This window comes from Dipteris shenzhenensis, chromosome 4 (assembly GCF_047967505.1).
Source record: "Dipteris shenzhenensis isolate YYH24624 ecotype China chromosome 4, Dip_SZ_1.0, whole genome shotgun sequence".
NCBI classification, from domain to species: Eukaryota; Viridiplantae; Streptophyta; class Polypodiopsida; order Gleicheniales; family Dipteridaceae; genus Dipteris; species Dipteris shenzhenensis.
The window spans coordinates 50,973,460-51,117,638 of NC_141599.1; the positions used below are offsets into that span (position 1 = coordinate 50,973,460).

The following is a 144,179-nucleotide window of genomic DNA, read 5'->3' on the forward strand; positions in this document are numbered from 1 at the left end:
CTAGTGGATGTTCAGTAGGTTGGTGGTTTTCGAATATGCCCAACAATCTCTCATGGTTGAGGAAGTATAACACCAATCTTCGTCCTTCATCTACAGTGGCTTTGAACCACAGAGTCTCTGCTGATTTATACCAATCCTCAAGCACAGGGTCAACGAAATGGCAAGAGCACGTCGATGCCCAAATGGCTGGATATTTTTTATTTATATTTTTCCAGCTTTCCTTACAGTTCTTAGCATTGTCAGTGATTATATAAACAACATTAGGCTCCCCAACATCTAGAATTACACCCTCTAATTGTTCAGCAATGTATTCACTTGTCTTGGCATTACCACTTGTGTCAATGGATTGATGAAAAGCCTCTCACGACCATGATATTGATCAGAGGCCTCTTGGTGACATTTTTCCATCCCTCACTAACAATGGTACATCTTGTTCTCTCACTACCATCGTATACTACTTGCTCCATCTCTAGTTTCATCCTCTCATAGTATGCATCCAAGTAGTACTTGCGGATAGCATTGTAACTAGGTAATGTAAAGCTTGGACCCACCTTTGCTACAGATGCCATGGCTCTTTTCCAATGCGGATTTTGAACCATGCTTAGTGGGTAGCCGGTGCGACAAATGGCCTCAAAAACATCTTGTTGTGCTTTCTCTATATGTTGTTATCTAAATGACTCTTCCAAAGATCTTTGTTGTAGGCGTGCAAGCGATTGTGAACGAGACATGTCACTGCATTATTGTCCACTCTCCATATACTTCATAGAGCAACTTGCTATCTATGTGAATGAGGCCACACCACTACTTTGAGGTGGCACATCTACAGATTGACTAGCTGGAGGTGTGAGTATATTATCAAGCATATGTTCTTGAGGTTGGGATTGGTGATGTGTGACTATATCATCTACTTGGTTGTCTATACTTTTAGGCATTTGTCCACCTAGAATGGCTATAACTCTCTCAACTCCTGGCTCCTTGTATTTTCCAATCTATTTGTTGCTATCACCCAAGAAGTGCTTTTGCAATCTTGTGCTAGAGCCTTAGTACTCTTCATGACAAAAGTTGCATTTCCACTTCCTGTTAGGCAACATCGTAACGTAATCGTGAGCCTTTGTTGGGTTTCTTCCTCATTTTTCTAGAGCCATGCTTCCAATAAAGACTGTAAGAGAAACATACAAAAATTTATATAAGTACTATGTATATTCACATTAGTTTTCATGTTCTTGACACTACGATATCATTTAGGTTGTAGGACACATAACAATATATTGAATCGTTTACAGTTCTACATCCAAAATCAATGTGCCTATTTGGGACACTAACTTAGAATACTTCATGCAAGCTTGCTAGACCTTGACAGAGAGAAATCATCCAACTGTCTTGCCCCCTCCTGATGTAATTGGATGATTGTGAATGCGGTAATCTACCTATTGAAATAGGCATGGGACGGCAAATTGCCTTTTCCCACATTCTTCTCTCTCTCGAGTAAGCATCTATTTACACCATAATCATCTACAACATCATGCTCTATTGACGGATGTCGGTATTTTACACACACTGGTGCAATAGCTAGCATTACTTACGCAAGAAGTTATAAATAATTTTACTACTAATTTCTAAGCTAGGAGAATTTGTTAACCTAATACCCTCAATCCTCAATATTATTTTTTTCTATGTATATACGTAGTATGGAGTTTGAGTTCTAATAAAGGTACAAATTAAAATGCATGCAATATAATCATATCTACACAACAACACAATGCATCCATAGATGCGCACACAAACATTACTTACGGGTGTGTCTATTTGCGCATCTATTAGCACGTCTATAACGTCTATATAACAGACAAACGCATCTATAGATGCGCTATTAGACGCTCTGTAGAAATTAAAAAAAAATAGAAAAATGCACTTATAAATGCTCTGCAGATTAAAAAAAAAAAAGAAAAAGTAGATATTTGTGTGGTTGAATAGAATGCTGTGTATGCTGTGTGATTGTAGGAATCCCATTTCCATAGTGTGCAATTCAATTCTTACAGCCAACCGCATTTTAACTAGCATGTTTGGCATTTTAATTAGCACCATTCCATGCACATCTATAGCCGATGATTACAATTCTGAATAAAACATTACAACTCCAAAACGTTTAGTTCACAAGGCATTCATTTGATAGAACATTGCACAAGGAAATTGAATGCCAAAAAAATAAAAGGAGCATATGTTAATTCATAGCCCAAAAAGTGCTTGTATGTACATATAGCACAAAGCCAAGCCACTTGTGGCTTCAAGTACAAAAAATAAGAGGAGTGTATATACAAGAGAGGCACGAAGCCAAGCCAGTGGCTTCAAGTACAAAAAAGAGTAGCTAGCACTAATTCTAGCACTACTTCTACGACTAATCTAAGTCTTGTGCATCATCACTCCCTTCTTCGTCGCCTTCTTCTTCCTCAGTATCCTCGCCTTCTTCCTCTTGAATATCCCCAGGGGCCTGTAAACGAGGGACAACATGTATCAATGATGAAAAATCAAATCTTTATTTACAATATTGACATTATTTAAGTACTTTTAAATACCTAGGGGGGCACTCCAATAGCACGGATATACTGCTCCTCAGTAATCAACCCCTCATCATAGAAGTGCCTCCATGTATGTCCTCTGCAATGTCCACGATGGTAGGCTATCTTGACAAGAGTAGGGTAGCAGCCCACGATATCAAGCTGCAAGATGACACAATTTGCGAAGGGGTTAGTACAAAGAAATAACCTCCTAATAAACCACATAAACACAATATAGTTTGAGATTGATACTTACAAATTGGGCCTCCCATGATTTAACACCCCCTGATTCAAAATACACGTTTTGATATTGCTCCATTTGGATCCTTTGTGCCTCCACGTGCTACAGACTGGGGTCTGCGAGGTCCGCCTTCACTGACTTCATTGTTTTCTTCCACTCACGCTTATGAGTGACGTGGGGCTGGCCCCTTGGTGGTTGACCTCCTTCTTTCTTGGCAATCTCGGCTAGTGCCTGCCTCTTAAGCAAAGATCTTTTATTGGCAAGTAACAACAATCTTTGACTTTGCCCATTTCTCTGCGAACTCAACATTGGGGCGATTGGGATACCTAGAGCGTACAACATTGATGGCCTCATTAGCCAACCTTTTTGGATGCTCTTTGTATGGAATAAAGCAATCTCTATAGTTGTTAGCAACTATAGAGTGCATGAAGGCTATGATGTCCGTCCCCCATCAAGATGCCTCCTCTTTGAGTGATGTCATAAAAGATCATACCATCACCCCTTGGCACATCTGCATCATTTGAATCCTCCCCGCCCCCACCATTACCCCCCCAAAGCACTGTGCCATGCATCCCCTAGAGCTTTCCTTGCTACTATGCCTGCTGCCCTATCGTGACAAGCTAGTACGCTGGCCACTCATGTTTGGAGAAGGGACTTTCGACTACACGGGAGTACGCTGGTGGCTCTGCAAGGCTGAAGGCCCTCCTAACTACAGGGGGGGAGAAAGGACTCTAGATCGTCGCAGGGGAGAAGGGAGTGCTGATGATCGGAGAGAAGGGACTCTAGACCATAGGGGAGAAGGGACTCTTGATGATCGGGGAGAAGGTTGGCAACTCTATCGCGTGCTAGGTTGTCTTGACTCCACAGGAATAATCTCAGCTAGTGTGGGGTTGGGGTGGTTTGGAGTCTATACTGCCAACTTTTGGGGGGCATTTTGAGTACTTGTCATGTATGTGTATAACTCCTAAGGAGTGGGAGGGTGCCCCAAAATTTTATATAACTGCTATAATATGGCATCTTGAAGATCAGGCGAGGCTCCTGAAGAGCACATGATGAACTGCAAAAAAGAAGAGAAGAAGATTTCCATCATGCATGCCCTCTTTCCATCATGCATGCAATCCCATGATTTCCATCATGCATGCTCTCTTTCCATCATGCATGCAATCCTGTGATTTCCATCATGCATACCCTCTTTCCATCATGCATGCAATCCCATGATTTCCATCATGCATGCCCTCTTTCTTTATGCCGCCCTCATGCTACAGTCCAATTTCCCTCATGCAATCTCGTATTTCCATAATTCATGCAATCCCTTATTTGAAGACACGAATGCTTAAGGCATTGAAATTTTGACTTAAACATGCATGCAAGGGAAAAGAGAAAGGAAAGAGAAGGGAGGATGGTAGAATGGAAGGAGGAGGGAGAACAGAAGGAGAAGGGGGATTGGATTAAGGAGAAGGGAGATGGGAAGGGGAAAGGGAAGGGGAAGGGGATTTCCATCATGCATGCCCTCTTTCTTTATCCCGCCCTCATGCTACAGTCCAATTTCCATCATGGGACGGGGGAAGGGAAGGGGAAGGAAAAGGGGAAAGGGGAAGGGGAAGGGAAACTACCATGTTAGAAACTATCTGTCAAAGTACATCTATAGACACAGCAAATAGCACGTCTACCTTGTTTTCCATAAATTTTGATGCGTTGTTAGATGCGCTCTAACAGATGCGAAAAGGACATGCGCCCGGGCCCAAACAGAACAATAGTACAACACACATATTTTCCCTGCATATGACAAAGGACAAATCTAAAGAGAACAACTTCCAAAGAATACCAACCACCAAGAGACTTACCTTGGATAGAGGTATGGAAGCTTCTTGTCTTTCTTCAAAGCTTCCTCTCCTTCTTCTTTGGTGGCTTCCTTGTTCACCCTCTTCTGTTGTATGCTTGGGAATGAGTTTGTATGCTTGGAGATGAGTGTGGGTGCCTGGAGCTATGTGTGTATGCTTGGAGATGTGTATTAAAAGGAAACAAGCATGATACTAAAAGTATTGAAAGGAAAGCAAGCGCGATGCTAAAAGTAGGTTTAAAAACCAACCCACACTTTGCGCATCTGCATTGTGTTTTAGACGCACCTATAGATGCATTCCACAGTACAGACCCGCTTATAGACGTGATACAGAGTTTTTCTCATTAAATACTCAAGGAAGAACAAAATTTTTGGATTGTTTATCTATAGGATGTCTTCATTTTAAGCAAGTAGCTCTAGTGAGGATGAATCCCTCCGTATCCACAATTGAGAAATGTGGTTGGAGCAAAAAATCAAATGTATGTGTGATCGATGTGGAGGAAACATTTATCGTGCACCTAGAATTACACTCAATTACATCTCAAATTATGAAGAATGGGATACGACTGTATCCCGAGTAAGTGTTAAAGCATTGAGGTTGATTGAGATACCTATGGGTGTTCATGTGTTTGATATATAATCCTTTTTTAATTTGATACAGGATACAGTGCCACACCCACATATGTTGCCCTATGCTCATCGTGAGGAGGCAAAGTGTCGGCGATATGAGGTGGGATCTTCAAGAGGGACCATTATCGATGCATGGAGTGATGGTGATAGTATCCCTCCACCATTACCTCATGAGGCCATGGAGGAGGAGGGTTTGATGATATGGTGTGGGATTTATTTGTCCATCAGTCCTCAAGTAGGGATGATAGCATGGAGTAGGACGATCTTTTTACTGCAACATCGACACCACTATTTGAGGGGTGCACATTCTCTCTTCTACGTGCCTCCCTTGAGTTACTAAACTTGCAGACCATCTATGGATGGAGCAATGCAAGTTTGAATGCATTACTTAAGTAAGCTTTAGTGTCTATTTTCCAAACATGGTGAATTATGCTAATGGGTCAATTACTGGAATACTTTTTCTCATTTATGGTCTTCACGTGCAAGCTATTGTGTAAAATGCTTACAAGGGAGAATAAATTACTGACCTCAAGAGATATGGCAAGGCAACATGTGACCTCTCTTGGAGGATTGAATTACAAGTGCATCCATGCATGCGTTAATGATTGCATTCTGTTTTGTGGACCACATAAGGAGGCAAGAGAGTGTCCTACTTGTGGAGAGGCAAGATTTGGAGCATATCTCAAAACTTTGGATGTGCCTCGCAAGGTTATGCAACATTTTCCCCAATCCCTCACATCCAACATATGTTCAAGTGCAAATCCATTGCAAAGCTCATGTCATGGCATTCCTCCCATCGATCAACCGATGGCAAGTGGAGAACTCCCGTAGACACTCCTGCGTGGAAGCATATTGAAGACACATGGCCAAGCTTCAAGGAAGAACCTAGGAACTTGAGACTTGGGTTGGGTATGGATGGTGTGAACCCATTTGGTCTCAAAAGCACCTCTTACAGTGTATGGCCAGTGATATTGGTGAATTATAATCTTCCACCCTCTATGGCGATTAAGAAAGGACATGTTATGTTATCCCTTCTAATTCCAAGGAAACATAAAGTCAAAAATCCTGAGGTTTATCTGGAGCCTTTGATTGATGAGTTGGATGTACTTTGAAGAGGTATCGAGGTGCATGACATGAGCAAGCCTCCCTTGTCACGAGACTTTAACTGCAAAGTAGTCTTGATGTGGACAATGCATGACTTTCCAGGCTATGGTAAGTGTTCAGGTAAGCATTGAGCTTTTAATTATGAGTAGGCAATCGATGTGGCACCCTAAACCCACCTTGCTTATGCAATTGCATCTACTATTTAGGTCTCACTACATCGGGTTACCATGCATGTCCTGTTTGTGGTCCTTTCCTAGTTGCGCTTCACGGGAAGACACATTGAATAAGGTCATCTATGAGAATCACCATCGATTTCTCCCACTTGATCATCCTAGATATGTCGCCCCTTGGAATGAAGTCCCTCCATAGTCACTCACTAAAGGAGATTGGATGAGAATTTGGGACCGTTCCACAACTCCACCACTTAGCATGAGCCGGTAAGGGTTTGTAACTATTGTGTGCTATATTGAATGGAAATAAATATTGCACGCTAACACCTTTTTTTTGTGGATACTCCATCTTTTATCGGCTACCATTTTGTTCCCACCTCAAGATCAATCACCTGCTTGATCCCATGCATATTTTCAAGAATGTGGCGTCTACCATTTGGGAACATTTGAATGGGACACGAGATTTTTTGGGCACAAGTTTGACTATGCCATGCTTCCAAGAGTGCAGCAACTGATTTTCTTGCCAGGCAACATTGATCATTTGCAAGAGGACTTCTTTCAAATCATCCCAAAAAGAAATATAAATTTCCACCGTAAGGCCATCCCAGTTAGGGGACTTGTATTTGCTAAGGTGGAACAATGCATTATCAAGTTCTGTGTCAGTAAAAGATCTCTCCAAGATAAGAGCATCATCCATTTCCACTATTCCAGAAACATATTGGAGAAATTCAGTCCTAGCATCAGTCATTTGATTTGATGGGGAACTAGGAGCGAAGAACAATTTCTAGAAATAATTTTGGCATTCATCTTGGAGATCAGAGAAAGAGTGCGTCCAAGAGCCATCGAGCTTCCTTACCCTTAGACATGAGTTTTTCTTTTGAGTAGCATGCAAGCCCTGGAAAAAGGCTATAAGGAGTCATACCCTGTATCGGTTCGGTAGGAAGCTGATTAAGCAAATAGTTTGCTGTGGCTATTGCTTCTACCCAATACTTATTTGGAAGATGCTTTTCACTAAGCACTTGTGCCAATCATGAGATTTCAATTGCTCTACACCTCTTTTCTTTCTCTTTGTGAAGGCCCCCTTCAAACACCTCATGCATCCAGTAGGAGTATGAATTGTAGTGATAGCTCACTTCACTGCCACCATCTCTAGCTTTGATAACTTCCATGTGCACGGGGTAAAAGGACATGCCCATTTTGCCTCTCTTGCGGCCATGCTTCACGCACCCTCCCTGTGGTGCATAGATCCTCCCTTATGCTTTCATCAGTCCAAAGTTTGGTGGAGTCTATTGCAAAGAAACTGCTACTGTCTTTTCTCACTGTTGCATTAAACCATTTTACATCAAGAATGAAAATACTAAATCGTCTGAAATCAATTTCATAGATTTTGCGTATGGTTCCACAATAATCCAACTATGAGGAGAGAAGATTGGTATTCGAAGCACTTGCTCAGCTATCTTGTGTGAAGTTAGCCATGACTCCACAATCATATGTGACTCTCTTTGAATCGATGTGTTCCACGTGAAAATGTCATCCATATGACCATAATGCACTGTACTTTTTGTACTGTAAAAGAGCATCATTAAAACAATGAAGATGCATCTATTTCATAGCGTATATTGCCACAAATATATACTTAATTTTTTTTTTCGCAAAAAGTAGTGCTAATTATATTGCTTGAAAACGAGAGTACAAGAAGGCCTAGAGGCCAGCGGGCTGCAATCACAAAATGGTTACAGCTCGTGGTAACAAAATAATTACAAGCCTCTCAGGGCATAATCATCTGAGTGTGGACAAACAGCCATGGTGGGGGCGAGTACTGCCACTGAAGACTCTGAGCAGAGTGCTGGAAGAAAAGCTCTTGATGGTCCCAATCGTGAAGGAAGCGCCGTCTCTTCTCCTTCCCTGTCCGAGAGTCCCCCTGACTCTGATCCCACTGACCCTTGAGCATGTGAATGATCATGCTCCAGATGTCTGCTAGGGTCTGGGTAGTAGAAGCAGCCTGATCTCCTAGGGTTTGTGCGGATCTGGAAGTCCATATATGCCAGCCTACAATACTCCATATGATCTGCCAAACTGGGTGCCAAGTCACCGCTCCTGCATCTGTCTCTGTGAGATGCCAGGATAAGCTTTCCATGTATGCCCAAGTGGCCTGCGTGATGAAGAAAACTGGATCCTGCCGAGAGAACTTGTATTATGATGAGACTTATGCTCCAATAGAAAAGATGGATTCCATACGGTTCTTGATATCACTAGCAACATCAGCAGATGGAATGTGTATCAGCTCAATGTCAAGAATGCATTTCTCAATGGTTATCTAGACGAGGAAGTCTACATGCAACAACTAGCAGTTATGTTGAACCAGGAAAGGAGAATAAGGTTTGCCATCTCAAGAAAAGTCTCTATGACTTAAACAAGCACCCTGAAGTTGGTATAGCAAAATTGACAAGTATTTTGCTGATTTGGGATACATGAAGTCCAATGTAGATCATACTCTCTACTACAAAGTTCAAGGGGAAGACATTACTATTGCACTTTTGTATGTAGATGATTTGATTGTGACAGGAAGCAAGGATAGCTTCATCAGAAAATTGAAACAAGACTTTTCTAGCAGAGTTCGACATGAAAGATCTTGGACTTATGCATTATTGTCTTGGAATTGAGTTCTAGAGAGATTCACATAGCACATTCATGAGTCAGCTCAAGTATGTTGACAGTCTCCTGAAGAAGTTTCATATGGCAGATTGCAAGATTGCAGCCACTCCCATGGAACAGAGTTTGAAACTTACTAAAGATTTAGAAAAGCCTACAGTCAATGATAGATACTAGAGGCAGCTCATTGGATCTCTTATATATTTGACTATCACACGGCCAGATATTTGTTATGCAATAAGCTCACTAGCATAGTTTATGGCAAATCCAAAACAGCCTCACTGGAATGCAGCCAAAAGCATCTTGAGATACATCAGAGGTACAAGATAGTTTGGGATAGAATATAGAGGAAGTCATTCACGGTTGCATGGGATATTTTGATAGTGACTATGCCAGAGATCATGAGACTAGGAGATTGACACAGGGATATGCATTTTTCCTTGGTCAAGTTGCTATATCATGGTTGTCAAGCAAATAGCCAACTATTTCTTTGTCTTCAACTGAAGCAGAATATAGAGCACTCACTACAGGTGCATGTGAGGCTATATGGCTCATAAGACTACTGCCAGAAATAGATTACTTTGATGAGTCAAAGCCAACAACAATATACTGTGATAATCAATCGGAGGAATCCAGTATATTACTCGAGGATAAAGCACATTGATGTCACAGAGCACTTCATCAGAGAAAGAGTGTTACTTGGTGACATCACACTACAGCATTGTGATAGCAAAGAAAATGTTGCAGACATCTTTACCAAAACCACTCGATAAAGAGCTATTCGAGAAACATCGACTAGCTCTTGGTTTGACGCAGAGGAAGGACATTCCCATTAAAGGGGCATGATGGAATGTAATGTTTAGTCCTTCTTCGATTCCCGAGAATCATCATCTTGAGGGAAGGCCTAATTCATGATGTTGATCTTGAGGGAAGGTGTTGAGAGTTCACGCTCAACATCATGTGATCATGTGTGCATAGCACCATCACGTGATCATATGTGCATAGAACTAACCCAACAGAGTGCTATAAAGGAAAGGGTTAGATCCCCTAACTTTAACCCTAAATGGGTTTGTATATATTCTATTTTTTCAACTAAATCTAGTGTACAATTAGTCATTTGTGGTGTGCTCTCTAGCTGTACCCTCTCTCCTCATCTCCACTCTTCTCCTCTCCCCTCTTCATATTTTGTCAAATAGGCACCCACATGCCCAGCCACTCGCATGCCACATCATCTCTTACCTTGCCATGTTTCAAGTCTATCCTTAGTGACACATCACCTGATTTGCCACATCAGCTCTATCAACTTGCCACATCATCAAGTTGACTAGTCAAAGTGCCACATCATCAAGATGACTAGTCAATGTACCATGTTATCAGTGATTGAGCAGGCCACGTATCTTTGACAAAGTCATAGGCCATGTCATTAGTGACACCTCACTGCCACCTTAGTAGCCACATCAGTATAGCCATGTGGCAGTCATCCCCTGCTTGGCACTCTTACCTATTCACATGCATTGTATGTACACCTAGCTGCCACATTATCACAACTCTCCACTGGCACACCCCTTGGCAGGTGCACACTTTGCATGTGAAGTGGCGACATCACTACCACATCATCATTTGCACCCTTTTTGGCCCTCCACCTAGATCAAGGCGTATCTCTTTATCCGGGAAGAATTTGAGGGCGCTCCAAAAAGGAAAAACACTCAATTTTTTGTGCTCTACATGCTCATCACATCATGCAACATTTTGGTGCAGCTATCACACACTTTTGAGCCTTGGCGACAAATCCACTTCTTACACACACATCAGGCTCTACATCGATGCATCTGATCCAGCATCTACAATGAACAAATAAAAGGAATTATTTTCTACTTTCTCATCACTCGATAGTTGGTCTAGATCTAGTTTAGAGTATATTAGATCCTCCATAGCAAAGATAACTCCAAAGCAACCAATTGAAGCCATGCCCAAAAATTCCTAAAAGTTAGTCCCTACGCTCACATGCGGTTTCACGACTCAGTGAGCAAACTTCAGAGTGTTTAGAGGCATTGACCAATTTATCAGAGGGTAGATTGCCCAAGATTTGATTTTACATACACATGCCACCATTTGAGCAAGTATCTCACACTTTTGAGCCTTAGCGACAAATCCACTTCTTGCACACACATCATCCTCTACATCGACGCATCTGATCTAGCACTTCAAATGAATAAAGAAATGGAATTATTTTCTACTTTCTCATCGTTCGACGGCTGGTCTAGATCTAGTTTAGAGTATATTAGATCATCCATACGAGAGAGACCAATCAAATCCATGCCCAAAAATTCCTAAAAGTCAGTCCCAACACTTACACGTGGTTTCACATCATTACATTTCCTAAAATTGACCGTTCCACAGTTCAATGAGCAGACTTCAGAATGTTCAGAGGCATTGAGCGATTGATCAGAGGGCAGATTGCACATGATTTTATTTTACATACACATGCCACCACTGTAAAACCTATTTGGCTATTTTCAGGCATTGTGCACATCATTTCAGCCTTGTAAATCCTCTTGGCTATTCTCAAAATCATTGCCACAAGCCTTGTAACAGATTAGATTATATATTGCAGTTCTATCTTCATCGAGAATTCAGATTGCATTTGATACAGACGCTGTTTTGCATTTGATTTAGACAATGATTTCATAGATACTTTGAGTACATTTCTTGCACCATGTCTACCACTAGCAACCTCAATTTGGAGGCATGCTAAGCTAGACAACTCAAAGTACGGCACATGGAAATATTGAATGGAGAACATTCTTGTACTTAAAGGCAAATGGGAGTATGTCGATGGGTCTACACCTAGACCATTGGACGATCCAGCCAGTAGTAGCTCCACTCCCGCTGTTGCCCGCAACACCAACAGTGGGATCTATAGCTGCACCACCAATGTTCGCACCTGTGGTAGATCCTGCCATTGCTCGAGCACAAGAAAAATAAGACAAGAAAGGCAAATATGCATATCATTCGATCAAGTAGAATGTGCAAGATGTCATGCTAGGATAGCTCAACACAATCAAGACATCAAAAGAAGCATGGGATACGTTCCTAGCTCTTTACGAGTCCAAGAACACATCTAAGATTCTCACACTGAGAAACTAAATAAAGCAGAGTTTCTGCAATAGCAATGAAACTGGTCATGCTTAGGTACCTAGGATCAAGGATTACAACAATCAACTCATAGCAGTAGCAGCAGGAGAGACCATGTATCCCGTAGAAATGGTTCAAGTTATTGTAAATGGACTAGGAGAGGGATACGAGAATCTAGTCCATAGTATTGCCATCCAACGCAACACTTGAAGAGCTACAATCAGTTTTACTTAGTGAAGAACTCAGGATGCAATCCATTCACACATGCAAAGGTCATTCCAATGATTAAGCATTCTCAGCTTCAGATAGAGGCAGAGGCAGAGGTAGAATTTTTCAGCGAAGTGGTCATCATCCACCATGTGAAACATTCAATGTAACTACTATCATAAGTTTGGACACTATGAAAGAGATTGTCACAAGTAGTATGACCAAGGTGGTCAATCCTGCAGCAATCAAGGAAAATTGAGAAAGAGGAAATCATTGCGGTGGAAATCAAGAGGAAATTTTGAGGAAATCATCACGATGGACATTCAAGTCACAGTCATTATGCTAATGAATATGAGAATATGTTTCTTGCAAGAGAGGATATGCAGAAGAATGAAACAATGTATCTTGACATAGATTGCAATTCAAAAGGGGAATGCAGTTATAAAGTCAATCAAGCAGATCAGGATCCTTGGTACATCGACAGTGGCACATCATCTCATATGACAAAGCATCAATAATAGTTAACAGAGATGAAACCATTAGATGGATAGAAGAATATCATCTACATGGGAGATAACACACCGAATCTAGTTCAAGGGAAAGGCAATGTCCCTATGAACAATTTCACTAGTACAAAGGATTGGTGATGGATGTATGAAGCTTAGCATCAAGTCATCTTGAACGGAGATGAATGCATGATCAGAGACAAATCCAAAGGATATCAGCTAGTAGGAAAAGCGGTCAAGGAAGGATGCTTGTTCAAAATGCTAGCTTCAGTAGTAGATTTGTATGCCATGTCAGCGCAACCACAACAGATGCCATTTTTTGCAATATGGCACAAGAGATATGGACATGTCAATCTCAAAAGCTTGATAGAAGTTAGAAATCAAAATATGGCAATTGGAATTCCGAAACTATAGTTTCTTGGAAAGTTTGTGAAGCATGGTTTTTTGGTAAACAAAAGCAAATAGACTTTCGCAGAAGCACAAGGTATTCTTAATTTCATACATACAAATGTATGGGGTTATGCTCAGACCCGCAGCATCAATGGTTCACTTTACTACTTGACTTTCATTGACGACTACAACATATATTGTTGGGTCTACTTTCTAAAAGAGAAATCTGAAGTATTTTCTAGTTTTCAAGAATTCAAAGCCATGGTTAAAAACCAAACAGGCAGAAAGATCAAAACATGAGATCATACAGGGGAGGTGAATACATGTCTTCAACACTCATGAACTTTTGTAGAAGTAATGGCCTTTGAAGACAATTCACTTGTATAGATGCTCCTCAGTAGAATGCAAGAGCTGAAAGGAAGAAGGGTACTTTAGCAAACAATGCTAGAGCAATGCTCAATGAGAAGCATCTTTTGAATCAGTATTGGGCAGAAGAAATTGTCATTGCAAACTACTTGCTTAATTGACTTTCGATCGAACCGATTCAGGGTATGACACCTTATGAAGTATTCACTAGACACAAGCCACACATTGGGCATCTTTGCATATTTGGTTGCATAGCATATGCCCACATACATGACTATTATTGCAAAAAATTGGATGTGAATTCATGCAAATGCATCATGGTTGGCTATAGTGAAGAGAGCAAAGCATATAAGTTGTATGATCCCATGAATCGCAAGGTCATTATCTCCAGAGATGTGATCTTTGATAAGGAATCAGAATGGAAAACATCAAATTCTCAAGAGATAGACACACCGATTACTTAGTCACCTATAGGAAAGGTTGATGAAGAAGAGCAAGAATTGTCAGAGACACCCCTAGAAGAGCAACAGCAACTCAAATGGTCTACTAGGGAAAGCTGACTACCAGCCAGATTGACATATGCTCAGAAAGGCAAAGCAAATCAAGTTGAAACTATCAATTATGTTCTTATGACTACAATCATGGCTACAAAAGAGCCAGTGTACTTTGAAGACGAAGTTGACAAGCCAAAATGGCAAACTGCTATGAATGAAAAATGGAAGCTGTGTATAAAAACAAAAATTGGCAACTATGCGATCTTCCACCAGGAAAGAATGCCATAGCAAACAAATGGGTTTACAAAGTGAAGTACAATCCATATGGAAGCATTGAAAGGTACAAAACCAGACTAGTTGCAAAAGGATTTGCACAGCAATAAATATATTGACAATCTCCTAAAGAAGTTTTATATGGTAGATTGCAAGATTCCAGCCACTCCCATGGAACAGAGTTTGAAACTTACTAAAGATCTAGACAAGCCTGCAGTCAATGACATACTATCAGCGACTTATCCGATCTCTTTTATATCTGACTATCACACGGCTAGATATTTGTTATGTAAAAAGTTCACTTGCACAATTTATGGCTAATCCAAAATAGTATCACTGGAATGTAGTCGAAAAACTCTTGAGATACATCAGAGGTACAAGACAGTTTGGAATAGAATACAGAGGATGTCATCCAAGGTTGCATGGATACTGTGACAATGACTATGCCAAAGATCATGAGACTAGGAGATCCACACAAGGATATACATTTTTCCTTGGTCAAGGTGCTATATCATGGTTTTCAAACAAATAGCTAACGGTTTCTTTGTCTTTTACTGAAGCAGAATATAGGCCACTCACAATAGGTGCATGTGAGGCTATATGGCTTAGAAGACTATTGTCTAAAATAGATTACTTTGATGAATCAAAGCCAACAACAATATACTGTGATATACTTTGTGAGGCTATATGGCTCAGAAGACTATTTTTTGAAATAGATTACTTTGATGAATCATAATCAATTGACTCAAGCGTTGGCCAAGAATCCAGTATGTCAAAGAGCACTTCATTAGAGAAAGAGTGTTACTTGGTGACATCACCCTGTAGCATTGTGACAGCAAAGAGAATGTTGCAGACATCTTTACTAAACCACTTGGCAAAGAGCTTTTCGAGAAGCACCAGCAAGCTCTTGGTTTGACGTAGAGGAAGGACATTCCCATTAAAGGGGTGTGATGGAATGTTTCGATTCCCTGGAATCATCATCTTGAGGGAAGGCCTACTTCATGATGTTGATCTTCAGGGAAGGTGTTGAGAAACCATCTCAACATCATGTGTTCAATATTTTGCATAGCACTAACACATAGAGTGGTATAAAGAAAAGGTTTAGATGCCTTGACCCTAACCCTAAAGGGGTTTGTATATATTCCACATTTTCAACTAAATCTAGTGTACAATTAGTCATTTGTGGTGTGCTCTTTAGCTGTGCCCTCTCTCCTCATCTCCACTCTTCTCCTCTCCTCTCTCCATATTTGCTCATGGACAATATCTAGATCAAGATTAAGAGGTTAGAATAGCAGACTGGATTAGGAGATTTGGATGCCCAAGGTGACTTGCTAACTACTATAAAAAGAGCTTAGAAAACATGAACAAATAAGACTAAATGACACCAAGATCTACTGCAAAGATTGGTGGGCACGCAAGATTGACAAGCCAACCAAGTGAACCTTCACGCTTATCAGAAAGGAAGAGGATCAATGAGGACATTTCACTGTTGAAAAATGCTTATAACACTTTGGTCTGCTCCACATAGGAAAATATTAATTTGATACACAGTCATTTTCGAAAACTCCTCTCTTCAACAATGATTCTAGATAAAGAAGTTCAGAGGGCCAGAGAGTTATGCCAAGTAGTAAGAGATAAAGTTGTTGAGAGATTGACATGGTATATCTAGAGAAGCCTGTATCTCTTGAAGAGCTAAAGGGATCTATTACAATTATGGCAAATGGAAAACTCTAGGAGAGGATGGTCTACCTATTGAATTTTACAAAGTCTTTTGGGACATTGTTGGGCCTTACTTGTTTATCTTAACCAATGAAACCCTCCCCTCTCATGTTAATGGAGGAATTATTAAGCTCATCCCCACGGAGGGCTCTATAAGGCCCCTTTTCCTTTGAAGAGGTCAATGAGACAAGGTGGTCCTCTTGCCCCCCTTCACTTTGCAATTGCTATTGATTCTCTTGGGTTGCTTCTTACAATTCGGATGTAGGAAGGTAATCTGAGAGGAATTGAGCTAATGTCTGGTAAGTAGCTAGTGTCTTATCAATTTCCAGATGACATAAACCCTTACCCCTAGAAACATAGAGTAGGATGTTAGATGCGTAATGCATTGTTTAGACACCTTCTGCAAAGCATCTAGATCTAGAATTAACCATACCAAAACATGATATGATACTCTCAATGGAAAGGAACATAATTTTTTGAAAATTTTGGGGTGTCACAGGATCAACAAGGGCGTTGTTGGGAATATCCATGAAATATCCATTAAGAAAAGTTGGGACTAGTTCATGGACAAATTTTAGAAGAAGATTGACAAGTGGAGAGGATTTCAGGCTAATCTTGCAGGAAGGAGGTTGGTGCTCAACCATTGCATTTATCATATTTCCATTTTTTTAAAATCTTGTTGGGCACCCTCCAAATCTGGTCTAGATATATTCATTAGAGTCTATAGATCTTTTATGTGGGGAGGTAGCTCCAAAATTTTAAGGTAAGGTGGTATTATTGCACTAAGCCTAAGAAAGGAGAAGGTTTAGGGGTCGCTGATATAGCTACTGTAGCTAGAAAACTCTCTATAACTTGGGTTATCAAGATGGGGCTCAACTTTTGATGAGAAACATGAAGCAAATCAAGCCAATTAGGGCCCCCAAATGGAAGAATTATCCTTTACTATCTACTGACTACAATCCTGAACCTTGTAAAGTTAAAGGTAGTTCCCTTTGGCAATCTATATGGAAGGCCTTTGAGGAGATAAAGTCTTTTTTACAATTCTTTGGCAAAGTGTCCTTTATGGCTTATGATTCTATATGGGTCTCAGCCATCTACAAATCTTCAAAAATGCTCAACTCATTGAGGAACAATTTTCTCTAGCGAGTACTCTTTCCAAGAAAGGGTTGCAAACTTCGGGTCAACTATGGAGCAAGGAATATTTAAGGTGGAAGTTCTGTTAGGAGATTAGAAGAGAGTTGCTTTAAGTAATCAAAGTCAGACACTGATATTAAGTAGGTTGGAGCTTTGGCAGGGACATCAAGTGGAAAGGTGGTAATATGTTAATTTTTAACAGGGAGTTTACTTGGATAGGAAGCTTTACTATTCTCCTTATACCCACACCTATTGACATGGATGAGCTCTTCAAAACTCTAAATACCATATGGTATTTTCAGGACAGTAGGGGAAAATGGTATGAAAGGTTTGGCAAACTTTGGATAAAGCATGTCCTTGAAAGGATATCTTGCCTAGCTTGGCTCATTTTGCACAAAGCTTATGGACCAATGTAAGAAGACTCAGAATAGGGAAGGGGGATGGTAAATCCAAGAGATGCCCTGGTGTTTTTGAAGATATTTTCCACTTGTTTGTTGCTTGCCCACATGCTAGAAAGATATGGAAGTTCATTCAGTTTGAATGTAGAGAGCCAGTCAATTGGAAGGCCATTTTATTAGGAGATGCATACAAAACCAAGCAGGAGCTTTGGTTTCCAATAAGGTCACATGCTTTACGGTTTTTCTGGATCTCTAGAAACAATTTTCAATTTAATGATGTGGAAGTGGGACAAGAAAAAAGGAGGTTGGAATTTCATATAAGTGCTTATAATCTTGAACACACTAGGCTGAGTGCAGGTTTGGTTGAACATAAAAGTAGGTGTACCTTGGTGGAAAAGCATGACAAAAATGCCATAGTACCTTCACAAGAAGCCTCCATCTCATAATGAAGCTGAGCATTCAGCTGCTTAAAGAAAATCTACTACAGATTCTACTACTGAGTTCCCTTCTCCAGAGGTTGTGCCACAAACCCATGGTGCCTTGTCTCAGCAACAGGAGGTTTCTCTTGACCCTCTATAGGGAGTACCTTCTTAGAATGTTGCTGGTATCACCTCTTAGGGTACAGATGTCAGTGAAGAGGCTGCAAAAAGCTTTTCTTTTTTAGGTCCCCTCTTGCATTTATAGGAGGACTTATAGGAGGACCTGAAGGATCTTCTTGGACTTCTATATGCATATATTTTTGTGTTCCCTTTATGAAAGTTTGGCTATGTTGTAAGCCATCTGTTGGACGGAGATGAACAATAAGAAGATAGACTTCGATGATGTACAAATCTTACTAAGATTAATATATTCACTTTTTTGCCCGAAAAAAAATAGAAGGAAATAATTTTCTAAAAGGGACAGGGCACGAATGCCAAGAGAATCATATTATCAGAGCATGGTGGAGAATGTTTTGCACAGGTCACAGCCTATAGATGACACAATAGGATATGGGTGTGTACTTTATTTGGGATTTACCGATGTGGGAGAAGCAAAGTTTTGAATGGAAAAGCAGGAGATGCCAAATGTTGAGAAAAATGATGGTCATATTTTGCCGCCTCCAGGTTGTACATGTCGCCAAATTGTGCCCCACACGTGAGTGCAAAGAAGCCCAAAATGGCTGAATAAATCAAATGGGCTAGCTAGTTTGATGATGTGGATTAAAACATGGAACCAAATTTGACATGCTCATGGGCCTCATTGCAAGGTAGTGACTAGAAAAGGAACCAATGCAAAATTATAAATAATGTAAGATCTATTCAAATAGCATTACACATATATGAATTGAGTATTTTCTAGTGCATCCATCAATGGGTGAATCAACCTACAAATATCACCAAATATAAAAGCTTTAAGACCACCATGTAGTAGCTCCATAATTGTGCAATGCAAGTTTCCAAAAAGTTTGGCTTTCCAACCAAATAAGAAAAAATCATTGAGCATGACCTCACATGTATGCATACCATTGCAGTGTAGTATTGGGCACTTCCTAAACCATAGTAAAGATTCTCAATTGATTGCTTGTTTTCATTTGTGGGAATCTCAGCAATAGCACTGTCAAATGAACATTTGCTTCAATATATATTTATAACAATTATTTAATGTCTTTAAAATATTTGGATATTAAGATACATGCTTCATAGGCATGATAGCATTTGCAATAGCTGAATTATCTAATTGAAAATGCAATTGTGTAATATTTTGATCTCAAACTAAAGTTCAAAATGTGTAGATTAGTTTAGAGACTAAGTTTGTCTAATTTGATGGAGCAATGTAGAAGTTACAAATCGTGAAAGTTATCCATATGCAATATAGTCCTTGGACATCACAAAAAACAAAGACATCCAACAACTATTGGCCCATGTGTGTGTGTGTGTGTGTGTGCTTCATCTAGCAGTATATGTCTTTGTACATCTTTAGATCGATGGTCAGATCTGTTGGTTCTATGCATCATGGAGCAACCCTATTATGTTTAGATTCTTGATTAGTGAAATCGATGAGTTGCAACCATCTCACAGATCTTCCTCACTCGATTGGTCCTTAACTTGATAGTTCGTTTCCATGCCCGCTTCGTATGTCATTTTGAGAGTTCTCTCACTAATATGCAATGTTATTGGCAAGTGTTGGTTGGGATTTTTTAATGCATGAGAAAGATTATATCTTTATTGCTTTCTTGCATGATCCTTTCCTATACCTACTTTGTAATTTGTAGATTCCATGTTGAACCTTTTTGTGGATACGGTTATATGTGACTTTATTTCCAAGTAATTGTTTTGGTATAGATCTTATTCATTTTGAACATTCTCAAGAAACTTCATCATTATGGCCTTCCTATTTCTCTGTTTGTGAGCTTAGGCCACAACTTTAGGCATTTAGATAATTACTCACATCCATGTTTACCTCAAGCATAATAAGATAATGTATTTACAATTTTTAGTTTATTTCAAAACATCCTATAATTTGGTTTACTTATTTCATAAACTGCAGGCCTATTTGATAATGTTTTCTAATTTCACAATACTGCGTGTCTAATTCATGTCTTATTACTTTCATAGTTTTCTAAACATATGCCTAACATGCTCAAACGTTTTCTTTTGTCCTAGGGTTCTAAAAATCATGTGAGTAGACATTGCAATCCCAACATGCAGCAACAAACAAGGTAAGTTCATCTTCCCTTATAAAGATCCTAGATAATACATAAAAAACAAATTACTCAATCTATTTCATCATGTAGCTGATTATGTGCTTTGGGATTAGGTGCTTTCTTGCATGATCCTCTCATCAATCTTCTATGTCTAACCCATGTCAGTAGATACATACTTGATAATCTATAGATTCCATGTTGAGCCTTTTGTGGATATAGTTGTACGTGACTTTTTTTCCAAGTAACGTTTTGGTATAGATTTTATCTATTTTGAAAGTTCTCAAGCAACTTTATCATTATGAGCTTTTATTTCTCTTTTTATAAACTTAGGCCACGACTTGAGGTGTTTAGATAATTACTCTTATACATGTTTACTTGAGCTTTCTAGGTTTACAATACTATTTGTCTTATTACTTTCATAGTTTTCTAAACTTATGCCTAACATTCTCAAACGTTTTCTTTTGTCCTAGGGTTCTAAAAATCACGTAAGTAGATATTTGCCAGCCCTACATGGCAACAACAAACAAGATAAGCTCAACATCTCTTATAGAGATCCTACATAACACATTGAAAACAAATTACTCTAAATCAACTTCATCATGTAGCTAATTATGTAGTTCAAGAAAAATGTCTACAAGATCATATAAGACCACTAGTTGTGCTAGAATGGATAGTGACATATAACTAGGCATATCAATCCAAAAAGGATGAAATTTTCATATAGTTAACGCACCCACCCACATATCAATACCATGAAAAAGTATAAACTGCATTTCACAAGGGTATCGACCTCCCCTCCCTCTATGGTAAGTAAAGTTCATCATCTAGAAAATTTCAAAATAGACAAAAGAGGTTACCAAAGACTTAACTCAAACGATTGAGTTAAAGGCTACATATGGCCATGACAAAGATAATGGATGACTCACTATTTGGGAAGGTTAGTCACTAAATAGACCAACATCTATAGAGGAGTGGTTCAAGAAGAATGCGGACATATTCCCATTACCAATAAATACTCGAGCTTCAATCAAGGTATGAATTTCAAAACCCATTCCTAAGAACGACACTAATAACCAAGAATCGAACACCCGATATGCAATCAATAATTCTATTATTTATTCCGTGAACATGTATAAGAGCTTACAAATACCACAGCGCAAAAACATACAAGACGGACAACCAATGTGCTGCATATACTCAAGCTTCAATCAAGGTATGAATTTCAAAACCCATTCCCAAGAAAGACACTAATAAACAAGAATCAAACAAACCAATATGCAATCAATAATACTATTATTTATTCTGTGAACATATATAAGAGCTTACAAATACCACAAAGCAAAAGCGTGAACAGGGACCACCAATGTGCTACATATACCATCTATTTTGATAGTCGTAACATGAAGAGACAATGCACTACCACAAGACAAACCCTCCTTGCCCCCCCCCCCCCACCACCCTACTACATGCTCAAAGTTAAAAACGCATAAGACTTGTAGCCAAGGTTAGTGTCCAAAGGTACAACAATATCAATGAAAGACGACATCCAATAGAAAATATTGCAACCTCAAAGAAAGAAAATATTGCTACTTGATCTAAATTTCACAAAGTGAAACATAGAAAGTGTTAGCATACAATAGACACCACTATCCATTCTTGTATTAAGTAGCCTACTTGTGTCCATTGACAACGATGTCATCAAAGAAGAAAAGAATGTTAAGGCTTGTCTTTTGTACAACCACTAAATGGTACTCAAGCACAACCATTTCTCTACACATATGCCGTCTTGAAAAGGCCATCATTACAAGAAGCACATATAGCTCGCAATTGAAAAAATGAGCTAGTAAAATCATCGAAGCTCCATTTCAATCAATCTAAGCAACCTAAATGAAGCTCAAAGTGATTCTAGAAAAGCAAAAAATATAAAAGTACATGGAGTAATAGTAATGGATGTTCAATTGATAATTTCTTGAACCAATCATTAGATAAGAAATTGAAATTGTCCAAAAGTCCAAGTACAAACAAGTATGCATTGTTGTTGACAAAGGGAAAGTACAAGATATATGGCATACAGATGAAAAGTCAAGGGTACAAAGATGCCCTAGATTTCAAAACATATAGCACAAATCTAAGAAGTTTTCTTCAAGGATTCACCTGAACATTTAGCTCATGAGCATGATGATGCAAGCCATTGTACAGATATTTTGCTCCTAAAGCCCGTTAATCTACTCATGTAAATAGGATTAAGATCAAAATAACATCAAGTATACGTTAGGATAGAGAATATACCCAAAACAGCATTTGTAACTCGGTATGTAACATTGAGTTTTGCGTAATTATGTATCCATCCTTAAGCTTGTCCTTGAGAAAAGCTTTGCCTCTCCTGGGAGGTACTAGGTTCAAGTCTCAATGAACACCTAGCGTATGTTGCAAGTTATGTGGACACTTGTAGGCCGCCATGACCATATGATGGGTCTTCTTCAACCATTGCGCCAAACTTTGATCTCATCTGCCTCAACTTACGCCAAGCTCCATATGCCTTCAGCTACAGCCAATAAGTTCCCAAAGGACATTGGACTTCAACATCAACACTCTATGGACACGACATTTCAATTCGTGTATGACTAACAAGTTGTGCAAGATTGCCGTGCCAAGTGTTGTTAGCGGTCTTGATATTGTGCTTGGCTATACGGCAATTATTTGGATGGGCATACTACCCTCCGGTATCATGAGTGATGGGTATGAGAGTACATATGAGTGACTTTGAGGAGAGCTCACCGCAAAGGTTCTAGGAAAACAAAAAGTAATTGTGTATCCCATAATGGAAATATTACTACCAGATGCTTTATTTCCATAAAAGTTGCTACGCAAAAGTTGCTGCTCCTTGAATAATTGTGTACACAAACGTTGTAAAAGAATCGAAATCTTTGGATGAGAAACATTTAGCCCCTAATAGTTGGGATCATCAAGATGGACATGTGCTCACAGGGGACTGGAATCACCTGTACGAGTTATACGTAATAAATAGCATGCACTTATGCATAAGTGATTGTATGTGAGAGAATCCAAAGGATTGATTAGATAAGAAAAACCTCCATAATCAAAGTAAGATTTGCTTGACAAGGGAGATTGCATGTGAGTGAATACAAACGATCGATAAGATGAAAAAAACTACATCATTCAAAGTAAGATTCGCCTGACAGTCAAGACACACAGCCACGGAAACTGTCCAACAGTCCCCTTCTGCAAAGCCTACACAGCCAGAGTGAATTGAGATAGATACCGATGAGAACAGCCCAAGAGCAGATGACTAGGAAAACTCCTGATGCATGCTATAAATACACCGTATCAATGTGCAAGTCTTAGGTGGCATGCATACTGTGAATCATTTTATACAGAACTAGGGACGTCCTAGAGGCTCTCGTCGATATACCTCTTTCTTGCAATGAGCAAATGCACTGAGTTATGCCCAATAACATGAGTGTTTTCATTATCCTGTCCCATCCACACATCATTAAGGTTACATATGAAGCAGAAAGGGTACAACTTATCCCTAGCTACTGTTGTCTCTGCTGTCATGCCTCCGACCTCTCTTGCTTCTATGGCCTTTGTCCAAGTTAGGAAAGTCTCCATCATATTTCCTTTTTTCCAACTTTGATGCCTTCTTTGCAGCTCTCTTCTCCTCCTTCCTCTTCTCCTTGGCTTCCCTCTTCTGTAATTTTTTGCTTGTTTTTGAGTCCAGCACATCACTGGACACATTAGATTCATTGTTCAAAGGCTGCCCAGTGCTATTGTTTGCACTTGGATCTGCTGAATACTCATGTGCCCTCTCAAAAAGGCCTGACTGCATCGAGGTACCTTTGCTTGAGCCATGCCGGGGAGCCCTGCAAAAAATCGTATTCCTTTTGTAAGCAACGAGAACAGACCGCCTTTTCCTAAAGTGCATCATCGATGATAAAAGAAAAAACAGTACTTCAGCAGCCCAACTGAGCATGGTAAAGTATTAATCTCCAAATGCACAAAATTGTATGCCTAGCATGACAGTAAGAATATTAATATCTAAAGACTGTATAGTGGCTCTTCTATAGAAATTACAATCAAGTTTGAATGCAAAGCTGCACAAATCACTTTACAATTCATTCACAAATGCACAGGAAAAAAAATACAAACCATTAGCAGGCCTTTCAACAGTAAAAATACCTTACAAATGAAAGTCTACTGGACCATATTGCCATCCAAACACAACATCAACAGACTAGTCTAGAATTCTTCACCAACCATCCCTCTGCCCAAACATAGAATAGCCATGACACATTTGTCATTAAATTCATTAAATACCCATGTCTTGCCCACGATTTAAAAAATGCAGTTATCAGACAAACTCAGACCGTGAGTACATGCCTTATATGTGAAACATAAAAGGCCCAAACCTAACCCTAAAACTAGGGATGGAATACCACACTCACCCAAAAATTTTGCTATCTTTTTAGCATAGCAGTCAACTTTTTCATTAGCTCCTACTCGCTCCCTGTAACTAAGCTAGCCTACAGCCTGCTAGTTTAGGTCTAATTCACAGCCTAATGATGTAGAAATGCCAGCAAATGAATCCAAAGGTAAAGTACAGCATGTAGGTTGCAGAAATTCAAGAGCTGAACCATCAAAATACCTGGCTTGTGTGTAGATCCATAGCTAGTGAGGGGCTTCACCAGCAACAGGGCTAGGAAAGGAGATTCCTAGGCTAGGAGAAAACATCCTAGTTCAGCTTAGAGCTATTCAGGCTTCAGCTGTAATGAGTGACAACAAGTTTGTATTAAGAAATGAATTGAGTACATAGTTACAGAAGAGCCCCCTTTTATAGGTGTGGGCCTGGCATCAATTACAAGTTTACTTATGGGATGGCTAGCCTATGATGCCACGTGGCAACTTATGGATCCCCTTATTAAAAGAACTAAAAGGCCCACCATTCTAAAATCTAGCTACGTAAATTTACCCTTTGTTACACTCCCTACCTAGAAGCGTAAGAATTTTTATAGTAACATTTCGTCAACACCTAACAAAGCTCCTTTAATGCCTACCATACCTCCTTTTAACCAGACATTTAAAAAATATGGTATCACCCATAACCCTAATGGAAATGAGAGAGAGCAAGAGAAAGAAAGAAAGAAAGAAATATTAATGTCCTCGGGAGACCTCACAGGCCTATGGGACAAACACACACCAAAAGGTGAACACCAAAACATCAGTTATAGACTGAGAGTCTCTTGTGAGTGTATGTTGGCGGCTGCTGCTGGTGGCTGAGCGGGTGAGGAAGGCTGAGGTGGGGAGGCTGAGCGGGTGAGGGAGGCTGAGGCAGAGAGGCTGAGTGGAGGGGCTAGTGGGAGAGGCTGAGCGAAGGGAGGGGCTCAGCCTCTCCCGCTAGCTCCGGCGAGAGTGAGCTGAACGTAAGTGTACTGAATAGTGGACTGAAATGAAGTGAGTACAAAAGAGAAGTGAGGGGTTTTGTCTAAGTGACAAAACCCTATATTATCCACTAACCGTAGTTAGGGATTAGACTGTGGTTAGGGGAAAAACCTCCAGGGAAAAGTGCCCCTAACCTACTTATTACATTACATTGGCCACTACCTAGAAAATGATAATAATTCTAACACCCCCCTGCAGTGCCAATGTGGTGTACAAGGTAGTGATCAATCACCAAAAGGAGATAAGTTTAGAGCACTTCAAAATGCCTCAAACTTCTCAAATGGAAGTGCTTTGGTGAAAGGGCTCAGCCTCTCCCGCTAGCTCCGGCGAGAGTGAGCTGAACGTAAGTGTACTGAATAGTGGACTGAAATGAAGTGAGTACAAAAGAGAAGTGAGGGGTTTTGTCTAAGTGACAAAACCCTATATTATCCACTAACCGTAGTTAGGGATTAGACTGTGGTTAGGGGAAAAACCTCCAGGGAAAAGTGCCCCTAGCCTACTTATTACATTACATTGGCCACTACCTAGACAATGATAATAATTCTAACACCCCCCTGCAGTGCCAATGTGGTGTACAAGGTAGTGATCAATCACCAAAAGGAGATAAGTTTAGAGCACTTCAAAATGCCTCAAACTTCTCAAATGGAAGTGCTTTGGTGAAAATGTCTGCAACATTGATCTCCCCTGCATGCAACTTCTCTCTGACATAATGATAATAAACCCTCAACGTACTTCGTGCGAGCATGAAACACAGGATTCTTTGTCACTGCTTTAGCACTCTGATTCTCAGTGAGAATTGGAGATGGACCCTCCAATTAGAGACAAAGATCAGCGAACAAACGTCGCAGCCAAACACAATCAACAGTCACTGTGAAAGCTGCCCTGTACTCAGCTTCACATGAGGAAGTAGCCACTATAGATTGCTTCTTGCTCAGCGAAGAAATGCAAGCTTTGCCCAAAAAGAAACAATTACCACTAGTGGACTGCCCGGTATCATAGTCTCCAGCCCAATCTGAATCACTGTAAGCATGCATCTGCAAGTCACCCCCCCGGGAAACATCAAGCCATAAGACTTTGTGCCTTGCAAATAACGGAAGATGCGTTTTACAGCCTGCGCCGTGCATATACCTGCTCACCTCATACTGAATATCAGGCCTAGTATTGCACAAATAAATGATGCATCCAACAGCCTGGCTGTAAAGTGTGACATCCACTGATTCACCTGCATCATACATAGTAAGCTTCAGCCCCAACTCCATGGGAGTTGGCTATAGGCTTACAATCATGCATGTGAGCTTATCCAAGAGCTTTTGCACATACTTGGATTGAGACATAACGATGCCACGCTTGTCTTGTATAAACTGGATTCCCAAATAAAAATTTAACATGCCCAAATCTGTCATGTCAAATTCAGCTTTCAACTCAGCTTGAAATCTGCAATTATTTCCTCATTTAACCCTGTGAGCAACATGTCATCTACATAAAGAATGAATATCCCCCCATCCTTCTTTATGTAGAGGGTGCTTTCTGTGGGACTATTATGTAACCCCTTACTTCCAGGAATGCATCAATCTTGGCAACGTGGGGCTTGTTTCAGCGCATATAAAGCTTTGTTTAGCTTGCAAACCTGAAGTGCATTACCAGAAAGTTAAAATTCAAGAGGTGATTTGACATAAACCTCTTCTTGCAAGTCCCCATTAAGGAAAGCTGTTTTTATGTCCAATTGATGGACATTCCAAACAAAATTGGCAGCCATGGCAATAACTGACCTTATGGTGGTCATCCGGGAATGTAGGAGCAAAAGTCTCCTCATAATCTATGCCCTTCTTCTGTGCATAGCCTTTGGCAACCAGCCTTGCCTTGTACCTGTCAATGGACCTATCTGGCTTCCTTTTCACTTTGAAAACCCATTTGGTACCAATGGCATGCTTACCTGGTGGCAAATCCACAACATCCTAAGTCTGATTTTTCTCAATGGACTGCAATTCATTGTGCATGGCATGCATCCAATGCACATTATCCTTTGCTTCTTTAAAAGAGTCAGGTTCTTCTTCATCAAGAAGAGTACCTACATACGCTGTCTCAACTGAAAGAGCCCCCCCTACATGCCTTACTGCACTACGAGTCCTGCCAGGCAATGGTGCCTCAAGCCTACTCTCCCTAAGAGTCTGTAGCAACCAATTCGGAACTGTTTTGGCTCTGTGTATCTCTTGAATCTCTTGCCTGACAACTTCATCCACACCCTGTGGAGGTACAAAATCAGCCTGTGGCTGAATCGGGGCATGTGGATGAGGAGGAGGTTGCTGTAAATTCTGATTTTCAGCATGAGCCTCAGGTGGGGAACCAAACGCTATAGGAAGCATCCCCTCAAAAACATCATCCGAAGAAGCTAGAATTGTAAATTCAGCATGTGTATGTGCTGAATTTTCTGAAAATATAACATCTCTACTCACAAAAATATTACGCGAAGCAGGATTGTAGACACGATAGCCTTTGCTTTGTGCACTGTACCCAACAAAAATGCAGTTAAGTGCATTATCTGACAACTTGTGTCAAAACTCCACAGGCACGTGGGAATATGCAACATAACCAAAAACTTTAAAGTGATCCACTGAAGGCTTTCTTCCATGCCATGCCTCATAGGGAGTGATTGTCTTCAAAGTCTTTGTGGGAGCCCGATTCAAAACATAGTTTGCACACATGAGACCTTTGAGCCAAAACCTCTGAGGCAACTTTTAACTGGTAAGCATGCATCTATCCATCTCCATAAGAGTGCGATTCTTGCGCTCAGCTTTACCATTTTGCTGAGATGTAAGCCTCACTATAAATGTGTGATGCCCTTCTCCTTCAAAATGCCTCAAACTCATGAGACATATACTCCCCCCCTCTATCTGTGCGAAGTGTCCGCACCTTGATTCATGTCTCATTCTCAACCATAGCCACAAAGTGTTTGAAATGCATAAACACTTTTGATTTTGCCTTAAGACCATAGAACCAAGTGTAATTGGTGAAGTCATCTATGAATGTAACATAATAGAGATAACCACCAAAAGCAAGTGTCCTCATGGGACCGTAGACATCACTGTGAATGAGCTGTAATTTACGTGTAGCTCTCACTGCACCATCCTTCTTAAAAGGAAATCTATGCATCTTGCCAAGGATGCAACCCTCACATGCATGAGGAGAAGGTGACTCCAAAGGAGACAATACATCAACCATAGCATCCTTCTGAAGTGTCATTAAGCTGCCATAGCTCATGTGCCCATACCTGGCATGCCATAACTCCGCATTCTGCATCGCAACAGTGGGAGTGCTCACAGAAAGTGCAGATCGGATCTTTTCTCATATATGTCAAGCTGAAAAAGACCCCGATACAAAGTGCCAGACCACATCAGAGCATAGTCATTCTCTTTGTCTCTGACTACACACTTAGCATCATCGAATATAACCTGAAATCCTCCTCTATTGAGAGAGGACACAGAAAGCAAATTCTTCTTTATACGTGGCACATAGAGTGCATCTGAAATTCTGAAATATGTGCCATCAGTGGATGCAAGGATGATGTCCCCCACTCCACACACTGAATAAGAAGAATTATTTGCACAAGTCACCTTCTTTTTAGTAGGTGGAGGATGCAGAGATGCAAAAAGACTCTTCTTAGAAGTGATGTGCTTGGAAGCACCAATATCAAAATACCAAGTATTCAGTGTCTGAGAGAGCATGCATCCTTTGAAGGATCATAATTGCAAGTCAAGAAAGCATAAGGATCATCCTCAATAGTGGCTGTAGTATCTGAACTACCCATTGAAAAGTCTAAAATGCAAGACAAAAAGGCATAGTGCTCTTCCATAAAGTTGGTTGCAACATCTCCCCCATCATGTGCATGAGGAGCTGATGCAACTGACAGCCATACCTGAATAGCTTTTCTTTTCTTTAGCTATGCACTTCTTGCATTCACCAATATAATAACCTGGCTTTTTGCAGTAGTGACAAATGCCCTTCTTTTTAGGCTTATTTGCATCACCCTTAGCCTTATAAGAGGGCTGTCCTGAATCAGCTTTATGCTGATGTGTGGGCTGATTGGCATGTTGCTTTTGCTGCCCTTTTCCTTTGGGCTTAAACTTAGAAAACATGGCATGCTCACTAGCCCCTGTTGCCATATTTCTTCGTTTCTGCCCTCCCTGCAACAGAAGTCCTACCAACTCGTGAAAAGAGAGAGAATTGCTGCCCCCCCCAATGACAAATTCAGCGAGGTGTGGAAAGTAAGATAGGACTCAAGAAGAGAATTCAGTGTGGTAGTGATCATCTTTGAATCCGGAATAACTTCTTTAATATTCAGCAACTGCTCCCTCAAATCCTGAAGCTTTGTGAGGTGAGTATTCATGGAATCTCCCTCATCCATATGCGTATGAGAAAACTCTCTTCAGAAAGGAAACTCTGGCATCATTTCTTGCTGCAAGCATACTCTCTAATATCTCCCAAGCTGCCTTTGAGGTCTTGCATGACCGAATGTGAGGAATAATGAGCCTCTTTGCAAAACCAAATAAACCTCATTGGGCCCTTCATTGTGGCTAGATTGATTGCGTTGCCTGCTTGTTGTAACCGTGACATATTCTGGTCTATGACTATCCTCATCCAGTAGTTCATCAGGATTTGCAGTCACTGGCCTTTTTTTCCGGACACTATGCCGATAGTCACTCGTTTGCTGCATACTATGTTCAGGCACACCCATCTCGTGCATAGAAGCATTTGCCATATCAACCAATCGCTTTCCAAATGCACCTCTATAAAAGCGCTCAGCCATATCAGCCATATCAGGACCACAACCAGACCTAACCCCCTTTAGATATGCACTATATTTTACACTATGAAGAACAGCCATGGATTAATCTGCACCACTGGCCTCAAATGGAGAGATACGTTCTTTGCGCCCACACTCGCCCTCATGCTTGCATGCTTGGACTTAGAGAGGTTTGTGGTAGGAACAAAGATACTTGAATCATCTTGTGAAACAAACCAAGAGCCCCAGTGAAATGCCAAGCCAACCATGTCTCCAATGCAAGAATCTCACCCTGAACAGCATGACTTGCATGCCAAATTTTCCTTAACTCATTCTTGCACACGTCAGCAGCATTGGCAGAATGTGCATTCCTCCATTTCCTGCAAAGCGACTTGTGCTCCTCTTGGGAGGATGGCCTTATGACAGAAAGAGAAATCACAGATAGAGCTTGTGCATCCCTAGAATCCCATCTTTTCTGCTCTGTTGTGGGAGCCACTGGAACAGCGACTGCTCCAATTACTTGTGTTGCATTTTTACCTCTACTGTAGGAGTGCTGCATTTTTACCTCTACCCTTGCCTCCAGCTGTAGGAGTGATAGGTGTAGCCATAGAATCTGGCCTTGCTTCATCTCCATTAACATAATCCCAAAGATGTTTGCCAACCAAGATGTTGCAAACCATAAGACTCCACAAGGAGTTGTTGGTGCCATCCAACTTATCCTCCTGTGTGAGGACTCCAAACACCTCATTGGGATTGTTCTGAGCCATTTTTGCTAGATAAACTCAAAAAAACACAGCAAACTGAACAAGTAAAATCCCTTCTTGGGATGTAAAATGCACAACCAGAGTCTGCCAAAGAAAATCTACCCATAGTGACAAATATTGTCACAACCTATCAAAGGCTTGAAATGCACCACAATGCTCTGCAAATGCCCAAAAATCTGTAAAGAAAATTTGCCGAAAGTGACAAAAGTCGGCAAATTGACTCACACTAAGTCCAAAACTGCTTGCAAATCTCCCAAATGGTGTTTCAACTGCCAAATTGCATCCGAATGCCAAAAGCCCCAATTTCGTCAAGGAAATTGCATCCAAAAGAGGGCAAATTAACTAAAAGTCCCAAAAATGCCTGAAATTGCAGTTCAAAACCAAAAGCCCCAAATTTTAGGGTGAAATTGCAACTGAAAGAGGGCAAATTGACTGAAAGCCCCAAATTTTGCAATTTGTCGACCAAAGCCCCAAATGTGCTCAACACCTGCAAATGTACACAAATCTATCCCCAAATTTGATTGAATCTAATCCAAACAATGGCTTGATACAACAAATCTGTCCCAAAAAATTCAGCCCAACAATGGCTCACAAAAATTGACCAATTTCTTGCTCAATAGCACCCAGGTCCCAAAATGTTCCTGCAATGTTCACCTGAAGACCAAAGGTGAGCTCCAGGTTGTACAAACGGGAGCTGCCGATACTCGTACGGTCGGAACAGTAAGTCCGTACGGACTGACAGATGGTACGACACCTGCACAGTAGTACGAAATTCGTACTGGTGTACGGACACTGGTACGGACAAAATGCAACGATGCTATACGAAAATCTATACACAGTATGGACGACGGCACTTGGCTTTGCGTGCAGGTATGACGCTTGGCTTTAAAGTTTGCATGCAAGTACGGAATGGAGCAACGCTAGTAAGGCTCTATACGAACAGACCGTACGTCGTACGGATAGAAGCGACGGACTGGCATGTAGGGTACGGGCTGCTCACGGGAGTAGCATATGGCACCGCTGTAAAGCCGTACGTGTGTACAACAAATGGAGCTGGTACGGACGTCGAGGCTTGCGAGCTGCGAGCTGTGGGCAAGAGGAGCTGGTCCAAGAGCTTGTCTTGCTCTGATACCAAATGATGGAAAAGAGAGAGAGAAAGAGAGTGTGAGCTGAACATAAGTGTACTGAATAGTGGACTGAAATGAAGTGAGTACAAAAGAGAAGTGAGGGGTTTTGTCTAAGTGACAAAACCCTATCTTATCCACTAACCGTAGTTAGGGCTTAGACCGCGCTTAGGGGGGAAAACCTCAGAGGGAAAAGTGCCCGTAACCTACTTATTACATTCAATTGGCCACTGCCTAGAATATGATAATAATTCTAACAAACCCAACTCCTCCTAGTCGTCATAATAGCTCGGCCTATAATAGCCACAACAAAACTAATAAGAGAAAAGCAACACTAAAGTCTACTCGTTGCATGACAATATCCAAAGCAGCCTAGTCGAAAGAGAAAAAAACACAAGGTCTTTCTCAAATATTTGCATCGGATGATAACCCATTCTCAAATCAATCTTAGAGGAATATTTAGCTCCGTAGAGCTGATCCCAAGACCAGAATCAGCAGGATTCAGCCCTGCATGCAATCATCCTGCCTCCTAGCACCTGGAACAGCCAGAATCCAGCCCCATATGAAATTTCCTATGCAAATCCTGCTCCAGAACTGCCTGCAAACCTCTAGAATCAACTCGCCCTAGCCAGGTTTGCCCCGAACCAGCCTGGAAAGTGCAGGAAGGGTGGCGAGGCAAAAGCCCTTGGATCTGGCCTGGCAGGAAGCGCAGAAGGGCAGCGAGTCTCTTGGCAGTAGGCATCTAGGTGGTGAGACAGAAGGCAAGGGTTGTGAGCAAGAGAGCCGCCTGCAGCAAGCCCTAGAAGTGCGCATACAGAGTTTTGGTCTACAGAAGGTTGAGTTTGTTTGACTTTGCTGTGTGGTTTAGCAGCAGAGAGGTTGATTGCAAAAGCCTCTTCACCCCTTTCTCTCCCTTCCTCCTCCCCTAGATTTCTTTCTTTCACCATCCCTAACTTTGGAGAGTTTGGGAAACTGAATGGGACAAATTACCCTATCTGGAAGGTGAAGATCCGGAGTCATTTAGTGGCTCGAAAGCTGTGGAAACTGACAACGGGAGCCGAGGCAAAGCCAAAGGATATGGTGGACAACAAGGGAAAGATACTCATACCAGTACATGGAGAGGAGCTCGAAGCTTGGGAAGATAGAGATGCCCACGCCCTGGCATTGATCATAGGGACTACGGCAGACTCTGTGCTTTCTCACATCCAAATGGCCGACACGTCAATAGAGGAGTGGCCCATTCTGAAGGATATGTACAAAACAGATAACACAACCCGGATCTTGCTTCTTTAGCATCAGCTCTACAACTTGGATATGGATGAGGGAGATTCGGTACATGACCACTTGACAAAGGTCAAGGTGGTGAGGGATCAACTAGCATCTATTGGTCATAAGGTGGACTCGAGCCAGTTGACCTTGATGGTACTAAGGAGGCTACCTCGGAGTTTTAAAAGCTTCGTTACGACTGTGGCAACAGGACAGAGGACCAAACCTCTGACTTTTGAGGAGTTGGGTCCATAACTACTTCAGGAAGAAGCTAGGGAGAAGCTCTACAACAACGACAAAGATGACAAGGCATTGTTGGCAAAGGATTACGCTAGTAAAGGAAAGGGCAAGCCTAACAATGGCCAGTCCAAGAAGGATGACCCTGATGACGAGGACACTTCCCAAAAGAGGAAGAAGAAGAAAATTTGCTTCTATTGTAACACGCCACGCCATTTTGCGAAGGATTTCAGAAAGAAGAAGGCGGATCAGAAAAACAAGGAGTCCAACTCAGATTCAGAGGGTAACACAAAAGCCAAAGCTAACGTGATAATCAAAGAATTGTTCTTGGTGACATCTCCGTGCATTACTGAGGTCAAATATGCCGACCTAGAAGCCACAGTGAAGATGTCTAACATTGAGATGTGGGTCGACGAGGAGTCATAAACCTTCGTGAAGGTGAAGGACAGCATGGAGTGCTTGGTATCTTCCAGGTGTGTGGCTGTTGATACTGACATGAGGGTGGACCATATCTTCAGATGCTATCTCGTTCCCAACCTGAAGTATCTTCTATTGAAATTCATGAAGCTTATTGATATGTTCCTGCATAGAGGAAGACTTAGCAAGATCCAATATCCTCATCTGAACCTCAAGAGAGACCCTCTTCATAGGGTAAGTCCTATTATAGAGGGAGGCCAGATGCTCCCACATACTCTTGGCTGCCATCATGTGCTTTACATGATTAATAATCGAAGGAGTACAGTTCAAGAAGATGAACGATCATACCCTTGCATTGACACGGTCCCAGATCTGAGCCGAATTCTCAGCTTGCTTCTGACCCAGAATACCTAAACTTTCATCAAGGGGATCTGGCCTTGTGACACCTACCAGAATGAAGTCCGCCAAGTCGTAGGACTGTAATACTGACTCCATCATGACACGCCACACCCCATTATTGTTCCCGTCCAATTGACGAACGACAGGAAACAAGGGTAACACGGGAATCTTCACCTTGTTTTCTGCCAATTCCTTTACAGAAGCCATTGGGATAGAAATGGAAAGAACAGGAAAGGTTGAAGAGGAGGGTAGAAGAAGGGGAATGAGGGAAGAAAGAATAGAAGACAAGGCTGAGAGGATTCTTACTGCCTAAGGAGATCCGTGATTATTGCACGAAGACACGAGTCACAAATGTCACAGTTGATTGAAAATGCCACAACAGCTGATGCCTAGCTATCTGGCTCCCGGAACAACAGAAATCTCCTCTTGGTGAAATCGCCTCGGCACCGGCACCTGGAACAGCCAAAATCCAGCCCCAAATGAAATCACCTATGCAAATCCTGCTCCAGAACTGCTTGCAAACCTCTAGAATCAACTCGCCCTGGCCAAATCTGCCCCGGACCAGCCTGGATATGGTAGAAAACCTAGCGCAATTCCACCTAGCAGCTCCCTGCTTGCACAAAATTGGACGCAATCTTCCCTGGATGCTTTTCTACTTGTAACTGATCTAGCCTGGCCCCAGTTTGCACCTCAATTGAGCTGGTTTTGGCCCCTAGACACAACTGGCTGATTTTAAGCTAGAAATAGCAACTGGATTTTTACCACTCTTCTGGATCACCAAAAAACTACCCAAGGCGGAATTAATGCACCAACACGTGCACAATTTGCCTCGGATCACTAGGAATTAATTCCCCGAGCCTGATACACGTACCAGGACTCCCATAATTCCCTTGCCACCAAGGTCCAAGGTATTAACACGTAAATTCAATTACGTTAGAATCCACGTCCTCGTGACAGAAGGTATTTTGCTTTTGGTTGCAGCCTCTTTGTACATAAGGTGAGCTCTTGTAGGCGAGGCCTTAAACCCTTCAGACTTAGTCACAGGCTCAAATTTATCATTGGGATTAGGGATTGTTTCAAGGATAGTCTCCATTTCATTGGTTGATTCCTTGATTTCTTGTAGCATAGGGCCCAAACAGCTTAGAATTACTTGCTCTTGAGTTAACTGCACTTGACTTCGATGAATAACCTCCATAGGAACTTGCTTATTTCCCATTGAATCCTGATTTCAAAGTGTGTTCTCAGCCTACATGCACGTATGTATGTATGCATTTATGTATGTATTCTAGTACTGAGTCCAATCCCATAACTGCAATGTCTTCACGTGCTTCTCCCTCCATCCTAGGATCTGAATGTAACATTGCTTGCTTTCTAGCCGGATTTCCAGGCTTCTCTGAAGGCATGTCAGAAGCAGAAAACTCATATTTCAATAATCCCAACATTCTGAATCCTGATCCAAAATTCTAGGTTTTCTTTAATCCTTAGTACATACACTGGATCCAATTGAGCATCAGCAGAGGTAGAGAAATCCCAGGATTGCAGAAAATCAGTTGGAATTAGGCACATCTGTCCATTGCACCTGGCAGAAAGGCATTTTGCCCGCAAAATTTGGGTAAAACACGCAAGATTGTAGAAATGCATTGCACACCCCTTCCAGCAAAAAATGTGACTTAGCTGATAGTGACAAATCTTAATTTAAAGCAGGATTTCCAAAGAACTGAAGCGAATTTAGAAACTGCCAGCCTGGCTTAAACTGCAAAATTTCAGCTCCAAAGATCTATAAAGGCTTTGATTCAGCAGGTCACCACCACAATCATAGTGATGTACAAATTGTTCACATCTGACAACTTTGAAAATTAGGCCTGTTTACAAGCTGACACGTGGCATACAGAGATTGGAGCAACTTCTAGCGACCAAATTTTGCAAAGGTGTGCCCTAGCATCAAGAACTACTGCTCTAAGTTTCAAGTGAAATGGACATTTCCCAAGATTTTCATGGTCTGATACACTGAAACAGAGCTGGTTCTAAATTTGGCTAACTCTAACTAGTTTACCCTAGTTAGACAGTCCTCAGAAATGAGTAATTCAACTTCCCTAGACTAGAGCATTGCCATGTATGAGTAGGGACTACATTGCTGAAATAAAAAGGAAGTACAATGCTGAAATAGACAGGAAGGTACCTTTTATTTGGAGAGAGCAAGAGAGAAAGAGAGAGAGAAAGAGACAGAAGGGGGGTCTCTCTCTCTCTCTCTCTCTCTCTCTCTCTCTCTCTCTATATATATATATATATATAGAATCTAAAATAATGGATCTCCTTATACCAATCCATGTTCTTTTGGTGCCATATTACTGATCTTATTAAATCAATGGCCAACAGTTTGTGGATGTTAACTTCAAACTTCTTAACAACCGCTTTCAACTTACGGAGCAAATCCCAAGCCTTGTACACGCTCTCCTTCTGTATAAGCAGGTGCCAACTCTTCCGCAGTTTTCCCTCTCCTAAATAACTCTGCTGTTTCATGCTTATCCAGTCTGTTACCCTGAGGTCGATGCCCCCTCTTTGGAGCTAAGCCTAAGATTTCTCGCATTGCCTGTTCTTCTTCCTCCTTAATTTTTTGAATTTCAGCTCTGGCTGCATTTTGAAGAAGTAAGTCTGCCTTTTTATCCTTTGCATACCAAGAGAGATCCTTTCCTGCGCAAAGTTTTGAAGCACAAAATTTTTAAAAATACTAGCGGTGACCTCTCCACTTCGACCATATTACCTTAAGCACATCAGTCGTTTATAAAGCATGACAACAAGAAGTAATCTGGTGTGAGCTTGCAAATAGAATAGAAGATTGAATCTTGATAGCATCTCAAATTGGATTTCCAAGAAGTCAGGATTGCAAACTACACCTTTCTGCCACCTTCCCACTGGAGCCCTCACACTGTGACCAATATAATTCTCCCTATGTTTATCAGTTTTTACATCATCCCAATTGAACTCTGCAATCAACCATACGCACTAAAAATCAGCATGTACACAGTTTTCATGGCATGAGTTTCAAAGTTCACAGCTGACTCAAAAACTTATTCCAAAAAGAAATAGACACTTATATTAAGGACAACATATTGCCATTTACGCACAGAAAAGGGGAAATGGAAAAAGGGGACCTATAGAAAAGAACATCGTTCAAGAGTTCACTAGCAGAAATGAGCTTCAGGAGGAAATACGTTAAATATTAAAACCTTATAGGCCTATTTAACTCCCTTGGAAAACTTTGAAAATCGACAGGCAGAGTCAATGAATCTGAGGAGAGCTCCTCTTACTCTTGCACATAGTATATCTCCAACTGTAAACTTTTGTTACAATGAAAGGATACAATTGTTGATTGAAAAGGCTAGATCCTGAGCTCATCAGCACACTGAAAACCTTGCACTGGTAAAAGGGTGACACAAGTGAAAGGATCAGGCAAGAAGACTGGGTCCTCAGAAATTTTGATTAAGTAACTATATTGAACAAACACACTAATTCCCATCTGAGACATTCCATGAATGCTCTAACAACTTGCCAGGACTCCCATCCTGTCATCTACTGCAGTCACCTTTGTCATGAACAGGAACCATTTTGTTAGAAGGTTCTGTCACCAAGCCATTAGGACAGAGGAAAAAACCTTCTGCATCTACCGATCTCATGTTAATAAATAGACTGTGGCCTCAGTATTCAGGAGCAGGTATTCTATCGCAGCCCTTCCCTGCGAAGTTCGAACTGCATGGCTACAGTTAGTCCTCTAAGTGGGGACAAGGTAAGGGGGAAGAAGGGGTTGGTGGTGAGGGCCACGCAGGCTACACCCATATTTCTAAATAATCATCTGTGCTCTGCAGGCATAAGAAAAAATTCTCAAATGACATGAGACATATACAGAAAGGAAGAGAACAAGCTTGCTGGAGAAAAAATAAATCCCCCATTATAAAGTTAATCATCAGATCAGTACCCATCACCATGTTGAGATCTCCATGACGACCGAAATTGAAGGGCAACAAACTCTGCCTCTGGTTTACGTGAACAACTAAGCTGTCCAGAAAGACTGTATCCAGACATTGAATGGTAGGCATAGAGCATTTCATTACCCGAGGACATCCAAAAGCATTTCTAGCAAGGCTTTGAAACTGATCCCACAGGGATGCTCAAACTTTGGAAAAAGGTATGGTGTATGTGCAACGGGCTCACATAATTGCATTTCTATTATATGCATGAATTCAGGAAGGTGCAGCGAGTAGTTCCACTGCATTTAGGGGTAATGTACATATCTAAGGAAAAAAATGCTTAGAAAATATGGCTCATAGGGCAATGCACAACTTAATTACTTATCACAATGTCATCAGGCCGCAACATGGACGATCACTTAACAAGGGGAAATTTACAACTAGACTCCTGCCTAATTGTTGCAGGGATTACATCGGTGGACCTAAGCTACACATAGCTACTCTAGAGCCTTGCTCTCTGCCCGTTTGAATTCCGTATCATAGGCTTTCGATGAACGGAGATGTAAAAGAATTTAACATACCTGGCAAATGTGGGTCTTAAATGTGAAGCCCAAGCTTCTCATTAGCAACCTTAACCATCTATATCTGCCAGAGAGTTTCGCCGCGAAGACCCGGCATTGGATTCTAGTCATCATCCTCATAATTTTTTCAATTCAACCACTACACTATAAATAGGGTAGCGCAGCCCCTACCTTGATTTAGTCTTAAAACGCAGCCGCTCAGTGCTTGCAACCTTAACCCTCAATACAAACCAGAAATATCAGCGATGACTACCCATGTACTTTTCGATGTGGATTAGACAAGATCGTTTCCAAGGACAGGGGTAAGGAGAGAATGGATGGATGGACTTACGATCACGACCGCCTCTGACACCGCCACGGGAAGGGTGATACATGGGCGATGGCCTGATCTTCTCTCCCGGCTGCCAAAGTTCCACAACGTAATACTGTCGACTTTGATCCTACATTGGGTACATAATGATAATGATACTCTTTAATTAACCATGCGGGAGTCACGTGAACTTCCATTAGCACACGTGTTTTGTTAAGATGTTTAAACTTTAAGGGTAGGTTTAGACCAAGTGGTTCAGGTTTAGACCAATTGGCGGCAAAGAAGGTTGGAAGGAATATGACCGCCGCGAGGTGGTGTTCACACGACGCAAACCTGCAATAATTTGATGCTGCAACCACAAAAGTCCTCCATTGCCTACTACAATCTTGAACGAGGCTTCGGCTTGGGAGGATGTTGGACAACCTTACTTTGTGCCATTTCAGGCAAATTATCCCTTCGGCAAGTCAGGCATCTGCCTGGTTTAAACCAATCACATCGCCGACCTGCACTCCCTAAGTTGCCAAATTGTGTGGAGACTCTTCACTTGGTAAGCAAAACTGAATAATACAACACCTCATATTTGCCCTTCGCAGCACCTCTTCACATTCATCAATGCCCTTTACCCCAGTGATACCCCCTTCCTCTGTCATATTATTCCAATCAGACTTAATTCATTGCATGAGAGAGAGAGAGAGAGAGATGTGGTAATAGAGAGAGGTGGTAACTAGAGGAGTGACCTCTTCTAGGTATTTTGAAGAAGAGGAGTGACCTCTTGGTAACTAGAGGAGTGACCTCTTCTTGGTATTTTCAATTTCAAAGTGCGCAAGTGGAGCGTTCTCTAGCTATGTCTCCAATCAATTGGGCAACATCAGAGGTGGCAAACTAATGGGGTTGGGGAAGGAGGCAAAATGCCAACTGCATGTTGGAAGCACACCTTGCTTGGAAGGCACAAGCATTGATTAAGAGAAATATCAATGCCAAAAGGGCTAAAGTCTCTATTAGGGAAACATGTGAGCACACGTGTGTGCGTGTGCATGTGCATGTGTGTGTGTGTGCACGTGCACACATGCATACAAAGTCTCTACTTTGGGAGCAAGTGAGCGTGTGTGTGGGAGGCAAGTGTGTGTGTGTGCACGCATGCGCCTGTGTGTTGCCTATACCTATACCCAGACAAGAGCTGATAGCATTAATTCAAGAGCTCTTCATAAAACTTAATAATCAATTACTAGGCAAGGCTTAAGCTAGTTAGACCGAATAAGTCAAAACCTCATCTATCAAGGTTGGAAATGATCTAGAAACAAAGGCATCAAGGACAGTAATCATCATTATATCATCCATGCATTTAAAATCTAGATTTTGCCAACGTCTCCAAATAGTGACTTCTTTGTAGCTTCTTAATAAATACTCAAACCAAAAGAAATATAAGTTACACCACATTGGGGAACAAGCTAGTCTCTATAACCTGTTTGAATGTCAAGTTAGCTATGTGTACATGCATATTTCTCAATAACCATTCATTGAAAAATTGGTTGAGACTTTCTCCAGGTTGCCTTTAATGTAGTTGTAATAGCTATGTACTTTTCATGTGCATTATTAAATAAATTTATGACTTTAATGTAGTTGTAATAGTAATGTACTTCTCGTGTGCATTATTAAATAAATTTATGACTTTCCTAAATACCATTGCAAGTTTATTTTCTAATGTGTGGAGTAAAAACAGAATGGACTTCGTATTGGAATAGTAAGTCTACAGAAAGTAACTCCAAGTTAAATTAGTAGCAATCCATGTAGTTATGATACAATGGATACATCAGTTGGTTATTAGCCTTCTGTAGTTGACATAAGCTAGTTTAGGCTTTTGCAATACAATCATTGTTTTCAACCCTCTTCTTGATTTTCTCTCTTGCTTATGCATCTTCTTGATCAAGCACTTTCATTCTCTACTCTTCATTTCCTCTCATGGTATCAATTGTTCCACGATCTTCCTAAGTAATCTTTGCTTGTCAGACGTCTATTTCTTGATTGTTGATCCACCTTTCTCCAAACTCCTCTTAGTTTTCCCCATCACCTAGTTTTCCTTCATGGCTTCAGTTTCCTCCACCCACACATACAAACTTGAGAAGCTACCCAAAACTAACTATCGCATATGGGCAATTAAAATGGAGATGTTACTTACATGGGCTAAACTCTGGACATGTTGTTCCAAAACCCCTACTCCTCCTACCCACCTACACTTGCAACAACTCGAGCAACTACCAATAACCACTGCTTGCACTTCTGTGCCTACTCCTGCATCTGATGTTAATGTTGTTAATGCTTGGATCTAGGTTGATGCTAAAGCATGCTCCAATATAATTCCCAATTGTGACAACCTCCACATCCAACTTGTCCACATGCTAGACACCTCCAAAGCACTTTGATATATGTTGAAGGCTATGTATGACCACATTGACATAGCTACTCAGATTAATGCACAATGTTAGCTCATCTTCCTTGAACTCAAAGAAGGTGACTCCATGCATGATTTCATTGACCAATGGAAAGGTCTCCTTGACCAAACTGTCAATGTTGATCTCAAAGTCCTTGACTTATAATGTTGATGGTCTTTTTCCCCATCACTAGAGTTGACTAGTCAACTACACGTGGCCAACAAGCTCAGTGCAAGTGCACTAGTGAGAGAAGATTCCCTCTCTTGCAATGCATGGGTTGATGTGCAAGGTTTTCTACTCAACACGGGGACAACTACAATTAATTAGATGTCAATGTAACTAACATATGAGCACACTGTATGAAGACAAGTGCAAAAGTACTTGAGCAAAGAGATCTCAAAGAGATAAAGACAACATAAAGGAGCAAACTTTGATTGTATTTCAGAAGTAATCTTTCTATTACAACAACTCATGGCAACACAATTCCATGACAACTCCACTCAACCTTCCCTCGCCTCAACTCAACTAGAAGCTCTATGAGCCAGTAGTCTTCATAGACTTCCTAGTTCTATGCTACCTCACTATCTAAAACTCGTTTTCTCACAAGGAGTCTCTTTCGGATCCCAATCTCTACCTCTAAGTAGGAGCTTCACTATCTCAATCAAAGGCTAGCTCACCACCTTCTAATTATACTCCTAACTAACGAGGGGGACCACGTTCTACCATTAGTCACTGCCTGCTGGTTGTCTTCTACGTCATTCCCTTGATCTCTGGAGATGCACTTCTCCGCAAGTTGGCACCAATCATATTTCTCCACTGCTTTTAGCTTGGTTTCCACGCAAGCTTTACTATGCTAAGTTCTTAGCTACCAAGTCAGCTAGTCCCAAGCCTCTTGTTAACCAGAGGTTAACACCTTCTTTAGCTTAACTTGAGCTGTGTTTTCATAGTTAGTCTCGAGTTACACAGACACACATACATGCATACATATGTAAGTACGTACACACACACACACACACACACACCCAGAGCAACTTGTTGGGCTTTAGCATCTTCACTGTAATTGGTCAGCTCTTATTAAAAACCTTAACCAAATATGTCAAACGATGAAAAATAGCTAAGTAAGCACAGAAATCATCCAAATAAATAGCAATAAACTCAGTCAAGTAGTGCTTGAAGTTTCAACCATAAATCTCTAAAAGGTAGATGGTGCATTCTTGAGTCCAAGCGCTTTCTTTGGAAAAAGAGTAGTGTTGTGCTGCAATTTTATCTTCCTTAATTATTTGTTTCAAGTCAACAGCTATCTGGAATATGTCAAGCTCTCCCACTAGTAATCTTTGAAGCTTCATAAGCCAAGTTTCAACATCTTGTAAAAACTAGTCCTTCACTTTAAGATCTTGAGGCCTAGAACGTTTAAGCACCTTACTAGGATTGGTCAGAACCTATATTTTCTTATCTCTAGTTTTTATTGTCATCAATTTGATTCCCCAGTCATGTAACACCTTGGCACTTTTCAACTAGGGTCTACCCAATTTTAGGGATAGGAATTCTCTTCCATTGAAAATGACCAATAAACTTATTATGTAATGATTACCACCAATAGTAAGAACAACAACAGAAAGCGTACCCATGGGTTTCACAGGTCTTTGATCTACCATCCAAACTTAGAATGGAGAGGGCTTCATATTCTTCAACTGCAATTTATTAACCACATCCACAAATATGATGTTACCACCATATTCTTCAACTGCAATTTATTCATCACAGCTGCAAATATGATGTTAACTCCAGAACCACCATCCACAATGACTCCTGAGAACTTTTGCTTTTCGTTGTTGACAATAATCAATAGTAAGTACTTCATCATTCACCATTGGAGTATCAATGACTAGAATAGTAATCATTGAATCCATAGTCTTGACAGGTGATTCTTCAGTCTAAAGTTATAGCAGCAAAGACTCTCTACAATAAGGTACAAATTTGAGCAATTTTGCTATTCTAAGGCTGACCTTCATTTTTTGGAAAATCTCCCATGCTTTTTCCATTTTTTGACTCCAGTCCCCTTCAAAACTCAGTACTAGTTGAGACTAACTTGTGGAAGCTTTTGGCGAGTTATCTGCCGGTGGCACCATTCTCAAATGAGGAGGTAAGTCCACAATTGGAGCTTTCACCCTTCAATTCCTGAGTTATTCATGAGGCAATCTATTTTTGTGTCTTCCAATTGAGATCACCTGAAGGATTAATCCATCTTCTTTGGTGACCTCTGCTATTGCAAATAGGTTACTACATGGGCATCAATCGAACTTGAGAGTTTTGCTAATATTACCTGGCACCCAGGGTCAACTTCTCGTCTTTCCCTATTGCTTTGAAGCATTTTTAAATGTTCTTGTTACAACGGGCAATCAAACTTGGTGTGGATACCATTACCAAAGTAACAAAAAATACGTGGACCTTGTTTCTTATCTTTCCCATTTTTGTCTTTACCCTCCTTCCTCCTACTTATGTTTTCTTTTTAGCACACCAACATGTGGACTCATCATGCCCATATTTAGAACAAATCCCTCAGTCCTTTGTCTTGTAGTCATCTTTTGTGTGTCTCTCCTTAGAGCACGTGTTGCACCATTTCTCTTCCTGACTCAGCTTTTCTCTGAACCCGATTTATTTCAAGGCCTTTTTCATGATTTTGACTTTAGCTTATCAAGTTTGGTCAAGGCATCATCATCATCACTTGCTTCAGTCTTCTCTTTTTGGAGGATACATTCTTTTCTAGTGCAATAGCATGGTTCAACAATTCTTTTTATGTTCTTTGGAGATTGGAGATCAATTTGAGTGCATCTTATAATCAACAAAGTTTGCAATGACTTGTCATCTGGAGTTGTGCTAAGCTGACTGATCAAAGCTCGCATTCTAAGCACAAAATCAGTGCAGAATCTTGAATAGACTCATGTTTCTTCGTTGATCTCTTGTCAGAATCTCTTAAGGAAAGCCTCAGACATCATTTGTTGCCAATCCTTAAAATAACGAATATGAAATTGGTTGAACCAGTGCTAAGCTATCTTAGTAAGTGTGCACAAAAAGTAGTTCATGTAATCCTCCTTTTTTATAATGCCATTGATATGACAAACTCAGAGGAAACTCTGCAAGTGACTATAAGGGACTTCATCTTTAGTCCCTTTAAAATCTTGGAATTTGACTTTGATTAGAGTAGCTGATTTGACCTTAATAGTAACCAACTTGTATTTTTTTGGTGCCTCCTTGGCTTTGTCATGATCCTCATGGTGGCATTCCCTTGTGTGGCCGTGCTTGTGGTGGTGTCCCATAATAGGCGAAGGCTTTGGTACCCGCCTACCAACGCTTAATTATTAGCAAAACTCTTACCACATTTGCACATTTACCCTGAGGCTAGGACAATTTTTTGCACAATAATGAGGGGTAGGAAGGAGGTGTTTGAGAGCTTGACCACTCCTCCGATCTTCAATTACAATTTAACCCCAAATGGTTAGCTTAATTCTTTAATGCATTGTGTGCCTCACATATCAATTGCATACTCTTTTCCAATCCGGATAATGCAAGGTGGGTGAGTGTACTTTTCTTAAAATAGAGTGAATAGACCAACATCAAACCCTTGATGAAGACAGACTTGAAGTACCCTTAATGATGATAGTGAAGTTCCCTTCCTCAACCTTATAGATGTGCGAGGACATTTTCATCATAGTTAAGATGCAAGATTTAGCCTCTTCAAAGTCAAACACATTTTTATAAGATGAAGCAATGGCAACAATGTTGCCACCTCCAACCATCCCATAGGTCAAGGATGATACGTTTATCATTGTTATCTTGCTATACCTTTCATAAAAACCAATGCTTAAATTGGGCCTGATGATGGGGCAAGGATCTCAAAATATCTAGCAATGTGAAAGTGAACTTTTATACCAAAAACTACCTATCTTAATGGACAAAGCAAAAAATGCCATTATCCACTAAGGAGGAACACCTCATGTCATAAGAATTGAAGCTCATGTCACGAAAAGGAATTCCTCCTCAATCAACACCTACCATTATTCAAGTCTAAAGGCCAAGTGTTCTCTTACAAAAAAGGTGCAACATAGCTTGGTAGAATTGAAGAAGAAGGCCATGCACTTATAATTTGTGGTTCAAACATAAAACCATGTGCGTGCTAGGTAAATATTTCCACCAAGACCTTGTATGCAACCTCATAGCTCATGTTTGCATCATGGTCATGCTTGTGCAAATTGACTTTGGATTCCATTAACATATATGTGGCTTTTGAATCCTTCATTCCACCTTTAATAAGCATGTCCATGATATATTTCTATCATCTAGCTATATAATTGTGTGACAACAATATGATTTCTTTGACTTAGAACAAATTTGCTTGGGATTATCCCCTATAGCATTGAGTCCATTATCCATTCACAAACAAACACCACCACTCGAGCTTTATTCCTCTCTACTTCCTTTCCTTCGTCATCGCTTTGGCTATGGCTATCTCGATGCCTCTCGCTACCCCCTTCTTGCCCGCCTTCTCCTTGTCTTCAACCGCCATCCAGCACCGCCCACCTTCAGCTTTCGTCTCGACCCCCTCGCTTGCCTCCCGCCATGGCCGCCTCATCGTCATGAGGTACGTCCCCCAACTTGATAATTGCACGACCCATATCCTCGACTTTACTTGACTGCTTCCGCCCTTACCCTGTCGTTTCCTTCGGCTTGGTTTTTGCAGTGCGTCTGCACCCAAAGATGACCATGTTGCTGGACTTACTGCTGCTGCGGTTGCAGCTGCCATGATCATTCCTGAAATCGCTGAGGCAGCTCAACCGGGAGTTTCCCCGTCGTTGAAGAATCTGTTATTCAGTGTTGTTGCTGGAGGAGTCGTCCTCCTTGCCATTGCTGGGGCTATTGCTGGAGTATCTACTTTTGATCCTGTGAAACGGGGTTAACCATGTATAAACACTTATGTAGCAGTGCCAGCAAAGGTCTTTGCAATGCATCTAATCTCTGATTTTGTAATAGTATATAATGTGAATACGATAGACGGCTGATTCTTATGGTTGTCTTTGATCATACCCCTTAATTGCTCTTTTTCAATCGGTTCAGTTTCCAAGTTGTCACTGTCTCTGTCTTAGACGTCTAGTTCTTGACACTGGGGTTGAATCCTTCGAAGATGATCGAAATTTCGTTCCCATAATGTGCGGTATGTAGGCTGACAATTTGTGTTCTCTGCTTTCTTGTGATTTAGAATTGTGTTCAATCAACCTTCTCTGTTGCTCTTCCGGAAACGAGCATTTGAATCCATGCTACGTCGACCGGATAAGATGTTCAAAAATAAGAAGTAATTGTGAACCGTGATAAAGAACTGTGATTTAAAAGCTTGCATCTGCACTCCAATATGTTAAGTTTTTTTCTGTTTTAGGCTGTAACTTGTGTGTCAAGAATACTGTTTTGGCTTTGCTAGTCGCCACAGGGCAGTCCTCGATATAAGGTTACGGCTGCGCCCCACGGTTAACGTTTAATCACTGGATCAATAGCAAATAATTGACCTTCAGAATCATGCATCCTATTACATATTCCGATACATCCTACCCAGTTAACTGAAAGTGTATTACTATGAGGAAGCACCTCCAAAGCCGGCAGAGAAAGCCAAGGAAGAGAAGAAAGAAGAGAAGAAGGATGTAGAGAAGATGGCCGATGGAAAGGGTGAGTCGAAGGAAGCGAAGAAGGTAGAAGCGAAGGCGAGTGAGGCAGTGGCTAGGAGGTGGAGGATGTTGCACTCTTCATCAAGTAAAGCTCTAATAATATTTTCCAAATTAGGGTAGGGGAGATGCTCTAAGGTTGTGACAAGGTGAGCATATGCGTCGGGCATGCTCTGCAAGAGCACAGCAATAGCGTCAATAGTGGCCAATTGCGTTGTGATCCTATGGAGTGCAATCAGAGGGAGTGCAATCAGAGAGTGCTTTACACTTGCTCCATAGAGTCTATCTAACTCATTCCAAGCAGAGTCTAGAGTGACATGGCTCTTGCCACCAAGTGAATGGGTTTTGGATAAAGGTTAAGCGCAATGACGACCAACGCTTACTCTTCAATATCCTCCTCATCCGTAGTGATGTCGATTTGTTTTGTGCCTTTCACATAAGGCCACAGACCTTTGTACATCAATAAATACTTCAAAGGTTTGTGGCCTTTCACATAAGGCCACAAACCTTTGTACATCAATAAATACTTCAAAGATTAGAGGTACTCCATCGCTTGCACCAAATCGTGCATAACCTTCTCCGAACTCAGCTCTCTTCACCTTAAATCTCAAAGAAAGGGGGGGTGTATCTACATCAACTCAAGGGTAGGCCCTATCTTGTTAAAAGAGTGATTAACACCAAAGCTTAGTTAATAAATTCTTGCCTAATATGTAGGATCTAATAAGGCACTATAAGAAAACAATACAACGTCTGTGCTCAATAGATAACAGGATCTCATACGCAAGAGAGAAAACAGATAGTATGGAGAATCAAAAATTTGATTACTGTAGAACTGATATAATAGATGGCACTGCCTCCCAACCGTGCACCCCTATGAAAGAAGCTTCGATGGCGAGCTGGAAACAGTAGAGGACGGAGGTTAGATGTTAAGGAATCAGGGTTGCTGTAGCTAGTGATAAAATGGGCTTCCCGGGCTTACTCTTATATAGCCACTAGTCGTAATCGGTTAGACCCAATTTGGTGACCGACCCAGTCCGTCCAAAATGGTCAACTGGGGGTCGGTCCTGAAATAGGCCACTGACCACACGATAGAACCGTGGTGTAAAATAGATCAACTGACCTACTTTCTCCGTTCGGCCCAGAGCCATTCAGGATCATCTGGGATTCCAAACGGGTCCCACAACCCAAGAGTGGACTGTCCCGAGAAAAGCTCTGTCTACCCTCAGTGCGGTCATTCATGGAATGTCATCCCGCACTTGCATGTATCCTAGTTGGCAGTGTGCCAACTCCGTCCAGCCATCAGGCCACACATGGCCCCCATCTGGTGTCCAAACCAGGATCTACCAAATAATTGAGCTACTCAAATGCCTTCTCCTCATATGGGGGGCTTACAAGTAGAGTTAGCTAGTTCCCGCATAGTTACACGAGAGTGGAGCATTGATATCTAACACCCCCCCTCAATGTCCACCCGTAAGTGAACTTACTTTTTCGGGCCAAATGCCAAGTCGATGAAGATGCCTCTCCAGCAAGTCTCTTCCAAGAGCCTCCGTGAAAAAGTCCGCAGCATTCTCTATAGTTGGACAGTACACCAAGTTGACCTCTCCATCCATGATGAGCTCGCGTACAAAGTGATATTGAATCTCAATGTGTTTTGTGGAGTGTGGAACACAAGGTTCTTTGCAATCGCCATGTAACTCTAATTATCACATGATAACTGCCTAGGCTTGTTCTGCACTGCACCCATGTCCCCAAAAATCCTCCTCAACCACATTGCCTCGCCAAGAAGCAAAGCATGCTGATTTGTACTCAGCCTCGGTAGAAGAAAGAGCAACTGTAGGTTGCTTCTTGCTGACCCATGACAGCTCCAAATCCAAGTGAGAATAGTAACCTATCACTGATCTCCTGCTGTCCACGTCTCCTGCCCAATCCGAGTCATAGAATCCGGTCAAGATGTTGCCCTTGGTATAGGTGATGTCATAATCAAGTGTGCCTTTGATGTATTTCAGCACCCGCATCCCTGCCCTCCAATAATTCTCCTGGGGCTTATTGGAAAACCTGCTTAGTACACCAGTCGCAAAGCTGATGTCCGGCCGTGTGTTGCACAAGTAAATCAAACTACCCACAAGTCTCGCCAAGGCCATATGGGAAAAGCTCAAGAGCATGTATGACAACACAGACATTGCAATGCAAGTGAACGCACATCGTAGACTCTTGAATCTTCAACTTTCTGAATTTGAATCTGTTCCCGACTTCCTCGATCGTTTGGCAGAACACACTTGATGAGACGGTCAACGCAGGTCTTACTATTCTCCTCTACAACAGGTCACCATGTTAATCTCTGCACTGCCTTCCTCATGGCGTGCATTTGTGACTACTTAGGCCAGCCTCACGACGCTCACTCTTCCCACTCTCCTCGGAAAAATTCTTCAGGACACAATGCGCCGGCACAGTGCAACCACTCCACCAACGTCTGGCCCTGCTGCTCTATTCACCCAAAGCCACAATTTTCGATCTCAACGACAAAACCGTTGACCTTTTACTCGTCCTGGTTCGGACTTATCAGTAGCCTTCTTGTCAAGCTCCTCTCCTAATTCCTCTTCCCTAAGGCAATTTGTCTGGAGCAACAACAACTCCTCGAAATTTTCATCGTCCCAAGTCTGAGTTTCAAAGACGCAACCCAACATCAGGTGCCCGACCAGACGCTCCACGAGCCTATTGTGCAGAAGCTCTTCCTGCACCCCATTTACTATGTACCATAGTGCATCTCCCTGACCCGGATGATGAAGCTTCCCTCTGCACGTGGTACCTTAACACTACAGCCTCACGTCACATGACGTCCCGCAGGCAATGGTTCACCAACTTTGAGAAATTTCTCATTCCACTTGATGTCCGTCTTGGTGACAATAGATCTCTGCGAGCATCCGGTCAAGGATCTGCGTTCATTAAGCTCCCAGATGGTCGACATGTTGCTATCCACAACGTCTTATGGGTGGCAGACCTTCATAAAAATCTCATCTCTATTGTCGCGTTCACAACACTCAATTTGAGTCTGACCTTCTCTTGCGATCACTGCATGGTCGTCTCTCCTTCAGAACCTGATTTTCAACCCATTCGGTGCCCTCAGGTACATGGTCTCTACCCGATCGGTCAGGGATGACCCCTGATAAACACCTCCTTGATAAGCAATGTCACAATGTCTTCTAGTCTTTTAGGAGGATCTCCCTGATCCGACACGATACTCATTCGCCACAACTCATATACCGGAGTCAGATCCAGAAGTTCATACGGATGATCATGTGCCACTCCAAGCTGCTCTACATTCTCGGGAAGCCCCTCAACCGCATAACGCCATGGATGAGGAGTTTGACTCCTTACAACAAAATCGGGCTTGGGTTCTGGTCGACCCTCCTCCACACAGAAAAATAATAGGCTCAAAGTGGCTTCTCAAAAAGAAGCTTAACACAGATGGTTCGGTGTCCCGTTTCAAAGCCCGGCTAGTCGCACAAGGTTTCTCACAGATCCATGGACTCGATTATACAGTATGCCCCTGTTGTTCGCATGCAGTCCCTTCGAATCATCATCGCTCTTTGTGCGGCTCATGGCCTCCTCCTGCACCAGATGGACGTAAAGACGGCTTTCCTTAATGGAGTACTTCCCAAATCCCAACGTGTGTATATGAAGCAACCACTCGGGTATGTTCAAAATGGACGGGAAAATCAGGTGTGCCTTCTGCTCAAAAGTCTCTATGGCTTGAAACAAAGCCCGCGTGTCTGGTATCAAAGGTTCAACAAGTTTCTGCTCGAGCTCGGTTTCATTCGTACTTCCTTTGATAGTAGCGTGTATTTTAAACGATCTGCAAAGTCTTTTTGCCTACTCGGTCTCTATGTTGATGATTTGCTACTGGCCAGTAATAATTCCGACTTTCTTCAGCAAATTAAGCTTCAATTGTCTCTGGAGTTTTCAATGACAGACAATGGACCTGCCGAATACTGTCTTGGTATTCAAATCCAGCGCAACCTACAGACAGGTTCCATCCTCATTCTCTAGCAATGCTACATCATCGACATCCTCAGACGCTTCCAGATGGAACAAGGCAAACATTACGACACACCAATGGACGCAGGCATCAAGCTCTCCAACAGCATGTCCCCACAGGATCCCGAGCAACAAGCTGCCATGTAGCACATTCCCTATCGCCAGGCCGTCAGCTCAATTCGGTATCTCGTCTCATGTACGAGACCAGACATAGCATACGCTGCTTCCAAAGTCTCCCAATTCATGCAAAATCCAGGGGTCTCTCATTGGCAGGCGGTGCTCCGTCTCTTTGGATATCTCCGCTCCCGTCCCACCCTCGGCATCGAGAATCGCCCCAACCTTCCACAGACACTCTCTGGCTGGAGTAATGCAGACTGGGGGGGAGATGTGCACACTAGAAAATCCACCTCCGGTCATCTGTTCCTACTAGCTGGAGGCGCAATTACCTGGTATAGTAAGAAGCAGCCTACTGTAGCGATCTCAACAGCTGAAGCAGAGTACCTTTCAATGACCACAGCTATCTGTGATGGCCTGTGGATTCAAAGAACTCAAATTCGCCCCAAAGACCCCCTTTCTTCTTCACTGCGATAACCAATCTGCCATGGCAATTGCTCAAAATAGTGCATACAGTGAGCGTACCAAGCACATGATCTCAAATGTCACTTCATCACGCAACGCATTGAAGGCAAGCCTCATCTATATTCCCACTCAGAACATGCTGGCCGATATCCTCACTAAAGCTCTCCTTGCGCCAAATCATTGGCTCTGCTCCCGTGGGTTTGGGTAGATCACCCCTTAGTTCTTCCGCTTTGGAGTTAAGGGGGGGTGTTAAAACAGTGATTAACACCAAAGCTTAGTTAATAAATTCTTGCCTAATACGTAGGATCTAATAAGGCAAGACCTTTGCACTCGCATGCATTACGGTTGTAATCGCAAGCTGTTAAGCGCCAGCCTTTGGGCTATTTGATCCCTCTAATCATGGAATAACGATCACCTTTGTCTTCGCATCTCTCTGTCTCCTATTTGCAATTCCCTCTTACACTCCTTATGTGCATACACTTTTCTCCTTTCCCCTTGTCTCTGTTCGTGCACGATCCTCTCTCTCTCTTGCTCGTATACGTGCTAACATATCCATGGGTCATGGTAAGAAGGAAAAGTTTTGCACATTATAAAATTAGGAAGGAGACATGTGCGCGCGCACACACACACACACACACACACTTAGTATCCCTTCCTCCATTGGTTTGGTCACTTGCTCATTAGTTCTCCCCCCGACAACAACCCCCCCCCTAAAACCCCTCTCTCAACTTCTCTCCCTAGTATTTCCCTCTTTTTACCCACTCTTTATTCATTTCCCTCGCATTTCCCTTCTTGAAAATTTCCCCCTCGTCCCTTCTTCCCCCCCTTTCCCCCCCTAATTTCTTCATATTTTTCCTACCATTTTTTCTAATTTTCTTCTTAAAACTGCCTCCTAATTTTTACATTTTTTTTGCCTATTCTCCTAATTATTTCGTATTTCTCCCTAATTTTTCCTAATTTCTTCTAAACTCTTAATAATTATTTCCCTATTTATTTCCTGATATATATCTCTCCCTAATTATTTCCTATGTATCCTAGACTTTTATAATAATGCAAACTTTCCTAAGATACTCCTAATTTTCCCTTTCCCCTCATTTTGTTCTCTATTCCTAAATTTTTTAAGCCTAAATTCTTGTTAGCCTAGTTCTTTTTCTCAATTATTTTCTTTTTCTAAATTCCTCTATTTCTTTTAATACCTCTCCTTTTTTAAAATTATCCTTCCTTAAGTTTTTCCTATTATTTCCTAATTATTTCCTAATTCTTTCTAATTTATTTTCTAATTATTCCCCTATATGTTTCCTAACTATTTCCTATTTTTGTATAAAAGCTTTCTGAAGCCTTTTTAGTTTGGGTAATGCTAGCTTTATTAGATTGTTAATTCTAAAAACCTTTTAGAATGTTAAAACTAAAGACCTATTAAATTGGTTAAAGCTAAAACCTTTGAGAGTGGTACCTATGCTATTGACTCCCCTCCCCACACTTTCTACCAGCCTATTGCCCACTATTCTACACCCATCCTTGTTTAGGTGCAATGACACGCATGGTCAAACTTTAAGCCAACCCGCATCCTGAGCCTTCACATTCCCCAACTCTGTACTTTGGTAGCCTATTTAAAAGGGGACTCCACTGCTATGCGCTACAGTAATACCTCCATGGGTTCAACCCACTACCTTTGCAACCCTCTGCCCTCGCTCTAATCAAGCTCCTTGTCTCTCTACCCAATCCCGCCCTATTGCTCTGCCACTACGCCAAACGGCTTCACCTCAAGTCCTGGCCCCTCAACTTCTCCACTTAGAGTCGGTACTCTGCTCCAAGTCATTGATTGCCAATCGCATCCGTGTTACATAGCCTTGTACCTTCTTCTCATGTACCTCTCCACACACAGCTCTGAACCACATACAAGAATGGACTCACAGGTTGATTTAGATTTCATTATGTTTTTTTTTGCACGTGGGGCTTCAAACCCCCTCTCACTCTCCCTTTATTATATATATAGTCCCTTTGTAATTTCCCTCCTAAGGTTCCCCCCCCCCTACCCCCCCTCTCTTTTAATTTCCTGTTTAATTCATGTATTAAATCTTTTTATGACCCTTCCAACCCAACCCCCCTTGTTTTCCCTTCTTTTCTTATCTAAATTCTTAAAACTTATATACTGCCTATACTACCTAGCATTATCATTTTCATCACTTTAACCAATTCTTTTTGTCGATCTCTTTTGTGACCTGCCCCCTTTTTTTTCAAAAAAAGATCTATGTTTTATAGGTTGACCATTGTTGCTTCATACAATAACCCCCTTTATTTTTCATTTATTTATTCACCCCTATTTACTATTGGCATAATTTTTTCATTTAGACACTTATCATACAGATCCACTTTTATTCATTTATTATCAGTAGGTGGGGGGTAAGTTCCGCATGGTGGGCTTACTCCCCACCATATGGTCTTACCCTCTAGGTTGGGGGTGGGCCACTGTTATGGATAAATTTGACCAAAGTAAAATGCATAAATATGTGCGTGTGCTTGTATGTGTGGCAATAGTATAATAAAATATGGTGTGCATAAGGCCCAGAGTTGAGGTGGCAGGGCATGACCATGTGCCACCCTTCCATGTAAGAGGACCCATAAGGTGTGTTGTACATAATTCATGGTAGTAATAATATAAAATGATAAGGTGGCATGTGTCCTCCATGCACCACCCCTCCACCTAGGCGGTCCCATGCCTGCATTTAGTGAGATATGGCCCAAGGACCATGGGAGAAGTAATATAAAATAGGTGGAGATGGATATTATATTGGATTATTCCCTCCATGTAGGATAGGCCCATGTGGGGGAGGTGTAGAAAGTCCAAGAATGCAAGTTATATGTGTTTATTTCATTTATCCCCTTTAATTTTCATTTATTCACACTTCTCAATAACCCCACCTCCCCTTAATCTCTTCTCTTGTGGTTTGGCATTCACATCGAAATCTCTTTAACTTTCTATTAGATTATTTCTTTTTAATCATTTCCCCCGTTTTCTTTCTATTCATTTCTTTTAATTTTCTCCCCATAGCCTCTAATTTCACTTCTCTACCCAGACAATCTTGTTTTTTTCATTATGCTTGATAAGTGTATGGCCAAGTATTAATTTTTATTGTGACTCCGATAACAAGGGAGGGGTGTTGATGACACCTGTCTTCCCAACCAAAGTTAAATCTAGTTCTCACTATTTTGCTTGTTGGATGGTGGCAGGTAGGCAGACTTCCCTCTTTAATAAAAGTGATGGTGCCATCAACTTATCAAAGCTCTGCTGCTCACATTTCCTCTTTTAGAAAAAATTGTTCATCCTTTAATGATGCTACTTCATTTTTTGTGGATGTTTATTGCAAAGTTTATCTATTAAACATTTCTCTTTCCTACTCCAAATTTGTCTACTCTTCACTATGGAAAGGGGTGTTGTTAATGTCTACTACTACTACTACTACTACTACTACTACTACTACACACACACACACACACACACACACACACACATGTATGCACACATGCACACACACACACACACAGAGTTGTCTCCCCCCCCTTCCCTCTCTCTCTCTCTCTCATGCTCTCACAAAACCCAATTGAAATTAAAACTGATGTTTATAGTTTGTGAATTTTAATTTCAAATTTACATATTTGAAATTCCAAATTTGAAAAGCTTGTGAAGAATCTAGATTGGTATTCACCTAAATGGCTTGATGTTGCTGCCTTAAATGCTCCCACTAATTGTAAGACCACATTTTGTGTTCTTCACTCTGATGGCAATGATAGAATGCATGCATCTACAACTACTTGCTGTTGCTCTGTAGGTAATCTTCTTTCTTCTATTTGTTTCTCCCTTCGCAAACATTGTAAAAGTGTCTTTCATTCCCATTGTGATACTGTGTCATTTGTTTCCTCACCTTAATGGGAGATAGAAATTTTGCCACACCCAAGAAAAGCCCTCTCCTATCGCTGTCCATGCTCTCAAAGGCCCCTTCCACCCTTGCAATGAATCATCTGTTACAACCCCAATGCCCCTTTTACTTAATGCTGGTCAAGTCATGGGATATATTGTTGTGCATCTTGTAACACTCCACCAACCATGCCATGACTAGGGGCATTGCAGGATGCACAGCCAAGGGAAACAGTCTTAATGACCTTCCAAGTCGGAGTGAGGAAGATCAAGACTCTCAATGAAGCATAGGTGGCAAGCACCTTCAAGCTACCCAATGAAGACAATAATACGGCAGATTCGTGTCTTAATGGGGGGCTTCCAGTTTTCATGATGTGTTTGGAGACCACCATGAAGGGGCAAAGACCTAGCCTGCAATGGTGAAGACCCAACCTATCTAGAAGGTCACCAAGCCTTTCCATGCCTATCCATTTTTCTTTGCTTGAAGGTAAGGGAAATGGAGGATCAAAAGATGTTGGGTGTCTCTCATACTTTTGTGGTTCCGTCAAGCCCTTCCATGGGTAGCTAAGCTTTTCCAATCGTCATGGCTCATACCATTCCAAGTATTGAGCCAAGGAACCAATAGCTCTTCTTTTGATTCTGAGAAAGGTTAGTAGGCTCGATGGCAAACTGTTAAAGCCTTGGTAAGAGAAGTGCACATTTTAGCTCCACATATGTTGTGTGTCTTGGAGCTGAGAGTAAAGACACTTAGATCATCTGAGAGTAGCTATAATGTGCACTTACTTTACCTAGGTTGAGTTGCCTAGCTTGATGCAATCTAGGTAGTACTACTAGTTTATCACCAGTCACTGGCATGACAACTTCTTGGGCTTGCATGTGTTTTATATCACCGACATATTTTTTGATTATTTTTAGTGTAGTTGATTACTAGTAGCATGTCATTGGCTCATTGAAGCTATTCATCACAAGCATCTCCTCCTCCCCATTGCCTACCTCAAAACTCTCCTCACCAAAAAATTCATAGCAACTTTTGGCAAGCAAACGCCAAAAATAGAAAGAGTACTTAGAGCCTTTATTTTGCCAATATTTCTAGATATGAAGCATGAAGTCAGTTTCATGATTCTGCTAGAAGCACACCTCATTCCCACTTTGAAAGGTGTAGCTGACATCGATCGTGAATATGTGGGAATTCCTCAAGAAGAGTGCTAGAGATGGCAATTGAAGACTTATAGGATATGATTAAAAGGAAGGGCACACGCCTGTTGCCAAACCTACCTCCAAGACCTTGAAGGACAAACCTACCTCTAAGACACCGTGCTCCATGTCTAGCCCCAAATAATAGTATCTACCTCTCTATTTTGAACTATAATCTACTTTGAGAAGTGTAGGCCATCTCCTGGTGGTTCTAGTGATGCCCTATAGGCCATGGTATGTGCCTTGTAGGCATAATATAGGCACTTGTAGTGTTAGTGCCTTTTAGGCCACATAGGACACTTAGTCCTATGTGACACCTAGGACACTTAGTCCTAGGTCTAGGTACTTGCACCTTGTACTCATTCTTTTCCCATAATCCTAGTTTTGATGTGACGGCTAATCTATCGACTCTTTTGCAATCTGCACACTGTCTTTTTCAATTGATCCTATAGTGGTATCAGAGCAGGTTGATTTTTCTTCCTGCGCACCCTTTCTGTATAGTTTGTACAACTATATGGACGTTCATATAGACACGTACAGATCCTGCATTAGATCCAATACGATCATATTTGCATCATCGTACATACCTGCGTTGCGTACAGTCGTCGTACAACTCCATACCGTCACCGTACATTTGTACTTGCTCTGTATGGCACTACGTACGTCTTCGTATAGGCACTGTACCTACATTCGTACATGCATACCAGCCTCGTACAATCTTTGGACCAACGTACCAGCCTCGTACTTGCATCAATACAAATCGTACTATTCGTACAGTACAGCCATACGTTGGATTCAGCACACCTGATCCGTACAACCCCATACAGTTGTACATGCTCTGTGCAACTACCATATAATCATACATTTTGTCAGTACAGATCATACTATTCTCAAGATTTCAGTACAGGTTTGGCACATGTGAATTATTTGCAGTATATTTTCAAAAATTTGGGCTTTTGAGGACTTTTGCTATCCTCATCCTCCTTCTACTAATTGAAATCTTCCCAAGCCATTTCAATAGTTTGGAAAGCCTACATCTTGAGGTTTATACTCTGGGACAGGTACACTTTTGCAGTCAATTTGTGGACATCAAGTCCTAATTCTGCAGTTGCAAGCCTTGAGGCTATTTTTTGGGATTTAGTCTGCAATTTCTCTTTTGATTCCAATACATTGGGATAGATTGGAGAACATTGAGTCAGATTTGCATACATTGGGTCACATTTGCAAAAATTTCAGCAAAATTTGGGGCTTTTCTGCATTTTCCCTCTTTTTGGCCTATTTGCCCTCATTAAATTTAGGGCTTTTGCTAGATTTGCTCTTTTTGCAGTGAACATTGCCTACCACAATCACATTTGGGTCAGATTTGCATTGCCCTTTTGATTTGGGTCAAAAATTTGCAGATATTTGCTGTCATCTTTGGACAGCTAGCTTTTTGCAGTGATAGCCTTGAGGCTTTTGGGTTTTTAGGTCTCTTTTAGGGTATCACATTTGCTATGGCTGGGAACAATCAAGATCTATTTGGCATTCTTCGTGAAGATGATAAGTTGGATGGCACCAACTATCCGATGTGGTCTTATCTCATGAAACATATTCTTGTTGCAAAGCATTTGTGGAATATTGTTTCTAGGGAGAGCCAGTGTACTTCGAAGACGCAGTTGACAAGCCAGAATGGCAAACTGCTATGAATGAAGAAATGGAAGCTTTGTACAAGAATCATACTTGGAAATTATGCGACCTTCCACTAGGAAAGAAGGCCATAGCAAACAAATGGGTATTGAAAGATACAAAGCTAGACTAGTTGCAAAAGAATTTGCACAGCAGCACGGTCAAGACTATGATGAGACTTATGCTCCACTAGCAAAGATGAATTCCATATGGTTCTTGATATCACTAGCGACACTCAGTAAATGGAATGTGTACCGGCTTGAATGCTTTTCTCAATGGTTATCTAAACGAGAAGAAAAGAGAATTAGGTTTGCCATCTCAAGAAAAGCCTCTGCGGCTTAAAGCAAGCACCTAGAAGTTGGTACATCTGAATCGACAAGTATTTTGTTAATTTGGGATACATGAAATCCAATGCAGATTATATTGTTTACAACAAAGTTCAAGGGGAAGACATTACTATTACACTTTTGTACGTACATGATCTGATTGTGACTGGAAGCAAGGATAGCTTCATCAAGAAGTTGAAACAAGACTTATCTGCAGAGTTCGACATGAAAGATCTTAGACTTCTACACTGTTGTCTTGGTATTGAGTTCTTGAGAGATGCAGACAGCACCTTCATGAGTCAACTCAAATATGTTGACAGTCTCCTGAAGAAGTTTCATATGTACCTATCGGCAGCTCATCGAATCTCTTTATATATCTGACTGTCATACGGATAGATATTTTTTATGCAGTAAGTTCCCTTGCACAGTTTATGGCAAATCCAAAACAGTCTCACTGGAATGCAACCAAAAGAGTCTTGAGATACATTAGAGGTACAAGACAGTTTGGAATAGAATACAAAGGAAGTCATCCAAGGTTGCATGGATATTGTGACAATGACTATGCCAAAGATCATTAGACAAGGAAATCGACATAGGGATATGCATTTTTCCTTGGTCAAGGTGTTATATATGATGGTTGTCAAACAAACAGCCAAATGTTTCTTTGTCTTCAACTGAAGCAGAATATAGGGCTCTCACTACAAGTGCATGTGAGGCTATATGGCTCAGAAGACTATTGTCATAAACAGATTACTTTGATGAATCAGAGCCAACAACAATGTACTATGATAATCAATCGACTCAAGCATTGGCTAAGAATCCAATATATCACTCCAAGACAAAGCATATTAATGTCATAGAGCACTTCATCAGAAAAAGAGTGTTACTTGGTGACATCACACTACAGCATTATGATAGCAAAGAGAATGCTGCAGACATCTTTACCAAACCACTTGGTAAAGAGCTTTTTGAGAAACACCGATAAGTTTTGGGTTTGACGTAGAGGAAAGACATTCCCATTTAAGGGCTATGATAGTATATAATGCTCAGTCCTCCTTCGATTCCCCAAAATCATCATCTTACATGATTGCTATCTCGAGGGAAGGTGTTGAGAAACAATGCTCAACATCATGTGATAATATTATGCATAGCACTAACCAATAGAGTGCTATAAAAGAAAGGATTAGATGCCCTAACCCTAAAAGAGTTTGTACATATTCTATATTTTTAACTAAATCTAGTATACAGTTAGTCATTTGTGGTGTGCTCTCAAGTTGTGCCCTCTCTCGTCATCTCCACTTTTTTCCTCTCCCCTCTTCATACTTTGTCAAGAATTATTTTCAATTGGTAAAGAAATTCTATTACCTATCTCTATACTTTTTTCAATATTCTTGGACTTAAAAACAAAGTATAAATTTTCTTTGGTTTATTTAGACAACATGAAACCATGTCTGGTTCCATAATCTTTTCTTGCACAGTTTAGAAGGCACCATTTTTTAACGATGAAAGTTATGAAAGCATAGCAAACTCCCAAAATCATTTTTCTTTTCTAGTGTAGGAATTTTGACATTATTATGTCTATTTTTGGACCACAATAGCTTCAAGAGCACTTTTGAAAGTTTCCATTCTTACTTTTTCTATGTCTAGTATGCCAAAACCTTATCTTTTGTATGTATCATTACTAGAAGGATTTCCTTACATTGAACCTAGTAGAATATTTTAGCAAAACCTCAGAAAGGACGCAATAGTGTCCTATTTTGGTACAAAACTAGTTTTAAGAAATTAAATTAATTTCTTAGGTGAAAAGGTGGAGCACCCCACTTAAGCTAAGATAAAAGAGATAGGCTTCAAAATTCGAACAAATGGGGACTTGAACTTAGAACTTCCAATAGTCACTCTCAATGTCTTACCATGAGGCTATTTTAAGATATTATAAAAGAAGTATAGGGGTTATAAGTCCTTACCCTTATAAATGGGAGGTCCTTTCTTGTAAATAAACGAACATCCTCATTACCTCTGCTTGCCTTTCCACCCTTTACCTCCTACCTTTTTCACTTTTCATAAGGGACTTATTTTGAAGAGTTAAAACTTGGCAGTCTAAGAAATGTTTAGATTATTTTGCATTGAGACTATATAAAGGGTCCTAATCTTAAAATTATTTGGTTGTACAAAACTCTATTTGGTCCAACGCTCTCCTAGGACTTGTCATTGCTTGCCCTATCCTTCCATTTGATAAGAAGCTCTGGAACTCTATTGTTTTGTGAGAGGTCTCTCTATAATCTAGAACAGTTTTTGGCTCATGAGGGATGTATACTGATAGGTCCTCTAAGCTAGCAAGCTCCTATCGAGCTATTAAAAGGCAATTTGATCAAGATCAAGTTCCTATCAGATCTTAAACTTTTGGATGTTGTACAAGCATTTTCAAAGTTTGTTAAAAATCAGTCCTCTTCCAAGACAATATTTCGATGCGCAGTCTGAAACCTCAATCGTAAAAATACAGTAGAAACACTCTAGTTTACTCTCCCTCTCTCCCTCTCTCAACAGAGACACTAGGGCCCAGGACAATCGTCGGGCTGGACCCCCCCAAAGGTATTTTATTACTTGAGAGAAAACTGAATACACAATTCAACGTAAAGCTACTCATACATATCCAAACGTGAATGATTTCATTACATGAGCTCTCAGGCTCCCCTTCTTGGCAACAAGCCACTTATCAATTTCTACTTTACTTTCCTAATTACATGCCATTAAGGGCAACTTTGGAGTCTTCGAAGCACTTGGTCACGCAAACCGCATCCTAGACTCTTGTTAGGCTCCCATAGCGCTTAGGAAAATAACTCTTCCTAGTAACTGCAACAATTAATTAAAGCGCACCACCATGGCACCCATTAATTGTTAGTGCTTACATGCAAACAATACATTGTGGACTAATTCTAGTCACGGTGGGCGTCCCCACTGAACACATGTGCACACATAACAAATATAACAAATATATTTATTCTCTGGTTGACCGAAGTCAACGCTCTTGATCATAATTAAGGAGCTTTGACCAAGGGTCAAGGCGCCTTAATTATAGTCAAGTCTCTCCAATCGAAGTTGGCACAACTCTCCAACAGAAGTTGGCACATCTTGGTTAACCGTAGTTAACCCTCTTCGCGCATGCCAAGTCTGGTTGACCGAAGTCAACACTCTCTAACCGTAGTCAGCTTTGTGGTTCTCTGGTTAACCGTAGTTAACCCTCTTGGTAATAAACCAAGTCTCCTCAACTGAAGTCAGGTTTACTTGACCAGAGTCAAGTATCTTTGATTGTAGTCAATTCTTTGACCATTAAAAGAACTCTTTGACCATAATTAACACAGATGGAAAACTCTTTAGTTATGATCAAATAAATGGTCAATTGTACTTTGACTTAGGATATTTACATGATGGTGACATCCCCTCGGCTTCTATTCAGTTGACCTCAATAGAAAAGCTTCCTTGTAAACATCCAAAAGCTGTGGATGATCGGACAACATGTCTTCATTCATCCACTTGGCATCTAATGCCGTATAATTCTTGAATTTTACAAGATACTTGTAAAACTCCTTGCCCTGAGGGCCTTTGCGTACAATATGGTACACAATCTGCTCTAGCTGAAGGACCTCCTCCAGCTTATCCACTTCTGGTGGATCCTCTGATACTGGCTCTGTAGGCTCTAGCCCTTGAAATTTCTTTAGAAGACTCACATGGAATGCATTGTGAATCCTTCCAATGCTCTAGCAATGCCAACCTGTATGCAACCTCATTTATTCTTTTTGTAACCCTGAAAGGGCCATAGTATCTGGGAGATAACAGAGCACTGTGGTTCTACTACCTTGGTCAGGATAATGCATATTATTTTGTTGGTGGATTTGGCCTGTTCCCCGCTTTGGAAAGAGCAAAAACAGCTAGCTTGCATCGTGTACATTGTCATTCATCCTTACTACACTATACTTCTCCGTCTTTACTATTGGCTGGGCAATGCCCTCCTGAGTCCCCACTTCAAAGAATTTATTGACCTCATATGATCCAAAAAACCAGTCCAGAAGAGAACAAATGCCATCGAGCGAAGCCTCGATCACAACGGCGCGCCAACAAGGTTCTAGGGAGATGACACTAGATTTGCTAATCAATACTGCTATTAAACCATATATCCAGCAACCAATACCAAATTTCCATGTGGCCAATCCAAGAAAAAGCAAAAAAAGTCATTTTATCTTTGCTAAACACACGAATGGTTCCTATACCCTTCCCATAAAGGTCAGCTGTTGATGCCAGATCAAAATGTGTTAATAATGTTTTATGACAGCGATGAATGTTCTATGATTTTGTGGCGTTAGGGTTTTCCTTGTCATAAATCCAGCCTCAGAGCGTTTCTTGTTTTGTTGAGGACAGTGAAAGCTTCCTTTCGGTGCTGGAATGGGTGGACATGGCGGTCTCAACATCCTCCCTCAGAAGCGCTGGAATGTCTACAATTTCGACAACCGTGAACGCGTGAGAAAAGATGAGGACGCTGCTGCCCGGGAAGAAAGTATCCGCCAGCAGCAGCAGAGAGAGAAGGACGCTGAAGCTCGTTTGCAGAAGCTCCGAGAAACCGCGCAGGCCAAAAGAGGGTCTACCTCTGCAGGATCTAGCGATTTTCATGCGACCAGCGTGATAGCGGAGTCAGAGTGCGGTGAGGCGCAGCAAAAACAAAAGAACGGAGAGGGAATACAGCATATCAACCTTTTCGAAGGATGGATCGGGTTTCAGAGAGTGCAGCCGGGGGTTGTTGGAAGCGCAGAGTTCAAGGGGGATGTGGATAAGCAGATCTTCAGGGGAGACAAAGAGCTACAGCGGTTGTATAAAAGGGCAACAAAAGAAGCGACCAAAGTAGGGAAAGACGGCGTGGAAGCCGACGATGAGCATTACAAGCTAGGCTATGGGTGTTCTGGCAGGGACAAAAAGCGGCCTTGGTATCTTATGAAGAGTTCTCTGACGGATGAATCCCAAAATGGAGCAGTTGACGCAGATAGATCTGAAGCTTCTGGTAACTTGACTTTTATGCTCTTGCAGAAACTCAAATCAATGGGTGTTTGTTGCAAAAATGGAAGGAACGAAAGATGGCTTTTTAGTTTTGTTGTCTGACTTCCAAAAGTATTAGGATCCTTCAAGCAGAGAATAATGGGTGATCGATGCTTCAATTTAGCTGACCTTACTTGTCGCATGCTTCTTTGTCTTCAGGGTACTGTATTTGTTTGCATTATTTTACTCTTAGCAATTAGCAGGGAAGAAAGAGGCCTTTAGCTTTAGGGTATGTTTTGTGTCCATCTTACGAATCATGCTTAACCTTCAGATGCGAATTCAACGGTTGACCAGGCCCACTAGTCGGTGTTTAACAAGTAGATAACAGATGATTGATGGGACAACAGGAGCAGGGAAGAAAGAGGCCTTTAGCTTGTGTCGATCTGATGAATCGTGCATCAGCTTCAGATGCAAATTTCACAGTAGTTGTTGGTGACGCATTGGTATCTGGGGCCTTCGATTTTTTTCAGAGGCAGCGTAGGATATATCAGAGTTTCATATCTGTTGTCAAACCTGATCATATAATTGGTTCTTTGTTTCAACTGTTAGTGACGTTAATGAGCTGCCATTTCCAGTTTAGTTCTCTGTCCACATATTTGAACTGTAAAAACATGGAACTTGGACTTTCCTCTCTTGTCCTTCGGTTAAGGCAGAAGTGTCGAAGCTCTTTCAAGAGCTGAATGAGAGAAGCAGCCTACTACGATTCCGAATTCTATCTAATACCTTCAGCTTAATCGGAAAGCCTGGGTTTTCTGCATTTAAATATCCTATATCTTTCAGTTCATAAAATAGTTTTCTTCTAGTTTTGTCCATTTTAGAAAAACTGCATGATTTGAAGATTTGTCCTTATGAAATTTGAAGCATGAGCTCTGCTTCCGAGCTTCTTACGTGCTGCCAATCAGGAGGATGTGGTCTATGTGCTCCAAATGCAGATCCACATGTTGAAAAACACACCTACACTTGAAGCATAAAGTAGCTAAAACAGCCTGGAGATAATCTCCTTGCCATCATCAACCAAGAAGTGACATCTAATGTAGAAGATATGCCACGGCACAAAACTCGAGACTTGTGCAGATACAAGAACAGATATCAAGAGCGATTTCAGTTCTGAGAGAGAGTACACAGATGCAAAGCCGTAATAGATCTCATCCATAGATATGTAATTCCATATAAAGGAAGCTCTTATAACGTCACAGTAGAAACATTGCTTCTTCTTCTTTTTGAAATGTCCTTGTCGTCATCAGAGTTGTCATCTTTCTTTTTGTTGGTCTTACCGTTGCCATGCTTGCGCTTTCTTGTGCCCTTACCATTGCCTTGCACAACAACGGCTTGGTCATGACTATCTCCATCAAAATCTTAGCTCCTCTTGTACTAACTACCGGAGTTGTGCTTACATGGAAGCGTGATTTTCAGTCAAATAAATTAATAAACTTATAATTTTAGAATTTTTATAAATTCCACATAATAATACCACAACTTTAAACGCAATCACACCACATAACAACAGAAAAATAAAAGAGAGAGACAAGTACACCGTCACCCGACTGGGTGAGAATGAGGCCGCTCCCCCCAACTGGGTAACCTAGTTGTATTTTTATATTCAATAATGCTTATCCTCACTACAATGGTAGTACAGATCTTTGGACAAAACCCCCTCTGGGAAATCCAGAGTTCTAGACCAAGACTCGAATATAGGACTATTACAATGATCTTCCTTTTCAAACTGGAATTCAGATATGCATGTGACTGAGAATCATGCAAGAAAGTAACCACTGGCAACCCTTGGCCCGGTATCAGGTGGAGAAAGCCACACAAAAATGGTCTTGGTCCTCCTTATCCATGAAACTCAAGAAACTCAGATTCTACCCGTTAGGGTTAGTATATAACCCTTAAACTCTGGAAAACATAGCCCACAACAGGAGCAGCTAGCGTTTTCAACCTAAATGAGGTTAGAACCTTTGGAAAATGAAGGGAACATGTTTAGTATAAATAAAATCAGTTTTAGAAAGCCCTATGAGTGAAAAACGAAATCTGAAAACCACTGTCTGGTCGCCTGAAAGACAAAAAACGGAACTGAATGCCAGACAAACAGCGTGTATAGGAGAGTGTAGTGGTTTATAAAAGTGAAATACGCGAAGAATACTTGCCCCATGAGTCATGACTTGTCTTGGGTGCTGGAAAGGAAGAAAGGTAGGCTGAAGTAGAATTTCCAGCAATTCATCAAGTTGGACAGCAGGAGGATGGCTAGGAATAGGGCGAATTTGCAAAGAGAGCAGCAGGGTGGCCCCTTCAGCAGCGCAACCGTCTGGAAGAGCCCTGGGGCAGGTACGCAGCAAGAGAGAGAGAGAGATTATGGCAGCGAACTAGAGCAGAAGCAGGGTGCGGTAGCTTGGGAGGCTATGGCTGCTGATGTGCAGCAAGAGATACATAAAGAGATACATAAGATGGGCTAAGCTGGAGAGGAGTAACTGAATCATCCTCAAAGAATCTGGGCCAAACTTTTTAAGGAGAGGCAGAGCTAAAAATAGAGTAGCTTTTCGAAAATTAGGAAAGCTAAAAGTAGAAAAGCTGATAAGCTAAAGTAGCTTTTTGGGAAAAGCAAAAAGCAGAAAAGTTAAACTAGCTTTTTGGAAAAGCAAAAAGCAGAAAAGCATCAAATTTTAATAATTAGATGCTTAAACAACGACTCAAGGATTGGGTTTTGAGATCACTTCCAACTCACAAAACCATGTGATCTAGATCTGTCCTCATTAACTAAGCATCATAGCCTAACACACCAAGGCTCACCCCCAAGGCCATTGAAGGTGTTAGGAGTAGAACAATTGGGTATGGAGAACCCTTCTGGATGTGCGAAGCGTTTTCAATCTCGTAAGGCATGTTGGTAATTTAATGCAAGGTGGAAGGTGATCCGGTAGGATAGTCATTCTTCACTAGTGTGAAGTCCACCCCATGCACTAGCTTCTGACATCCTATCATTGGATGCGATTGATGGATACTGAAGATCCATGGCCATGTTGAAGATGGCAAAGAGAGACCGTTTTGAAGATGGTAACAAAAGATCATACTGGAGATGGCAAACCAAGACCGTACTGAAGACAGTAGATCACACTGAAGATGATAGAGCCATGTTGAAGGTGACTGGTCGTGGTGAAGGTGACAGATCGCACTGAAGGTGATAAGAGCTCTGATGTCCGGAAAGGGTCACACTAAATGTGATGAGCACTATATTGGAGAAAGCAAAGCATCGTGATCAACCATGAAATGAGAGTACTCTGAATTGCCGATGAAGATGTGCACATGGTAGTAGAAGATGCCCGGTTGGGATGTGAAGCCTTGTCGCAAGAACTCATATAGAAGAATACACACATGTGGTTAGTAAAAAGAGAGGAGATCTCAAGAAAGTGAAAATAATGATCCAAAAAGATGGCAGTGAGAAAGAGCCATGTTACACTAATATAGTCCCTAGGTCCTAAAAAATGAGTGGCTTTGACCTTTTCGAAGTCGTAATGCTGGTTACAAAGGTTATGAAGTTTTTCAGCAGCATTTCAGCACGAGCATAGGCAACTGAACCGGCTCCACTTGTGTCACTTTTGTGAGGAAGTCATACAGAGCAGCGCTGAGGATCCTTGTAGTATAATTCGTTTTGTATAGGTCCTTATGGTTAGTTGACATTCAAGAGAAGCACCTTGAAGCAACGGAATATTCTGTAATAGCTCAAGAAAACAAACAGGCTCTGTAAAGAACACTATGTGGTTAGGATTCTTTAAGAATGTGGTGCTTGCATGTGTTAAGCCTAATAAACCTAGAAAATTGATCCAAACTTTTCATTTCTCAAGTGAATACATGTTTCTTTTTTGGGTTATGCCTATAATGTCTTGTTAATATCAAAGCTTTTGGAATATGTGAGGATCTCAAGCTTCATATGCATCATGACACATTTTGCTACTGTCTTGTAGTTTAGCCTCATGCGTTGTAGAAGCGATTGTGAGTGATGAAATCGACATGTCTGAGTTCAAATATGAAGTTCATGGTCGAAGATACCATGCTTGGCTTGTAGCAGTACACATGGATGGTCCTATGCTCTCTTTGAAGTCCACGCCAACTGAATATGCAGAATCACTCTATTTATATCTTCTCGATGATTATTGACAGCCTTAAGTTTGTCTTCACTAGTATCATTCATACACTAGACTCCATGGAAAGGACATTGAATTCCACAAGGACGTGCCATTGGGGCTCCATGAGGCGACACAAAGGTATCATGGGAAGTGAAGTGGAAGGGGCTTCCAGAATGGAACTGTGATTAAAGACTTAGGATTGGACAATTGATAGGGCTTTATATTAGGGTTTATGATCCTACAACAATTTTGTTCTTGCTGTCTTTGCCGTTTGTGAGCTCTCATTTTCGGTTTCCCATCAGGTGGTGTTCAATCGATGAGTCTGGTATGTGGGTTCATCGAACTGTAGTGTTTTCTCTCAATTTATTTGTAGCTCTGTCTTGTGCCCTTTAGTGGGATTAACCCTTTTTTTTTGGTTGGTATGAATCTCAGTGCCCTCTTCTCAGAATTTTTTTTAAATAACATAGTGCACTCGAAAAAGCAGCAGGCACATGTTGTACGTTGTTCTTGCTGAAGAAAGAGATGCCAAATCTATTGGGATTTTTTGGACATGTGGATTTGTATTCCTGAAATCTGCATTTTCTTTGAATCCCCACAAAGATCTCGCGATGATTGTGTTCTGTTGTTGTGTTTGGGTCTGTGTGAATGTCATGCTGAGCTTTCCAAAAGTAGGTTGTAGGCGCTATAAGCATCGCTAGCTTTGACAATCTTCAAATTTTGAGAGGATCATTATTTATTTTAAAACCTTGTGGGCAGAGCAAACTGGACGTGCGTTACCTTCCCTGCAATTGGTGGTGCCAATTATTTGCTAACTGGCCTCAATGGTCCCATGATTTTCGGAAGTGTACACTTGTTTGAATTTTCAATAAAGAGCTAAGCCAACAGCACCAGATGTGTGAGCCCTGAACAGCACCAGAGCACCTCTTGGTGCTCAATTGTGTGCCCTGCTTCTAGCAGGTTTCCGGGTTTGAAATCTGGAAACAGGGGCGCTATGTGCCATTTTTATAAGAATAAGATCTACATCAGTAAATGCAGCTTGTGGCACCCCTTAGCCCGCCCAATAAGGAGATCCACACCTTTTGAGAGGGTTTGGCCATTTCCTGGTAGCCGATTTGCTTGAGCAACAGGTTACTGTGGGAAATTCTGGCCATGGGCCATTTCCTGGTCCCATTTTTTTGCTGCAGTGTTAAATGGTTTCGTGTATACTATCAGTTACGTCCTTCATGATATCACTTGTAGAAGTGCATCTAAAACCCCCAGTCTGTTTGCCACTCCAATTCTTTATCACTTTAGGAGCTAACTTGCATTCAAGATGGCTTATGAAGATAAGGAAGGCCGTTACCACACTTGGGGAGTAGAGTTGTAAGATCAGTTGTTTGGAAACAAAGCATTTGTCCTTGACAAAGGAAGTCTTTAGAGTAGTTGCCAAGGATGCGTGGATGAAAGGTCCGATGCAAATCCTCATTAATCTGTACATACAAGGGCGAATTGAACACCCCCCTCCTTTGGCCATCATCTTCCAATTCAATTAAAGGCCAAAACACCAGGGTTTGGGTTTGTGAATGCATGTCACGTTGCAACCTCATTATATTTCTTGTGTCTTCCTAGATATTTCTGCCACAAGTGGCAGGGTTGGTTTATCACCACCTCATTGGCAGATCACTTGCCTGTCATGCAAGCAGCTGCAAAGTTGGTTGTGGTTTGTTTTGAAACTCAACAGTGGTGACATGGCTTTGGCGTGGAGGCGAGTAATTCTGGAATATTTTAGTTGTACACTTCATTGCGCTGATATAGGTTGTCTGGTCACTTATAGAAGTCTGACGAAGCCTGTCCTACTTAGTTCACAGTACCACTGCTCCCTACTCGATTTCTCAAGGTAGGCCTCTTTTCGATGCTGTTCAAATAGAGGACTTATAATGCTAGGCTATTCTTGCCAGAGCTAGCTTATCATGAAAGGTGACAATCTGCATACTTCAGGGTAGTTGATTGCTGAATTTCAATGTGTTTGATATTTTGAACTTTTCATATAGCAAGATGAACTGGTATTTGATGTCAGTCTTTTGCAGATATTGTACTCCAAATTGATCATGCATCACTCTTGTGGAATAGGGCTTAGATGACATGCATCACTCTTGTGGAATAGGGCTTATATGACATGTACTTGTCATTGAAGGTGGTTGAGTTTATGTATAAATCCAGCATGGTTTTCTTTGTGATGTTATGTCTTTCCTGACTTAAATTTTTACCGGTATTTGAATAGTTATACGTGTGGAGAAACGAAAAAAGACAATTGACGAATTAAGAGAAGAGAGGCTGAAGCGAGAGCAGCAAGAACGGGAGAAAGCTCGGAGATTGTTGGCCCTTCCTTCAAATGGACGGCTTCACAATTTAGGGGCAAATGGAGCTGATGGAAGGCGGCGGCCGTACTACAATTCTAGCTTTGGCAATGCAAGATAACTTCTGGCATCGCTCAAATTTCCTGGTTTATAAATAATTTGTGAAGTATTGAATCTATTTCTCATGTTATTCCATGTTGTTGATGGTGAATGCTTGACTGGATAGAGATTGGATAGACAGACAGACAGACAGACAAACACAGCCTGTCAGTCAGATGGACAATCAGACACACAGACAGACAGAGACAGTTTTGTGCAGCATGTCAGGTGCCTGTTAGCTGATTGGAGTTGGGGAGTACCCTCTGGGTTTAATATAGACCTGTGACTACTTTACCTTAGAGGGACTCACTGGCAAATGTGTGTTTCTTCTGCATTTTGACCATTGAATATATAACCATTAATGCGAATCATCAAAGGCTGGCAGATGTTTCACTTCAGGAAGTGGTGATTTTGACCAAATGCATAAATTAGGGGATCTTTGAAATATAACTGTTTATGTGAATCATCAAAGGTTGGCAGATGTTCCTTTTCAGGAGGTGGCCAGAGGGAGCTTATGCGTCAGTTGAGGGAGGGGGGAAGTTGAGTGGTTGGCTGTAAACAGAGGGCCAATAGGAGAGATGGTTGGCAGGTCTTATGGCCCTCGGGTTTCTGTGTATTTGGAATTGAAGAATGCTTACAAGGATTTCATTGTAAAGATAGTTAATACTCTTGACCATACCGTGAGTTAAGGGGGAAGTCAAGTGGTGGGTTGTAAAGAGAGGGCCAATAAGAGATGGCAAACTCATTTGGCAGGTCGACTGAAGTGTTATGATCCTCGGGTCTTTCTGTATTTGAATAAGAGAGATGGCCAGCTCATTTGGCAGGTCCGGTCTTTCTGTATTTGAATTTATTGTAAAGGTAGTTAATACTAATGAGCATAGTGCAAGTTGAAGGGGGAAGTTGAGTGGTTGGCTGTAAACAGAGGGCCGATAAGGGATGGCCAACTGATTTGGCAGGTGCACCTAAGCCTTGTGGCCCTTGGGTCTTTCCGAATTGAAGAATGCTTACAAGTATTGTAAAGGTTGTTAATACTCTTTGAATGTACCTGTGTAAAGGTAGTAAATGCTTAGTTTGATAACCCCTGACCTTTGTTCCTTGTGGGCATTTGGATGTTTTCCTTCAAAATTTCTGATAATGGCTGGAAACTCCAGAGCTTGTGAAATCTGAATTCAAAAGTATGGGAGAACTAGAAACTATGGAGCAATCACAAAGCTCTCAAGGATTTGCAGACACAGAATGAATGATTGACAAAGCGATTGCAAGAACATTAGCCATCGATGAAGAAGATTGGGTCACCATCATGTAAATATCCCAAGTCAAAGTACAGTTGATAATTTATTTGATCATAATTAAAGAGTTTTCCATATGTGTTAATTATGGTCAAAGAGTTCTTTTAATGGTCAAAGAATTGACTACAATCAAAGATACTTGACTCTCGTCAAGTAAACTTGACTTCGGTCGGTGAGACTTGGTTTATTACCAAGAGGGTTAACTATGGTTAATCAGAGAACCACAGAGTTGACTACGGTCAGAGAGTGTTGACTTCGGTCAACGAGACTTGGCATGCGTAAAGACGATCAACTACGGTTAACCAAGATGTCTTAACTTTGGTTGGAGAGTTGTGTCAATATCAGTTGGAGAGACTTGACTATAATTAAGGCACCTCGATCCTTGGTCAAAGCTTCTTAATTATGATTAAGAGCGTTGACTTAGGTTAATCAGAGAATAAATATATTGTTATATTTGTTATGTGTGTATATGTGTTTAGTGGAGACGCTTATTGTGATTAGAATTAGTTCATAGTGTATTGTTTGCATGCAAGCGCTAACAATTAATGGATGCCATGGTGGTGCGCTTTAGTTAATTGTTGCTGGTATTAGGAAAGTTATTTTTCTAAGTGCTATGGGAGCTTAACAAGAGTTTAGGGGACGGTTCGCGTGACCAAGTGCTTCGAAGACTCCAGAGTTTTCCTTAGTGGCATGTAATTAGGAAAGTAAAGTAGAAATTGACAAGTGGCTTGTTGCTAAGAAGGGAAGCATGAGAGCTCATGTAATGAAATTATTTACATTTAGATATGTATGAACAGCTTTACGTTGAACTGTGTATTCAGTTTTCTCTCAAGTAATAAAATATCTTCGGGGGAATCTAGTCCGACGATTGTCTTGAGTCCTAGTGTCTCTGTTGAGAGAGGGAGAGTAAACTAGAGTGTTTCTACTCTATTTTTATGATTAAGGTTTCATTGGTATCAGAGCTCAAGATCGGGTCCTTTCTTAAGAGGTTGACGATCCAAGACAAAGTCTACTAATTGGAAGCATAGATGTTTTTATTAAAGGTATATTTATATATTAATATAAGATCTTAGTGAAACTTATCGAGCTAGTTTTTTTAGTTTCACAATATTGATAAAATATAGTACACGTTTTTATAGTTTCTTTTGAATTTTCACATAAAATATGTGAATCTTAGCAAAACTTTAAAAAAATTTATATAAAAGTTTCAAATCTTGGCGAATTTTATAAATATTTATTTTTGTTAGGACATACAAACTTTCAACACCAATATAAAAGTTTCACCTAACGAAACTAGCATGAAAAAATCATCCCTAGACGAGGTCTATTGTTAGGATGTTGGTGGTGATGGAGGACATGACGGTCGGAGTGAGCATTACGAAGGGAGCGGACAGAGTCCAAGGCTTCGACAAAGCCATTACCACAGTCATGGAAAACTAGTATTCACATCGTCACTCGTACTCTGCATTGCATAACCTCTTGTGGATTGGTTTTTTCTTGTGGTTGTCGTAATAGGTGCCTCCGACGATTGAAGATGGTGATGTCAAAATGATGCAAGATGGAGACTCTTTGAGAGTAGAGGCGATGAAGCTTCACCTTGAAAAGATGATCTATAACAGTGAAGGCCCTTGGGATTCCCATGATGATGTCTCTCTTCCCAGGCACCAATTCAACATCTTCTACTGCAGCTCTCCTCTCATTTAGCCTTCATGAAGGCAGTTGCTCGTGCTCTAGATCACTCAGGCGATATCTCTACGTAATGGTCTCGCTAGCTGTTTGTGGAGCCGCGTGCTAGATTCATTTGCAAAGGAGGGCTGTTTGCGCTAAGGAGCCGATTCGGTCGTTTGCTGCAGAGGAGCTGTAGAGCTTCCCATCGATGGAGCCTTGTGTGCCTTAGCTAGTCAAGTGCTTGAGCCACCAGGGGCTGCTATGGCATTACCCGTAGTTGGAGACGGTTGATAAGGTGCAAGGAGGCATTGATGGCGGCTGTCGTTGGTGGATGGGTTGCATGGGAGTCACAGTCTATTGGAGCCTTGGTGGTCGTAGTAGTTGTGGGAGAGCCGGAATCTGCGGCAACATATCTCACTTATCTCACACTCCCTAGAATCTCTCACAAAGCTCTCTTCCTCACAAGAACTCACAAGAAGGAAAATCTCTCTCTTTCTCTATGGATCTCTCACAAACTTGAGACTATCTCATAAGCCTCTCTCTCTCATGTGACGAAAAAGATCTCACATTCTCTCTTGATCACTAGATCTCTCGAAGGAGATGAACGAAAATATCTAAGAGATAAACATGAATTTCCTCAAAGCGGAATGAACGGATATCTTTTATCAACGGAATGAAAGAATCGAAACACTCAATCTCTCAATCTCTCTCACGCTCTCGTAAACTAGCAGTTGAGGTAAAGTCCTCAAATTATGAACTTTGCAATAGCATATGGTGACGAGGAGGTAGGGCATTGAAGATGAAGATAGAATCATTATCACGTATCCTTATCCAAAGGGTTCAAATCTTGCATGTTTAAGGGATCATTTGTATGTCTAAATGTCATGTCAAAGAAGGTAACTCTTATCATAAATAGGAGATCCATCATTTGCAAGCATAAACATGTGAGATCATTCTCACATTTTTAGAATCATTCAAAGCTATTGCCTTCATTGTTGGCACCCTTCGCACTATTACCAAATCATTTGCATTATTATCATGACCTATTGTAATGCCACCCTTTGCAAGTAAAAGCTTTGGGTTCACTCTAGCCCTTCATAAGCTTTTAACAAGTCTAGCTACTATCAATCATTTGCATTTTCAAACTGAAAGTGGACACCTTTGCACAACTAATATTTATTGGCTTTCCACTCCACAATGCTATGAATTTACAACAATTAGGCAAAAACTAACCATGCATTTCTAATACCATTCAACCTTTTAACTAATATGTTCACCACATGAACTATAAGCGAACGTACTCTCATGTATTAAAATATCCCTATTACATTTTATCATGTAAATGATTAATCCCCTCTTGCCTGCATACATTTTTCAATCTTAAAATCCAAACATCCCTCCATAAATCTACAAAATGTTGCTACTTTATGAATCCCCCTTTGTGCACTAACGTGCTATGTTACAAGTTTATGGGTGACTACCTCGGGGTTTTTTCATTTTCTTTAACCATTAGTATTTGCTACAAATTTTTCATGTGAAAGTGGCTCAAATACATACAAACTCATAATTGTATTAACCCTCGATAATGATCAGTGACTCAAAATGTTTAAAGCAAATAAAAACTCTTAATTATTTTAATGATGTGTGTACATACCTTTTGGCAATATTGTCAAACCTTGGGCCTTGGGGATTGTTCTAGTGGTTGTAGATGGGTAGGAGGTCTTTGAAGGCCCAACATGCACTCCTTTGATAGAACAAAAAGAAAGTGTCCATATACGGAATCTATAAGATTTTGAAGCATCTGCAAAGGATTCTAGCAATCATGACCAATGCGTTTATGCCAGATATCAATATCTGCAACTACACCTGTCCCATGTGCAAACATTGCTGCACTCAATTCAGGCATATCCTCAACAACGAATCCATGAGGATTAAATCTGACCTGCAAGCCCTGCTCAACCATTTGACCAATAGAAACCAAGTTCTTGGTGATGTTCGAGACATGAAATACATTAGACAAGTATTTCTTTTTCCCATCCTACATAGACAAAGGAATTTTACCAATTTGCACGATAGGATGTGTAGTATCACCAGTAGTCTCCACAAATCCTGGTCTTTCCATTTTCCTTGCATCCCCTAATGTCCCTATACAGGGGCTCACATGTATGTGTTGCCTTTTTCAACACCCCCTCTTTGTGCCTAGCCGTGGGCCTATAATTGCGATGCTCAAGCTGCTCTTGTGACAATGCCTTTCTTAGGAGATCAACTACATTCTCCTTTGTCAACAAACTCATACAATGCCCTTTTGAACTTGCACACCAACTACTTTCCCTTTATCTGAAAGCTTGGTGGCTACTCAAAATATACCTCCTCTTGAATCTCCCCATTTAGGAATGCGTACTTCATGTTCAACTACAATAGTGGCCAACCATGATGGGCTGCTAAAGAAAACACCATCTGAATGGTTGTCATCTAGGTTGTAAGAGCAGAAGTCTTACATAGTCTAGTTGTACTCTTCATCCTCAATGATGACATCTCTACTGTGAATCTCAACATTCTTCATGGCTAGATCATGTGGCTTCGACCTCTTTGTATCCCTATTGCATTTAATGAAGATACATTATTTGGACTTTGAATCTAGCTTCTTTCTCTTTTGAGATATGAACCTAGGCTTTAGAAATCCTATATTCCTTCTTTGTTGTGTGTTTTTATCCAATCTAAGTCCAATACTTTCGACTGGCCCAAGTTAGTGTAACCAAAAGATGTGTTTCTAGCAAGCAAAACACTTAGAAACGTTTCTAGACGAAACGTTTCGCCAAAATGGGTGTCTAGAAACGTTTCGCCAAAATGGGCGAAACGCCAGTGCATTGGGCGAAATGCCCTAGTATTGGTTGTCACTTGTGTCTTGACTCTTTGTGCTCAATACGTATATGTGTATTTGAGAGCTCTTTCCAAAGAGAGAGAGAGAGATCTGAAGCTAATTGTTTATGTTTTATATATAATTCATATAAAATACATTTTTAAAACCCATTTGTAGATGAAATGCTTGGCAAAATCTAGGTCACATTGGCCCAAATGGAGCAAGAGAATGGGCACCAATTGAAACTCTTTGCACTGACAGAGGTGGAGAGTATGTTGGTAAGGAGTTCAAAGCATTCTACAAGAGAAAAGTGATCAAGACACAAGTGATAGTTGCTCTCACACCTCAACAAAAGGGTGTGATGGAGCCCAAGAACCGAGCCATTATGGGAATGGCAAGTAAAGGACCTGATGAGGATTTACTAAGCTGAGGCCATTTAGATAGCGGTCCAGATCATCAACAAGACAAAGGCGAGAGCACTTGAGAGAGTTACACTAGAGGAGGCTTATTCATGTCAAAAGTCTTCAATTTTGCTGGTTATACTTTATTACTACTCATATCTACGGATGATATGTGGTTTTCTTTGCAAAAGAAAATAGGGACATGCAAAGCACATTTAGCATTGAGCAATTTATGCAGATACTTAGGTATGCAGGTCAACATAGCGCAAACAAAGGTAATGGTGATTGGGAGGATTCGAAACAAACAGATGAATTTATCATTCAAAGGAGAGTCATTGGGTACAATCACCACATATAAATACCTATAGCTAGATTTTACTGATAACTACGAGTGGAATGATTGTGTAGAAATAAGAATCTTGGGAGGTTTGAAAGCCCTATACCATTTCCAAAATTAGTGCAGGAAGGCATACCTGTGGAATTGGGAGATGAGAAAAATTCATTTACACTATGCTTATGCAAACAGTCATCCTCTATGGGTGTCCAGCATTGGCATCGGGCTTTCCAGACCATATTTGCATACACGCTTTCTCAAAGGAGAGCTAGGAGTGAAGGCACAAACACCCTATCCCATCTTGCTAGCTGAGACCAGTGTGATACCACTGGAGGGGGAAGCATTATGCCAATTCATGGGGTACCTCAATAAACTCAGGAAGATGGATTCAAGTTGGATACCACACAAAGCCATGGAAGCTATAAAGACCATGGGCTGGTATAGAGATGGGGAGGAATGGATGGAGCTATGGCGCATGAAAGTATATACCAGAAGCTCAAATGAAATCAAGGACCTAGTAATGCAGAAAATGCTACAGAAAATTATGGCTGGCCCCAGGAACAAAATAGCAATTGTACAAGCAGGAGATTGACCCGATGGACAGATATGAAATGCAGATATATCTTGAGGGAGATATCTCAATATTCAAAAGGCATTTAGTCTGCAAAATAAGAACCAGCTCGCACAATCTAGAGGGGGAGAGGGGCAGGTGGGCACGGCCCAGGATTCCAAGAGACGAAGGATCTGCAAAATCTGCCCTACATGGGAAGTAGAACATGAAACAACACGTGTTCCTGAAACGCAGAGCAGATGCACACATCAGGGAAAGCATAGCGGCAGAAAAATCTACTGCAACAGAAAGCCCAAAAGCTTGGAAGCTGCCTAAAAGAGTCTTGGAGCACTGCAGCAAGGTCCTCTGGCTACCACACATAATAGCTCAGAAAATACAACATAGAAAGATTGGTAGAAATTTGTATATATGTACCTTCATACGACTAGTGAATATCCAATCCAGTGAAATTTCTTTCACTGGATGTACTTGACCACTATTTATTTAATAGTGGGCACCAGCCCTACAGACCCTGAAGGGCCTCAAGAGAACTTTAGTCTAACCATATCATATCATATCATATCGTCTCTCTCTCTCTTTCTCTCTCTCTCACACACACACACACACACACACAAATCACAAACCCTCACACAAAATCCTCTCTCTCTCTCTCTCTCTCTCACACACTTTTTTTTTTGTGGGAAGAAATCTTTTATTGCTGTAGAATAATTACATTCATAGTTACTTCAAAAAACGAAGTAACTACTACTCAACTGAAGATCTCAGTATAAGCTGTATATACATCCTGATCAATCAAACGAGTCTGAAGACAATCATAAAATGATTGTTGCAGAGATCGTTTGAAAAAAAGACAAGATGAAAATAGTGGATCACCAAAGACTTTATGATTTCTGTCCATCCATAAAGTCCATAGGGTCCAATAGCGCACCCATACAAAAAATAAATCAAATCCCTGTCTCTCTGGATGAAAGCCAAACAACCAGAAAAATCTGCCAAAAGTAACAGTAGGAAATCGCTGTCGAAGCCTCTGTCTGATGAGAGCAATGAGATCAGAAGTGTTTGGACAGGACCAAAAGATATGAAACACTGATTCAGTAGAGTGCTCACATCGGTGACAAACAGCTGAAGCAATATGTCTGTGTGCGAGTAACTATCCGGATGGAAAAATGCCAAGAAGAACTCGACATAGGAAAAGCTGTTGTCGTAGAGGGACTTTGTAATGCCAAAGGAGACGCAGCCTTTTTCTCCACCACTTCATTGGGCGATCTATATGCCATACAGTATTTGCTTTGTGGGAAATCCAAGGCGGAGGTAATAACACTTTATACAGTGATGACACTGTGATATGTGAGAGCTTCAGAGGACGGGCATATAAGGAAGGAGAGCGTAAGATCCGATCCTCAAGCCGATTCTGAAGTTCCAAATGGGGTACCGGCAAGTACGGTTGGAGCATTGCTGAAATTCGATGCCATAAAGGACGATAATGAGCTCCCAAGCCATATTTGCGAGCAGCCATAGAAAAGGATAAGATTGTGCCATCATCCTGAAGTACATCCACCACAGATGAAATGCCTTTAAAGGAGAGAAAATAAGAACGTCGGGGTTCTTGTATGGCCAAAGGGGGGTGGAAAACTTTAGACCAAAAAATATTCTCTACCCTCAAAGAGTTGCCCGAGAGAGAGTCCCTGCCATGCCATTCCAAATGGGATAGAATATGTTTCCAATCAAGAAGCAGACGAGAGACAAAAGGGCATCCTCTGATCTTGCCTTGGATAGAGCCAAATAAAAAATCCCACTGAGTAAGCTGCCAATGCCCAAAGGCAGATGTATGAAGATGTAATAAGAGAGAGCGGATCATGAAAGCCCAAGGCTGATCTCCTTGCAGAAACTGTATCATCATTTTCCCTCTGTGGGCAAGTAAATGCATTTGAATATCAAGAATGTTCAGACCTCCGTGCATCTTGGGAGAACAGAGACGATGCATAGAGAGTAATCTGAGACTTTTCTTGCCATGTTTTGAACGCCAAAAAATTTCCATGATAGCTGACATAAATGAAACCAGATCTGCCTTAGTGAACATAGTGAGAGGCAGATAAAATTGTATGTATGCTATCCAAATGGATTGTGTGATTCGCAGGCGAACATGTAATGGCCAAGTTGCAAGCTTCCAATATTCAAGTTTTGCCCTTAACTTTGCTAGCACCCAATCAGTTTGTTGTGAGCGGGTGAGTCCCCAGCCTAGAGGATAACCAAGATGTCGAATAAAATGAGAAGCGGGGACAATTTCCCCAGGCCACAGAAGGTTGTGCCATTCCTGTGCATGTAATGGCAGCAATTTTGATTTCTGAAAATTTACCCAAAGGCCAGCAGCCAAACCATATGTAGTAAGTAAGAGCATGCATAATCATGGACAAATCAGCCCGAGTATTTTTTGGAGTAAAGAATGAATCATCAGCATATGCCTAAGCAATCATGCTGCGACTACCAAGAATCTCCAAATCGTGCAACTGATCAGTGTCCAAAAGGTGATCCAAATATTGAAGCAGTGGATGGGTGGCTATAGCAAAAAGTAAAGCACTCAGGGGACATCCTTGCCTGACAGAGCAAGCAAGAGTCCAGGATGGGGAAATATCTCCTGAGAGTATACAGGCAGCTTCACTATCTTGATATAGCCAAGTGATGAGCTGCTGCATTTTTGTGCCAAAACCCAATGCTTGCATAGTCGATGATATAAAATCCCACTGAACAGTATCAAAGGCTTTGGCAATATCAATTTGCAGTAACAAAACATCCTGCTGTGTATATTTAGCATATTCAATTCCAATGTAGGCATTAGCAATGTTATCGGTGATGTGCCTGCGCGGGACAAAGCCATATTGAGCAGGATGCAACCCATCATGTAAAATCCCCTTTAGCCGGTCGACAATCATTTTGGTGGTGACTTTGTAAATTACGGGCATAAGAGTGATAGGTCTCCAATCTGCCAAAGACTCACAAATTTGTTTTTTGGGAAGGAGCTTAACAAGACCTCTCTTCCATGTGTCCGGCATTTTCTGATTTTGCCATGCAGCATTCACCATATATAGCAATGAATGCTTCAAAATAGGCCAGTAGGCTAGAAAAAACTCTACTGTTAAACCATCCCATCCAGGGGATCTCCATCTGCCACATGATTTGATCGCATCTAATAGTTCCCTCTCAGTAAAAGGTTCCTCCAATTCCAAAGCTTTAGGAGGGGAAATGATAGGAGAAACATGTTGCAACAGTAAATTTCGTGCATGCAAAATCTGTTGCGAGAGAGGAGCTGCAGAGCCAAATTGCTGAGAGAAATGATGCACACAAAAGGAAGCAAGCTGTGACCGTGAGGTAGTCCATGATCCATCGGGCATAAGCACTCTGCAAATTTCTGTTTTGATTCTCCTCTGATGTGAACTTTTGAAAAATTCTTTGGAAGAGCAACCTTTATCTGTAAAGGCTCTTTGTCTTGCTCTAGTCTCCCATTTTGCCAGTTTCCTTTGATCATTTAGTTTAAGACAATGTCTGGCCTGGCATAGTGTTGTTTGCTCATGCAAGGACAAAGAACGGTGATGACTGAGTTCAGTGAGGTCTTGACAAGTAGATTTGGCCTGAGCAATGGTTTCCCTCAGAGTCTTCATGTAAGACTTGCCATAAACTCTAATCACCACTTGCATTTTAGAAATAAAAGTATCCCAGGCACCATCAACATTGAGAAGGCTGCTAGAGGAAAGACAATGAGCTGCTTCAGTAACCATTGCCTTGAAATCAGCATGTTGCAAATAACTATTGTTTATGATGAGATGTCTCCTGTGTGGCAATCTATCATCTGGCATGTTATGAAAAGATAACCGTAACCATAGTGGTGCATGGTCTGAATGCACAAAGGCATAGTCAATCCACATTTTGCATGTGAACTCCCCATTTTGTTGGGGAGCAACACTATACCATCGATCCAGACGTGCCTGATAGGCTGAAAGAGCATTATGTTGAAAAGTGTAGCCCGGTGACAAAGGCTGCAATTCCTTCCAAAGGTCAACCAGATCCAGATGCAGAAGTAGTTGAGACCATGCATGCCTTTCAGAAGATAACATATGATCATGTCTGGAGGTGTTGTCTCCCTGTTGTGGAGCGTTATTGAAATCACCACATATGTAGGCATGATATCTCCACGGATATTGTTGCATGGCATCCCAAATTGCAGTTCTTTCTCTAGAGGACTGAGGTGCATAAACTGAAGCAAATTCAAACCCCTCTCCTCTAATAAGGCATTGGAGAACAAGCCATCTGCCTTTGTTGTCATTTAATGCAATGGCTGGTTGAAGCTCATGTTTGATCAGAAGAACAACCCCTGAGAAAGAGTGCTCCCCAACATAAAAAATATCATATCCACAGTAGTGTCCTATCTTGCCTGCATACATGTTGGTTGTGTTCTTGTAATGCCACTATGTCAGGCTGAAATCTGTTGATGTACAGCCACACAGATTTCCATTTCCTACTGTCACACATGCCCTGGACATTGAGTGTAAAACATTTGATGTGAGCAGTCATATATACAGGTATTTATAGTAATGTAACAACTATGTACAGTGAGGTCAGCCTTGCATTTCTATCTCAGGGTCGAGACCTCGCGCCTGAGAAGAAGTAGCCGCCTGAGAAGTAGACAGCAAAGCAGCAACCTCTTCTTCAGGGAAGAGTGTTCTGCTGGCTGTTACTGCAGCCCATGTAATCCCAATTCCTGTGTTTATCTCTGGGGTATTCCCGCTAGAAGAGGCACCAGTCCAAGTGCGGGGGGGTGGAATTCTTCTAGCAGAAATAACTTTTCTTGGACTCTGCCAGCCATCAGTTGAAGGTTGCTGTCCTTTGGTCGAGGATTGAATAACAGTAGGTGAATGTGATGTGAGATTCCCATTGGGAGCCACTGGAGCTTTGCCTTTATCCTGACTCCCAGCAGGCTGTCTACTGCTTTTATTTTTGTTGGCCACTGGAGTAGGAACATCTTTAGTGGGCATAGAAACTGACAAAGTGGCACGAGGCATTTTATGTAGATTCATTGGACACTGTGAAGCCATGTGTCCAAACTTTTTGCATTCAAAACAGGCCCCTGCAAATAAACCCCATTTGAGTTTATAAAAAGCACTTCCCATGTTCACATTATTCACCGTGACTGAATAAGAGTCCGGTGTGGGATTATCAGTATCCTAGAGAATGCAAAATCTGTTTGAGTTGCCATTTGGCCGTGGTGGGCAAACCACTTTACCTAAAGATGCTGCAATTTTAGGCAGAAGCGAGGCCATACATTGGGGGAAATCAACAACTTCAACCCAAACCGGGCATCTATGTCGGATTAAAGCCTGATAGTCCCTTGTGGGAGACCATGGCAAGACATGCACCATTTGCTGCCCATTTGCAGGTGTACGGCCAAAACTGTGAGAAGAAAGTGAAACGGGGACTGACGCAGCAATACAAAAAAGTACAAGCGTACGAACGCTGTACGGGTGCCGTACGGCTGTACGGACGAGGCTTCACAGGGATTTTGGAGAGGGACGAAAAAAAGACAACGAAACACCACGCGAGCAAAGCACGAAGACCTAGGGAGCTATGGAAAAGGAAACGGGCTGTGCGAAATGGCCTGTACGCTGTACGGAAAACACCGTACAGGTTGTACGGGTAGCCATACTGGTTGTACGGGATGCTGCAGAAAGCGTCGACGATGCCTCAGCTCTTCTCGACCACCACACACACACACACACACACACACACACCCCACATGACCATTCTCACACACACACACACACACACACACACACACACACACACAGAGTCATACACAAAATCACAAACCCTCACACCTCCAGTCACAAACCTGCATTGTAGTGAAATGGATGGCTATACACACTTGAATAACACACAAAATTTTGCAAGCCTGCCATTTTTTGTCATAAAAATGCACCCCTAAGAAACTTATATCGGATAATGTGAGTTTGTAGCATGTTCGCTTTCCAAATGCTGGTTGCACATTCGATTATCCAAAAAGTGCCGACTATAATTCCCATGTGTATGGAACAAAAATTTTATAAAGTAAAGTAAAGAATGCATCCCTCGGTCTCACATCAAAGGGCCCTCTATATCAGTTTTTTCCTCTCAAAGTAGCTTTGAAGATGCCACAACTGCCATCCAGCGACTAACAAGCATATCAAAAGTGAAGTGATGCCAAACCATGCCACCCTAGTGTTCGTGTGCTCACTTAAATTTCGCATCTCTTTTTCCCTGCATCATTATAATCACAAGAAAACGCAGCTATGCGTCAATTTCTTTTTGGCACTGCTGCTTCAAGCACACCGGTATCCAAAAGTATTGTTTGATTCTTCAAAAGATTTGTGCATTTTCAAAGAGTCTGTTGAAAAGACAAAACACTACACACATTTTTTAAAAGAAAAACCAATTTGCATGATGGAAAGCTCCCCTAAAGTACAAGTCCTTTTCTCAAGCTCAACTATTATATGGTCGCATGAAGAGACACTACTAGAAATCACCATTTTCTTTAACATGACATACGCCCTTTTTCAAAATGTGTGTAAAGAAAGTAATAAAAAGACCTAATCTTCTAGAAGACTTTATATTTTGAGCATAATTTTTTTTTGACATGGCAACAACCTTGGCATTGAATAGACTGATAATAATAAAGACATTTGGTTAAGCCATAATTCAAAAACATTTTCCTTATTTTCATAAATTAACTTTGAAGGGATTTGCCATATAATCAAGGGCTAACACTTCATTACCTTTTTATTCATGTTGACACAAAAATTCACCCAAAACCTTTAGTATTAGGGTTGATAAAACTTTTCTGAAAATAGTTGATATTGCGTCTCAAAAAAGAAGAGCCATCTTAACGACAAAATAGTTGAAGTGTTATGAATTTAGAAGAGGATTCAGTATTTAATAGTTTAGAGAAATGCCAAACGTACATGGCCGTTTAGAAATGCATGCCTTACAGGTAAGACATGTGAGATGCGTTAAGACATACACATAAGACACTCTTAAAACACTTGCATTCAAAAAATATTGTACATTTGCCATGATCCCATCCGTACGTACGCCTTCGAACTGTGCCTCTTTTCTGCTGCCTCCATCTTGACTCCATCTCAATTCTCGTGCTTGCAATGCTAAGAGCTGTCGCTCTCAAGCTCCAGCCCCCCATGGCCTGTCCCACATGCATGGCATGTGCTTCTGCTCAATCTTGGTGTGCCACTGGCTGTGACAGTCCTGCATCAAAAAACCCGTGAGTCCTCTTGGGGATCCATGAATGTCATGTGCACGGATGGGTATCTGACATGTACAGAGGTACACACGACTTAGCTCAGGTAGCATAGGGTTGCTTAGGGCTAGGCAGGCTTGATTCTTGGGTTGAGTGGCAAGGGTACGAACTAGATAGAAATCTCTGCTATTTTTGGCTCATTAAGCCCGAGTCTATAAAAGGGGCCCAAGGGCTCAGTTTTCCATGGCGCAGGTGGAAGCAAGTCTAGCTCCCTCGTGGAAGGTCTGATCCTTGATCGTGTCGCGGACGCGTGCCCGCATCCTAGCGTAGCCCAAGGTCCAGCAGCAGATCCAAGGCCCACTTAGTGGTATGGGACACCAGGCTGGTTCGGGATTTTGCCAGTAGCTCAGTTTGTGGCTCAAATGGGACATTTCTTGACTCAAGATCTTAAAGGTTGACCAAAGCATGCATGATGGAGGTCCAACCCGTCGCATATCTACTTAGAGAGAGCCGTTGGATCTAAGGTGTCACTCTCGATATGGCTTATCGGATACACACATTGATATGGCTCAATATGGCTCACCGGATACACACATCATGGAAACCAAGCCCCCCACCATTGCAGAGTGAGAGACGACCCGATATCTTTGCATCCCACATAAGAGCTAGCATGGCACTAGGATCATAGATGACACTCGAGCACTTGTTGTTGCACTGCCTGATCCTACCTGGCCTTATATTTTAGAGGCCGATGCGAGTAACTTTGCGATTGGGGCAGCTTTATTCCAAGAGGGTAGACCTGTAGCTTTTGAGAGTTAAAAGCTAGATAACACTCAATATCGCTGGCCCACACTAGAAAAAGAACTGTATGCCATAGTGTATGCTCTCAAGGTTTGGAGACACTACTTGTATTGGTCAAGGTTTCTTGTATTGACTGATCATTAGTCAATAAAGTATGTGTGTGACGGGTCGGAATTAAGGGGAAGAAAGGCTAGATGGGTAGAGTTAATGCAAGACTTTGATTTTGAGATACACGTTATCGAAAGGGCCATTGAATGGTGTGGCGGATGCCTTAAGTCGGGTCAAGTTTGTAAATGCTATGTCATTTACGAAAATATCCTCAGACCTATTTCAATCCTTGAGAGGGCTTTGCGGAACTGATAGTCATTTTAGTTATTTTTTATAGAAGGTCCGAAGTGCTTTGTCCAACACTGCATAGTCCGTGTCGGTATAGAAGCGGATGGGAGCTCCATCCAGGGGTACATATGACTCTGTCTCTTGTGAAACATAACTTTTATTGGCCTAAGATGCGTGCATTTGTTGAAAGCTATGTAGTAGGTTGCCGTGTTTGTCAGGTTACCAAGCAAGAACGTCTTAGAAGTGCGGGTTTATTACAGCCATTGCAAATCCCTGGTAATAAATAAGAAAGTATTTTCATGGGCTTTATTACTGATTTGCCTAGAACGGTTACCAAGCAAGAACGTCTTAGAAGTGCGGGTTTATTACAGCCATTGCAAATCCTTGGTAATAAATAAGATAGTATTTTCATGGGCTTTATTACTGGTGTGCCTAGAATGTGCAAGGGTTATGACTCCATTTGGGTCATCATTGACTGTCTGACAAAGATGGCTAGATTCTTACCTACTAGATCGACTGTATCAGCTATTCAATTGGCTCATGAGTTTGTGGACCAATTGTTTACGTTATATGGATTGCCTTCAGACATACTTAGTGACCGGGACTCTAAGTTTACAAGTACCTTTTGGACACTTGTTCTTGAGAAGTTGGAAACTACTGAGTTCCTCAGATCATGCACAATCCGAAAAGGTCAACCAGTTGGTTGAAGATATGCTTCATGCATATGTTTCTAAGAGACAGTCTTCATGGAAAGACTATCTCCCCCTGATAGAATTTGCTTATAACAGTGCAAAGCATTCAAGTATGGGTTACAGTCCTTTTATGCTTATGTACGGATTTCAACCTAAGTCTGTGTAGCAGCAGGTGGAGCAAGGAAAAACAGCACGGGGGAGACCAGGAACAGACCGGGACAGACGTGCCATCATCTATGCCTGTTTTGGGCAGGTCTCTCTTCAGCCTACATAAGGGCTGACATTTTGGCCCTACACTTATGCAAACTGAAACCTTCCAAAGGTCCCATGATCAGCATAGAGTGTGGCAGTATTTCCTTCTGTAGTTCTCAATGATTGTGTCAAATTGTACTAGCTCAAGTGGAACCTTGGCTTGCTGTGTAGCCTCCTTCGAGGATGCCTCCCGATGCTGCTTGCCCTCCATGCAAGGCTGGCAAACATTTGACTTGTCTGCCATATGTGGAAGTCCATCCACCAATCCAACTTTCAGCATCTCTCAAAGGGTTCCATAGCTCATGTGCCCAAAATCTCTCATGCCATAACTTTGATGTACCTGCATCCGGATTCCATTGTTGAACTCATGTACTAGCTGAAGTGCGACCTTGGCTCGCTGTGTGTAGCCTTCTTCGAGGATGCCTTCCGATGCTTGCCCTCCATGCAAGCCTGGCAAACATTTGACTTGCCTGCCATATGTGGAAGTCCATCTACCAATCCATCTTTCTACATCTCTCAAAGGTTGTGGTCTCCACTGTCATCCAACTTGCTGCCTTTGGAGTCGTCCTGTTCAGCCTTGCTATCTCTTGGCTTGCCCTTTCCGCCTTTCCCTTTGGCAAGGAAGGCCTTGTCACTGGATCCCTCGAACTTCTTTTCCCAAGCCTCTTCTTATAGTAGGAGGGGCACTAGCTCAATGTAACTAGTACCGTCTCTTGACCTGTAATCACGGTCATGACATGGGAGCATACCAAGCAAGAGCTTGGCCATCCGAGCCGAACTTGTTGTTTGACCAACCGCAGAGAGCTTGTCTCTTATCACCTTCATCTTGGTGATGTGTTCTTAAACTGACTCCCCTTCATCCATATGAAAATTGTAGAGTTTTGACTCTAGATCTAGAATCCTTGCTTCATTATTCACCTCGTATATGCCATTCAAGGTGGTCCACGCAGCAAAAGAACTGTTTGCCAACGAATGTGTGGAAGCACAAAATCTAGAGTGGTGCCAATAATGATGGCCAGGGCCTCCGCATCACGCGTCACCCAATCTCACTGCTAAGGGGTTAAGCGATGTCAAACCCGTAGCCGCAGTCACAGTGGCTGCAGTCATGGCCTACGGCATCACCTCAACTCTTGTCGCTATCTCCCAACTCAATATAACCACAAGATGGGTTTGAACTTTCATCTTACCCCAAAAAATAATTTGAACCATCAAGTTTACCCGACTCCCTGAAGCTTGGGATGGGATATCAGTCTGCATGAACAGCATATGACTGGCTTAGGGGGGGATCGTACTTCTCTGCTTTATGCACTCCCTGGGAGCTACCCTCCCTAAGCTGATGTACTTATTGGTTTTCATGTTGTCCCATAGACTTCTTGGTCTTCCGTGGACGTTAATAGACTTTCTTTCTTTCTACACTGAACGCAGAGGTCTTCTTCCTGAAACAAGATTGGTTTGATCTTTGGTCGTTAATGAGGCTCTAAACAGTCACCACCTGATGCTATCCCAATACTGTTGTTCCCTCATATGCAAGGAAGAGGGCTAGCCAAGAGAGCGCTGTTTATGCTACATTCTCAGCATCACCCACTTCCATACCTACTTTAAAAAAGAAATAGGGGATTTTACCAGGTACACTTTCCCCACTCTTAACAAAAAGAGCAGCAATGTATGGCACATATTGAAATTGAGAGGAATGTGCTTGAATGAAAATTTTGTTTCAATATTCTGTAAACACTGCAATGGAAGAAAATGATCAAGGCAGTGACACCTATGGCACCTACAGATGCATGGACAAGTGTGACCTATAGTGTTGTTGAACATCTGTCCTTGAGGAAGGATAGCCATGATTAACAAATCTCTTCATCCTATCAAGGAGGGGTAGAGGAAACTTGGCTGCAGCATTCTTGCTAATGGATAGAGGGATGCCAAGAGGACGTGCATCATTAATATATTGATATCCTCATGCCTTGGTACATACTTCAAATTACATCTCTGTATTTCTTCCGTAGGGATCACACCTACTAGGCATATTCAGTAGTGAAGGAACATATTCATTCCTATTTACATGAATACCTATTATCCCTTAGCTAAGGTCTTGAGCATGCGGTTGCAGCCTCACCTAGCTGACATCACATGGCTGACAGACAGTCTTGTTCAGGAGCATAGTATCCAGGACAATATCTCCACCTTGTCACGCCTAACCCTATTGAAACCATGGTTAGCAACACCAGAATCATCTGGAGGCAACTCGCTACCCAACCATGTTGATCCAGACCTGATCAGCCCCATCGAGCCCAGGCTAGAGAGCCTCGTGGAAACTGCCAGCCCTGTAAGTCAAGTGTCACACTTGGCGTCCCATTCCGCCCGGTGAACAGCTGCATTGGTAGCTCAATACTCTACTCGCTTACTGGCTGGTGTGTGGAACTATGGCCCTCGCACTCCCTTTTTAATCTTAGGGAAGAGTTGCCAAGAAAAGCCAAGAAAAGCACATAGGCACCAAGAAAAGCGAAAAAGAAATCCTGCTGACCCATGTTCCCACGGATAGCACTCTAGCCCGTCGTTTGCCTGCATGTCCCTAGCATGCTTTCATCTTGATGTCCTCTACACTGGGAAACCAAATACTCGGAGAAACCCAGAATCTACTACTGAAGTATTAAACACAATAGTAGTCTCTTCCTAAATGGGAAAAAATCAAATCTTATTTTCAAACGCGGAAAGCTCAACAAATCTGCACTTCCAAAACTCGAAAGTGAAATCAAATTTGACTTCCCAGATCGAGAAAGTTCAATATATCTACTTTTCAACCTCGAAATGCATAGTCTAGGGTCGTATAGGGCCCTTACATAGGGCTGGGCCCTTGCCTTAATTGGAGGGCCAAAGGGCCCCGGTTTTAGAGCCCTTAAAGGGCTGGACCATGTCATGTGCACGGAGCGGTATCTGACGTGTACTAGGTACACAGAACTAGCTCAGGTTAGCCTGGGGAGGCTTAGAGCTAGGCAGGCTTGATTCTCGGGTTGAGTGGCAAGGGTACGAACTATTTATAGGTCTTCGCTATTTTTGGCGCCGGGGCCCGAGTCTATAAAAGAGGCCCAGGGAGTTCAGTTCTCAGTGTGCAGTTGGGAGCAAGTCTCGTTCCCAGGTGCTAGGTCTGATCCTGGATTGTGTCGCGGACGCGCGCCTGCATCTTAGCGTAGCCCAAGGCCCAGTGGCAGATCCAGGGCTTCACAGCGCCACCTGGTGGTATGGGACACCAGGCTGGTTTGGATCTGATTGGGTGTTCGTGCCGGTAGCTCAGCTCGTGGCTCGGGGGGACATCTTCTGATTCGGGATCACATCCCATAGATGTCACGGTTGGGTGGTGAGCAGCCTGCTCAGTTCTGATGTTGTGTGTGGTTATTTTGCAGATCAGGGGTTTCAGGAGTGCTGAGATGTGGTGCAGATGATCAACTTGTTTCTCCTCATGAGATTATAGATGTTACAGATTTGACTTTTATTCCTCACGAACCTGAATCTATTCTTGAATTTCGTGAAAGACAGATTCGAAATCGTACTATCACGGAATACAAGATTAAGTGGAAGGATCGTGTTGAGGAGGATGCAACATGGGAGACATTACAAAACCTCCAAAGAACATTTTCGGATTTCTTAGTGAACTCAGGAGTGAGTTCTTAGAGGAGGGGGAGTATGTCATGTGCACGGAGCGGTATCTGACGTGTACTAGGTACACAGAACTAGCTCAGGTTAGCCTGGGGAGGCTTAGAGCTAGGCAGGCTTGATTCTCGGGTTGAGTGGCAAGGGTACGAACTATTTATAGGTCTTCGCTATTTTTGGCGCCGGGGCCCGAGTCTATAAAAGAGGCCCAGGGAGTTCAGTTCTCAGTGTGCAGTTGGGAGCAAGTCTCGTTCCCAGGTGCTAGGTCTGATCCTGGATTGTGTCGCGGACGCGCGCCTGCATCTTAGCGTAGCCCAAGGCCCAGTGGCAGATCCAGGGCTTCACAGCGCCACCTGGTGGTATGGGACACCAGGCTGGTTTGGATCTGATTGGGTGTTCGTGCCGGTAGCTCAGCTCGTGGCTCGGGGGGACATCTTCTGATTCGGGATCACATCCCGTAGATGTCACGGTTGGGTGGTGAGCAGCCTGCTCAGTTCTGATGTTGTGTGTGGTTATTTTGCAGATCAGGGGTTTCAAGAGTGCTGGGATGTGTCAGACCAGCAGCAGACTGGTCGGCCAGTATGAAGCTGACTGGTCGGTTTTTATGACAGGCCCTTGGGGCCTATAAAAGGAGAGGTTTGATGCCTCACAAATCATCCAACAGTTCAGTAAAAGCAGGAGCAGACAGGAGCCACTCCCTTGGGCCTCACACTAGGGGTGAAGGAGAGTTGAAGGTGAGCTGCAGACTGAGTTCCTAGAGGCTGGACCTTGGCTGTCTTCTAGGGCAGCGAGGTGTTCTGATCACATTCTCTGGAGCAGCCCTCTGACAGCAGACAGGAGCAGCAAGAAGGCAAGCCTTGGGCCTATACACAGAAGGTGAAGGTGACCCTGAAGGAGCTGCAGACTGAGCTTGAGTGGCAGCCCACCTAGGCTGGTTTCCAGACAGCAAGGTGGAGAGGATCGTTCTGGACAGAAAGTCTACAGATGCTCGAGGTGGAGCACACGGGCTCGAGTCTAGAGATAGCCAGCAGATAGGAGAAGGACCTTGTGGTTAGATCAGAGGACCACACCATTGGTGGGACTCTGGATCTATCTCTTTTGTATTGTGTCCATAGCTTTGGACGGAGATATATTATTTTGGTGGTTTCTCTATCTGGCTGGTTCATTGTCTATTGATGAGTCTACACATTTATATTATGCACATTAAGTTAAGAAGTTTGTGATTCCACATCCCACACGCACACTGTGTGAGCTCCTGGGCATTACTATAAGTCTTCCGCTGTGCGTACCCTCTGTTGGGTAATTTCTAACAGTCACTTCCTATGCTGGTAATCAAAAGCTTATCATGTCTATAAGCAACAAATCATAAAAATCTCACAATCACATACACAAGCAAGTGGGTCAAAATCTTAAGAAGCAACCTTATGGCAAGGATAAGAAAACAATTTATTGAATTCAGCCAAAATTGGGTGAGTACAAAATAAAGGTCGAGATGCCTAGAGATAAATCCAAGACCTCTTATGCTTACAAAGAACATCGTGTTGACTCAATGCATCTAAGACATAATCTTGATACTTGTCACAGTGGGATCCTTCAGTCGCATACTTCCGAAAATGTGGAGTCTTATAATATTTAAGAGATTCCCAAAACTCTTCTTGCAGATACTCTATCTTTTGAAGGACAGCTTCCGTTCTTTGTGGAATGAGTTTTGATGCGATCTCATCCTCCAATTCCACAAGGCAGTCATCCAACGAAGGAGTGACGTTACTGTGGTGGCTCTCCTTTGCCAAATGCTAGTGAAAAATTGAACTACAAGCTGCAAGCTGCTTCAATTCCATCCACCACGTATCTACGGAAGAGATCGTCCACAAGAAGATGATGGCTGCATGGAATGGTACAGGAGAGGGAGGATAGCATGGGGGACCAAGAATCATATAGGAGGAGAGAAGACTAATCGCCCAAGGAGAGAGGACTAATAGGTGCACAAGGACAAGGACCAGGGTGGCGATGGAGGAGAGTTTTATAGAGTGGATGGGAGCTATGAAAAGCAATATATGCTTTTGACCCCAAAAAGCAAGGCCCACTATTAAAAGGTGCTTTTCATAGCCAAAAAAAAAAGTGTGCTTTCTTCCTTTAAGAAAAACAGTCTTCCTTTTCTGAAAAACTGTCAGGTGCTCACACCCAAATCAACCTCCATCATTGTCTCTCTGCAGCCTCCCCTTGCGAGTTGGCAGCTTGAACAAATACTTTGGTTTGGACCACCAACAATCTACGCAATCATTATCTGGCAGTCTATACAATCATTATCTAAGGAGCAACGCAAGTCAAGCAGCCTCCTTCACAGTCAATCCAACCCCATGCGTATGAGCTAGAAATCTCCGACGTGCCTCAGCATGAATCCTTTCTAGGCGTAGAGATGGAAGCCCACAAAGAGGAAACGATAGTGAATCGTTCCTACTTCACACATAACTTCACTTGCTACTTCCATCCTCCTGACCTTAATTCCCCAACTTGCATCCATAACTACCCTTCCACCAACTACCCAGAGAAGCAATCAAAATTTGTGAAACATAAGGAGCATACCTGGAATTCACTACTCCAGCATACCTCGCAACCAATTCAACCACGATCGAAATCATCCACAATAGGGCAGCTCTGATACCATCGATCACACCCTCACAGGATCTAAACCTATTGAAACCATGGTCAACAACACCAGAATCATGTGTAGGCAACTCGCCAACCAACCATGCTGATCCAGACCCGATCAGCCCCACCGAGCCCAGGCTATAGAGCCTCGTGGAAATTGCCAGCCCTGCAAGCAAAGCTAGACCCAATCAGCCCCACCGAGCCCAGGCTACAGAGCCTCATGGAAATTGCCAGCCCTGCAAGCAAAGCCTCACTCTTGGTGTCCCTTGGTAAACAGTTGCGCTGGTAGCTCCATGCTCTGCTCCCTCACTAGCTGGTGTGCAGCTATGGCCCTGGCACTCGCTTTATAGCCTCATGAAAGAGTGCTCGCCAAGAAAAGCTAAGAAAAGCACACAAGCACCAAGAAAAGCGAAAAGGCAATTCTACTGACCCATGTTTCCACGGATGGCACTCTAGCCGGTCATCTGCCTGCCTGTCCCTAGCATGCACATGACACACCTTGTGGGAGGTAATGGATTGAGATCGGGAGGAGCCTCAGCCTATCACAGTCCTCGAATTCGAGAAGGATTATGTCAGGTCGGCTTGGTCTTTTCCTGGAGGGCATCAAAGGTTGGCCTTCTTACACATATGGATTCGGGGGGTTTTTGACTTGTATGTAGGCAGCGCCAATCAGATGCTTATAGATGGTCACAGAGCAGCATGGCTGCCGCCTCACCCCTTTCCTTTTTCTATTTGTGGCAGAGGCACAGGGATACTTTTTGTGTTCCTAGGCAACGGACGTCACTGAGTTGACACCCCCGTTCCACCAGGAGGAGGCACTATTGGACTCAAAGTTTGCAGATGATACGATATTTTGTGGGCACGGCAAGCAATCTAGATGGAGTTAGGGGAGCCCTAGAGAGATATTGTCTAGCCTCCAAGGCGAGGATCAATTGGACTGAATCAGTCGGTTTTTTCCTAGCACAGTGAAGGTCCTAGATTGGGGTGTTGCAAGTTTCCACTAGATTATGTGAGGACACAACGCGATACCTAAGTTGTCAGGTTGGCATTGACATATCAGCAGAACAACAAATTGCCCCTATGCTGGAGAGTGTGCGGCGCAAGCTTTTGGAGGAGAGGCAAAGTTAGTCTCAATTAATGCTGCAATTCAATTTTGCTGATCTTTGGAAGGAAGCTTCCCCTCTGCTGCTAGGTTTTACTTTTCAACATAATGTTCAGTCTTTGTATCAGACTCGATTGGATCGCTGGTTTAGAATCAATCCGCAGCATGGTGACATTCTCACTTCTTCTTTATGGGTAGATCATGCCTTCAAGCATTTTGATTATGCTCCTCTTTGGTTGAGAATTTCCTTTCATGAAATTCCACTTGATCGCTTGTCACACAAGAGAGTCCTCATTGTGAATAACAGCTATCTAGCACATGATCATTATAACGAGATGGTTTTGAATGCTTGTCAGCCTCTGTCAAAGCAGAGTCATATTGATATGGATTATGCATAGGATGCATTTGTCTTTCGCATGCAATCAGTGATTCGTGACTATGGCAAAGAATACATGAAGGCATTGAGACAGACAGTTGCTAGAGCCAAAGACACTTGTCAATCTTTGATTGAGTTAAGTCGGTTTCAGCCTTTGTCTTTTGATGAGAATGCAGTTTTATGTCAGGCCAGATATTGTTTGCAAAGCAATGATCACAGGAAAATTACTAAATGGGAGACAAGAGCAAGAGAGAGAGCCTTTCTTGACAAAGGCACCATTGGAGCCACTCAAGGGAGGTTACTGGGACATATTGTCTCATCTAAGGGCATCAAGCCTGACCCCGAGAAGGTAGAAGCTATCCTCAAGCTCTCCCCACCAACAACCAAACATCAAGTACGCTCATTTGTCAATCTAGTAGGATATATCGCCACTTCATTGATCAATATGCTGCTTTGATGCGACCCATGACTATGCTATTAAAAGATGGAGTTGATTTCTCTTGGGATGAGGATTGTGATCATGGGTTTGTACAAATCGAGAGTGCTCTGGCTTCAGAACCCATTCTACGCAATCCTGATTGGTCAAAGGCTTTCTATATCAATCTGAATTTTTTAAGAGTCTGCACTACAAGAGTCTGCATTGCAAGAGACAGTGTGCAAATATCTGCAGAACCCGGATGCCTGATGGTATTTGGACTTCCTCTAGAGCCCAACTTGCTACAGCCTGTGTGGATCATTTTTCAAAGCGATTTGGGACAGCTGATCCTCCTTCTCAACAGGGTCTTGATGCGAGGCGTCAGTTATTACAGCATGTTTCTCCTATTCTCTCTCCTCAGCAAGCTCTAGATTTGGAAGGTTCATTCATGAAAGTGAATTCTTGGATGGGTAAAATCTTGTGGCAGATGGAAATCTCCCGGATGGGATGGTCTTACAGTTGAATTTTGCATTGCATTTTGGGATATCCTCAAGTCAACTTTGTTGCGCATGATAAATTATGCATGGGAAAAGCAGTACATGCCAGACTCATGGAAAAAAGGGCTGGTCAAGCTTCTTCCTAAGAAGCAGATATGCAAGTCTCTGGCTGATTGGAGGCCTATTACCCTTTATAGACCACGCACACACCCTCTAGTACCAAGTGCATATGGAATAACTCCAACGTGGTACTCACACATAGACCACTACTAGATCTCCTAGTACAACACATCACACACACTCTTTGGCTATAATTTCTCCAACAGGTTGTTGGTAGCCGTGTAGCTACTTCCCTTGCTGCCCCAACCAATCACTCATCATCCTGAACATCTGATCCCTCATCATCAAGTCAAAAAGAATGGGAGCCCACTACTCCTCGCCTGTGGTCTCACTCACCTGGAATATCCAGATAGTTCCAGGGCCCTAGCTGCCAGAACTCCGGTGGAATTGGATATCCTAGATGACTTGTAGTCCTCAAGAGAGGGGAGGGCTCCTGTACTGGCTCCAAAGGGATAACCCCCTAACCCTAGGAGGAAGAGAGTTGCAATTGAGACGACGACGTTGCACTCCGGCCAAGGGGCCTGGGTAGAGACTCCTGTAGCTGCTCAAGGTAGAGCTCGTCTGACTGTCCTATGCAGGCCAGATGGAGGGCATTCAGCTGTATAAAGGCCCCATTGTGGGGGGTCTTTAGAAGTTCAGCAACAGGCATCCAGGTTGATGCTCATTTATATGCGTCACATTTGCTCTTCAACCTCTATTGGTCTGCACACTGGGGCACTCCGGTGTGTAGACCAGCAGCGAGGTTGGAGTGCCCTAGAAACCGACCAGCTCCAGAGGCTGGCTGACCTACAGCTGACCCCTCCTGCTTGCTGCTGACTCCAGCAGACCTGGCCTACCAGTGCCAGCCCTCTTGGCCCATATAAGGTCCTTCCATAGGCACCTATTGCTGGGTGGGTCTTCCCCCAGCCTTCATAGCAGGTCCTAATACCAGCCATTGGCCCCCTACAGGCATGTGCAGCCCCAAAGAAGGGCAGCATTATCGGAATCCCACATCGATTGTTCAGCCTGCAAGGTGAGGTCCAATCAAATACAAGTAGGACAGTCTTTGACTCCCCCTCGTCCTCCTCATATGGGGGCTCACAACTCAGGAGTTGCCCTCTACATTCGAACACCACTGACTTGCCTGTCCAAGGGCAACAGATACAAATACCACTAAGGCACATAGCAGAGAGTATCTAATAAGAATGAAAATTGTGCATGCCAATGGATAGAGTGCCTACAAATTTAAGATATGGAATGCCTTTTCTGCAACAAATTTGTTGTCTCTTGTGTGTTGGGATATGCAACAATCCACTGTACTCAAAAGAGCTTTATTTATGTCATTGATGGGTCCCGTCCACATTCTCCACATACAAAGTAAAATTTAGGGTTCTCCCTTCAGGAGAACCCTAAATTATTTTGCCTCACGGAGGAAAAGGATCATATTGCATTAACACCCTCTAGCACAACTTTCTTTTGGCCCACGGAGGAAAAGGGATCATATTGTTTCATATGGAGTCACAACTTTCTTTTGCCCCACAGAGGAAAGGGATCATATTGTTTTAACACCCTCTAGCAGCTGCATATGTTATTGCAGATGTATAGGCACAAACCACTTTCACCAAAGGATACAGTGAGGCCTCATGGTAAAACAACCCCAATTTCCAAGCTCCTTGTGGACTACTCCCCAGCTGACGCACATGGCTGTTTGTATACTGAGTTAACGAAGCTGTGTTGTTACTGTAGTTAAATCAAGGCAAAGACTGCCTCCTATCCTTTAAAATTCATTTAGGAGAGAATATCGCAGTCCTTGCGGGCATATGAGCATTCACGAAAATACAAACATTTTTTAAAAAGGATAATAGATATTGAATTCTGCATACCTGTCCCTTAAGTAAACAAGGTTCTCATGAATTGCCTCCACTGCCCCTTGAAGCTTCATCAACTCAAGCTCAACACCCTGATATCAATTTCTAAACAATTAACATTCTTAATGCCAGACCACTCTTGGAAAATCAGTGCTGTATTAGAATCACTCTAAAACAGATACACAGAAGTCTATTAAACAGCTCTCAGCATGCATCATCTTCATAACAAAAGCATTACAACGACAATCTGATATTTGAAATCATGTCAAAGGCAGTTGCAAGAAAATATAACTAGAAATATCAATTAAGTGACAGGCTGTCGAAAGGCACCTAGTGTGTCCAAAAGTACCTCAATTTTATCCTTCCTTGCTACTGCATCCCAGTCCTTTGCAGCCACTCCAATCTTCCAATCCAGCTCTATGCTCAAAACTGGGGCCTCTTCAGAGCTCACCATCCAAAAGCATGCCATGTAGTTCCCAGACTCTGATGTTGTAAAGCCAAACTGGTTTGATGACACTGCTTCCACAGAGTGTAGAGTGCTCCCATACGGGGATGTAACCTGCATCAAATTTATACACATATTATGAAATACAGATGGCAACTTCAGGTGGTAAAATAATGCTTTTTCAATCTTCTTGCAAATGAATGACGCAACTCATTGTTTCTTTCAACCAAAACATCTACATTACTAACGCAAAACGCTAATCATAGGGCCTTTAACTTTTAAAAAGCAACCTCCTTCCCGTAGTCCCTTGCTACCAGCGGGAGCACATTTAAAGATTGGTTGTGTTGATGCCATCTATTCTAGTCTTGATGTCTATTGATTGTTGGAGGTTGCCATGAAATCGCAACATTGTCCACCTCCATCGCACAATGACGCATGCCCAAGGAATGACGTGAAGGACAGAGAAGTGAGAAGGCAAACACTGGTTACCTTACCTTAGCAGAGATCTTGTGTTCTTTGTCGTCTTCAGCGATGACATGATAACTAGCGAGCACCAAGACATTGGCTTGAATCTCCTCGCCGATGCACTTAGGGGTGTGACCAGAGATATCAAAGCGGAGGGCATGCAAAGAATAAGCGAGGCTGAGCAACAGAATTACGCAGACCCAATGAAGAAGGCAACCCATTCTCAATTTCTCTCAGAAAGAATTGCGAACTAGCCTTGTTTTTTTGAGAAGGCCGTCAACTCAGCTAGTGTTTGATCTTCTAAGGCGATTTTACACCCATGCCCTCCTAGTTGGCCCAGTAGGACCGGTCACCGACCCTTTGACACGGGCCCATGACTCCAGCTCCATCTACACCAATCGCACGTCGGTTGGTGTGAACCACTAGACCCCGCATCAACCATCCTCAAATTCTATTTCCTCCTCCATGGTGGCCAGGTGGTGTGAACCCAGCATAAGGGCGCGAGGGGTCTGTTGCAAACCAAATAAGCATTGTTTGCCCTTAAGACGTTCACATGGAGTATTTGAACAGACCTCAGTTGAAATTGATTGCAAGCTATGCCAAAACTTAGCTTGCGCGGATCCAATGAAGCTGTGGAGCAGCCCAGTGGTAGGACGTCTGCCTACCTAGGCAGCAATCCACGTTCGAATCTCCTGCTTATAGGGTAGGCGCAAGGCAAGGTGTCCCTAGATAGCAAAAAGCTATGCAGAAACTCATTTTTTCTTGAGCCCCTACTTCTGAACAAACCAATGGTAATGATTAATTTTAACTCATCACTCCACAATTTTGGTGTTTCCATGCAAGGCAATGTATGGACTGTGCACGGAGACAGGTAACTTGCCAACAGAATCCAATAGCCCTGAACACGTTTTGCAAGATAGTATAGTTTTTGCAGAGCAACCAGGTTTGCAATTGACCCCTCACACGTGAACGGGTCCTAAGAATGTAGCAGCATGATGATGTTTGATTAAATGGTCCTTGAGGTTGGGTCCTAAGAAGATGCCTTTTTTCCCTTGGAAGAGCATATTTTGGAAATTTTGTCACATGACTCTCCGACGTAAAATGAGAGAGTGCTATAAAAAAAATGTCACATCAATAGTAGAGGAGTGCCACGTTAATGGTTCTCAAGGGTGGGGGAAACAACGCTGAGCATGGAGTGCTATTTCTGAACTAGTCCCCACTATCTCCATGACTATGGAGTGCTATTTCCTTGACCTTCCTACCACGTGCACCTCCCCCAGATGAGCCCAAAACTGCCTTCAATGGGATGGTAGGGCCCTTCTGGAGAATTTTCCTTCTCCCCTCCCTCTTTCTAGGGCCTTTGCCCCCCATTGTTTTGGTCCAGCCTACCAAATCACTCCATTTGAACCAAATCCCATGCATTTTCCCTCTTCCCCCTCTTTCTATACTCCCTCTTGCTCTGGCCTACTTGCTGCAGCTCCTCTCTCTCTCTCTCTCTCTCTCTCTCTCTCTCTCTCTCTCCCCTCTCCCTCTCCTGTGCCTCTGTTGGAGTTGATCTGTCCCTCTCCCTCTCCCGTGCCTTTGTTGCTACTGCTCTGTCCCTCTCCTTCTCCCTCTTTTGTGCCTCTGTTGGAGCTGCTCTGCTGTCCCTCTCCTTCTCCCTCTCCTGTGCCTCTGTTGTTGCTACTCTGTCCCTCTCCTTCTCCCTCTTTTGTGCCTCTGTTGGAGCTGCATTGCCCTGTGTAGGAGTCCCATTCTTGCTGTTGCAACCTCTGCAAGCATGGTGAGGAGCAAGGCTATAAGACCACGCAATGTTGTGTCCTCTTGTGTCTTCCACAACACTAGAAATGCATTGGATGAGTGGATCCCTTGCACCTACAACTCAAATGCCTGGATAGTGATGAAAGGATCGGCCAAAGGTGCACATAAGCTTGCCAAGAGCAAGAGAGGTGACATCTTGCATGAGTGGAAGGGGCGCATCTTGAAGTTCAAGTTTGGGAAGAAAGGATGCCTCGCAAAAGTGCAACATGTTTACATGGGAAAAGATATGCGGCTTCCTCCATCATTCAATCAATCTAGGATACCATCACACTGTGAGCCTTTCTATCTATGTACCTTTTTCACCTGTAACTGTAATGAGTCCATTTGGAAATTTTGTGTTTGGTTTTTAAGAACTCTTATTCATGGTGGTAGATGTTTTCCCTTTGGACTTCGAGGAGTGGAAACCAATTGAATCATTCATAGGCAAGTTCACTATGATTCATGATGATTTAGGTAAGCAAATGCATGCCGGGGAGAAGTTGGACTCCTTGCGAATGAAGAATGTGTATTGGTATAATGCAACATACATCACTCCAACGACATCGTCAAGCTATGGCCGTCCGCAAACCATTGCACCACCACAACTTCAAGACATGGATTGCAGCAATGTGCACTTGAGGACATTGCAATCGTACAAGGACAAGATTGCAAAGGATTGGGCATGGCCATGAACTTTACATTTGGATCCAAATGGGCAAGGTTATCTTGGTTTATGCTTCTGCACATTTTTGCTTCTTTATTTCAGAATATACATATGCATAGAACCAAAACTATGTGGTCCTGCAAGTGTGTAGATGAAAATGCTCTTGAAAATTTACTTGGGATGAATTGGGAAACCAGGTTAGGCGACCAAAAGGGTGATGTGTTTCAATGTCATGCATGTAAAGACAATATGGTTATTAGATACCATTTGTCACGCCAAATGTTGTATTTAGCTTTTCAGTACAGGTGCTGGAAGGAAACAAATGGCCGGTGGCTTCCCCTAGACTCTAATGATAAAGACAATACAGGGGGTAAGTTTGTCTATTGATGTTGAAGAGGGAGATGTCAAGAATGTGAATGTCACATCGCAATGGACTCTAAGGGATGTGCGAGAACACCTATTGGTCATGGAGGACAGCATGTTAGAGTCCTTCTACTTTACCTTAAATGGTGGTAAGATCAGCTGCCGTGTGGAGAAGTGCATGCATAGTGCCAATTTCATTCCTCTTGCAACTTTGAAGATTTCTAATAATGTGTTTGACTAGTGCAACATTTAATTTTTTGTCTGTCAAATCCTAGTTATTGCTTCAAAAGATGATGGACAATTAAATTAAAATGTTATTTCTTTTAATGTTTTCTCCTTTTAGTTCATGGTAAATGTTTTTCAAAAAAATTGGGGATTTTATGATTAATTTTAATTTTTAGGGTTTTGATATATGTTAAGGGGTAAGAGCCCTTTTTACATCACATTCTTACTTTCACGTTTAGAGAGCCATAGAAACTCCCGTCCTCAAAAGTTACTCCCTCCATCAGCTGTTAGTTGCCATGGATTCAGCTCGAACTGCATTCCATGACTTCATCTGACGAACTGCATTTGTAGATCATGAGGAAGAGCTATTTTTAATGTTTAATAGGACTTTAAATGTCCTAGGCACATATATGCGAGCCAAGGATGACTTCTCAGATCTCATCCTTTACATGCAAGATACTTTCTCAAATTTTGTTTATACACACACTTGACCACTCTTCAAAGAGATGGGTTCCCATAGATTACATAAAGTATCTGTTCGTAGAGGAACCCAAGTTTGTAAAGCGCTTGGCCCGCCTTTGTGACAACCTTACAGAGGAAGGGTTTAGGACAGTCGAAGTTCAAGACATCCTAGATGCTGGGATCACAAGAAATACAAGCACCAAATTCCTTTCATGGGAGATGACATTCATCTTCCTTCTCCAAGAAGGAAATTTAGAGGAAGAAGCCTCATCGTCTAGCACCCCCTCTAGTAGAAATGTTGATCTAGTTGTTCCAAGACTAGACTCGGACATGTACATGGAAGAGAGTTTTGATGATGCAATACAGGATATGGAAGCAGCTCAAGCATTGAGCCTACTTCAAGAGCCCGCAGTAGAGCAAGAATCTACATTAGAGACCACTGGCCCAGAATCAGAATTATGGTCCTTTCCCTCCCTCATCATTGATGGAGAAGAGTCCGTATTCCTCCATGACATAGAGGTTCTTTTTGGACTACGAGAGGATGAGACACTCGAAGTCCTATCGGGGTTCGAAGTTGACACAAGTGTTAAAGATCTCGGGGTTTTAGGTTCCGAAGACCAGACAATGGAAGAGTTTCTCTTGACGACGCTGATTTCAATGAGGGATGCAGACATGTTCGTATATGATGCACAACCCTCTCATGCAAAAGCTTCCACCTCCAACAAAGGTCAGGAGAAAGCGTCCACCTCCCAAATGGAACATCACACAACACTTGGTTCCATCAACATTGCAAATGAGGAGGGGATATAAGCCGACGAGGCTGTAGTGGTAAGTTTAAATAATATTTTTTATTTTGATGTTCTTTTAGTATAATTTGTTTTGTCAGTCTTCTAATGTTTGTTGAATTGTTGTAGGATGCGTTTGAGCTTGATGAATTCTCATCTCGACGGGGTAATGTTCGCAGCGCATTTGGGTGAGATCATTCTTTGGCCCATTACCTTGGCAAAGTCGCAGAGCATATCGTGAACTTTCACAGTAAATTTTCTCCTTGAGGTCCTTCGGAGCTGCTGAAGTGCAAGGCATTGTCGTACGCTATCGTATACTCCAACATTACTCGGAATGCTGACAAAGTCATTTTGGTACACCGCCTGGCTGCTATCAATGCCTTTGGATCGAACATTCATGCCAGGGCATTGACGGCAATGGCTATGCCTTTGGCAGCAGGAGAGGAGGATGTTAGTGTTGTTGCGGCTAGATTTATATCTAGGAATCCACTAGGGGATTCAAAGACCCCTATTCTCAATGTACTCAAACTAGCCAAGAAGAAAGATAGCCTGTGAGGCCTTTTGTATATATAAACATATATTTAAATGGATATTTCAATGGATACATGACTGCATGTCTTTATTATTTGTTTTAAGTTATTGTTGCTTGTCATGAATTCCATTGTATTTTGTTTAAGTCGTTGATGTATTTTCTTCATCATTTTAATTGTGTTAATATATTTCTAGCCAATTTAGTATCATTTTCACCAATTCTAGGTATCGAAAGTTCATTTCTATCAAATCCTGAAGGAATTTCACTGTCACGTAGAAGGGAAAAGTGTCCAAGACATTGCCAGGACCCTAAAAAGCATAAAACCTGCCACGGCACAAATTTGGAAATTTTGGCAAGTCCAAAATGCCCAATTTCGCATTGTGGCGGGTTTTAGGCTTTCTAGGGTGCTGGCGATATCCCGGACACTTTTCCCTTCTGCGCGATGGTGAAATTCCTTCAATATTTGACAGAATTCAAAACTTACATTAAAATGATTAGTTAGTCATAAACATGGAGAATACACAACAATGTGATAGTGTAGAGAATGTGGATATATTTTATTAAAAAAGATCGGCTCTTGGGCTTTAGATACAAGATAGTGCCTTCAAGGGCAGGGGGTGGTCTAAGTCCTAAGAATGGGCTGCAAGAGAATCTAGGGCTTCAAGCTTGGGTCACTCCGTTGTCGCTTTGCCAGAGCCATGTCCTTGTCCATGATCGTGATGTGCTTTGCGTGGATGGCACACAAGTTGGCGTCCTCGAATAGAGCGACGGTCACTTGCTCCGTAGCCTCCTAGAGTGCCCCCATAACTCCTGTGCTGAATCGCACGTCGTCCTTGTATCCCTGTGCTATCTCTCGTACCACGTGTTGGAAGGGAGCATGTAGGATTAGGTTGCGGTGTCTGATCTCCCTTAGGGCCCGCGCTCCTACCTTTGTCGGTGTCTACATTTGTCTGATCTCCCTTAGGGCCCGCGCTCCTACCTTTGCTCTGTATGGCTTCTTGACTCTTGGTGGATGCTTTAAGGGTACCCGAACACGATCCCACGGCCTTCAGTCTGCCTTGAATTTATTGCGCTTCTCTTTTCTGCGTTGATCCTCCTTCAAATCCTCCTCTCGCGAACGTCTTGATCTTTGTCCTTCTTTGGGATGGGGCTTCCTTGTCGTCTACTTTACCCTCTTTATGGGCACATGTACCATTTCTACGATGGGCTGTATCACCGGGAGAGGGAAGATTGTGCTCTTCCTAGTAGTCTATTGGCCCTTAGGAAGCCTCTCTATGTTCGGGAGGTTATCGAATACATTTTGCTTGTGTGGGGGAGTCCTCTCATGGGGAGGGGAAGGCTGAGGGGAAGGGAGGTTCTCAAAGATATGTTGCTTGATCGGGGGAGTGCTCTCATGGGGAGGGGAAGGCTGAGGGAAAGGTTGAGGGGAAGGTTGAGGGGAAGGCTGAGGGGAAGTTTGAGGGGAAGGCTGAGGCTGAGGGGAAGGCAAAGAGGAAGGCTCATGCTCTTGGGGCTTGGGAGTGGGCTCACAGGACTTGGGAGGAGGAGAAGGCTCACGAGACCGGGGAGTGGGCTCATGGGATTGGGGGCAAGGCTCACAAGAGTTGGGGGAGGGCTCATGAGAGTCTTGGGAGACCTCACGAGAGTTAGGGGAGGGCTCACGAGAGTCAGGGGAGGCACGACCGGACCTAGATAGGTTCGTGTGCACAGATGCCATGGAGGTGGTGGAGCTAGAGGAGGAAGGGTGGAGGCGGCATCCCGTGGGTCTAGCGGTGTTCTTCACTCTTGCCATTGAATAATGAGAGTTAGGGTTTTTAAAAACATTTTATATAGGCCCATCATGTTTTGACACCCCTTTTAATTACGTTTAGGGTTTCATCATGCCCCCTGCCCCTGTCCTAACCCCTCCACCCTGCCCACCCTTGTCGCCCTCCCCCTACTTGTCCCGCCCACACCCGTTGCCCTCCCCCATACCCCCCTTCCCCCCCTTCCCCCACCCTTTCTACCACTCCACCCCTCCCCTTGCCCCACCCCGTGCCCCTCCCTTCTCTCCCCCCTCCTTCACCATGTCCCCACTTTCCCCAACGTCATGTGAGTACAAAAATTGTGGTCAAAATAAGCAAGATATTAAAGAGTGAGTACACAAATTGTGATCAAAATAAGCATTATATTTATTTCATATTTGTATATAATTACACCATAGCTTCTGTTGGTGGTTGGACCCATCTGTTTCCTTCTCTCACTCTAGCTTGCAACCAACGTGCAACTCCTCGACTCCTTATGGATGCTTTCCAAGCACTATGCCTTCTATTCTTTGATACAATTTGAACTGCTTTTGCAAGTTGATGCCTTTGCCTTTTTAGACTTCAAAGTCCTTCCTAGTAAACATCTAAAAAACTAGTCAAACATCTCATGCAATGCATTGTGGCGAGTGACACCACCACCATGCCCTGAGTTCTTGAAGTAGGCTACCTTGGCTATATAGTGCGACTTCTCCATGCCTTGTGTATTCCAAATGGACAAAGGGCCCCAATTTTATACAAACCATGGTCTGTGTGCATAGAGAATATGCTGCAAACATAATGAGAATCATTTCAGCAACAAAAACTGTTTATAAAGCAAGTGCTAAATATTACGATGGTGCCAAGATTACCATGTAATGCGTAATGTGCGACTCCCCCGATGCTTTCATCATTAATTGCATAAACTCTTTCACAGCCATCCTGAACCTTTCATAATACATCTCATTGATTTGAAACTAGCGAAGCAATTTTATTAATGCATCTACCTTTGTCCATACTTTAGCTCTCAAAGTTGCTACTTGAGGATGAGAAGCCTTATAGGTTGTGCATTCACACAATGCTTTCCAGTATTCCCAACCCAAATTGCTTTAAGACAATATATGTTTGTCTTTGTCGAGATTGTGGTTTGATAGGAATCTCCTTGCCTTCCCTCCACCCATGGACACTTTTGTAGGAAGATTCTGTGTTGCCCGAGACATTTTCTTATCCTCCTTAAGTTTGACATGTCCTCCATGGAATCCCATTTCTAACAGCAACTTCTCAGCTTCTGCAATGCACCGTGTGGATACTCCATGGAGCTAGATCCTTTCCCAAAGAAAAACAAAAAATCCAACCAATCCTTTTGTAGACTAAGCTTAAAATCCCCAAGCGGTGGAACTCTATGAAAATGTGCATATTTTTGGCCCTCCAAACTCCCTTAAGAACAATAGCGTGAACCACTTGCCAAACTTCACTTTGGATATCTGTCAATTGGCCCTTATCTGCAAGCAAGGCTTGTTTCGTGGATGAAAGCATGACCTAACCAAGCCTGCATTGTTCACCAAACAGACTTAGAGAGCAAGCATTCCTAAAACAAATGGTAGTGACTTTCATAGCTATCTTTGCAAAATGGAGAAATGTCCCTCCATTTACACAGGCGATCTTTAGTAGGTAGTTTGCAAACCAGGACTCACCACAGAAAAATTCAAACAACCCAATGGAATTGCACACCACACCTACTGAAGTCTGTGTATCCATATGAAATTAGAGTCATGCGGTGCAACATGCATCCAAGCTTTTCATGTAGCTGATGGAATATCAACAGGGATCAAAAGAGGGAAATCTTTTTGCAAAAGCTTCGAGAAGTCTTTATCTGGGAGTAGTGAACAACCACAAAGGCCTTGCAGCCACATCAGTTATGAACTAGAAGGCTAGTAATCCCATAGCCTCTCCAGAGTTGAAGCAACAAATCATTGTTCTGCAGGAGATAGATTAAAATGAGCTACTATGTCAATTAGAGATAGAAACTATGAGGATTGGGGGTCCCAAATTGACTGCCAATTAGTATGAATCCAGTGTGACAGTCTTGGCTTGATCTGTACAGGTGCAATACCATTGCAAAAGGGCCAATGATTGACCCACATAGTAAGCCCCAACTATCGATAACTTGTTGACTTGGAATTGGTTCTCCACACAACATTAGAGACTACCCTACACCAAATAGGTAGCTGATGACAAAGGAGGTTAGAGTGACAAATTTCCACATGGAATGGAGAAAGAACAACTTCTTGCTAGGTAAGTTGACCTCTTTAAAAGCCCACACCCCGGGCTTGTTCTAGCCACCATCTACAGATAATTACCTAAGGTTGAGAAGAGTGAAGTTTGAAGAGCCATCGAAGGCTTGCCAGGAAAAAGCATGCCATTGTTCTTGCCAAAGAAATTGAGCCGCCTTTCTCTCGAACTGAGAAAAACCATGCTGCTAGAAGGGAAGAACCATAGAGAGAAAAACCAGACATGGGTAAAGAATGTGCTTCATTAGTGTTAGGCGACCTAGAAGAGAAACTCTTTTATCTCTCCACTTGTGGAATTTGCCAAAGACCTTAACCTTGGACCATTCCAGCCTTTGAGTCGTGGGAATCCCCACTCGCAATGGGACACCCCAGATAGTGCAAAACCTGCCCAGCCTTGAGTGGTTGGCCAATGGAAGCCTGCTTCAGTCACTCTTACACCATCAAGGTTTTCCAACATAGCTTTGGTCACCTTAGCATCAGATCGACAACCCAATGCTCATCTTCACTTCAGTTAGGGAGGCCTTTAAATTTTGGGGGTGGGGGGAGCGAGGGGTGTAGGGAATACACGTTCTTATTCCCTAAACATAAAAAGAACACACACATGAACTAAGCCCGAGCTGTGTCTACTTTTAGGCCTTGGTAGGGAAACAAATGAATATTACCCATTGGTGAATATTTGAAGATGGCCTAATCTATATCATTCAATTTTCTTATGGTCTAATCTAAATAATTGAGAAAGAATGTAGATTTAAGGAAAGGGGGGACATAGTGCACTTTTGGTGGTATCTTTATAAGCTTAAATAGGAGTGTTTTATTATGCTACATGGATCATATATAGGGGGTTTTCTTAAAGCTCATGCATGTAGGTGACATCCCCCTTGTACAAAGAGTAACAAAACTATTATTACCGATTGTTATACTTTTTTAACTAGTTAATAGTGGATGTGGGAGTATTGTTGTCGTCATCATTCATGACCTCATCTTGTAAACAAATATGAAAGTGCGAGCTTAATGCACATCTACAACTAATTTTCTCTCCAAATACAATATTTTATAAAAAAAAAAGCAAAACAAAGTGAAAGAGTTGCACCAATAGAGATGATTTTACTTTTTGTACTTCTTAATAACCCTTTGAATTAGCACTACTCTCCTCATCCCGAGTCTTCTCATGTCTATTGTCCTCACCCTTGTCCTCCTCCTCGACCTCCACCAATGTTAGCATCTCATCTTGATTTGTTGCCTCCTCTTCCTCCTTTTCTTCCACATCAATGTCATCATCGTAGCTCCACCTCATTGGAGCTACTTGTTGAAGATGAAGACATCCTACAAATAAACAACCCACCAAATTTGCTCTTCTTCAAATGTTTAATTTTAAACTCTGTGGAACGTCTAAAGGCACGTCTAAAAGCGCGTCTAAAACTGCATATAAAAGCGCATCTAAAACCGCATCTATTCTGTGTATTTAGACGTGCCTATAGACACACTATTAGACGCGCCTATAGACACGGCTTTTAAACCTGCTTTTAGCGCGTTCGCTTTGCTTTTCTTCACATTACTTATACTTCACGTGGCTTGCTTGCTTCCTTATTAGCAGATCCACAGTTTCGATGCTTAAGAGGAAGGGTTCCATACTTACTTTCAAGCTTACACTTAAGAGGAAGGCACCCACACTTACTTCCAAGCTTAAAGGAGAGGAGGACGAACAAGGAGGAGAAGCAACTTTGAAAAAGAAGAAGAACCTTCCATACCTCTATCCAAGGTAATTCTTTTTGCAGTTGATCTTTTTTGGAAGTTTGCTCTCTTTGGATTTGTACTTTCTCGTATCCAAAAAACGCATGATCTGGGTATTAGTGTCGCGTTTCTGTGTTGGGCACAATGTCCTTTTCTACTTTTTAGAAAAGTCCGTCTGTCGAAGCGCGTTTATAGGCATGTCTCAGAGCGCGTCTAAAACCACATCTACAGGCGCGTCTAAACGCGCATCTAGCCTATTTGCAGACACAGACAGACGCATCTATAGAAACGTTGTTATACGCAAAAATAGACGTGCTAATCAGACGCGTCTATAGACACGCTCCGACAGTAATCCTCTCTTCCCTTCCCCTTTCTTCTCAGCTCATCAGTAATAGATTTTTTTTCTTTTTTCCAATTCAACATGTGGCCAGGAAGCGCTTCTAGCTCACCTGATCCCCGGGATTCTATTTGGAGGGACTTATATAACCTTTTAGGGCACCCTCCTAGTCCTGCGGAGTTATACGGGTATATGACGGGTACTCTAAACACCCGTCAAGAGTCGGCACTACAGACTCCAAACCACCCCACACCAGCTGAGATCACCCAAGTGGAGTCAACACAGCCCAGCTGGCTACATAGCGCAGGCCCATCTCCCATGTTGTCTTATGCCCCTTCCCCCATGCCATCTTATGCCCCTTCTACCATGCCGTCTTATGGCCCTTCCCCCATGCCGTCAGGAGGTCTTTTTGTCTCGCAGAGCCGTCGACGTAATCTTGCACAGTCGAGACTCGGTTCTTCAGCTACGAGTGGTCAGCGTAGTCTCATGCAATCTCCAGCTACGAGTGGCCGGCGTATGAGCTCGACACGACACAGTAGTAGGCGTAGTAGTAGGGAGAGTCGTGGGGGATGCATGGCACAATGCTTTGGGAGGGGTGGTGGTGGGCACGATGATGATTCAGATGATTTAGACGTGCCTCCGGGTGATGGTACGATATTCTATGACATCACTCAGATAGGAGGCATCTTGAATATGGATGCGCGAGGGAAGGACATCATGGCCTTCATGCACTCTATAATTGCTAACAATTACAGAGATTGCTTTATCCACTTCAAAGACCAACCAAAGAGGTTGGCTGATGAGACCCTCGCTGCTGAACTCGCTCTAGGTATCCTAACCCCCCCCATCGCCAGTTCATAGGTAAATGGGCCAAGTCAAAGATTGTTACGATACTTGGCAATAAAAGATCTTCGCTTAAGAGGCAGGCACTAGCGGAGCTTGCCAGGCTCGAGGGAGGTCAACCACCAAGCGGCCCACCCCACACCGCTCATAAGCGTGAGTGGAAGAAAGCAATGAAGTCAGCAAGGGAGGACCCCAGTCTGTAGCACGTGGAGGCACGAAGGATCCAGATGGAGGAATATGGAAGCACGCATTTTAGAGCAGGGGGTGTTGAATCATGGGAGGCCCAATTTGTAAGTATCGATCTCAAATTATATTGCTTATGTAGTTTACGTCTAGGAGGTTGTTTCTTTGTACTAATCCCTCCGCAAATTGTGTTGTCTTGTAGCTTGAGATCGTGGGCAGATACCCTACTCCTGTGGAGACAGCCTACCACCGCCACCATCGCAGAGGAGATACATGGAGGCACTTCTATGATGACAGGTTGATTACTGAGGAGCAGTATACCTGGGCTACTGGAGCGGCCCCCGAGGTATTTGAAAGTAATTAAATAATGCCAAAAGTATAAGTAAAGATTTGATTTTTCATACATTGATATATGTTGTCCCTTGTTTACAGGCCCGTGCACAAGATGATGAGGAAGACGAGGAAGGAGGCATAGAAGGGAGCACAAAAGGGAGCGTAGAAGGGAGCGTGGAAGGCAACGAGGATTAGTCATAGAAGTAGTGCTAGCTACTCTTTTTTGTACTTAAAGCCATTGGCTTGGCTTCGTGCCTCTTGTATATACACTCCTTTTATGTTTTGTAGTTGAAGCCACATGACGTGGCTTAGCTTCCTTATTTTTTGTACTTGAAGCCACATGACGTGGCTTAGCTTCCTTATTTTTTGTACTTGAAGCCACATGATGTGGCTTAGCTTCGTGCTATACGTACATACAAGCACTTTTTGAGCTTTCAATTTTATTGTGTTTTGGAGTTGTAATGTTTTATTTGGAATTGTAATTAAAATGCGGTTGGCTGTAAGAATTGAATTGCACAATGTGGAAATGGGATTCTTGTAACTATATAGCATACACAACATACACAGCATTCTATAAATTTAAAAAAAAATATTATAAAGCGCGTCTATCAGTGCGTCTATAAACGCATCTATATACGCGTTGGTCTGTTCGACAAGCATCTATTTTTACGTCTATAAATGTGTTTATAAGAGCGTCTATTTAAGCGTCTAAATGTGCATCTATACGCACGTGTGTCTGCTATATAGACGCGCTGGTAGATGCGGGTCTCCAGACACAAAAATAGACGCGCAAATAAGTTTTTTATTTAGTTCAGTAAACGCGTCTGTGTGTGCATCTATGGGTGCTTTGTCTTGTTGTGTTTATAGATTAAAACATATGCCAAAGCGTGGTTGTTCTTCAAAGCTGAAGAAGCCACAACAAGATGTAAGTTTTAATGTAAATAATGTAGTAGACTAACTATAAGTTAATATAGTTCAAGAGACTCCACAAAATCCAAGGTACAATCAGATATTGGTTAAGGTGCAAGTATTCATCTATGGGAGCACGAGGCTCCATGAGGCAATTACTGTTAATTTGGTAAAAATGCAAAGTTTTTTCATATAAGTGATTTAAGATGAAGGCTTCAAGGAGTTAACCTTAATCTAAAAACACTCCAAGGGAAGTATTTACAAAAGGATAGAGTGAGAGATTGTCCCTTGGATCATTGATTCATCTCCCATGATCATTGAAGCGCCATGATCATTGCATGTTCTTAGCATGGGCATGGCTTGCAGTTGTTTTGTGAAATGCAAGTTGGAAGCTTTGACCTAGACAAGAGCACCTCCACCTCTATTATGGAAGCGTGCTGCTTGAGAGGATGTGGCCTCCTAGAATTCTATGATGGCTACTTGCAACAAAAATGAAGCAATGAGGTAAAAGCATTTGCTGTTATTAAAGAGTTGAGCTGCAACAAAACTAGATCACAAAATGAAGCGGGAGTGATGTAAATTAAAGAGGAAGAGAGATGAAGGTTAACTTGAGAGAAAGAACAAAATGACACGACAAAAAAATGAACTTTTCTATTGCTGCTGCATCTTTTTTCCTGAAAGACAAAATTAGTTGACGTTGATCCCTCAACCTCCCACAGCTACAGACGTCTTGACTCCCGACAGCTACAAAGGTCTTAATCCGAGCCAAAGAAAACTGAACCAATAGAATTTTTAAACTACCCCGTATGAGAAGCTCAATTTGCCGGGACCAGCATAGCATCTAGGATGCTTTTACAAGTTACCACCTTGAAGAAGGCGGCCGTCAATCAATTCGTGGATTTGGCAGAGCATTGCACTTTAGTTTAGAGCATGCAAGGATTTTAGGGGCTGTGATTCCAATGTACAGATTTTCTGAACTCTTTAGAGCAGTTAATGAGCAAGAAGTGAAAAGAAAATAGCATGGCTTGCAGGTTTGCTCCTAAAGCGAGCCAGCTCTCGTCGTTTCCCATGCATTAGTTGCCTATTTCAGCTTCTTGAGCGCCTGCATGATGAAGTAGAGTCTCCAACTCTGAATATAAGCGCCAGTATTGTGCATTCTGAAGGTCATCCACGTGAACATTTGTATTGTCTTCACCTATTTCAGCTTCTTGAGAGGCTGCACGATGAAGTAGAGTCTCCAACTCTGAATATAAGCGCCAGTATTGTGCATTCTGAAGCTGGTCATCCACGTGAATATTTGTATTGTCTTCACCTATTTCAGCTTCTTGAGCGTCTGCATGATGAAGTAGAGTCTCCAACTCTGAATATAAGCGCCAGTATTGTGCATTCTGAAGGTCATCCACGTGAACATTTGTATTGTCTTCAGCCTGCAGTATATCCATATAAGCTGTCAAGTGCGGAAGAGGAAGAGGGTATCCTGGTGCAACAGTAGTCGAATTAGGAGCGAACATCTCTGTCCCATAGGGAGGAGTGCGACTACGTGTTGACCCTCCTAGGGTGAAACTTCGCTTGACCACCTTCCGCTTCCCACTCCTCGTGTGCCGTATGGATACACAAAAAGAAGGATTGGAGCATTCGAACCTCGGCTGAAGAATCTTGCAGGTGGGCTTGTGAACGTTGTCGAGGTACCTGAAGTGAACGTGGGAATCGCTGCGGCAGCAAGGGCAAGGAGGGCGATGGGCAGGATGGCGAAAGTAGGAGTTTATGGCCTTTAGTAGGGTGAGAGACAAGCCCCCCTCGGGGATACGCGATGTGGAGATGATTCCATGGACAGCCGCTTCAAGGGCTGCAGGGTCTAATTGCAGCAGCATGTCTTCTTCCAAAATTTGGTGCTGCTGCTTGAAGCATCGTTCAAGGCCTGGCGCAGGGCCTTGCAGCATCTCTTTTTCCAAGGCTTGACGTTGCTCTTGTTGCTGCTGCTCGAAGCATCCTTCAAGGGCTGCAGGATCTTGCAAAATATTCTCCTCGTCGAAAGGTCCAGCTTGCTGCTGCTGCTGGATATTGGAGCTGCAAGGGTTTGTGAGGACGTGGAGGATGTCGAGATCGAGGTTCAGATTATCGAGCAAGAAGCTGCTTGGTACTGCTCGATCGTGATTGTTTTGCTGATATTCATCCTGCATCGATAGGAAGCTGGCTGTCGTCGCTTGATGAGCGTGAGGCTGCTGGTCGACGTCCATGATCATGATCTCCTCGAGCTCATGGCCGAATGAAGCGGCAGTTTCAAGCTGAAGGGTGGCCACTGGGGGATTGTGATGATCATGTTGCATGGAGAGGAAGCTTGTTGTCATCGCTTGGGGAGCGTGACGCTGCTGATCGACGTCTGGGGGATTCTGCATTTGGGTCTCGGCGGACTCCTGCATGAGAAGCTGGTCCTCAAGGAAATCTGCGAAGTCGACGTCGCTGCTGGGCTGCATGCAGGCTGCATGATTGTGCATTTCGGTCTCGGCGGACTCCTGCAGGAGAAGGTCCTCAAGGAAATCTGCGAAGTCGACGCTGCTGGGCCGCATGGCTGGAGCGGATGGCGGTGGACGCTGATCATTCTTGCGTGGAGGGCTGCGGCGGCCGCGATGATTCTTGAGCGAAAGGCTATGGCTGCGCTGAGGGCGGCTGGCGCATGGATTATTCGGACGATGACGACGATGCTGCTTCGACGGAGAAGTAGGCTGAGGTCGAAGATGCAGAAGAGGCCGGAGATGGGAAGGGGCGAGCTGCATCGTTATGTCCATGCAGGGCGAGAGGACGAGAGGGCTGATGAGCAAGTTCAGGGCGGGAGCTGGGCTGATGAGCAAAATGTGACAGGACTAGGGCGAGGGCGGCAAAATGTAACAGACGCAAATGAGCAAAGTCATTGCTTTTTGCAAATGAGCAAAATCATTGTTACTCGTTTCCCTAGCCGCCGCCGTCAAGTTTACTCGTTCACGTTAATCCCGTCGGAACATGCCTGGTATTTCCCAACAAACACGATGGGGCAACTTGAAGATTGCACGTTGGAAAATGCACCAAGTAACCTTGACATTTTAGATATTAATATGCCCACGGGGGCATTTCCCTCATCATGTCTTCTTTACTTCATGTACCGCATTTACTGCTCACTTCAAATGTTCTATATAGCGCACTTGGCGTTTTCACATGAACCTCATTCATCCTCATGTCAAAGGTTATTAACTTGAGTTAGGGCCAAGTGTGTCGTGGCAAGAGCATTCATCCCAGCTATATCATGTGTGTTTTGAAGAGAGACATGTGACATGTCTAAGCATGCCTAAAACAAGTGTGGCAGAGTCAACTCCAATCTTGAACAACAAGCTGATGGAACCATCGAGGCCGATGATGATGCATAGACAACGCATTGCTATCATCGGTTTACCCTAAGCAAGTTTAGTGCCCTTTTCTTTCTCGAACTTGGCTGCATCTAGCCCTAGTCCACATTTATATGGCCAAACTAGGGCAACTTCGGCGACCTAACTTGTAAATGGGAAAGAAAAAAGAGTATTTGCAGTGGATATATAGTATAATTTGAGACAACCAATAACTTGCATTATGAGGCCCCTTGCCTTAATGTAAGTGGAAGCTTGTTAAGTAGTTGTAACGTCGTAAGCTTGTAGGATGGTCTTATTGAACAAGCATATGGTAATACCACTATAATTAGAATCACTATAAAAACACACACAAAGAGAGACCTGCAATGAGCACTTAGAGAGTGTTCACTATTACACTTCAATAGCTCCTTCAAAGAGGATATGGCATGCCTTGTCTTCCTCAGGCCCGCTCTTTCCTCCTCTTTTAGCTTACCTTGTCTCCCTGTATGAAGATAATTTGCACCTCTAATTGGAAGAATCACTTGTCTTGTGTTTCGAGAAAAGGACCCTACTCTTTGATTATGTAAGAGGTTTCCCTCCATTGCTCGCATCAAGTTCAATTATTAGGATTCCACAATCAAGAAATGAATCACATATTATGCGATCGACCCCACAATCACACTTATAAAAATCAAAAGACAATCTTGATTTCTTCTCATTTACTATTCACTCGAGTGCTTCTCATCTACTTATAATTTAATCAAATACTGAGAGACTTCACAAGTCACTAGGGAATCACGTGCAACATATTATTTGTCGCTACACTCTAAAGTGTCTTCACCATGTAACCCGCAAAAGATGAAACATGTTCCCTTCTGGAGCGTGCACTAGTCAAAAGGTTACCTCTTTGCCATGAGTATACATATAAATTACGATAGTTCTATGTACTAAGTAGTAAACTAGAAAGTTTTAATGCGACATGATGTTCACAAAGGGGAGAACGCTAGCTTTATGAATAGAGAGAAATGCCAGATCCATTGTCCCTTCAACATCGTACCTAATTAATTCATTTGAATTTTGACATTCCATGTTTTTTTAGTGCTAAGTTATATTATGGGCTAGTGAGAACCCAAAAAAAATCAAATATACCAAAACCCACACAAACAAATGGATGCCTAAAGAAAGACGGCATCATATTGTTGTGGTGTTTGTGAACCATCCAGTTGCTTGTAAGCATAAAATTATTCTAATGAACTTTAAAAAATTACTGAGAGAGAAAAGGATTTTATGTCTTATGTCCAAGTGCAGCGGTTCGATTGCACCCAACTTAGATGAATTTTTTTCGCAGAAATCGATTGCAAAAGATAGTCTCTTCAAACCACTACAAGTTGCATATGTGAGTCTGAACAACTTTCTACAAAATAAATAATTTGTTATTCTAAAAAATTCTGATACTTATTTCATGCATTGCAAATTCACTTACATATCGATATCTCGATGAGTATGTGTAATTGAATTGAAACAAAAGCATCCTTTTGATGGCAGATGTATTTTAGCTAAACTCCAATGTTGACTTCATTTGTGAAAATGATGTAAGGATTAGCATTTGTGGATTGAAAACAACAATCTAGCTCCTTATGCAATGTACTTACTAATCACTTACTCTGAATGGTAAGGGATGACAATTAGGGTCACAGATTCGAAATTGCAATATGTGAACCACTTCACAAGCTAGTCCACTGGCTCCCGGGATCCCTCATTTTGTGTTTGCCTCTGTCTCTCTGTCTCTATCTCTGTCTCTGTCTCTCTCTCTCTCTCTCTCCATCATCGCCTTGAAACTTCACAAAAAGAAGTTACACTCGATTATGCATTGGCCCAAAACACATACAATCTATCAAGTGACTGATAATTGGTATGAACAGCTAAGAATCTTGTCTGTTTTTCAGTTCTCTGTTTGTCTCTCATTTATCTTTCCCTCTCTCACTTCTCTCTCTCTCTCTCTCTCTCTCTCTCTCTCTCTCAGTGTGTGTGTGTCAGTTCTCTATTAGTTTGTTTGGCCATTAGGGGAATTTTGGACTCAAAAAGGGCCTGTTGGATTAGTTCCTTAAGATTTGTGATTAGCAAACCAGCCAATGGGAAGGCTTGGGCATTAAAAGAATGGAGGATTCCATATTGGCCTCTCATTGGTGGAGAGTCCTCCTTGGTCCCCACTAGGCTTCCACTTGCCTCTCTCTTGCTCCCACCACCTCTTGAGGCATTTAGTCCCCCCCTTTACTTTTGGATATTCCCCATACCCTCCTAGCCTCTCTTGGTAGGCCCCCAAATCCACGACTTTTTTTTCCCTCCAAAAAATTGAAAATTTCCAAAAGTTTCCCTAGCACCCCAAACTCCTCCTAGAAGTCTCCCCAAACTATCCCCATTGACTCCCCACCTTTCTTTGAGCCTCTTCCTCCTCTCTACCTCCTCTCAGCCTCCTCCCAACCTCTTCCTCCTCTCAGCCTCCTCCTCTCAACCTCTTCCTCCTCCCAACCTCTTTATCTTTGCTTGCTCCCATTCTTTCTATAATGGTGAAGCACTCCCCTTTCCCTAGGCCAAATCTATCAATTCAATCTTGTGTGGGTCACATTTTGAAGGACAACAGTGACATTTGGATCCCTCAAGAGTTTAGGTTAATGTCCTAAGTCACAATGCAACCATCTGCAATAGGTCCATTCAAGGGTTTTAGAAAGGATAGAGAAAAGAAAGAGAAGCATTGGAAGGGTTGCATTGTTGGGTTTCATAATACAAAGAAAGGACTTAAGGTTAAGGCTAGTTTCCCTTGTGCCTTTACCCCCTTCTATGTGCAAGTGTATTTTGGTGAGGCGGGATTTGGCACTATCTACTTTTGGAGAGAAACTAGCAGGAAGAATCAATGTGGTTGATCCTATGGGTGCTTTGGCAGGTGTTTATGATGCTGGGCAGCGCGTAGAGTCTTTCAATGAACCCACTGTTTTGTCAACTCAGAGGAGAGTAGTAATAGTAGCTAAAGCTAAGCAAGCAAATATTTTGTAAAAAGTGCATCTATTGGATGCAAAATACAAGAAATATTGTACATAGACATCAAAATTTAATATATATTTCTCTTGTTTTCCAGATGGGCGGGGTTTTGCATTATAATTGAGTTTCATTTCTTGGATTTTAGTGTATTCTTGTATTCTCCAAAATTTGCATTAACTAGGGCTTGTTTTTTAATTAAAAAAGTCAAGTAGCACATGAGGCTAGGGCAAGAGGGAGAGTATTGTACATGAACTTGATGAACTACAAAAGTGGATAATTATAAATGATCCTATGAAATTCCTTAATGGCAATGATACTATGAAATTCCTTAATTTAAATATACAGTTGATTTTGAAGAAAAGTGCATTCCCTTATCAAAGGTTTCAAGAATTCTTCAAGTTACCAAATGTATGCATAGACAAGATCAAGATTGCCAATGAAGTCTAATCAAGATTGCTGGTGTAACACGTATTTGGAGATGAAATTTCTTCTATATTCACACATATATATATATATATATATTGTGTGTGTGCAGATGGGGCCCAATCCACCAATTTCAGGCATTTCTTTTATAATATATAATCCACACACACATGGCGAATTGGGGCACCTCCCCCCCTTGGGGTGTGTGTGTGTATGTGTCTGATGGGGGATGCACCCCCCAAAAACAAAAACAAAAAAAAAGCCCCAAAGGGGCCTTGGTGCGTGCAGGCATGACTTGGGGCCAAATGGGGCCCCTGTCTAGCCCCAAGTCACACCTGCATGCACCAAGGCCCCTCTGGGGCTTTTTTTGGGTTTTTTTTTTTGGCAGGGATGAATCCCCCATCTCTCACACACACCCCAAGGGGCGGAGGTGCCCCAATCCACCATATGTGTCTGTGTGTGATGGGGGGATGCACCCCCCCCAAAAAAAAAGAAAAAAAAAGCCCCAGAGGGGCTCTAGTGCATGCAGGCATGAGTTAGGGCCAGACGAGGTGCACTTGCGTCCACCAAGCCCCCTCTAGGGCTTTTGTTTTGTTTTTTTCTTGGTGGGGTGCATCCTCCATCACACACACACACACACACACACACCCACCCCAAGGGGGAGAGGTGCCCAATTCCACCATGAGTGTGTGTGTGTGTGTAATGGAGGATGCATCCCTTGAGAAAAAAACAAAAAACATCCCTTGAGGGGCCCTGGTGCACGTAGGTGCGACTTTGGGCAAAATCATTGCTTTTTGCAAATGAGCAAAATCATTGTTACTCGTTCATGCAACGTTTTGCCGCCAGGTTTCGGGGTTGGCTCCGTCACAGAAGATCAATCTGAAGGCTCCAACAGTCTCGATAGTAAAGTGAACCAAATGACCTAAGGATCCCAACCTTGAGTCAGCTTACAACCTGGATAGAACACTATCCAGTCATTTAAGATGTAGGTGCAAGGGATCCACTCATCCAATGCATTTCTAGTGTTGTGGAAGACACAAGAGGTCAGAGCATTGCATGGTCTTGTAGCCTTTCTCCTCACCATGCTTGCAGAGGTTGCAACAGCAAGAATGTGACTCCTACACAAGGCAATGCAGCTCCAACAGAGGCACAAAAGAGGGAGAAGGAGAGGGAGAGAGCAGCTCCAATAGAGGCACAAAAGAGGAGAAGGAGAGGGACAGAGTAGCATAGCAATAGAGGCACAGGAGAGGGAGGAGAGGGACAGAGCAACATTAACAGAGGCACAGGAGAGGGAGAAGGAGAGGGATAGAGTAGCTCCAACAGAGGCATAGGAGAGAAAGAGGGGAGAGAGAGATTTTTTTGGGGTTCTCACTAGCCCATAATATAATTTAGCACTAAAAAAAACATCGAATGTCAAAATTCAAATGAATTATTTAGGTACGATGTTGAAGGGACAATGGATGATCTGGCATTTCTCTCTATTCATAAGGCTAGCGTTCTCCCCTTTGTGAACATCATGTCCCATTAAAACTTTCTAGTTTACTTCTTAGTACATAGAACTATCCTTTACGTGTATACTCATGGCAAAGAGGTAACCTTTTGACTAGTGCACACTCCAGAAGGGAACATGATTCATCTTTTGTGGGTTACATGGTGAAGACACTTTAGAGTGTAGTGACAAATAATATGTTACACGTGATTCCCTAGTGATTTTTGAAGTCTCTGAGTATTTGATTAAATTATAAGTAGATGAGAAGCACTCGAGTGAATAGTAAATGAGAAGAAATCAAGATTGTCTTTTGATTTTTATAAGTGTGATTGTGGGGTCGATCGCATAATATGTGATTCATTTCTTGATTTTGGAATCCTATAATGGAACTTGATGCAAGCAATGGAGGGAAACCTCTTACATAATCAAAGAGTAGGGTCCTTTTCTCGAAACACAAGACAAGTGATTCTTCCAATTAGAGGTGCAAATTATCTTCGTACAGAGAGACAAGGTAAGCTAAAAGGGGAGGAAAGAGCAGGCCTGAAGAAGACAAGGCATGCCATGCCCTCTTTGAAGGAGCTATTGAAGGGTAATAGTGAACACTCTTTAAGTGCTCGTTGCAGGTCTCTCTTTGTGTGTGTTTTTTTAGTGATTCTAATTATAGTGGTATTACCATATGCTTGTTGAATAAGACCATCCTACAAGCTTACGACGTTTCAACTACTGAACAAGCTTCCACTTACATTAAGGCAAGGGGCCTCATAAGGCAAGTTATTGGTTGTCTCAAATTATACTATAGATGCACTGCAAATACTCTTTTTTCTTTCCCATTTACAAGTTAGTTCGCCGAATTTGTTCTAGTTTGGCCATATAAATGTGGACTAGGGCTAGATGCAACCAAGTTCGAGAAAGAAAAGGGCACTAAACTTGCCTAGGGTAAAATCAATGATAGCAATGCGTTGTCTATGCATCATCTATATTATACACGAATGTCGGTGTTGGTTCGGCCTCGATGGTTCCATCAGCTTGTTGTTCAAGATTGGAGTTGACTCTGCCATGACTCTGCCACACTTATTTTAGGCATGCTTAGACATGTCACATGTCTCACTTCAAAACACACATGATATAGCTTGGATGAATCCTGTTGCCACGACACACTTGGCTCTAACTCAGGTTTATAACCTTTGACATGAGGATGAATGAGGTTCATGTGAAAACGTCAAGTGCGCTATATAAAACATTTGAAGTGAGGAGTAAATGTAGTGGATGAAGTAAAGAAGACATGATGATGGAAATGCCCCCGTGGGCATATTAATATCTAAAATGTCAAGGTTACTAGGTGCATTTTCCAACGTGCAATCTCCAAGTTTCCCCATCGTGTTTGTTGGGAAATACTAGGCATTTTCCAACGAGATTAACGTGACAAGCGACTACTATTAAAGCTTTCCATGTCAACTCTTTAGGCATCCAGATGCAGCCTAGAAAATTGCCACCATATGGGCAGGTATGGCCTTCGAACTATACATGGAGGCAAGAAGAGCATGGGGGAGAGTATTTGGTAGCATTGGGATTTGTTCACTTGAATTGTTTCATTTGCCTCTCGAAGGAGGCACATTCACAATGTATTTGTCCCATTTGCCCCATCTCTTGGGAAATTATTGTTGGGATGGAGATGGGATGTGGCACTAGATGTATTGCCACATCTACAAGGATATCACGAGATGGGATGGTGTGGGGACTATATGTAGTGGAACTACATTGCCACACCTACAAGGATACCAATGTAGATAAGAGAAAGGACTATTCAGAATGTTAAGTTCATTTGAGAGAAGGGACCATGTCCTTGTACTTTAGGACAAGCATGGTGCAAGTATGGCCACATTACAACTAATAAGCTAGGGCTGAGCATGCCCTTCAATGCAGGAACTGGTACACTCCTCCCTCCACCTCCAAGAATAGTGCTCACACGGCTTCCACACAAGCTAAAGAAGCATAAAAGTTCACGTATCCCTAGAGATTGAGGAGCTCATCTCCCATGCACACAGCTCCAAAAACTTGAGTATATTTATGCTACAGGGAGAAAGCTAGAATAATCGTAGGCACTAATAGCAAGGAAGCTTGTAAAACGAAGGAAGCACCATTGGAGACCATGAGAAACCCTTCATGATTGTGGCCTTTGAAGGATAGCAAGCACAATGAGACCCCAGGTAAGCCTCATTTCCTTCTTAGTAGGCATGGCAGCCACCCCGTATGAGCCCTTCCACATTCTGGGCTATTGCTTCATGAAGATTGCATAACAGGCTGCTCATTCATAACATATTGGATATGATATAAAGGTACACATTGAACTTTAAGGAACCCCTTTGGATGCTTATCAAGAAGGGTCAGGATGGTAGCCTTTCTCCTAAGGGCCTAAGGGGACACTCTACCAGTGGAACAAGCTTTCACCACTTTTAAAACATATCCACTTATTTCATGTTTATGGGAATCTGCTTTTATTTCATGTAGTTTACTGAAAAATTTAACAAATGCCAACCTTTGTGTTACAAGATTGCCAAGATTTTGTGCTGATCTAGATAGAGTGACATGGATAACAATTGTGTGCTAGCATTAAAGCTTGGCTTCCACAACTAAAATGGATTGTTCTAACTTTCTTTTGGTTGTGATGCTGCCAGGTGAGTTGGCACACCTCTCCATCAGATTTGCAAGTAAAATCTTGGGCATGGTATTGCAGTAAAAGATGTTGGCAACCTTGAAGAATACACTTGGGAGACTTGTGATGAGAGATATAGTACTCTCGACCCTATCATGCACACTTACAAAAATATATATGTTGGCAATGAGAACTGAAAATTGATCTACCTTGTAACTTGTTGAATCTAGAAAATATGTTATGGTTTTTACCATTGGGGAAATTGAGGAGGAGTAATTTTATTGGATTCTCAATTAGAGATGCAGCTAGAATTTATGATCTTGGATTCTCGATTACAAATGCAGCTAGAGTAATTAGATGGAATTCTTCTGGCTCATTAATTCTCTTTGCTGCACCCTTAAGCATTAACATGAATGAAAATATAGTCATGATGAAATAATGGCTGCCAGGGGCCTTTCGAAGCTCTAACTAAGAATGTTGAATAGAAGAGACTTAGATTCATTGTAATAATAGGTAACACACACATCCTTTATCTACCTATGATGCACTATCATTACACTCCATCCTCTCTCTCTCTCTCTTTCTCTATTTCTCACATCCCAACCAACATTTTTGCTGCTCGTAGTGAGAAGACTTGTTGGTTATGGGATTGATTCTTATCATTGAGTTTGTTGTGATCTTGTAGAGTCATGTGGAATGAGGTCACCCTAGAAGACCATTATGCAGATAGTGCATTCAAGGGCCATTAGAAAAACCACTCAACTAGATTTTTTTCCCCAATAAAACCATCCCTTTTTACTTTATAAACTAACACATTTTTTTCTAAAGTTGAATTAAAAACCACCTCCTATTATTGTATCTCTATCTCTCTCTATCAATCTCCTTTTCCCACCCTCCCATGAGAGATGACTATGTGTGTGTGTGTGTGTGTACACAGTGTTTACAAAAGTAAGTGATGAGAAGGGTTGGGAATTTCCCAACCCTCCACATCACTTTCTTTTGTACACTCCCTCTCCCTCTCCCTCCACATCTAACTCTCTCTTTCCTTCATGATTGTCTTATATTGAACAAAACATGTCTTATATTAAATGAAACCTATCTTATATTGAATGAAACCTATACACAAGAACGTGAGAGAGAGAGAGAGAGAGAGAGAGAGAGTAGCATTAGACACACACACACACACACACACACACACACACACACACACACACACACACACACACACACACACACACACACACACACACACACACACACACACACACACACACACATAGAGAAACACATAGAGAGTTAGAGTGAGAGAGAGGAAGAGAGAGTATTATGACACACACACCATGAGAGAGAGAGAGAGAGAGACCTTTCTCTTCTATTGTGGCATGGAAACTTGATAGCGGCGGGGCATGGAAACTCGAGCAGTAGTGGCATGATAGCATGAGTCTCTCCAAGAAAGCAAACCGAGGATGATAGGATTGAAGAAAACTCGTGACCATTGGGGATTATATGACTTCACGTGCAATTATTAATTACAATTTAATATATGCAAAAAACGAGGTGCACATACTATTTATATCCAACAACTCTTTGATTAGCATAAATGTCTATTTTAGTTAAGAAATCCGCCTCCTCTCCATCCGTTTGTGCAATGAGCTTCATGATTAGCATAACATCAATTTTTGTGATGAAGTCTACCTCCTCTCCATCCGTTCGTCACCTACGTTGTGTGATTTTCGTTGGCTTCCGGGTTCTCTCTCTCTTGCTCTCTCTCTTTCTCTCTCTCTTTTCAAACGGGAGCAAGTCATCGGGGGGAGGAGGAAGAGGAGGGGAGGAGAAGAAGAGGAGCAAGAGGGAGGTGAAGGCTTGGAGTGGAGAAATGGTAGGAGTAATATCCACTCTGGCAGCAACAGGGAATATAGAAAACCAAACCTTTCATGCCACATCTTGGAATGTCCATGGTCCTTGTGATGAAAAAGAGCATGTAATTGCTATAAGCTGTCCTCCTCAAAACCTTGGACTACCACCTATATGTCTTCCTTGTGAGTGATGGTGGCTTTGCAATGCTCAAAGAATACTAACACCTTATGTGTATCTATCTGACTCATAGAGAGAAGATTCTTGCATTGATTTGGAAAAAATATCACACCAGATATTACTCTCTTCTCCTGCTATGGGTGATGAACAAAATACTTCCAACCCCCTTCACAAGGCATATCAAGCTATCCCTCAAGGTCCCCTTTGAGGCGCTATGAGTTGCCTCCCATTGTCTTGAACCACTCCTTCTTGGTGGACATGTTTTCTGAGGCATCACTATCCATGTACCAATCCTATTTGTGTTCACTTGTAATGTGAGTGGAGCAATGCTGTATTGCCTAGAAAAGCTCCCTGGTAGTGATGTTGGCTGTATCCATCCTAGGTTTCTCCTTGCTATTATACTCCTTCCTTTCTTTTTGGTCTGCCTTCTTGTTTTGGCAATCTTTCACATAATGAGCAAGCTTGTCATAGTAGAAACATTTTACCTTTATTTTTTGCTTTGAGTCATCAGCATTGCATTTGGAGTCCTTGGACTTCTCTTGCCAGGCTTAACCTTTTACAAAAGTGCTTTATCATCATCCTTGTTGTACAACTTTACCTGGACTTCTTCCTACTGTAACAACAAGGGCCCAAGCTCTTCAAATGTTAGAGGCTTGGCCCTTTGTCTTGCTATCACAATGGTGATTAATCCCTTGAAGCTTCATGGTGGTGAATTTTTGAGTGGCAGCAGTGCTAGTTGATAGGTGTCCACCTTCTAACAAATATATGCCAATTGATCATTTATAGCTTTGAATTTTGTTAAGCAGTCATGTACAGACTCTCCTCCGTCCTTCCCATATTGAAGAGATGGTGCTATAGACTCAAGATACGATCCTCCCAAAGTTCATCTTTGTTCACCAGTATCATAATACTACCCTTGTTATCTACAACATCCTTTGGCCTTGTGTCAAATCTAGTTGTGATCTTCCACATATTCTGAGCCACAAGGTCACTCCAAACCTTTATCTTCTAGATGGGGTAATTTGTCCCAGGGCCAACTTCCTAGACTCACCAAGTTTGGGGATGGTAAAAGAGGGAATATTAATTGCCAAAGGATTATGAAGAGTAGTGGCAGAAGAGGCTGCCGACTTTGTCATGTCTACTTTGAATTTCAATAGCAAATAGAATTGCAATACATGAAATGAAACTCTACAAATCTTGTGAATCAAAGTCTCTTTCTTGAAGAAGAACTCATAATATTAATGTGAGAGCATCTAGAGTTTAGAACCGTGCTCTGATACCATTTTTGAGATAAGGATAGAATCACTCTAACCTCTCGTCAACCTCTCAACCTCTATGCATAATAGGAACAAGTCAATCTCACCCACACATTGATGCAAACCATATAATAGAACTTCAATTAGAGTGTAGGAAGTACATAGAAGAGAGATTATGAGAGAACTTAGATATATTCTTCCACTAGATGGTGGGCAAAGCATAATCTCAAGATGAGCACAAGAAACCAGCAAAGGGTTGGGAATCTAGAAGACTAAGAAAAATTCTTTTTTCTCTGATCCATAGTGCTACTTCAGTGGCTAATGGAAATGAAGGAGGGGATGGGGGACTTTTATAGATCTCATGTAGGCAACAATAGGCTGACTAGAGAGGGGGCTGACTCCTACACTTGAATGACTCATAAGGGCCTCTTGGCTCACCAACCAAGTTGGTTGTTAGGCCTACCAGAAAGCCCTATTAAAGGGGCTCCTAGTTGCCCTCATATGCCATACCTTTGTAGATGACCCTTTGCCCCCTCAATTGGGTGCCCATAGGTGGGTGCATTGATCTCTAAGATGATGTCACCCTTCTACTTTTGTTGCCTAGCTCAAAAGCAAGGGCATGTCTTCCTATTGGTTTGTTAGTCATCTTCTCTAAGACAATTGTCACATTTTAATAGAATATATTATTGAACATTATTGCTATATTTTAACATATTTTATCCCTCAACTACATCTAGCTCCCACCCCTTGCTAGCGATAGAACCTAGCCTATATATAAGAAAGCATTGCGAGTCACAATAGGGAGCATGCAATTACATTGAGTGCTTTGAAACCTTTACAAAGCTTCCCAGAACAGTAGTGGTGAATGTACTTTGATTTTTACATTATCCTCATGCCTCATGGAGCACATTGTTGGAAATTATGGGGCCTTTATGTGTGATCCTAACCCCCCTGGTGTTAGCTTGGTAATATGAATGTATTATAGGGGTATTGGAGCCCCTTGATGCGTAGTTCACATGTGGAAGATTAAGGGAGAAATACCATATACTAATGTGTAATAAATGGGGAATATGAAGACCCTCCTCTAATCCCTCTCGGAAGTTTTTGGGAGAAGAGGAGGTTGGCGTGGCTAGCAGGTGGGGGTGTGGGACCCCCTGTACTTGGTGCCCCCTGATGACACATGGCATCTAGCTACGTTTTCCAAGACAAATGATGAACTACTAAACCCTACCACTTTTTTAAACCTTGGAGCTCCTAGTTAGCCTTCTCAACCCTATCCACCTTCTACACCCTACAACTGCCTTCTAAACCCTTGCACTCTTGTGGAGGCAAGAACCTTCATCCATATTTGCATTTAATCCCACATTCTTACCTAAGCATGCATGAGAGAAACTTTCCATGCTTCCTCATATACCTATCACTGGAATAAGACCCGAGGACCTACACTTGTGAACATCTATGCTACAATGAGCAATGACACGACTGTATGTGACCTACACCCCTCGAAACTTGGACTTGGGATAGATAATAACAACATTTTGGCACCACTGTTGGGTAGGTTTAGCACTTGATGTGAAAGCAAAACAAGTGTTTGCATGTGTGAGAAAGAAATCCCTTCACAAAACCATCCAAGATACATCCCTCAAGGAAAAGGAGTGAAAAAATGATTCCAATTGGTGCAAAATGATGAGATTTACATCCTAAATAAGGGTGACCTACATATACACATTAATCAATTAATCACAAAAGTTAACCTTTCAATTCTCCACACCCTATAAAGGCAACATCCTCCTCCCTCATTATTTCCCCCCACATTTGCAAGCCACCTCCATCTCCAAGTTCCCATCAATCCGCCATATTCTCTATCCACCTTGACTTTTTGCCCTCAACCTTCTCCATCCCCTCCACCACCACTTTTTCTATCCATCTACTCCCCTCCATCCCCCACCTTCCATCCACCTTCTTCATCCCCTCCAGCACCGCTTTTTTGGTCCATGTCCTCCCTTCCACTCCCCACTTTCCATCCACCATCCTCCACTTTCCATCCACCTTCTCCATTCCCTCCACGTGCACTTTTCCATCCATCTCCTCCCCTTCATTATTATATTTCTTTTTGCCCCCTCCCTCTACCACTACTTTTCCTATCCATCTTCCCCCACCATATCCTCCCCCATTCTTTTCATCAATCTCCTCAACCTCCTCCCCTTGAGCCGCCCCACTTTTCTATCAACCTCCTCCCCTTGAGCCCCACTTTTCTATCAAGCTCTCAAGGTATCTCCTTCCCTCTTTTCTCATCTTCTTCCCATCACCCCCTTCTCTTTCTTTCATCACCCTTTCTCTTGTTTTTATCATCCATCTATCGCCATTCTCTCCCATTTCCTTGTGTCATCTTGCTCCATTCTCCACCCATTTCCATCCCCTTGCTCTCTCCACCACCCTCTTCCATTCCCCCTACCCCTCCATTCTCTCCACCACCATTAGCCCCGAAACTCTCTCTACTGCCCCCTTCCTTTCTCCACCACCCCTCTTCTATTGCCCCTCCCCCTCCAACCCATGTCTCCTCATCACCAACTCACCCCCCACACCTGTATCTAACTCCCATCCCTCTTTCTTCTCCCTTATCACCCCCACATTCTCTCTTTAGATCTCACCCCTCTCTTTCCCCACCCCCCACACCCACTATCAACCTCCCTTCTCGCCCTCTATCCCCCTTCTCATGCGGCCTCTCAATAGATGTGTGCCAGTGCATTGCCATCCACCATCATCTGCGGCATCCTACCACATGGTACCAAAGTGCAACACCTTGGCTAGATGGGCTTGTGTTGCTACATTGCAATTTGACGGTTGCAGACATTGCATTGCCATCACTGCACCACTGTTTGTGCAAGATGATGCCCTCGATAGTTGTGCATCAGCGATTGTGCCCTGCAATGGTGGGCACCTCCATGCCCTACACCCCAATTTCCCTCGTCATATGCTTGTGTCCCACACCCTCTTGTGTGCCTCGCTTGCATCATGTCCAATCATGATGATGCCACTGCACCGCCGCTCCATCACCATCCATTGGATGCTACACCCATGGACTAATCCCATCCCTGCTGATCCATTCTACCACCCCCTCATCTCCAACATTTGTGCCATTGCCACCATTGGCACCTCGAGGTGCCCGAATGTGACCCACAACTCTAGCTTGCACACACATACATACACACACACACATGCCCACGCACACGTGCATGCACACACACACACATACACACACAGGGGGGAGAGAGAGAGAGAGAGAATGAGAGAGGGGAGAAGAAGAAGAAGAATTTGAATTTTTAAATGTCAGGCCACATGCCAAGGCACTTATGGGGTAATCAAACATTAATCTAGGGATTGAGTTGAACGCACTCAATGACAAGAATCACTCCCATAACCAACAAGTCTTCTCACCAAGAGCAGCAAAAATGTTGGTTGGGATGAGAGAGAGAGAGAGAGAGAGAGAGGATGGAGTGTAATGATAGTGCATCATAGGTAGACAAAGGATGGGTGTGTTACCTATTATTACAATGAATGTAAATCTCCACTATTCAACATTGTTAGTCAGAGCTTCGAAAGGCCCCTGGCAGCCATTGTTTCATCATGACTATATTTTCATTCATGTTAATGCTTAAGGGTGCAGCAAAGAGAATCATCAAGCCAGAAGAATTCCATCTAATTACTCTAGTTGCATTTGTAATCGAGAATCCAAGATCATAAATTCTAGATGCATCTCTAATTGAGAATCCAAGAAAATGGCTCCTTCTCAATTTCCCCAATGATAAACACCATAACATAGTTTCTAGATTCAACAACTTACAAGGTAGATCAATTTTTAGTTCTCATTGCCAGCAGATATATTTCTGTAAGTGTGCATGATAGGGTCAAGAGTACTATATCTCTCATCACAAGTCTCCCAAGTGTATCCTTCAAGGTTGCCAACATCTTTTACCGCAATACCATGCCCAAGACTTTACTTGCAAATTCGATGGAGAGGTGTGCCAACTTACCTGGCACCATCACAACCAAAAGAAAGTTAAAAGAGAAAGTCGAAATGTATGTGAGAAGAATTAAGAGGTTGATATCCAATTGTGTTTACCATCTTGACAATAAGTACCTAATTGTATGGTTCATTTTTTGACTAAAAGAAGTCCATTCGCAAAAAAATAAAAAAATTCAACAGCTATGTGCAGTTCAATGATGCTCATGAAGTGCAATTGACATGGAGGATGGCATGAATGACTCTGAAAGTGATAGGGATGACTATAAACCAAGTCATCATGAAAATAGGTCTTCCAATAATAGAAGCACTGCCACCAAAGAATGCACCACTGAGGATTGAGTGGAAGACATGGCCATAAGGGTGAAGGAAGAAATGATGCAGGCTATAGAGCAAAAGCTGCAAGTCTCTTAGCCACCACAATACCCAACAAGAGAGAATGTATGGTGCCCACACTACATGGCCAACCAGATAGCTAATGAGTGCCTATGGCATGAGGAGAAGACTCAACCCACTAGAAGTGGCCCAACCCCCAAGGTGATGGTGTGCCATTTGCAATGTTATAGGCCATGATCTAAACACATGCTTCTACAATATAAGGATTCACAATATAAGGTGATGGTGTGACATTTGCAATGTTATAGGCCATGATCTAAACACAGATTCTATAATATAAGGATTGCACAACCTTAGCCCCAGCAGTATAATCAGGTACTAGTCCTAGTATAAAGGCAGCTAGTACGCGTGCCCAATGCACAAGTTCTAGGGCTAATTCCCTCATGCACGAGGAAACAAGTGCCTCAACTTTTGAAAAATCCCAATCCTTGATAGTGGATCCATAGTATCTCCCAATCTTGCTCCACTAATCTCAATGCAACAACTCCAACTTGAGGAACTCGAGCCACAATTTGAGTACAAATCAAAATACCCCATGTACTATATGGATGTTGTAGAACGAATCATTTTGATGTATGCCAATCATGTAAGACCAACAACATATCAAGCATCAAGTTCTCTAGATATGGAGAAAATCATCGGATTATTGAGTGCCCACACAAAGATAGTCACACTACTTTTCAACTTATATGCATAGATTGTGGAGTTGGGCATGTGTGCATGGATTGCCCACTTAGGGCAAAGCCTCATATCCCAATGAAACAAATCTGGATGTATCCTTTGGAATCATTGGCATTTAAAGTCATAGTGTTGTATCCCAGCCTGTACTAGTGATAACAAGGAAGCAAAAGGAAGCAACATCGCAAAAACTACTTTGTGCTCAGAAAGCAAAAATCCCAAGAGCCACACAAGCCTTGCCAATCTTGGAACAAATTTTGACAATGCAAAGCATATCTTCCCCCATTGCCCTTCAAGAAGCAAAGGAATTGCATTTATAGTGCTCCCTCTCAACTAAGCATCTAATTTTTGATTTTTTACCTATAATCCCCAATTTAACTTATCTATGCTAGCATATCATGTTTTCTTCTTAAACCATTTGAATACTTGTAGCTTGAATATAAGATACCAAATGTTGATTCCAAGCCTTTAATGTTGCAATCTTATTTCTCTTTTGTCAATAGCCAAGACTAATATTGGATGTGAAGGCTAGATGCTCCATGAGTAGTGAGGATTTGACAACATCCTAACAAACCATTCTCATCCTTACACAAAAACTTTATAAAACTGGTCAACCCATGGAATTGTGGAGCCTCATGCCAATGTGCATCTAGTGGATATATCCTCCCATCTAGACATAAATCCATATGTGTTTTACCTTGATTTTGAAGACTTACAAAATCACTTTCACTTGCTAAAGAGTATTTATTCCTCTTTAGAAATGGTGCATTCTTTGCATCAATATGAAAATGGATGTCCATCTTTTTTTTACCCCAAGGGACCTCCATGGTTTTATATAGTTTCCACCTCGTATGACATAATAACATGACATCATCAACTAACATACAAACTTGACATATTGAAACTGAATTGTATACACAATCGAGTCATTGAAACCTATAGATTTAAAAACACATAAACTTGGCAACAAGTAATGGAAAATATCAATATAAACAAGAATTAGCATAGCTCCTAACTATCTAATCATGGTTAACCAAATCAAACATGCTAATAGGGGGAAGACTTCTTGTGAATCACCATATAAAAAGCATTCATCCGCTTAATGACTTTGTTGACAAAATGAGTTCCCCTGTCATTGACAATCTCAATTGGACACCCGAACCGAGTGAACACATCGCAGTATAGACACTTTGCGACCGATTTTGTGGTGTTGTCCTGCAAGGCCCAAGCTTCCACCCATTTGGTGCAATAATCAGTAAAGGAAAGTCTGACTAGCTAATTCTGCTTCTAGATGCCCTCTTTTTCTTAATACGACATTCCTCTTCTTGATGTTCCTCATCTACTTCTTCCTTGCTTTCTTCTTCTTCTTTTGCTTTACTACGCCCCCATTTAGCCATCATTACCTATCTTTCCTCATCCCTTGAAGAAGCTTCTAGCAAGGATACTTGTTTTTCTTCTTTCTTTCTCAATCTAGGACACTTAGGGCGATAGTGACCTTTTTCATTACATTCATAGCAAGTGACCCCACTCTTATCTCAAGGCCTATCTTTACTCTTTGGTGCTCTAGGTTGTCGTGCATTAACCAAATGCAATTTCAAATCAACAAACTCTGCCATCAATTGGGAGATATTAGGATCTAACTCAGAGGACTTTGGTACCTGAGGAGTTCCCATTACCTCCACCTTAGAAGTTGAAGCTGTTGAAGACACAAAAGACGATTCGATATTTAGAAAAGCTTCTTTCTTGATCGCAATGCGAAGTGCCTCCACGTAGGTTGTTGGATCTTTAGTCATTACTTTTGAGTGAAGATGAGGCTCCAAATCCATAACAAATTTGCTCATCTTTAAGTGCTCCATCCCTATGAGACTTTGAGGGGCCGATGATGCAGATGCCATAACTTGCAAAGCTGCCCTTTCATACTTTGTCCATAAAGTTTCATATCAGATTGCCAATGCAGAGATCATCATCTCACCCTCTCCTTGATAGAACCGGTCCAACTGCAACATCAAAGCATTTGGCAACTCCACTGCCCCAAATCTCTACTTTGTTACAGCCACCACTTGGTCCCAGTCCTCCTTGGTAGAGTTCGACAAGGCCTCATGCCAACTCAAGGCTACACCTTTAAGAAAATCAGGCAAAATCTCCACCTGATCCTTCATGTCCCATCCAAAAAGCCAGCATCTTCGAACAAAATCCTGAAGATAAGCCTCTGGGTCTTTCCCTTGGGTCCCTTGAAACACTGGAATCTTCACCACGATGAAACACAAAAAGGAAACACCAAGATCCAAATAATATCCCAAACAAGATCCCATAGAGCCTTAGTATACTAAGACTAACTTATTATGCATAACCACTTGTTGAAAACCCTCCGCAATGTGATCCTCAATAAAATCTTCAAAAATAAGTGACCAACTAGTATCATAAAAACATTGTGTATACATGCATTCAAGAATCACCCTTCTCACAATTGGAAGTGCACATAACAGCTTCAAGATATTGTACTCTTCATCATTTGCATAGCAAAAGAAGTTGAAAGCATTGAGAATTACCACTCCATTGTTATAGTCAAAAACTACCCAAAGACTGAACTCTTCTTCACACCAAGTTGCTAGTGCATGAAACAATCCCCAATCTATCATTGTGCCTACTACCAGTGTTGTTGATTCACCAACATATTCAAGAGTGCAAACATAAAGGATATGATCATGATGACCATGTGAATAGCTTGAGCATCACCTCCACAATCTTCTAGTTCTCTTAAACGGGCTGCAATTTCTTCTAGCGGATTTCTTCAAGGCATCTTCTTTATCACATCAAAAAACACATGTCTATACTAGGTCTAACTGTGAAGAGAGTGGGAGAGAAGTAAGGAGTCTCACTTGCAGCTTTCTCGCATACACAATGGGGGAATACACACAAAGGTGGAGGCTGAAAATAGTTTTTCTCTTCTTAGTTGTGAAAGACAAAAGAACTCTCTCTTAGTACAAAAGGAATAGATGAACCCTATATGTGGGTCTCCAACCAAACTCAGCTAACCTAGGTGGCATACTAACTGAGCCACTAACTAGAGTACATAAAGATAGCTATCATCCAACTATTATTCATGGGCGGTGTACCAACCGCATCTACAGCTAATAAGTCGGTGACATAAATGCACAACGGTCACCCTGGCATATCGCGAGTGGAGCTCGATATCTCAACACTCCCCCTCAAGCTCAATCCCCATTCTTGCACACCAAGTAGGTCTCTAAACTTGCACAGCTTCTCTGCACCCAATGCCTTTGTGAATATGTCAGCTACCTGATCCTCTGTGCTGACATAAACCAGATTAATAAAACCTACTAGAACCTTCTCCTGCACATAGTGATAATGCATCGCAATGTGCTTTGTTCTAGCATGATAGACTGGGTTATTTGCCAAGTGTATACTACTCATGTTGTCACAATAAATGACAACCGGCCCACCTATAGACTGATGCATATCATAAAGTAGCTTTGGCTCCCCCTGTCTCTAAGGTTACCACGTCCTCCTCCATAGGACAGGTTTTCTTGAATTTGCTGCATATTCTAAATTCTGCCATGGCCTCCAGTCAGCAGCCTGCTCTAGCTCTACCTCTACCTCCTCCAGCATTTGAGTAGAAGATAGCTTCTTTTGAAGTTCCTCCTGAAGAAGATGCACCACCATTTCTCTGCTCTTTAGAAATTATAAGAGAAATCAACTCCCCAAAATCAGGAAAATTCTCACGGATGGCAATGGATGTCCGGAATTGTGCATAATCCTTTCCTAGACCATTCAAGGTCACAGAAACTAAATCATCATCTTCCACTAGCAACCCAATGGAAGCAAGTGCATCTGCAATCTTCTTCACCTTCATGTGGTGGTCAATGATGCTCATATTTTCTCTCTGTACATTATGCAACTCCTGCTTGAGCTGCATTTTCATGGCTTGTGTATTTGTTCTATACATTTTTGTCAAAGTATCCCATGCCTCCTTTGGCATGCTTGCATACTGAATATGCATAATCATAGAGTCTAAAATATTGATAGACAGCCAGCACATAACTTTTCTAGCTCTGTCATGCCAGCCTTTAAATGCATGCTACTCCTATTGATTGGGAACATTAGGAATAATTGGTTCTTGTTCAGCTCCAGTATGTTGGAGAAGTGAAAAGAAAGCATGGAGCTGAACACAAACCAAGAGAATTCTTTTGGAATGAAGAACGGTGAGGTCCATATGTAGGCACCTCTACATGAGCCACCAAGCTCCACAATCATCTCCTCAATCAGCTCCTAGAATCTCTCAATCAGCCTATGTGGCATCTATCACCACCTGACAGTGCTTATGGGCACCTAACTGTGCCTCTAGCACACATACATAGAACCCAAGGTGTGCCTAGGGCATACACCTTGAGATATCCCAATAAACCCCCCCTCAAGGGAATGCCTCAGGCTATGTTAAGGATACATCTAGTCTCATAGTGTCTCAAGCCATCTCATGGTGGTCAAGGATAAATCTATGGCTAGGATCTCATGCTAGCGAGGGTTCCCAAGGGTGTGAAGTCAAACAAAGGGATACATAAGACCCCCCATTGGTTATCTCCCCTACATGTACATGCACACAATGTCTGCAGGAGGTACCATGGAGCTAAACACATACACATGGCCTACATCATATGGTGACTAGAGGTGTTTACAAAGAACACAATAGTTTATTCCATTAATTTTGGAGGACTATCCAAGCAAAGTACCTTGACTCAACATAAAAGAGAGATATGGAGCATATGTGGAGCTGGTTCAAAAAGCATAATCATCATAGGAGGCCTCGTCTTGTGGAGGCACATCAACCGAAAGTAAATTGGCAATTTTTGGTTTTGTAGTTGCTTCCTTTTTGGCAACCATTATCTTGGCAATCTGCAACAAGGAAGACATGTTGGCATTCTCTTCCATTGTAGCATAACAAAACATTGCTTCATGATTTGGCTTTCCACATATTTTGCATAAGCAAGCCATGAGAGGGTTTAACCCAAGAATTGGGTAGTGTCTACTCTCTTACAAGGCTAGAAAAAACTGAAAAGCTTCAAAGTACAAGCATTTGGTGTAGCAAAGATTTGTAACCAAATTCCATAATAAAAATCATTGTGGAAATGATACTTCAACTTGCATACTTCATAGAGGTGGCTAAATGAAAGTATTCCAAGCAAATCCAAGTATAGCAACCTAAAGGAAAGTTGTAGCACAATTGTATTGATGCTATTCAACACTTTAAAATATCAGAAATGCCAAAGTAGCATCTAATGTAGCACCAAATTCACAAGACTATCAAAACTATCCAAAACAGAGGCCTGATCTTGGAGGGCTTGTATCTCACTCTTCAAGACAAAGAAAAGAGGGCTTTTTAGGTAGAAATAAAGCTGGTATGCTAGAGAAGAGCCACTAAAGAGGAAAGTCAAAATGCCACGTCACGTTACCATAGCCAAGAGCTTGATTGTCGACTGGTTTTTTCATGTTTGCTCCCTCCTTGGTGGACCATTTCACTTCAAATTTGGACAGAGGCTATCTCATGTTGTTGTGCAAGCGTGGCTCAGAGGAATTTTGAAATGGTTGCTCCAACAAGTCGTATTGCATGAAACAGCATCAGAAAGAAAGAAGCTATTGCGTGGGTCTGAGGGCACCATTCCCTACTTGCTTTGACGTGGGAGGTCACCTATATGAAGGGTCTCTTGAGCCAGAAGGACTCTAGAAGAGGTTGTATGTAGGAGGAGAATTCAACCCTCCAAGTGGTTAGGCAGAAAGGGGCAAAATGGAGAGGAAGGTGGAGGTGGGGAAGAAGATGATGACATGGCATAAATGGGCTCAAGGAGGATCATAGTGCTCTGATACCACGTTGGAGAAGTGAAAGAAAAGCATGGAACTGAACACAAAACAAGAGAATGCTTTTGGAATGAAGAAGGGTGAGGTCCATATGTAGGCACCTCTACATGAGCCACCAAGCTCCACAATCATCTCCTCAATCAGCTCCTAGAATCTCTCAATTAGCCTATGTGGCATCTACCACCACCTAACAGTGCTTATGGGCACCTAACTGTGCCTCTAGCACACACACATAGAACCCAAGGTGTGCTTAGGGCATACACTTTGAGATATCCCAACACAGTAATGAACTCCCAATAGCCTTTTCCCTTAAGGAAATTCATCATTCTAAACTTCCATGCTGGGAAGTTGTTCTTATAAAGCTTTTCAGTGACTATCTATGAAAGAGAATCAGGTGCCATTACAGAACACTGCAAAAATATTATGTCACTACAAAAAACACAACTTCTGCCTCACAAGGGCAAATCTGTAAAACTTACGAAAGTGGTATTTGACCACACAGTCACTTGCTAGTGACGATTTTGCATCAACAGGCAATAAGAATGATTCTGTCACTCCCAATATCTCTATGCATAGGCATATGATGCAATTTCTATGGCAACTTTTCATCGACTTGCAGAATAGTGGTCGCACAGCAAAAACAAGGCACCTTTCTGAGTGCCTGTAGAAAACTTCCGCCACCAAAACGGGGCCTCGAGTCAAAAAAATTGAGAGTGCTCTCAACAGAAGCAAGAACAGAAGAGGGAGAGAGAGAGAAACAGAGAGCCACACAAGTTTTGGTGGGTACAGGACACCCTAGTCTTCTTTTTCATTCATTTATATATGTGTTTGAGTATTGTACATAACCGGGGTAAAGGCATAGTGACCTTTAACCCCCACAACCTCCCACTTAAAGGACAATGTGCCTTTAAGGGACAACCTCCCACTTAAAGGACAATGTGCCTTTAAGGGAGAACAACCAGTGAGCATACTATCCAATGCCCATCAATACATGACAATACTCAAACCGCTGACTAGGTAGACTCTTCATCAGCATATCTGCAGGGTTATCATCTATATGAACCTTGACAAGCTCCATGTGCTCATCCTCAAGTACCTCCCTGATGAAATGGTACCTGACCTCAATGTGTTTGGTCTTTGCATGAAAGACCAGATTCCATGCTAGTTGAATAGCACTCATGGAATCACTATGCAATGTCGGTATACCTGTATGAATCCCCAAATCTCCCACTAGCCGATCAAGCCATATAGCCTCCTTGCAACCCTCTATGGCTGCAACATACTCAGCCTCTGTGGTAGACAAAGCAACGCACTTCTGTGTGCGAGATATCCATGACACTGCACCACCTGCAAAGGTGAACACATAACCAAAAGTGGATTTCCTACTATCCACATGCCCTGCATAGTCTGAATCTATGTACCCAAGTACATGCATGTCTCCTTTACCAAAGCAGATGCACATCTCCTTGGTATCCTTCATGTACCTCATGATGCACTTAACTGCCTCCCAATGCCTCTTTCCTAGATTAGCCATATATCGGCTAACAACTCCCACTGCAAATGCAATGTCTAGTCTAGTAGCTATCATAGCATACATAAGATGCCCAACCGCTGATGCATAAGGAACCTTGGCCATCATGGCCCTCTCCTCATCTGATTTGGGACTATCTGTATGAATCAATTTCACATATGGAGGCAATGGAGTACTCACTACCTTCCCCCCCTCCATATTGAAATGCTGCAATAATTTTGTAACATACTCCTTCAGTGAAAGCCAAAGGAGTTTCCTACTCCGATCACGCATGATGCGCATACCAAGTATATGAACTGCAAGTCCCAAATCCTTCATATCAAAGGCCTCATGCAACTTGGCCTTTAATGCATCTAGCTCATAAGTATTCTTGCTAGCCAATAGCATATCATCCACATATAGTGCCAAGATTATCAGGCTATTATCCTTAGCCCTTTTAGTGTAGAGGCAGTGATCAATTTCGCTCCTTCTAAAACCCTGGGACCGAATGAAAGCATCAAACTTATGTACCATTCTCTAGGCGCTTGCTTAAGACCATAGAGACTCTTCTCCAGCTTACAAACTAAATGCTCTTTGCCCTTTTCTTCAAAGCCTTCCGACTGCACCATGTAAATTTCCTCATGCAAATCCCCATGCAAGAAAGCTATCTTGACATCCGTCTGCATAAGCTCCATATCCTCTGATGCCACTAGTCCAAGCATGCATCTAAGTGTGGTCATCTTCACAACCGGAAAGAATATCTCATCAAAGTCCACATCCTTCTCTTGCTTGAACCCTTTAGCAACCAAACAGGCCTTGTACCTAGGCACATCATCACCTGTGACCATCTTGTAGACCCATTTACATGGCAATGCTTTCTTTCCATGTGGCAAAGAAACCAAGTCCCAAGTCTTATTCTTCATAAGTGAACTCATCTCTAATTGCATAGCATACTCCCACTTGCATTGATCCTCGTGCATCATAGCCTCTCTGTAGCAAGAAGGCTCCCCACAATCAGTAAGCATCACATAGTCTACCCCTAGAACAAACCTATCAGGCGGTCTAGATACTCTAGATAATCTTCTCAAGGGCATTTCAGCTTGCTATCCCACCTACATATCAGCCACATTTGGCTCATCATTTCCACCAATATACGATCCATCATCTACCCTTGATTGTATACCTGTGGGAGGATTTGGTGGTTCCATTTCTTGCACATTTGGTGCATGGATAGCTTGCTATCTATCAACATATGCAGGTGGGTTCACATCCTGGAAAGTGATTCTCTTGATTTCCACCATCCAATTGTCAAATGGCTCTTGTTAAGTTGTTTATTTGGATTTTTGAATATCAAGATTCAATTGTCAGTTTAAACCTTTAAAGTCGTGAGTCGTGACTTGCAAGGTCTTGAGCTATGACTCTTAACTTGCAAGCTAGCTCTTGAGTCGTGACTCTTAACTACCTTTAACCTCCACCTCACATGTGTGAGCTGGATTTCAATCAAGTGCCAGTTAAATGGCCATTAATTGACCACCTTTGTCTTATCTTAAGAGTAAATTAAATATTAATGGCACCCACCACCTTCCGTTAACTTTGCACCACATTCACTCCTACTTTATTGAATTTTGAAATTTCTATCTATTTGGGACCATAATCCAACCTAGGCACTCACATACAACTCCTGTCGACAACAATTGCCATGAGGGAGGGAGGGAGGCACAAGAATCTGCCATGTGTCGATTAAGGGAAGCACGTTTTTCTGATGAAAGGCCTGTCGATCCACCCGTCATGTTGTTACCAGGATGTTTGAGGCGCTGTGTATTATCGTGATCTTGTCCATGCAAATTTCATGCTACTTACCCAGAGATGATCATGCCTTCGCTGCCCAGCCCATGCTCTATCTCCATCCTTTCATATTTGCCATTGGCCATCGATGGTGCCACTTATTAACAAAGTTGCTTAAGCAGTAAAGTCTACCAATGAGCGGCAACAATCAACACGCTCTTCAATGGACAAAATGATTAGCATGAGCAGAAGTGGGATCGAGGTAGCTCATCACTGCAATGATATATGTGAATCAACGAATGGGCAACCAATGTAGTAGGCCAGCGATGTATTGTATTTGGCATGTAGCAGGCCAGTGATATATTATATTTGGACTGGGCTTCCTGGCAAGCAAGACCGTGGGAAGCAAGCTCGACTAGCAAGTCGTCAAAACATTGATGGGGCTGTAGCATGGCATGAGGACGAAGGTACCAAGCATATCTTCATTCTCATGGGACAAGAGGCTCATGGTCCTACTATCATCCTATCGTGTATATCTGTAGGGATTTCGGCTATGCTTTCCATGTTTTGCTACATTGATCAGTTCGCCCGTCAAAATTCCTGTAGCTGGTGAGGATGCTAGCTTTTGTGTCCTGCTGATTAAATGTATCGCTTCATTCATGAATTCTTTCTCTTTTGTAAATACGGTCAGGTCTTACACAAATTTCGGTTATCTAAGGTTTTATGGATGTCTCCGAGACAAGCGGAATGGTAGCATGCCTAATCCAATCAAAAGACGCCTATGCAAGATGGAAGAGATGACATCCTAGATGGATTTCATGGGCAGCAAGTGGCGGGAATGTCACCAGCACCTTGAGGTGGAAGAGGTGAGATGGCGGGCATTTTCGCTATGGGTTGTCATAATCACCTACTCTACCATAGCCACGATCGCTGCAAGATATATCATCTCTATTTGAAACTTCTATATAGCTGGGTTTGTGGAGGTGTTTTTGAGAATAAAATACAATGCCTAATTTCCTTGCGTATTTAGATGAGCAAGAGTGATCACTTCTTGGATTCGTGCACTAGCTAAATTCTTTGGTGTGTTCGTAAGACACAACTATGTGAGTATACTAACCAAATTATTCTCATGGACGTTTTGGATAACTTCCACAAGTATCCCCCTTTCATATGTTCCCGAAGAAGCTAGATATCTTGAAGAGATGATTGGAGAGGCCGCATTTGGCCGAGCTATTTTGTTGTAAGGGGGAGACTATGTTGGGAGCATCAAGGATGCATTTCGTGCCTCCTTTGGATCCAAACATGTAAAGGCATTTCTATTTCTCTATCTCTATCTCTTCTCTTCTATATCACTATATTCTCTTAACGAGACAAGTGGTGAGGATGCATATCTTAATCTTATCAAGTGCATTGCAGTAAAGGAGAAGATAGAAAGGCGTACATTGATAAATGGAAAAATGTGATCGATAAAGGTTCCTATGTTAGTGAAAGGGTTGTATTACAAGCAATGGATTCCTATTCCTTCAAACTAGATTGCAGGTGTATGAGGTGAGCCAATAATAGAGTTAACTACAAGCCTGTTACCCTTGAGGGCTCCTGTGGGATGTAGGAAGCTTAAAAAATGATAATCTTTCGCTCTTCTAAAAAGTCTACTTTCCAGTGTAATACATGGATTCCTATTCCAGAGATAGGAAGGATTTTGGATCCAATAGTTTGAAATTATAACATGCATTCCTTAGGTCCAATGTGATACATACTATACTTTTTGAAAAGAGTAACTGGCTCCACTGATTATGCATACACACGCTAACACTACTAGATGGATGGAGAGAGAGAGAGAGAGAGAGAGAGAGAGAGAGAGAGAGAGCATTAGGTTAACAAGGATAGATCTGTTGTCTAGCACCTAATACCAAGTTCAATATGCTTCATAGCTTCAATAAGAGAATTATTCCATCCCCATCTAGCCTATCTGGCATAGGAAATGAACCAATGGTAAGATACATGCTGGTAAACCTAGAATACAAGTGGACATGGCAAGGTCACTCTCACTTTCACTGCATGAACAAAGGAAGGACCTTTGCTTCAATTGAACTGAGTGCTTCGATCTTCTTGACGTAGGACTTAAAAACTGATTGGGGTGGATATAATTGATCTTTTTGAGAAGGAAGATCAGCTTTATGCTGAATGTTCACGATAAATTGGAACATATGAGTAGCTCATCACACAAAGTCGTTTCCATCCAAACAATCAAATAATCAAATGATGAGCCGAGTCACATGGTATGAAAAAATCTATGTACACATTAAATCTATCATCAGCCTGATATGAAATTTGAGAAATGGGCATCTGATTAACTATTGGCACAAACATTGAATGCATAAAAAAGCTGGCCTCATCATGCTCCATTTTGGAGGCAAAATAAACATATGAGTTTCCAATCTCCGATGGTTGTGTTGCACAATTCATTGGTATCTAATTATTAAATCATTCAATGTGACAAGGATTTGAGATAGAAGCATGAATAAGTAGCATCCAAACATGGGTCTAGGTGCTACACCGGCAAAAAAGATATACATCCCTTTTAGGAAAAATACATCCACACATGGGTCTAGGTGCTACACCTGCAGAAAAAAATATACATCCCTTTTAGGAAAAATATGACGTAGAGATGAGCAAGGAAGAAGCAAAGAAACTATTTGGAGACATGGAGGAGCTCTGATCTACGAGTGTGCCAAGGTCAGGACTCAGGAGGGGGGGGGGGGATGGAGAGAAACATTTTTTAGTTTTTGGAGGAGATGAATGTGGACATGAATAAAACAAGATTGGGTTCCATAGTCGCTAGCATGACACGCTTACAACAAGCCACCTTCGCGAACACTATTTTCACTTCAGGGTAAGAAGATTTGGTTCAAGATCCAAAGAAATTGAAAGAAGATGATGATTGCTATCATGTGAGCTAGAGGGATATCAATGCAAGTGCATCCATGGCTTTCAGTATAAATTGATCCCCCCCTTAACCTTGCCCCCTAGCTTCCATCTTCTTCAACTCAGATTCCTCTCCCTATTGCTTTGTCCACCTCCTCCAACAAGCTTCCTAT

General features: G+C 42.2%; 5 protein-coding genes across 5 annotated transcripts; 3 read left to right on the forward strand and 2 right to left on the reverse strand.

Moving 5' to 3' along the window:
- Positions 1-23,630: 23,630 nt before the first annotated feature.
- On the reverse strand, positions 23,631-39,959 carry LOC147903006 (leukocyte immunoglobulin-like receptor family A protein). The gene is made up of 4 exons (XM_087373535.1): positions 39,822-39,959; positions 37,839-37,928; positions 37,368-37,635; positions 23,631-24,381 (listed from the first exon to the last, which is right to left on the reverse strand). Exons 1-4 carry the CDS (start codon positions 39,862-39,864, stop codon positions 24,051-24,053), a joined length of 732 nt encoding a protein of 243 aa, XP_087229661.1. The 5' UTR covers positions 39,865-39,959; the 3' UTR covers positions 23,631-24,050.
- A 6,678-nt stretch (positions 39,960-46,637) lies between these two features.
- Positions 46,638-47,308, forward strand: LOC147903007 (uncharacterized). Its single transcript, XM_087373629.1, has 2 exons — positions 46,638-46,868; positions 46,968-47,308. The coding sequence occupies exons 1-2, from the start codon at positions 46,729-46,731 to the stop codon at positions 47,182-47,184; spliced, it is 357 nt and encodes a 118-aa protein (XP_087229755.1). The 5' UTR covers positions 46,638-46,728; the 3' UTR covers positions 47,185-47,308.
- A 4,678-nt stretch (positions 47,309-51,986) lies between these two features.
- Positions 51,987-52,563, forward strand: LOC147903008 (secreted RxLR effector protein 161-like). Its single transcript, XM_087373988.1, has 2 exons — positions 51,987-52,154; positions 52,246-52,563. The coding sequence occupies exons 1-2, from the start codon at positions 51,987-51,989 to the stop codon at positions 52,561-52,563; spliced, it is 486 nt and encodes a 161-aa protein (XP_087230114.1).
- Positions 52,564-63,959: 11,396 nt separating this feature from the next.
- LOC147903009 (uncharacterized) lies at positions 63,960-72,539 on the forward strand. Its single transcript, XM_087374102.1, has 2 exons — positions 63,960-64,699; positions 71,113-72,539. The coding sequence occupies exons 1-2, from the start codon at positions 64,090-64,092 to the stop codon at positions 71,307-71,309; spliced, it is 807 nt and encodes a 268-aa protein (XP_087230228.1). The 5' UTR covers positions 63,960-64,089; the 3' UTR covers positions 71,310-72,539.
- An 11,817-nt stretch (positions 72,540-84,356) lies between these two features.
- On the reverse strand, positions 84,357-99,616 carry LOC147903010 (transmembrane emp24 domain-containing protein p24delta3-like). The gene is made up of 4 exons (XM_087373343.1): positions 99,361-99,616; positions 98,771-98,980; positions 98,437-98,513; positions 84,357-84,695 (listed from the first exon to the last, which is right to left on the reverse strand). The coding sequence occupies exons 1-4, from the start codon at positions 99,550-99,552 to the stop codon at positions 84,551-84,553; spliced, it is 624 nt and encodes a 207-aa protein (XP_087229469.1). The 5' UTR covers positions 99,553-99,616; the 3' UTR covers positions 84,357-84,550.
- Positions 99,617-144,179: the final 44,563 nt, after the last annotated feature.

What these genes read in the sequence shown, in the direction of transcription:
- LOC147903010 (XM_087373343.1), bottom strand. Translation starts at nt 99,552, where the DNA reads ATGGGTTGCCTTCTTCATTGGGTCTGCGTAATTCTGTTGCTCAGCCTC. An exon ending in CAAGGAAGGATAAAATTGAG is followed by an intron (nt 98,514 to 98,770) that starts GTACTTTTGGAC and finishes AATTGATATCAG; the next exon opens with GGTGTTGAGCTTGAGTTGAT. An exon ending in CTTGTTTACTTAAGGGACAG is followed by an intron (nt 84,696 to 98,436) that starts GTATGCAGAATT and finishes ATAATGATGCAG; the next exon opens with GGAAAAAGAGATGCGAAATT.
- LOC147903008 (XM_087373988.1), top strand. Translation starts at nt 51,987, where the DNA reads ATGCTACATCATCGACATCCTCAGACGCTTCCAGATGGAACAAGGCAA. An exon ending in CAGGCCGTCAGCTCAATTCG is followed by an intron (nt 52,155 to 52,245) that starts GTATCTCGTCTC and finishes TCTCATTGGCAG; the next exon opens with GCGGTGCTCCGTCTCTTTGG.
- LOC147903007 (XM_087373629.1), top strand. Translation starts at nt 46,729, where the DNA reads ATGGCTATCTCGATGCCTCTCGCTACCCCCTTCTTGCCCGCCTTCTCC. An exon ending in GGCCGCCTCATCGTCATGAG is followed by an intron (nt 46,869 to 46,967) that starts GTACGTCCCCCA and finishes TGGTTTTTGCAG; the next exon opens with TGCGTCTGCACCCAAAGATG.
- LOC147903006 (XM_087373535.1), bottom strand. Translation starts at nt 39,864, where the DNA reads ATGTATCACCCTTCCCGTGGCGGTGTCAGAGGCGGTCGTGATC. An exon ending in TGTCAGAGGCGGTCGTGATC is followed by an intron (nt 37,929 to 39,821) that starts GTAAGTCCATCC and finishes GGTTGATTGCAG; the next exon opens with AGTTCAATTGGGATGATGTA. An exon ending in AGTGGGAAGGTGGCAGAAAG is followed by an intron (nt 37,636 to 37,838) that starts GTGTAGTTTGCA and finishes AACTTTGCGCAG; the next exon opens with GAAAGGATCTCTCTTGGTAT.
- LOC147903009 (XM_087374102.1), top strand. Translation starts at nt 64,090, where the DNA reads ATGGGTGGACATGGCGGTCTCAACATCCTCCCTCAGAAGCGCTGGAAT. An exon ending in AGATAGATCTGAAGCTTCTG is followed by an intron (nt 64,700 to 71,112) that starts GTAACTTGACTT and finishes GTATTTGAATAG; the next exon opens with TTATACGTGTGGAGAAACGA.